Below are 144179 nucleotides of genomic sequence, written 5' to 3' on the forward strand. Positions count from 1 at the left end.
AGGTAAACAACATTATTTTTTTCATAGTGTTAAACATGTCGAATTTCGTGCCAAAAAAGAGTATTTGCGGGGAAATTTTACTGCATTACTTTTCTAAAAAAAAATCTGCAGCTGAAGCACATAGAATTCTTGTGGAGACTTACGGCGACCATTCTCTGTCAGAAACAACATGCAGAGATTGTTTAGAGCTTTAAAATAATGATTTTGATGTTGAAGATAAGAATGCTCTGGCGCACCGAAAAAGTTCGAAGACGAAGAATTGGAAGCATACTCGATGAAGACTCATGTCAAAACGTAAAATGAACTTGCAGAATTATTAGGAGTTGATCACACAACAGTTACCAAACATTTAAAAGCATTAGGAATGATTCAAAAGCAAGGAAATTGAGTGACGTACGAATTGAAACCGTGAGACGTCGAACGGCGTTTTTTTACGTGTGAACAGCTGCTCCAACGGCAGAAAAGGAAAGATTTTTTGCATCGTATCGTGACTGGCGATGAAAAGTGGATACACTACGATAACCCAAAACGTAGAAAATCGTGGGGTAAGCCCGGCCATGCATCAACATCGACGGCAAAGCCGAATATCCATGGTTCCAAGCTTATGCTCTGTATTTGGTGAGATCAGCTGGGTGTAATATATTATGAGCTCCTCAAACCCAACGAAACCATCACGGGAGATCGGTATCGACTACAATTGATGCGTTTGAGCCGAGCATTGAAGGAAAAATGGCCGCAATACGAGGAGAGACACGACAAAGTAATTTTGCAGTATGACAACGCCATATTCATATGACATTTTCTGCTTGTTTTGATCCCTGGAACATATCCTGAAAGTTTGTACAGACCATTCAGAAATACCCTGTATGTATGCGTGTATATATAGGGTGTTTCAAAACAATAGTACTAGAGCTCATAGGCACGTAGAATGGATTAAGACGAATAAAAAAGTTCCATACTGTTTTGCTATATTCGCAATAATTATCGAGTTTTTAATTATAGAAATCTGATGAGTAATGGTGCATCGAAATGGATGATTGGAAAGATGTTGCAGCCATCTCGGCAAGAACGCAGCCAGTTGATCTAACAACTATTATCGGCGTGCAACGAAATGTAGGAACAACGAAATAAGACTAATGCATAGTCGAATAGGGATGCGTTGTCCTTGTCTTCTCTGCGCGCCGGCAACAATTCTTTCCTGGCAAAAATTCCTCAAAATGTATGGGACTTTTTTGTTTAACTTAACCCGCTCACATTCCCACGAGTTTTGGTACTAGGGGAACGCTTTGTATATATACAGGATTTCTCATAAATCAGTATGAGGAATTTATGGAAATATAAACGGTAGTAACAAGCAAATCGTCGGAACCGTCTCTCACCGATTTTAATGGGCTTTGGATATATTGTAGAGCAACAAAAAATATTAGATACGTATTTTTTTATTGGCGTATCTCAAACTAAAGAGGGTGAAACAATCCCTAAAAAAACCTAACATTTTCATTTTTTGCGAATATCTTCTAAAGTACGAGATATATGAAAAGATGTTTCCTACTAAAAGTTTTTTAGTATTTTATACTGTTTGCAACAGCATATTCAAATTTTTCAAAAATGTCAAAATTTTCAACCTTCTTCCCCCTATTCCTTTAATTTCGCAAAATTTAAAAATTTCATGAGGACAAAAAAAAATTAAAGAGCATATGATGCCGACTCCATCCATAAACAGGGTGTCCCATTTTAATGTCCCACCCCAAATAACTCTTCAGTATTGAAGTTTCAAGGAAAACGATCTGAATAAAAGTTGTATGGATTTAAATGAGCTACCTTATGATGACCCTAACTTTGACCTTGATCTCTATTTCCAAGGTCATTTGAAGGTCAACTTGCGTTTTTTAAGCAACAACCCTTATTTTTTATTACACTGTTTTTTTCTATTAGTTAATTTGAACAACTTTTGTCTAAACATTTTTTTATTTGTCTAATATTTCTTGAGATATTTGAGGAAAACTTGATAATTTTTCCATATTTAACTTACGATATCTCGCTAACTATTTGTCGGAAGAAAAAGTGGTACTAGACTTTCTTGCTTTACTTAGTCTCAAGAATATATTGTTACAATAGCGCCATGATTTTTGTTAATTTGATAATTTTTAAATTTCCAAAAATCAGTAAGTTAACAAAAGTTAAGGCGCTATTGTAACAATATATTCTTGAGACTAAATAAAGTAAGAAAGTCTAGTACCACTTTTTCTTTCGGCAAATAGTTAGCGAGATATCGTAAGTTAAATATTGAAAAAGTTATCAAGTTTTCCTCAAATATCTCAAAAAATATTAGACAAATAAAAAAATATTTTAGACAAAAGTTTTTCAAATTAACTAGTAAAAAAAAACAGTGTAATAAAATATAAGGGTTCCCGTTTAAAAAACGCAAGTTGACCTTCAAATGACCTTGAAAATAGAGGTCAAGGTCAAAGTCTGGGTCATCATAAGGTAGCTCATTTAAATCCCTATAACTTTTATTCAGATCATTTTCCTTGAAACTTCCATACGGAAGAGTTATTTGGGGTAGGACATTAAAATGGGACACCCTGTATAATAATATAATATGATCATGATTAATTTTTAGAAAAACGAGATAATATTATCACTATAGGAGCCGTGTTGTAGATGGGTGTTGTGTTATACCACGAGCTTGCCACCGTCCGCCGACGGGGGGATCGCGCGGGAAAGATAGGCCTTGGCCTGCCCCCCCCCCCCCGCGACGGTAAGGGACGGAAAGGGGAGTGGGTGTTCCGTTTGGGACGGGCCCCACTCTCCGTCACCCTCGATAACGAGGGGGGTCAGGAGAGAGGGCGGATGTCCTTTCTCTCCTGAATTGGACCAGGATGGCTGATTCGACCGGGGCGCGCCCCTCCGAAGAAAGATTGCGGCATTTGGGCGATCCATTAGAGCCTCAGGGTCGGGGTGTCGGGGAGAGAATACCAGCGTAGTTCCTCCGACTTCCCCACTCCGGCTCGCCTGGCAGGCATCCCGGGGAGGTTTTAGCCGGTAAGAGTCCGGCATAACCCTGCCCCCTTCTAAGGGGGGCGAGGTATCCATGAAAATTTCCCGACCGTTAACAAAAAAAGGTGTTGTGCTATTTCTTTTCAGTTGTACTGTACTCAATAACTGTCTCTTACACATATTTCCTTATACCACAATATGCAAAGGAATTAATCTTAATGATACAATATATGACTTATTATACGAAATAAAGATATTAGATAGAAGAACGTGCATAACAAGGTGGATCATTTAAGTTGATAATGCGAAATATCTAAAAAACGAAGCTTTAGAGAAAGAAATGTTTCAAATAAATGTTGTATGGTTTAAAGAGGGACGTACAATAGTGCCTTTAATTTAACTTTGAAACGTGTATTTAAGCTCAGATAAGGGTCAACTAATTTTTAAAAATGGAGAGCTTAATTTTTTATTATATCTTTTCTTTCTACCAATTAATTTTAATAACTTCTATATGGAACATTTTTTTATTTGCCCAATGTTTTTAAAATATTTAAGGAAATTTTGGTAACTTTTTAAATATTTAGCTTATGATATCTCGCTATTTATCGGAAGAAAAAATAGTATTAGACTTTTTTGTTCTATTTGGTCTCAAGAATATATTGTTACAATATTGCCCTAACTTTTATTAACTTGTTGACTTTTGAAAATTTCAAAATTATCAAATTAAAAAAAGTCAGGGCGCTATTGTAACAACATATTCCCGAGACCAAGTGCAGTAAAAAAGTCTAGTATCACTTTTCCTTCCGACAAATAGCGAGATATCATAAGCTAAATATTGGAAAAGTTACCAAGTTTTCCTTAAATATCTCAAAAAATATTAGGCAATTAAAAAAACTCTCCATATAAAAGTTATTCAAATTAATTGGTAGAAAAAGAAGATTTTAAAAAAGTTGAGCTTTCTATTTTAAGAAATTAAATTGACCTTCATCTGACTTTAAATTTACGTTTCATGGTCAAACCAAGGGCACTACATCCCTCTTTAAACTATACAACTTTTGTTTCAAACATTTCTTTCTCCAAAGCTTCGTTTTTGAGATATTTCGCATTATCAACTGAAACAGTTCACCCTGTATATGCACGTTTATCTATCTAACATCTTTATTTCGTGTAATAATTTGCATATTGTGTCATTAAGATTAATTCTCTTGCATATTATATGAAAGAATATTCATAAAAGACAATTATTGAATGCAGTGCAACTGAAAAGAAATAACACAACATCTATCTACAGCGTGGCGCCTATAGTACGATATCATCACGTTTTTCTAAAAATTAATCATAACCATATTGTATTATTATTATGTATGGATGGATTCGGCATCAAATGCTCTTTAATTTTTGTCTGCATAAAATTTTTAAATTTTGCAAAATTAAAGGGATAGTGGGAAGTTGTTGACAATGTTGACACTTTTAAAAAATCTGAATATACCGTTGCAAATAGTATAAAATACTGTAAAACTTTTGTAGGAAACATTTTTTCATATACCTCGTTTTTTCACATACCTTGTACTTTAGAAGATATTCGCAAAAAATGAACATGTTAGTTTTTTTTCGGGGTTGTTTCACCCTCTAAACCTTGAGATACGCCGATATAAAAATGCGTATCTAATATTATTTGTTGCTTTACAAATTATCTAAAACCCATCAAAATCGGTGAGAAATAGTTTCGACGGTTTCCTTGTTAATCAGTTCTATGCTTCCATTGGTTTCTATGCCTGAATTATCAAATATCCTATGTGTGCATGCATGTGCCCAAATAGCCAAACCTGCTAAAGTAGATTTTGTACAAAGTCTGTTAATAGTGTTTGTTAATAGAAAAACGACAGGTTGTACATAAAATACGTTAAACCGGCGTTGACAGCAAATTGGCAGCAAAATGCGCGCAAACTGCCGCTCAATTTGCTGTCAGAGTCTGTTAGCAAGCTCTATCAGCAGTCTAACGACAGATTAGGGACGCAAATGTCTATAGATCTGTCGACAGATTCTGCTCGATCCATCGCTAACCTAACGTCAGCCTGCGTACAGATTGCTCACTGGGTAATTAATTTTAAATAAATCTTGTTATTACGCAGTGTTTATATATTACATCATATTAACGAAAATTAACCGATTAACGCCCAAAAGTCCTAAAATATTAGCCTTACTTTGCAATTGTATTTTATATAGAGAAACATATTATATAAGGTTGAAATAGCATTTCCTTATGTTTTCGGGGTCGTTCTACAAGATTTCAGCATCAGAATTCGTTTAGATTCACAATAAAATTCAATATGGCTGAATTTTTTAAAAAAAGTCGTGAAAAATCGACAATTTTATTTTTTATAAGCTTGATTTCGTATCAAAAACGTTACTTTGGTACAGATACAAGTGTCACATTTTATCTAAAAAATGTTGGACTTTCAAGGTATGCATTGGTGAAAATGTGAATTCAAGATGGCAGGCCTCAAAATGACGGTTTGAGCGAGAAAAACTTAAAAAATAATGTATTTTTAGAATAACTTCGTAAAATCCTAGTATTTAGAATCAATTTAGTATCCAGGGTACTAATTTTAGGATATTTGCTAACAACTAATTCATATTAGAGAATTTCAAAATGGCGGATTCAAGATAGCGACTAAAAGGCACGAATAATCGTGGAAATTTCCAAATTTTCATGAATTTTCTTCTATTATTTTCATATTCATGAATTATTTCCGAGACGTACACTTAGAAGCAGGTATGGTGTTCCTCAGCGATGTCGTATACGCCTGTAAAACAATTGAAAGCAATGACAGGCATATACGCATACGCATATGGGCGAACTGTACAGCGCGAGAGAAGCGAAGAAGGAGAAATGGTGGGAGACGTTCCGAAGTTGCATCCTTATCGCACGTCGCACGATCGAGAGAGAAAGCATTAGCAGACGTGGTACAGTTAATGGTGTCCTCAATAGCTGTCTCACTCACTCTACGCTTGAATGCAAGGAATATGAGTGAGACAGCTATAGAGACACCGCGGTGTCTCTATAGGTGTCTCGCTCGCTCTAATAGCCATGTATCGCGCTTTCCTCTTTTCTCTTTAGCAGAAATGCCGATTGAGGAGGGAATCCTGTCTGTAGGCCAGAAAAATAAGCTATTTTCACGAATTTTTTTTCGGGAACTAAGCAGACGATTGATTTCAAACTTGATAGAAATAATAATATATATTTTATTGATGAGAATGAATTTTTATAGCGTTATATGAATAATAATAATGTAGCAAATACATATAAAATAACGTGACGTGTTTAGACGCACGCCGTTTCACGGTTTCTATAAAATCTCGAAATACGGTGGACTAGGACAAAAATGCAAGATAATTAATTAATTATTAAATAATAATTAATAATTAATTAATTACTTCTGAAAAGACTGCGGGAAGGAGGGAGAATAAATGCATCCTCCTTCAAATCCTCCTTTAAATGCTATTTAAAATGTAGGCTCCGCTCTTGAAAATATAAAAAAGAAATTAGGAGACTTAATAATAATAAAAATTACAGTAATAATAACGAGACGCTATACAGCATCTCCTGAAACCAAAAAAAAAACCTTTTTTTTATATAAAAAGTCGGTCGATCTATTTCAGCATGTAGTTACATATTCGAAATATGTATATCTATCGTGTGAACTAGCGAAATTAAAAAATATTAATTTTTTATATGTGCCGCGCTGTCTCTATACGTGTCTCGCTCGCTGTAATAGCCATTTATCGTGCTTTTCTCTTTTCTCCTTAGCAGATGCCGATTATGGAAGGAATCCTGTCTGTAGGCCAAACAAACAGGCTATTTTCACGAATTTTTTTCGGGAACTAAGCAGACGTTTGATTTCAAACTTGGTAGAATATTTAACTTATAAGAAGGAATTTTCATAGTATAATCCAGCACGAAAACAAGCACCGTGTGCAGCTGGCATTATATGAATAATAATGGCAGTGGCAGCGAATATTGTAACGCAGCTAATGTAGCAGATACACAAAAAATAATGTGACGTGTCTAGGCGCACGTCGTTTGAAATGACTTTACTTTAATTGTTTCCCACGATTTGAGACAAACTAATGAACCGATCGACTTCAGCATATAGTTACATATAATCGAAACATGTCTCTCTATCTTGTGAAATAGCAAAATTAAAAAATATTAATCTTTTATATTTATTTTTAACGTAAAACTGTCGATTTTTATGGTGATTTTTCGAATATAATTTTTAAATGTCTTACAATCATTGTCGTGCAAACTTCCTCTTTATTTTTTTATTTGCAAGAAAATGATATTTCATAAAAAAAATTTATTTTATGCCACAAGATATTTCAAATTGTGCTATTTTTTGAGACGTAACATGCCTTTACTTTTGAAGAGAGTGCAAGGAGGGAAAATAAAATAAATGCAACATATTGCTTAAAATGCTACTTAGAAAGTAGGTTCCACTTTTGAAAATATAAAAAAAATGACTTTTAGTAATAAAAAAAATACAATAATAACGAAACGCGATACAGCATCTCTTAAAATTAAAGATGTGACGCTTGAGTAGCTTAGTAGCACGCGCCGTAGGTGACCTACGGCCTCTGCCTTAAAAGCACCCTGTAGCTATCTCACTCGCACTGTCTATTCGTATAAATAGGCGAGTGAGACGCCTGTAGGCGCTTTTAAGCGCGGTATGAAAGTTTTATTGACTCCGTGAGAAGTCTATCGTGGGGAGCATCTAGAGCGCATTTTTAATAATCTGTCCAATATCCGGACCGGTCGATCACTTGATTGAGTTGATTAGATATCGAATCAATCAAGTTTGCTAGAAAGTCTGGTCGGAACCGAAGTTCTTCCCAGATTTCTTTCGCATGATCGACCAACGCTGCTATCGTCCTCTCCCTTCTTGGTTTCCATCGTTGAACCATTTGTGTCCAAACATTTTCGATTAAATTTAGATCTGGTGAGCGAGCAGGTCACGGAATCAATTGGATCTCCGAATGATATCGAAACCATGTTTGCGTTTCATGCGAATTGTGCACTCTGGAGTTATCCTGCACCAATAGGATCACTGGCACTTCCTCTGCGGGGTAAATTGCGCGTACTGATGGAAAAAAAGAATCTTCCAGTATGCGAATGTACTCCGCAGAGTTCATTCGTGTGGGAATAGCTACCAGCTCACCAATTGCAGTGCCGGAAATCCAGCCCCACATTGCGCATGAAGTTCTCCCACTTATGTGAGTAGGCACAACATAATTAGGATGCAACCTTTGATCCCTTGGACGCCATATGTGAGGTTGGTGATCGGCAGACGATACAAAAACCTTTTCATTGGTCCAGATCGTTGCCTCCCACTCCTCACGGTTCCTCACCAGGTTCTCCAAAGCGAACGCGACACGCTCCCGATGTCCGAGAGTCAACGGAATTTTTTTAGCTGGACAATAACAGTGAATCCCAGCTTCGTTGAAACGTCGCCGGGCGGTCCTTTGCGAAATTGGCAGATTTGCCGCGTTGATGGCTTCCTGGGCAGTGCCGAAAGGTCGCTCACCAACTGCGGCGACTAGCACTTCGTCTTCTTGTGCCCCGGTCTTCCGACGATTATGAAGACGGTGATTATGCAAAGCATGATCACCCCCTTCATTGAATCGCTGTATCCATCGTCGGACAGTTCTAGCAGAACATGGAATAGCAGCAGCAATTTCTGCTACTGTTCTTCCCGCCTGCCACTGCCCAACAATGCGACCTCGTATCTCAGGACACAAGTTTTCAGGCATAGTTTTCACACGTTTTTGCTTTCACTCGATGCTACGACACAACGATAAGTGATGCAATAGGAAAAAAAGTAACAAATGAAAAGCGCGATCTCCTAGTAAAATCAACAAGCAAGAAAAGAAAGGAAATATGTTATTACATATATAAATATGTAACTATAAATATATAAATATATATATATGTAACTAATATATAAATATATATATATAAATATATATATACCAATAATATATATATATATATATACTAATATATATATAAATATGTAACTACATGCTGAAATAGATCGACCGACTTTTTATATAAAAAAAAGGTTTTTTTTCTGGTTTCAGGAGATGCTGTATAGCGTCTCGTTATTATTACTGTAATTTTTATTATTATTAAGTCTCCTAATTTCTTTTTTATATTTTCAAGAGCGGAGCCTACATTTTAAATAGCATTTAAAGGAGGATTTGAAGGAGGATGCATTTATTCTCCCTCCTTCCCGCAGTCTTTTCAGAAGTAATTAATTAATTATTAATTATTATTTAATAATTAATTAATTATCTTGCATTTTTGTCCTAGTCCACCGTATTTCGAGATTTTATAGAAACCGTGAAACGGCGTGCGTCTAAACACGTCACGTTATTTTATATGTATTTGCTACATTATTATTATTCATATAACGCTATAAAAATTCATTCTCATCAATAAAATATATATTATTATTTCTATCAAGTTTGAAATCAATCGTCTGCTTAGTTCCCGAAAAAAAATTCGTGAAAATAGCTTATTTTTCTGGCCTACAGACAGGATTCCCTCCTCAATCGGCATTTCTGCTAAAGAGAAAAGAGGAAAGCGCGATACATGGCTATTAGAGCGAGCGAGACACCTATAGAGACACCGCGGTGTCTCTATAGCTGTCTCACTCATATTCCTTGCATTCAAGCGTAGAGTGAGTGAGACAGCTATTGAGGACACCATTAACTGTACCACGTCTGCTAATGCTTTCTCTCTCGATCGTGCGACGTGCGATAAGGATGCAACTTCGGAACGTCTCCCACCATTTCTCCTTCTTCGCTTCTCTCGCGCTGTACAGTTCGCCCATATGCGTATGCGTATATGCCTGTCATTGCTTTCAATTGTTTTACAGGCGTATACGACATCGCTGAGGAACACCATACCTGCTTCTAAGTGTACGTCTCGGAAATAATTCATGAATATGAAAATAATAGAAGAAAATTCATGAAAATTTGGAAATTTCCACGATTATTCGTGCCTTTTAGTCGCTATCTTGAATCCGCCATTTTGAAATTCTCTAATATGAATTAGTTGTTAGCAAATATCCTAAAATTAGTACCCTGGATACTAAATTGATTCTAAATACTAGGATTTTACGAAGTTATTCTAAAAATACATTATTTTTTAAGTTTTTCTCGCTCAAACCGTCATTTTGAGGCAGCCATCTTGAATTCACATTTTCACCAATGCATACCTTGAAAGTCCAACATTTTTTAGATAAAATGTGACACTTGTATCTGTACCAAAGTAACGTTTTTGATACGAAATCAAGCTTATAAAAAATAAAATTGTCGATTTTTCACGACTTTTTTTAAAAAATTCAGCCATATTGAATTTTATTGTGAATCTAAACGAATTCTGATGCTGAAATCTTGTAGAACGACCCCGAAAACATAAGGAAATGCTATTTCAACCTTATATAATATGTTTCTCTATATAAAATACAATTGCAAAGTAAGGCTAATATTTTAGGACTTTTGGGCGTTAATGGGTTAAGAAAAGTCAATTTGCTCACCCATTATCTTCGTTCTCAAACCAAAACCTATCAGAATCCCGCAAACGGAGAAATTGCTCTTTTATGATTGTAGTAAAAAGTTCCCCGGGGCCATTTTTAGATTCGAGCATACCACCTACATAAACGTCAATATTGTTGAGATTATTAGAATAAATTTCAACAAGTGTGCGCAACAGCGACGGGTTCTTATTGAATAATTCCGGGTTGATTTCATTCCAAGTTTTCCGTCGCGATAATTTGTAATGCACTCTGGCTGTATTATAATCTGGCAGACCATTGTCTCGACCACGCATAATATTCAGAGCACCAAGATCTCTGCGCGAAAATTCCATGGGACCAAACAGATTATTGCGAATGTCAGTACTGAGAAGATTATCCTCTTTTTCTGCTAATTGTGATGCCATACCCAGTATTAATTCTTCAATAGTGCTATTAGCTAGAATTGCCTGCAAGAAACGTATGTATGTTATTACGGTTACTCCTCGAAGGAATTCTGAATCTCATTTTTTTTATAATTTTATAATTTAAAAGACTTAATTATTCGTTATACATTCATCAACATTTCATTTTTCATTAACATTCATTATACATTCATTATACATTCATTTTTCAGATCTAATGCTTTCTCTTAAACTAATTTTTCTTTATTGTAATCGAATTTTAATCAGTTGCACTCGTAGTTTTAAAAAATTAGAATATTGGGGTGGAAGGAAAATACTGTATTTTTTTTAGCTTAAAACTGAAATAGATTTATTCATATTTAAAAACAATTTTAATCAGGAACATGATGGTCGTCGTTTTCTGTAATCTTTTGCCGTTTTTCAGGCAGTACCATAATTCTATAATTCCTCGCGCACTCGGGGGTTTTCTCAGCACAGAATTGCTGAAGATAATTTGCTCCAAAGAAGTGACGACTTCAAAGTTCTGCAAAAGCCGGAATAAGTTCTACAAACTTTTGAAAATTGTCAACTTTTTAGCCGCCATATTGGATCCGCCATTTTGAATTTTTTTTATTTTGTTCTCAAATTCGTTTTCAGCAGCCCAGAAAGCTCCTAGTATAAAGTTTTATGAAAATCCGTTATTTTATTAAATTGTTATAGAATTTTTCTTTAGAAAGTGTATACACGTACTCTACAGTTTGAGCCCACCTAAGTAAGTATGTATATACACGTACTCCACAGTCAAGGGATTAATGTTGTTTTACTTCCGAAAAGAGAAACACAATATAAACGAAAAAAATATATGCCATGTATGGAGAGAATACCGTAATCGAACGTATGTATCAGAGATAGTTTATGAAATTTTGTGCTGTTGATACGACATTCGAAGTTGCCCGGATAGCAACCAAACCTGTAAAGACAGATTTTGTACGGTAACTGGTATTTTGTCGGCAGCTTCATAGCAACAATAGAGATCTGATGATACAACATAATGACAGATTGATGGTAGAAATCAGGATTAACTGTTCCATTGTATCTAAATGGAACGTACTGTAAATCCTGTTTACTTTCTGCTTGTTTACTAATTTACTGTCAAACTAACTTTATCGACAGAGTACGAGCTGAATGTAGATACAATGTACGAATTTATTAATGGATTCTAATTGAATTTGTCAGAAAATTGCTCGCAACAGATTACGTACTAGGTGAGAAGCGCTTTGGTCGACCGGCTGTTGTCAATGACAACAAAATCAAGACTTTAATCAAGAATAATTTACCATACATAATGCAGGAAGTTTGCAGAGATATTCCATTTAATATATATCATAATAGAACATTTGTATAAGTTAGAATACACAAATCGTCTTAATGTTTGAATGTCACATGATTTGTTTGAAAAAGATTTAATCGATTACATTTTCATTTGCAACTCATTATTTAAACGTAACAAAAGCTATCCATGTGTTTGATATTTACTAGATATTCTTTATGTTCTTGTTCATTTATTTTCAAATCAAACTACGCGCGCTCCGTTTAGAATTGTAATCGAGACTCTGCGAGAGTAGCCGTCGCAGAAGAAACAAAGGATGACTACGTTGTGAGAGCGAGGATAGCGTCACAATAAACGAAAGTCATCGTGCAAATTCGCAGTGAATCATTATCCACCAACACACAACTACATACAGTCCACTCTACCATACAACACACAACACTGTGTTTTTAACTAATAGTGATGAGCGACAAAAAATAAATTTTCTATAACAACACGGTACATAAGCGGTCTTAAAAAAAATATTCAAGAAAACTATTGACCACTCCAAAATCTGGACTTTATCTGGAGAAGATCATGTTGTGTATTTGATGAGACAGATATTGTATATTAAATTTCTTCTAAAGAACGAATGGCTTAATTCAGATAAATATATAAAAATTATACTCTGTTTTTGTACAAACTGAAAGAAGCTATTACATTTGGAAACAATTCTAAAACTAGTAAATAGAAAGAGTATTTTAATTCATCAAGACAAGTCTTACATTTCCCTTACGGAAAAACATTTAAATATTGAATATTTACATTCAATTGTTCGAATTTACTTTCAAATGTGAGTATATATTGGAATGTATACAATACATTCAAAATTACGGATTGTAATTAGTACAATAATAGTATTTTTCATAAAAATGGTGAAAAGATAAATATTCACCACACCGTGCGCAGCACATAAAAGCAGCCATTCCACAAATACTACATATAGATATATGCTTTTCCTTTTTGAAGTAACAGAATTCTACAGGATTTTGAAATTTGCCGGGATGCATATCTATATATCTGTTTTTAAACCAAGCATATTGGAATAGATTTTTGAATCTACGCGAAGAAAGCTTGATTATGGGTTAATGATTGCAATTTAATTATTTCATTACGGGAATTTCATTACTTTACATCCATACAAAGTTTCAGAATTTTCTGAATTTCCGTGTTCCCTAATCTTCCTTGTGAGTTGCAACATCTTTTCCCGGTTAGTCAAAGAAAAAATACTTAAATATTACAGAAAAAATACTTAAATATTAAGTATTTACACACAATTTGAATTTACTCTCAAATATGGGTATATACACTCAATTTTGAATGTATATACTCACATTTGAAAGTAAATTCGAACAATTGAATGTAAATATTCAATATTTAAATGTTTTTCCGTAAGGGAAATGTGAGACTTGTCTTGATGAATTAAAATACTCTTTCTATTTACTAGTTTTAGAATTGTTTCCAAATGTAATAGCTTCTTTCAGTTTGTACAAAAACAGAGTATAATTTTTATATATTTATCTGAATTAAGCCATTCGTTCTTTAGAAGAAATTTAATATACAATATCTGTCTCATCAAATACACAACATGATCTTCTCCAGATAAAGTCCAGATTTTGGAGTGGTCAATAGTTTTCTTGAATATTTTTTTTAAGACCGCTTATGTACCGTGTTGTTATAGAAAATTTATTTTTTGTCGCTCATCACTATTAGTTAAAAACACAGTGTTGTGTGTTGTATGGTAGAGTGGACTGTATGTAGTTGTGTGTTGGTGGATAATGATTCACTGCGAATTTGCACGATGACTTTCGTTTATTGTGACGCTATCCTCGCTCTCACAACGTAGTCATCCTTTGTTTCTTCTGCGACGGCTACTCTCGCAGAGTCTCGATTACAATTCTAAACGGAGCGCGCGTAGTTTGATTTGAAAATAAATGAACAAGAACATAAAGAATATCTAGTAAATATCAAACACATGGATAGCTTTTGTTACGTTTAAATAATGAGTTGCAAATGAAAATGTAATCGATTAAATCTTTTTCAAACAAATCATGTGACATTCAAACATTAAGACGATTTGTGTATTCTAACTTATACAAATGTTCTATTATGATATATATTAAATGGAATATCTCTGCAAACTTCCTGCATTATGTATGGTAAATTATTCTTGATTAAAGTCTTGATTTTGTTGTCATTGACAACAGCCGGTCGACCAAAGCGCTTCTCACCTAGTACGTAATCTGTTGCGAGCAATTTTCTGACAAATTCAATTAGAATCCATTAATAAATTCGTACATTGTATCTACATTCAGCTCGTACTCTGTCGATAAAGTTAGTTTGACAGTAAATTAGTAAACAAGCAGAAAGTAAACAGGATTTACAGTACGTTCCATTTAGATACAATGGAACAGTTAATCCTGATTTCTACCATCAATCTGTCATTATGTTGTATCATCAGATCTCTATTGTTGCTACGAAGCTGTCGACAGAATACCAGTTACCGTACAAAATCTGTCTTTACAGGTTTGGTTGCTATCCGGGCAACTTCGAATGTCGTATCAACAGCACAAAATTTCATAAACTATCTCTGATACATACGTTCGATTACGGTATTCTCTCCATACATGGCATATATTTTTTTCGTTTATATTGTGTTTCTCTTTTCGGAAGTAAAACAACATTAATCCCTTGACTGTGGAGTACGTGTATATACATACTTACTTAGGTGGGCTCAAACTGTAGAGTACGTGTATACACTTTCTAAAGAAAAATTCTATAACAATTTAATAAAATAACGGATTTTCATAAAACTTTATACTAGGAGCTTTCTGGGCTGCTGAAAACGAATTTGAGATTAAAATATTGGGTGTACAAATTAGTTCGGTCCGTTTTGAAAAGATGGCTCTGGCTGTTATGAGTGGTTCATAGTGACTGCCGATTTTGGCGGTTTCAGAGAGGTTAGACATCTGTCAATAATATTCAGTTTATATCGCTTTGAGTTTCATACAAAAACGTTGCTTTTTACAGTGTTGGAAATGTCGAATTTTGTTAACCAAGCAGCATTTGCGGGAGGTTTTAATTTTCTGCTTTAATTGAAAGAAAAGTGCAGCTGAAGCCCATCGAATGCTTGTTGAAGTTTATGGTGACGCTGCTCCAACTGATAAACAGGGATAAATGTAGGGAATGGTTTCGACGTTTCAAGGATGGAGATTTCAGCGTCGAAGACAAGCCTCGTTCTGGATAGACAAAAAAATTCGAGAACAAAGAATTAAAGGCATTACTCGAAGAAGATCAAAGTCAAACTTAAGAGGAGCTTGCAGAATCATTGGGAGTGACTCAACAAGTCGTTTCCGTACAATTGAGAGATATGGGGTTTATTAAAAAACAAGGAAATTGGGTGCCTTATGAACTGAAACCGAAAGACGTTGAAAGGCGATTTTCACTTGCGAGCAGCTGATTCAAAGGCAACAAAGTAAAGGTTTGGAAACGCTCAAATGGGATGTTTTACCGCACCCACCGTATTCTGCGGACATTGCTCCTTTTGATTTCTGGTTGTTCCGAAGGATGCAGCACGATTTGGCAGGTCACCGGTTCACTTTTTTCGCAGAAATCGAAAATTGGTTCCAAACTTGGATCGCCTTAAAAGACGAGTCATTTTTTCGAGATGGAATTCGAAAATTGCCTGAGAAATGGGAGAAAGTAGTAGCCAGCGATGGAAAATACTTTAATTGATCTGTTCATTCATTTTGTTTTGAAATAAATACATTTTTTAACACAAAAAACGGACCGAACTAATATGTACTCCCAATAAAAAAATTCAAAATTGCGGATCCAATATGGCGGCTAAAAATTTGACAATTTTCAAAAGTTCGTAGATCTTATTGAAACTGTACTAGAGGGATTTTTGAGTCTCTGAAGACAAGTTTGAGGTCAAATTAAAAAATTCAAAATGACGGGTCTAATATGGCGGCTAAAACTTTAATAATTTTCTTGAATTTTCTAATTTTTAATTTAATTGATATTTACAGATATAAACCTCTCCTAGTCCCAAATTTTAGGAAAATGTAGCAAACATTTTAATTGCTCGGTATTTTTGACCAGCATTTTGAATTTGTAAGTTTTGACCTCAGATTTATGTTCAACGAAATCAAAAACGGTTATATACAAGGTTTCATGAAAATTCATTTATCAGAATGCCCTGCACATTTTGGGCCTACTTTGGTGAATTTGATTTCCACAGTGAAGGGGTTAAGTAGCAAAAGTATAATTTATTTTGCTCAATTTTGCACTCGATTTCAAGTGAATATAAACGCTTTTACATACGATTTCTACATTAAATGACGTTTAGAGGTATCAGCTGCCATACATAATAGCATATGCGTTTATGTCATTTAAATTGAAATTTCTTTCGATATATATACAATTAAACACACTTGAGTTATCTATTGAGAAAAATACGATATTATCTCTTCCTTCCTTCCAAACCAACAATTTTAAATTTAAATTAATAGTAATGTTTTGTTATTTAATAAGTATACTTACGTTTGAGTCCCACCAAGTAGAACATAATCTTATTGCTAGTTGACCCGTGTTAGTTTTTCTATAGTTACAGTTTCTATCTCGCCGATAAATGCCTGGTGGTATAAGAGTATGACCAAAACGGAAAGCGGCGCTTTGGAATATATGACTGATACCCGGATGTAGGTCCGGTTTGTAACCAATATAGGATGGAAGGTTCTCGTTTAACAACACCGGCAAATATTCATAAAGAATTATGTTCTGTAAAATTAATAAATTCTATGTACAAAAAAGAGATATACAGGGTGTCTCATAACAATTGTTGCAGAGCTCATGAAAACATAGAGCGGATTAAGACAAACATAAAAGTCCCATACCGTTCTGCGATATTCCCAATAATTACCGAGTTATTAATTACAAAAGTCTGACGAGTGAGCGTACGTCGAGATGAATGATTAACGAAGTGTCACAACTCCTTGGGCCACAGCGCGGCTCACAAGGAGATGGCAAGATATGTAAAATCGATAATTGAATGAATCATATTTCATTCAAATGAGAGGGTTGAGTACATAAAAACCCTAAAAATGTTTGCGTGGGCCTTCGTTTGCGAAAAATTTGCAATTAAAAAAACAGCTACATGTTGTAGTAACTTGGAATCAATAAGCGTGAAGCGCAGTAGCTGCGGAAGCTAAGATGCGCGCTAGTATTTTGTCGTCTACGAGTAAATATTCACCTTTACACAGCCCGCGTGAAATGACATCCGGTTGACCTTGATGTTAATCTTGACCCTTAAGGATGTCAAAGTCATAAACTTTTCCCGTCGCTCATTCTTCATTAAAAAATTATTAACAAAAATTAAAAATTAACATTTTTGTCAATTACTTTATCAAATACTGGAAATTTAAAAAAATGTTTCAAGTAAAAATTATAAGTCTCTTCAAAATATAGATTTTACGTTTTATGCATTTTTACTATAGAAGTAATAACTTCTGAGAAAAACAGTGATAAAGACTTTAAACTTTATACATATTTATTTAACTTATTATACATATACATAACTTATATCATACATACACACATGCAGTGTGTGTATGTATGTAAGATAATGTATAATAGAAGATATGTGTTTATAGAGTATGAACCTTGACATTTTTATAACTCCAATTTTTATAACTCCATTGGACGTGAGAAGTAACAGCGGTAGCTAGTTTTATAATGATGATCTGGAATCTGGAGAAAAGACCTGTCTTTGGCACGCTTATATGTTTCGCGCGCTTCGTCGTGCTCGATATTCATTATTAATCTTCTTACCATTGTTATATTATATATTAGCCGTTGCTTATTGTTTATTAAAAAGTTATGCAAAGAAGTTACATAAGTGCAACAGATTTGTTGGGTATAGAAGTAATTATGTGAAAAGTTCGTAAAAGAAAAAAATATACATATATGCGCGGGGGGAGGGGCGGAGCCCCTCCCCCCGCACTCCCTCCCCTAAAAAACAAACCCTAACCTAACCTAAAGGAAAAGCAACATAAGAATATATAATTTACCATATTTCAATAGATAGGATAGGTTAGGTTAGGGTTAGTTTTTTTGGGGAGGGGGTGCGGGGGAGGGGCTCCGCCCCTCCCCCGCGCATATATATATACTGCAAGGATTACAAGGAGTTTCTTTGACGTTTATAACAAATTTACTCAAAATTCTTTTCATTAAGTACATATAATATTGTCGAAAAATTACGTTCAATTTGTAAAACTTCTTTTGTTAATAATTTTTTAATGAAGAACGAGCGACGGGAAAAGTTTATGACTTTGACATCCTTAAGGGTCAAGGTTAACATCAAGGTCAATCGGAGGTCATTTCATGCGGGCTGTATAAAGGTGAATATTTACCATGATTTTTTTAGTTCATAACATGCTAAAGTAAAGTATCAAATAGCAAGTCAATCGCATTTTTACTTTAGTAGCACTCCGCGACTAAAATATGTCTATTTTTTCGGCCCATCAAAGTGGGGTAACTCCTTAATTCTTCATTTAAAATAATGGTTAAGAAATAATATTTATTTAACGTTTATTTAATGTTTATTTAATATTTATTTTATATTAATATCTTGTTTAAAATTATTTGTAAAGTTCTAAAAATATTTTTTTAATGTTTTATTCATATTTCTAAAAACATTGTTTTAAATATTTTTTTCTGATTGAATGGCCGAACATCCGTTTTTGATGAAGAGCCGTCCAATTGAGATGACTGCAAAAGATATGATTAACAAAATCCATGATATCGTGTTAGCAAACTGCCGAGTAAAAATCAGAGATTGCTGACATTCTAAACATCTCAATTGAACATATACAAAATATCCTATATAAAAAATTGGGCATGAGAAAGCTATCAGCGAGATGGGTGCCGCATTTGCTCACAGTGGACTAAAAACGGAATCGATATTTTTCTCTCTTCGGAACGAAATAAGATGCAGGTCCCGAACGCACGGCGTCTTGCCGCCACCTAGTACGCCCTCCTTCTTTTATGGTGAATCCTTCCTCGGCGCGTTGCAAAACGTGTCCAAGCGCCCGGGGATAACCAAAAAAAAGCGTCGACCCCGAGATTTATTGCTATAATTTGCACCGGACAAAGAGGGGCAAAGGTGGAGGCCGGCATACATGGACAGCAGGTCTTAAAGGATAGCAACCTTTGCCTTTGAGAGACCATCAGCTTGTACCACTGGTACAAGTAACATGCCTCTCTCTGTAGTCGCCGTGCTCGGGATAGTACTAGAGATGTCACTTCCGAACGACATCTCTTAACGTTATCTAGGGAGAGGAGAATGTCGCGTGGAGCGTCAGGTAGCTCAGTGGTCTAGAGCAGTCGCCTGGCAAGAGAAAGACCCGGGTTCGATTCCCGGTCTAGCAATTACTACGCTCCTGATATTTTTCTCTCTTCAGAATGAAATAAGATGCAAGTCCCGAACGCACGGCGTTCCGCCGCCACCTTATACGCCCTCCTTCTTTCATGATAACTTCGGAGCACTGTTGGACATGTTTAAGCATAATTTGAAAAAGTTTTTGCGGCGTTTCGTGACTGTTGATGAAATATGGATCCATCACTACACGCCAGAAATGAAAGAACAGTTAAAACAGTGGATTGCACCCGGCGAACCTGCTCCAAAGAAGGCGAAAACGGTTCCATCATCTGGAAAGGTCATGGCCATCGTTTTTGGGATTCGCGAGACATCTTCACTGACTATTTGGAGAAAGGAAGGACAACCACGAGGCAGTACTATGCTGATTTATTGAGCCGATTCGACGCTGAATTGATGGAAAATCGACCCCATTTGGCGAAGAAAAAAGTACTCTTTTACCATGACAACGCACCAGCTCACTCCTCCGCAATCGCAACTGCAAAATTGATCGAATTATGCTACTTCATTTATTAGATTTAGCCCCAGATTTGGCCCCGTGCGATTTCTTTTTGTTTCTAAATATAAGAAAATGGCTTTGCAGATTCACATCAAACAAGGAAACAAGAAAACAGTTCACGTCAAACAACCCAGATAGCCATACCTGCACGAGCAGATTTCAAACAAAGCCTGCTATCATAGTTTGATGGCAAATAGGCAACAAATTTAACGCAGAATCTGTTATATCAAATTATGCCGCCAATCTGCGGTCAAATATACGCCAAATCCTGCTGTCGGATATTTGACGGCAGATTTGTAGCAAAAACCGCGCAAGACTTGCAGTAATTTGACGGCAGATTGACGACAGAAACCGAACAAACTCTGCGCGCAGACTCTACGCGTAGTTTGGCAGCAGGACTTGCGCGGTTTCTGCCGACAATCTGCTCGCACGGCCTGTCACACAGGTCTTGTCGACAAAACACGAGCCTAATGAGGACACAGATGGCTATGGTTTTGATGTGGAGATCTGATCGAAATTGGCGTCAATCTGAGCGCATTCTGCTAGCATTTTGCTTACTGGGAAGGAAGTCATCGCCGAAACAGAGGCCTATTTTGCGGAGTTCGACAAACCATATTTTTTGGATGGCTTAAAAAAGTTGGAATATCGCTGGATTAAGTATATCGAGCTGAAAGGAGACTATGTTGAGAAATAAATAAAAAAAATTTTTTTAAATCCATTTCCTTCCCTAACATAAGTACTTATCATATTGCCCTCGTAGTTCATCACAGTATTTTAGGCAATATTCTTTGATTGTTTCTTTGATAGTTGGTATCTTTAGATATGGATGAAATACGAGGGTGGTCCGATAAGTACTTAGCCTACAAAAGAAAAACGAAAATTTTGGAAAAGAGGCGATTTATTTCTCAACATAGTCTCCTTTTAGCTCGATACACTTGACCCAGCGATGTTCCAACTTCATTAACCCGTTTGAAAAATACGTTTTCTCGAGGTCTGCAAAGTAGGCCTCCGTGGCGGCGATGACCTCCTCATTCGACTCAAATTTCTGTCCGGCGAGTGACTTTTTCAAGTTTGGAAACAAAAAGAAGTCGCACGGGGCCAAATCTGGAGAATACGGTGGATGGGGCAGCAATTCGTAGCCCAATTCGACCAATTTGACCGTGGCGAGGGCGGAGGTGTGAGCCGGTGCGTTGTCATGGTGGAAGAGCACTTTTTTCTTCGCCAAATGGGGCCGTTTTTTCTGCAATTCGGCGTCGAATCGGCCCAATAATTCGGCATAGTACAGCCCAGTGACCGTTTTGCCCTTCTCCAGGTAGTCGATGTAGATCACACCTTGTGAATCCCAGAAAACGCTGGCCATCACCTTTCCGGCCGATAGGACAGTCTTCGCCTACTTCGGAGCACGTTCGCCGGGTGATGTCCATTGTTTCGACTGTTCCTTGGTCTCTGGTGTGTACCAGTGGATCCATGTTTCGTCGACGGTCACGAAACGACGCGGAAACTCCTTCGGATTGCGCTTAAACAGCGTCAAACACTGCTCTGAAGTGGTCTCACGGTTGCGCTTGTTGTCCGGAATGAGCAAACGCGGCACCCATCGCGCCGACAGCTTTCTCATGCCCAAAATTTCATGCAAGATATGACCCACGCGGTCTTTTGAGATGCCTACTGTCTCAGCTATCTCGCGCACCTTCAATCGGCGGTCTGCCAATACGAGATCGTGGATTTTTGTCATGTTATCCTCCGTGGTAGCCGTTTTCGGGGCACCTAGGTGTGGCTCATCAAAAACCGACGTGCGACCACGTTGAAACTCGTTAAACCAATTTTTGACGGTCGCCATCGAAGGAGAAGAGTCACCGTACACAGCATCCAAGCGCTCTTTGATTTCGCTGCGCGATTTCCCTTCCAAAAACAAGAATCGAATCACCGACCGATATTGCTCTTTTTCCATTTTTCTAAAATCCGCGGACACGCCCGCTTCCACACGCGGTCAAAACAAAACTACGAGTCCGATTCGGCTGAAATTTCGACAGTAGCCGTCTACGAGAATGTACTACACGATAGTAAATTTCTCTTGCGATAGTGGCGCCATCGGGCGGTGAGGCTAAGTACTTATCGGACCGCCCTCGTATATCGTTTGTGACATACGAGTGACCAAGTGACTCGTACCAAGAAGCATCAGTAATTAGCATCAATAATAAAGACTTTTAATTGATACCTTGCAGTATTTCGCTGTTGAAATTTGAAGCTGTACCCCATAATTGTATATCGTATATATCTAAATAGGTTTTAATATAGTTTTATATAATATTATAGTAATTTATTTTCGAATGACAGCTGTGATTTCCTATCAGCCAGTATATTTTATTTAGTTTAAGTCCTAAAAGTTTACATTTACTGAAGATATGTTTTCCAGTTTAATTGCTCAAGATATATACTCAAGATAAGATACTTGGTGATATTTGCTTAAGGAATCTGAGTCTTATTTAAGTAGACAATAAGGCAAGTTCCTGTTGTAAATATAACATGAGTTGACATAAGTTGACTTGGTCTCATTAGCTTTCATTTATAATTTTAGCCATTTTTGGACGAGGTTTAGGTTATTCTGATGCTATGATAGGATCGCTATGTATTATAAGTATTGCCATCTATATTTGCAAAAATAATAGTAATAATATTGGTGTTTGGTAATAAGTCTGCAATATATAAGTATAATATCTAAGGATGCTTCTTTGTAGGAATTCCGAATGAATTTTGTGAATCTCTGTTATAGCGTCTTGTTGCTTTATGAGAAAGTATTTTCTATAAAAATAACTTTTAAAAATAACACATCACTCAATAAGTTCGTAGGATGATGGCATATAAATGGCGCTATTATTGACAAATCCATATGATTTTTAGGAAGTACTAACCAAATGATACGTATCAAAATTTCATGACAATCGGACGTTCAGTTCACAAGTTACAGTGGTTCGAAGTGGGTACCGCGTTTGCTCACAGTCAATCAAAAACAGCAACGCGTCGACAATTCAGCGGGCTATTTGGAGCTGCTTCAGCGCAATAAAAAGGATTTTTTGACGCGGTATGTGACAATGGATGAAACATGGATCCATCACTACACTCCAGAGTCAAATCGACAGTCAGCTGAGTGGACAGCAATCGGCGAAATCCGCCCAAAGCCGAAACTGAAGTCTATTTTGAGGCCAAAGATAAATCGTTCTACAAAAAAGGCATCGGAATGTTAGAGAAGCGTTGGAATCAACGTATCACTCTTGAAGGAGACTATGTAGATGAATAAAGTCAAATTTTGCCTAAAAGTTGTTGTCTTATTAGTCATCCTACGAACTTATTGAGTGATGCATTAGAATAAGAAGAAATAAGAAAAAACTTTCCTGGTAAGTTTTGTTGAATTTTATACAATAGATTATACTAAACTTCGTCAAATGCTTGCGAGATATCAAGAAACACCATAAAACAGTAATTTTTGTTTCCAATGCTAATGTGATTTTATTTGTAATTTCTTTATTGTAACTTGCTCTATTATGGCGTATTTATTGTGAAAGTTAAATTGATGGTTAGGATGGTTAGGATGGTTAGGTATCAGTTGTTTTTTCTCTATCACCAACATTATTTTTTGTAAGAATAACTTCTCAAATAGCTCTGACAAAATAAATAGTGAACTAATTAATCTGTATGATCTGATATCTAGCGGATTTTTGTTAGGTTTTTGAATCATAATTATTTGAGCCATTTTCTATTGTAGTAGAAAAAAGTTTATTTTCAATATGGCGTTAGATAGTTGCGAAAGGTGAAGAATTCCCGATTCCAATAGCTCTTTTAAGGTTCGATCAGTAATAAGAACGTATTCTAGAGCCTTTTTCGTTGTATTAGATGTTATTTTAGATGTTTTAAAATAACTAGGCTTACTTTTTTTTAAAGAAGCTTATTGTTTTAGTGGTCCGGTTTTGTAATGTCTTTAGATTCTTGCAAATTACTTCTTCTTCCATATTCTTGGTATATCACAAACGATATATTTCATCTTCTTACTTCTCTGAAATTGGGAGTGAAAATTTTGGTAAAAATGCCAAATAAAAGACCCTATGCTCCTATGACAATGACCTTGACATATGTTGTCAAGGACACTTTTCTGAGTAACGTGCAAAAAATTTTAGCCGTCACTCGTTGTTTGTTAAAAAGTTATTACTAAAAATTTTCATAAAAGCATAAGTTGGAAATGCGTTTAACACGGCATGCTACTCGCGCCCCCCCGCCCCTACCCAATTCCCCGCCCTCCCCCGCCCTTCCCCCCTGTGTTAAATGCACTTGTACCTTATCTTTATAAGACTTTATCTTTATGAGACTTTATCTTTATGGGACTTTATCTTTATGGGAAAAAGTTAAAAATGAATATAAGGTTAGATTAAGTTATGTTACATTGTTGCACGAATTTTTTATCAGAATTAAATAATTTTATTCAAACATTTAATGTATCTGTATATATTGGGAAAAAGTTCGTGACGTTTTTCCCGATAGATGGCGTCAATTGTAAGTAACTCAGGAAACACAGATCGCAGCGACACCACTAAGCGCTCTTTGGAAAGGTGACACTTCGCGCGTTACTTTGAGTGTATAAACATCGAAATTGGTGCAATGGTTGGAAAGTTGTTTGCGTTTGAAAATGGAGAAAAGTAATGAAAAATTGCGCTATATTTTGCAATATTATTACGACAAAGGGAAGAACGCTGCGCAGGCTTGTGAAAAAATTTGTGCTGTATACGGTGAAGGTACTTTATCAAAATCTGCTGCGCGAAAATGGTTCGCTCGCTTTCGTTCTGGTAATTTTGATGTGAAAGATGAGTCATGCTCTGGTCGTCCAATCACTGAAAAAGCTGATGAAATTCTTGAGAAAGTCCAGCAAGATAAGCATATCAGCAGTGTCGATATTGGTATGAAGCTAGGTATTGATCACAAAACTGTTTTGAACCATTTACACAAAGCTGGCTACAAAAAGAAGCTCGATGTATGGGTTCCTCATGAGTTGAACGCGAAAAACATGATAGCCCGAATTAACATCTGCGATGCGCTGCTGAAACGCAATGAAATCGAGCCATTTTTGAAACGTGTCATAACCGGTGATGAAAAATGGATCACGTACGACAATCGGAAGCGTAAAAGATCGTGGATAAGGGATGGTGAGCCATCACAAGCGTTCGCGAAGCCAGGATTGACGTCGAAAAAGGTGATGCTGTGTGTGCGGTGGGACTGGAAGGGAATCGTTCACCATGAGCTACTTCCAGTTGGTCAGACGATTGATTCTCAACCCTACTGTGGACAACTAGAGAGATTACGCCAGGCAATTGAAAGAAGACGGCCCGAATTGAATAATAGGGAAGGTGTTGTCTTCCATTATGACAACGCCCGATCACACACTTCTTTTATGACCCCTCAAAAATTGCGAGAGCTTGGTTGGGAAATTTTGATGCATCTACCATATAGTCCAGACATAGCACCCTCTGACTATCACTTGTTGCGATCTCTGCAGAACTCTCTCAATGGAATTAAGCTGGTTTCAAAAGAAGCCTGTGAAAACCACTTGATTCAGTTTTTCAACCAGAAACCACAGAAGTTCTTCACCGATGGCATCATGGCTCTATCCGAAAAATGACGAAACATTGTCAATAACAATGGAGCATATTTGGTTTAAATAAATACATTTTCACACTATAAGAAAACTAGTTGAATTTTACTAAAAAACGCCACGAACTTTTCCCAGACCCAATATGTATAATGTAATGTATATGAAAATACAATTTTCTGCATTCATTCAATAATTTCAATTCGTTTTTACACTTAGGACACAATATTCTACTGCGAACAACTTTCTTTTTACATAAGTAATTTCACATGGAGTCAAAATTGCATGTAATATTAATAAACTTGTAAAAACGCATTTTGGAAGTATTTGTACAATGCTCACATACAATGCTCACTGTATGAAGACATTCCAGTAACTGAACGAGCTATATTACCCAAATGCTAAGAACAACAGCGACAACCTCTAGACGTTTCAAAACAAATATTTACGAATTCGTTTAAAACACGAACAGGAACAGGTCGAACTACAATATAACGTAATTTAATTTAACTTTATTTCCATTTGCAACTTTTTCTCATAGAGATAAAATAGTAAGTTGCAAGTGCGTTTAGCACAGAGGGGAGGGATGGGGGAGGGTGGGGGAGGGCGGGGGACGGGGAAGGAGCGGGGGGACGCGTAGCGCCGTGCTAAACGCACTTGCAACTTACATATAAACCAAACTTCTTTTGCTAATAACTTTTTAACAAACAACGAGCGACGGGTAAAATCTTTTGCACGTTACTCAGGAAGGTGTCCTTGACAACATATGTCAAGGTCAAGGTCATAGGAACGGGGTCCTCTATTCGGCATTTTTACTAAAATTTTAATGATAAGTTCCGCAAATGTATCAAGTTTTTCTTCCTCAGTTCTTGCCCAATTCCTATTTTGTTTCATAGTGGGATTCTTGTTTTATAATGACAGAGAAGTTTGTTGCGATTACTATAGTTTTTTAGTGGTCTTCCATAGTGTATAATCAGATGTTAGAAAGAATGTTTCAAATAACATAATCAGATGTTAGGAAAACTTAGGTAGATACATTTGTATGCTTACAAATTTTTCCTCATTGAGCAATTTTTTTTATTCCTTAATAGATTTATTTAATTTGTTTTTTGATTCTGGAGATTTATAGTGTTGCTATTGTTTTCTTAATCTGCATTTTTCTTTTGGTTTGTCTTTTATGTTGTAAATATTGGAATATGACACTCTATAGTATCTTCTGACGGAGTTGAATGCCATACTGCTTGTTGGATACTAGAATTAAAATACTCTATTGCTTGTATTATGTCGTTTCGGTTTTTTAGTGATATTTGTATGTTTAATGTAGTTTTAACTTGTTCACGAAAGAGATGCCAATTTGTCTTTTCATCATGTTTAATATCATGTGGGGTGCATTTTTTAAACTACTTTATTACTTACATTAATTATCAGGAGAATGATCAGGAGATAATCCTAAGCATTTAATTACAAAGTATGATTTAGTTATTCCTTTGATAACTCCAAAATCAATTATGTCTGGTACCTTCCTTCATCTGTTGGTCAATACATTAGCTTTGTGATATAATTTCAATTGTTTGTTAATGATAATTTTGTAGAGTGCTTTAGGATTTATTAGTCTAGAGTACTGATGTACTTGTGTTATAATCTCTAACAGATATACGCGAGTAGTTTGATCAATTTCAAGCCTGAATATGAAGATCACGTTACTGGTCGGAAACTGTTGTAAAGTGTGAAAGCTACGTCTTTTTGATAATTGCTTTCAAATGTTCAGCCATATGTGACGATTAGTTTTGTTTTAACAGTTCCCAAGTCAGTTGTAGTACATGTGTCAGTATATTTTTCAACAATGAAGAAATTGAATATTGTTCTGTGACAAAATATTTAAATCTAAGAGGGGAAACTCAAAACGGAAACTGAAACGGAAATCAAAACCGAGTTGGATTCTGTTTACGATGACTCTGCTACTTCGTTTTCAACGGTGAAAATTTGGGTAGTCGAGTTTAAACGTGGTTATACAAGTGTGTTTGACGACGAACGCCCAGGTCGCCCAAAAACTGCAGCGATTAAGAAAATGATCGACAAAGTGCATCAAATTATACTGGATGATACTAAAGACTAAAGGTCAGAGAGATAGTAGACGCCGCAGGCATTTTCTGAACGTGTGTTCAAAATATTATATGAAGATTTGAATAGATTGAAGAAAGCTGACTGCGCGATGGGTACCACGTTTGTTGACATTGAACCAAAAATGCATTCAACACAAAGGAGGAAAATTTTAAAGAAGTGTTTGAACCAGATGAAGCGAGATACAAATGACTTTTTGTGTCGACTCGTGACTGCTGATGAAAGATGGATTCACCTCCACACATCTAAAAGCAAAGTACAGTCAAAACAGTAGAACCAGGCAAACCTGCTCCTAAGAAAGCGAAGATATTTCCATTCGGCTGGAAAAGTTATGGCGACTATTTTTTGAGATAGCCATGACATATTGCTCATTAATTATCTTCAGTAAGGAAAAACTATTACTGGCACATATTATGCATCATTATTATAACGTTTGAAGGAAGAAATCATAAAAAACGACCGTGTTTGAAAAAAAGATGCTTTTTCATGCTAAGGCAACGTACTTATATATTTACAATCGTCATGGCAAACTACATGAATTATATTACAAATTGGTCCCCCTCCCCCCACTCGTCTAATCCAGCCCCCTGTGATTTTTATTTCTGTATATGAAAAAATGGTTGGGAAGGAAAAACTCACGATCAATATATGAAGAATGATTTCTGCTAAAAACGAATATTTTGCAGGGCTTGATCCAATCTACTTTGCTGACGGAGTGAGAGATATGACGAAATAAATTTCTTTATTATATTCTTCAACTCAAAAATATCGTTTGTCTGCTGTGTTTGCATTATGTTTAGAATTTGTATAATGTTATGTTCAACATCGTTTCGTCATGGTTGAGCAATTACTGCTTGAGTATAAGAATGTTAAATTTGTATGAGTTGTTAAATTTGTTTTGAGTTGCGCTTTAATAACTTCCTAAGGTTTAATTTCTTTTTTCTAAGAGCTAGAAATATGTTTGTAATTTTTTAAACATCCCTTGTAATTAAGCGGATGATTGCCTTCACATAGGACACATAACACATTAACATCATTCGATTTTGTTTTTTAATATTTTGCGGTTGCGTAGATTCTTCCATACTTCACGCATCTTGCTTTACGGAAACAAAAGTTCTTTGTATGTCTATATCATTGGCATATTTTGCATATTTAAAACATTGTAGTATTAGTGTGGTTTTGCGTAAGGTTGTTCAAATTTTATTTTGTATTATAATAAAATATTTATATTATATTTTGCCTTATTGTTGACTACTAGTTTTAATTCTACGGAAAACATAGAGGTTTTTGCGTTTCTTTGCTGCATATTCTATATATTTATAATTGTGCGATATTTATTATTGATTTCTTGCTTTAGTTTCTCTAGGTTTCTTTAGGTTGGTAAAGGGATGTATATTTTTTAGAATAACTCTAAAATCTTTTTCATGTTTTAATTTATATTTATGGAGCTCTGTTTTTTACCCATAGTTCTTTAACTATTATCGTGTATTTTTCTGAAATTTTAGGTTGGATTTTTACTTGGATTATTTATTTATTATTTATCTTATATTATTATTTAATCTTATGTTTATTTCTGGCAATATTTTCTAATAGAGTCGTAAATGATGTAACGTTTGCTATTTTAGCTGTACAAATAGGTGATTTTGCTTCTTAGTCCCTAGTTCAGGTATTTATTCTCTTTATCAAGTGTGTATTTCCTTATTTTGCATTTCTCAATCTAGTTTTTCATATATATTTTGTAACGTTATTGGAATATCAAGCCAATGTGTTTTAGGACTTGGGTATTTCTGTTCCTTAACTTGGATAGCTTCGAAGCTGTTGCAAGATCTTTTTTTGAATATTACCTCTTTCCAATTGTCGTCTAGATCTTGCCCATCCGTACACTCTTTATCAAGCCCATAATTTTGTGAGATATTTCATGCAAAGTTAGATTTGGTTCTACCTTGGAAGAATTCTTTTGACAAAGTTTGCTAAAGTAAAATCTTATTGCTACTCTGTTTCTTTTATTGAATATTTGGGTTGACACTATCCTCTATTTGTATTATCTTCTTTATTTAATAATTTTGGCTCCCATAGCATTTTTTCTAGATCAATTCTTATCAAACAACAGTTAGCCTCCTTCAGAATTCATGAGGTCTATTTCCGTGCAGGATGGATTTTCCAGGCTGCTACTTGGTCTGCTATCTGAGATAATTTTATCCGTATTTGTTTTCTTCATTGCTTGATTGTTGCTGATTTTGATTTCGCGCATTTCCCCAGTGCCCTTCGGCAAGCCGATGAGCATTTCCCAATCTGCCATTTGAAGAGGAGTTCGATTAGGGTTCAGCAACCCCTCATGAGAACCTTGATTTGACTTCTAACTTTGATCCCTAAGTCAGGTTTAAGTTCGTCACTAAATGCCCAATTCTAAACCCTAAAACTTTTCTATTTAATATTTTTTTCCATAAACATCCCTTTAACTTAAGTCGAAGTATTTATTTTTTTGGTATACCTTATATACATACAGAGTGATTTAGAACAACTTTCTGTCCTTGAAATGACATGTTCTTGAACGAATTCTGAAACGATTTGTTTTCTTGCAAAATGTTATTCGAAGCTTAGTTTTTAAGTTATGAAGATAAATATTAAATTGGCAACTAATTGTAAGTAATTGCGGATTTTACTGATAGATGGCGTTAGTTGAATTTTTAGTTATATTTATGTATTCGAAATGTCAAACCCATATTGTTGTTTGATAGTTAGTTCAATTGGTATTGGTTGATAGTTATTTCAATTGGTATTCAAGAAAAAAATTATATCAATCGGTTGTTTAGTTTTTGTTTGGCGTCGGTTGAAAAATGGAAAAGCAAAACGAGTATCCTTAGGAAAAATTACTTTAAGGAGAGCACTCTATGTAAACGCCAAAGAAAACACGTTTCTTTGTGAATTTTCCGTAACGAAACTATTTATTATATGAAATGAAATTATATGAGATGAAAATGAAATTTGATACACATATTATTACATATTTCAACAATATATATAAATTTTTTTTACTTCTTCGGTAGCACAGATTAGTTTATGCAGGTCTAGTAAGCAGTGGCCTCGATGTTGACACGACTCATTGGCGGAAAAAATAGCGCCTGCTGTAAGTGTCTGAAACAAAAAATTTAAAAAACATATTATTTATATCAAAATACACTGACTGTACCTACTTTTGATAAATAAATTATTGTTTTTACAAAGTTACAAACTTTTTAAAAAAATATACGACTTTTTACATCTTAATTTTGCAATAACAATTTTTATATTTGACAGGTTGTTATTTATGTAGGTACAGTCGGTTAAAAACATATTCAGAATATGTGTGAGTGGAAAAACTGAAATTGACCGTCTAGTTTTTAAATTATTTGTATCGCCAGTTCAAAAAACGTAGTTTTGAGGAAAACGCGTTTAAAGTTTTTGTTAAAGAAAAATCTAACTTTTTCAACACTTACTACTTGTGGTCAATCGGCTTTGCCAGGGCCATACAATAAACCTCCTGCCTTCTCGAACAGCTTCTGCTGTTCAGCCTGCTCCATTTTACGAATCGTCCGAACCTCTTCGCTGCTGTCAAGGGTGGCTCGCTCCTTGCGCGGCGTCGTACGAGTCATCATATTGCTTCGCTTGTTAACCAATTACGAGTTGTAGCATATCCATTATTTTTAAAATTGCGAAGTATCTTTCGTTAAATACGCCAGCAGCAATGAGTGCAGAGATTTTAATAGTTTTAATGCCGCAATGTAGATGCTTTGGAGCCAAACGCCAAATCGTTGAATTAAAGCTTTCATTCGCGTTTTGCATGTGACCGCCTAAACATCTTTGTAGTAAGTCTTTATTTGACAAATCTTGATAAATAGGTAAAAGATGCTTCTACAAATCTGCATGCAGTGACGTAGGATGGTTATATTTGTTCTGTAACTTGAGCGACCTGCCACTGACACCAGTCGGCTCCTGTTGGACAGTACTCGTGCATAGGCTTATCATCTGTTGAACACAAATGTTTATATGTCGACAAAATAATCTTCTCCATATCATCAACAGACTCAGTATTACGTCGTATTGGTAAGCCGTAATATGTCGTCAGCTTTTTTATTAAGGTTTTTTTATCTGTGAGTTTTCCTTTGCCTCCGAGTTTTTCTTTTTTCTTTAAATTGCGAAGCCGCGAATCCATTCCTTTTTGTACATGACTAATGCATTCACTTTTCGTTACTAGAAAGTCATCGCCGTATGGGTTCATGTTTAACCGTTTGAGTCCCAAGCAGCGCGATCGCGCTGTTCAGATTTTATGTCGAGAAAACCCAGTACATTTCGATCATTGTGGACAACTGACGGTGCGTTACCGATTGTCGAAGTCGCGCGCTCAGATTTACTGAAGCAAGTATATCACACCGATCCTTTTAATGTAAATAGTACATTTTATAATAGGTAGAATAATACTATAATAATGCAATAATACATTACAAAATAAAAATTTTTATTTCATTGTTATCTTCTCAATAATTTTTATCGAACAAAACTTGAAATATTTATAAATTTACAGTACGCATATGTAATAATACAGATGTATTTTATAAAATAACGAATTACAAATTAACAATATTTTTGTGTTATGAACAAATAATTTAAATGGAGAGTAACAATTATAATTTGTAACATCGGTGTTTATCAAAACATGTTGGATGGATTCCTTTTGCTTCGTTGCTCCGTTGTTTCGTCTAATCATTTTGAAACACACAATTATTAACAATGAGAAACACTTACGCAAGAATACGTTCGATCGCTTTGCAAACTACAATAAATGTGACAGAGCGATGAGAAAAAGACGAGAATCGCGTTACCTAACAAATACAAGAAGCGGTATTGGTCCGATTGGGATTCATCGATGTAAAATAAACAAAGCGCTATCGCGCTGCTTGGGTCTTTTCATACTCATTTATAGAAAGCGCGGTTGCGCTGTTTGGGATTCTTCGACAGTGTTTTTTCAATACCCCCTGGGACTCAAACGGTTAATATAGCAGTGAATGTCTTGGAGTCTCCGTCGTCGATGTAATTGCAATATCGTACACCGAAAAGTTCTTCAGATCTACCAAACATCTCCAGCATGGCGTCCACCTACATTTTTCCAGACGATCCTTTGTGATTAGCACTACACTCATCTTCGTGCTGTTCTTTCCACAACAGATATTCTTCCATATTTTTTTTATTTTTCCATGCTGTGCAACTCTGACAATACGCTCCTTTCACCACTAAATCAATTACTTTGTCACTGTAGTACGCGATGAGAGTCGTCACTCCGTCTAAAGAAGAAAAGTCTCGTTTTTTCCATGAACCGTCAGCAGACACCTTTAAATTGTTTAATAATCTTTCATGTTTTTCATTTTCAGCTTACTCTTCTTGCACTTTTTTCTTAGTTGAAGAAAAACTACTTTTGACGCGTAGTAAATGTGCTGTAAAATCGCATAATATGTCTCACTGCTCATTCTTTTTCCTAAGTCCATTAAACTGCAAATCAAATTTATTCCCTCTCTTCCGATTCCTAATAGTCTCATTACAAAAGTAATTCTGCGATTCACTTCAAAACTATTATAGTATAAAAGGACTCGAATTTATTATTCGTCGACTGCACCGACACGAAAGAATAATTTTAAATCTAAGCCTTCTATAGTCAGATTCAGCAAAAGTCACATTTTGATTACACGTTTTGCACTTCAAGAAATCCGTAAGTGCACCAAAAACATAAATGAACTCAATTATTCTGTAACAGTGCGTTAGAGAAATGACAATTTCGTTCGATTGAGCAGTACTTAATTTTCTTGCATTATAACTTTCACTCACCGATTTACCATCTCGTTTACTAAACTGATTGCCTCTAAATCTGCGTTTAGAAGGCTTCGCATAACGAACAAAAGCCTCTTTACTTCCTTTGCAAATCATTTTAAAATCGAACAGATACACGAACGGAGCACAAAACTACTTCACGAGTTGCAATACAAATGACGACTGAATATGCTACGCACTACGAAACAGTGCGGTAGGAATGCGAAACAAATGCGATAATTTGCTTGTAAAAACAACACGCAGATACATTTGAGAAGTAAATATCTGCTCGCACACCCGTTGTAAACCTGTATTGTTACGAAGGATCGAGCGAAATTGACTGCGCGCCCCTGCTACGCACGCGCCGAGCAGTTACCTGCGCCGCTCCACCCAACGCGCGCTGCATTTACTCGACTATAGACGCATTTCTAAGCCGAGTTTCGGTCTGAAACTTTGGCAACACATTTTCTGCATCAAATACTGTCGACTTTTGTAGAAAAAAAATCGATTTTTTTGACCAATTACATAGAGTGCTCCCCTTGAGATGTTCAAATTAACTTTACTTATAGTTACCTAAAGTTACTTATAGTTAATTATAAATTACTTACAGTTAACTATAAGTAATTTTAAATTAATTTAAAAATATAAAATAATTTTTCTTAAGGGCGTTTTCATCATATTTTGTTTTTTACTTCCGCAAAGGAAAAAACGCATCGTAAGCTCAAAAAAATTTATGTGCTATGCATGGTGACGAAACCTTAAAAGAACAGCAGTGTCAAAATTAATTTGCTAAATTTCATTTTGATGATTTTTCACTCAAAGATGAACAACGCGCTAGTCGTCCAAGTGAAATTGATAACGACTGAATCAAAGCAATAATCGATGCGGATCGTCATAGCATAACACATGAGATTGCAGAGAAGCTCAATGTATCACATATATGCATTGAAAAGTGTTTAAAACAACTTGGCTACGTAAAAAACTCGATTTATGAGTTCCTCATGAACTTAAAGAAATTCACTTAACACAACGCATTGCCATTTGCGATTTGCTTATGAAACGTAACGAAAATGATTCATTTTTGAAACGATTGATATCTGGCAATGAAAAATGGGTTGTTTACAACAATGTCAATCGAAAAAAATCGCGGAGCAAGCAAGATGAACCAGTGCAAACAACATCCAAAGTTGATATTCATTAAAGAAAGCAATATTATCAGTTTACAAAGTGAGATTACAAAGGAATTGTCTACTTAGAAATTTTACTATGCAACCAAATGATTAATTCAGATATATATATTCAACAACTAACCAAACTGAACAATACAATTCAAAAAAAGTGTTGAGCAGAATTGGCAAATCAAAAATGTATTGTGTTCCACCATGACAATGCAAGGCCACACACATCTTTGGTCATTCGGCAAAAATTATTGGAGCTCAGTTGAGTGTTGCCATATCTACCATATAGTCTTGACCTTGCATCATCAGATTATTATTTATCATCATATTATTTATTTCGTTCTTTGCAAAACTTTTTGAATGATAAAAATTTCAATAATAATGTCAAATCGCATTTGGTTCAATTTTTTGCCGATAGAAACTAGAAGTTTTATGAACGTGAAATTATGATGCTACTTGAAAAATGGCAAAAAGTCATTGATAAAAATGGATATTACTGCATAAAGTTATTTCGTTCTATGAAAAAATTGTCTTTTATTTTTTTAAAAATATCCGCATTTATTTAATTGCCAAACTAATATAATTGCATTACAAAATGTAACAGTTAACGCCAATGTTATTCGACATAAATGAATTAATGTGATCGTCAAATAGCAAGGATTAATACGATCGTAATAGTGAATGAAGCGTTTCAAATTAATTATTATATTAAATTAATTATATTAATATAAATTAAGTTAATCGTAATTAAATTAAAATTAGATGTTTTAATATTTGAAGATAAAATATTTAATTACACGAGCATTTCCAAAGTGAAAAATAAGCTTTGAAAATACAAACGAGAAAAATGGAAAATAAAAATGAGAAAGAATCTTAATTATAATTTGAAAAGCATAAAATATTCTTACTTTTAATAAAAACCGATGAATTTATATTTCTTTGTAAAGATTATTTGTTTTAAGAATGACAGCACTTGTTAGTGCGCATTCGTTCCCGTAATATTAAAAAGAATTTTATTTTCAATTTTACAATCAATTTGATCGTTAATTGTGAACTTTTCTTTCTCCATTCCTTCATGATAGCAAAATTAAAAAGAACAGAGGTTGACATTTTGTCAATCGCAATCTCTATCAGGTACAGCTTTTAATTTTATGATAGCGCTCTTGTCAAACATTTTGAAAAAGGAAGTTGTCTTAGGATTCGTTTTAAAATTCGTTCAAGAACGTCATTTCAAGGACAGAAAGTTGTTCTGAATCACCTTGTACACACACATACACACACACACATATACACACTCGATATTAATTATTGCTAAAAGACAATCGTGCGATTAGCCATTTTTTATATAATCACGCCGTCTCAACCCACTACACATGCTTCATCAATTTTTTTTACTAACAACTCAAAATTTTATTTAATTGTTTAAAAATAGAAAACTTCTATTTTCAGTTTAAGTTATTCAGTTCTCTATTCTAGTTGCATACGTATAATTGTAGAAATTTCAATACCCAATAGATATGTATGCTAGCTATATATATATTGGGAAGAAAACTAGAAATAATATATATCGTTCACACCTGTATCGTTCCAATGACTATTCGACGAGCCTTCTGAAAAATTTCTTCGTCAGACATATTGGGATGTTGTCTTTGTATGCGAGCGGCTATGACGTTATGGTATCGATAAAATAAAATTCCCAATGATAATAACGGTGGATGCTGATTCGTTCTTGGATCGCCGAGAACTGCGTCATATAATTAATTGTTAGATACTTTCACAAAAGTCAAGAAATAAATTACAGGGAATGCTAAAACGAAAGATATAGAATGCGAGTACAAATAAGCATAATTAAGTTTGGTGCAGAAATTATAACGTGATATAGTAGAGTAACCATTGATGATAATATCCAAAATTATTAAATTTCAAATAATTACTATAGCGATTTTTAATTTTCAAATAAATTTACGTATACAAATACATTATTTACTTACGATATAGCCGCTCTGGACTAAGCATTCGCATTACATGCGGAACCGCGTGATTGAAGAGAGGCGCACGCATAGTGTTCCTCACAGGAAATTGTCTTATCTGTTCCATGAGAAGACTGCCGTTTTTAAAAGTACGCATTGTATTCGCCCATGCCTCACTACTCGAATAGACGAAACTACCGTCGATCCAGCTCGTTACTTTATTTATCTGCAATCTCAGATATACAAAGCTATTTTTCACGACTTTGTTGTTTTCAGAGTCTTGGCGTAGTTTAATAATATATTAGCGTCTTGGAGAATGCGATTTAATTATCAAAATTGAAAGCAGATTCACAGTTCGAAAAAATTGCGAATTACCTGCTCCCGAGGACTGTTAGGACTGCGCCCGGTTTGACGATCGTAATCCGCTCGAAGGAATGGAATGTATTTATTACCTTGGCACTCCTTGTCGAAAACCGGGTCACATTTGTCCACGTCGATTCGATGAAATTCTATGGGGCAACCATTTTCGCTAGCCATGATTATCTCTGACGTGATCAACTGTCCTAAAGAAATACATAGTTTGACAAAAATGACATTTTTCGAAAAATGAGAATAATCATTTCCTATAATTGTTTCAATGGTAAATAGTTTGATTTCTAAATTACTTCATTATATCACAATTTCGAGAAATTTGCCGATAAAATTGCAAACAAAGACTATTTTCACATATTTTGACATATTATAACGAGATGTAATATGCTAGAGAAGTTTTATTGCAATGAAAATTAAATGTTTTGTTAGGACTTTCAGTCTTTAAAACGAATTTTTACATCGATTATGATTAATAAGATATTTATACTTAAATATGTCAAAAATGTTTGATTCAAAATGAGCGATTCCATATATTAGACATTTTTTTAAGTTACAACATCAGCCATATTTAATCCATCATTTTAAATCGATTAATTTCCAATAAGCAAGAAACATTAAATCTACATTTTTAAATGTTGAAATTATATGTAATTTTTTATCGTTTCTGCGTAATATTTTATAAATATTACATAGGCATTATATAATATTAGGTGTACAAATGAATAATCCAATTTTTTTAGCTACATTCAAGGTTTATTTTAAAAGAAAGTAAATTAAATTGTTCAATCAAAGTATTCGCCATTGCTTTCTATAACTTTAAGCCATCTTTCAGGCAGCTGATGAATTCCATCTCGGAAAAATGTTACGTCTTTGGACACGATAAAGTCGTCAAGCCATTTTCGGATCTCATCCACTGATTGGAAGTGCATATCGGACAAGGCATGTTGCATCGACCGGAACAAGTGATAATCGGATGGAGCAATGTATGGTGAATACGTCGGGTACTGCAAGACATCCCAGCCAAGACTCATTAGTGTCTTTTGTATTGGAAGCAATGTGTGGCCTGGCGTTGTCATGCAACAATTTCATTGGACGTTCCCCTTTGCCAGTATACGGGCGTTTTCGTTCCAATTCTTGACTCAAGCAGATTAATTGACGTTGGTAGCAGTCCGCAGTAACTGTGGAGGCCGGCATACATAGACAGCAGGTCTTAAAGGATAGCAACCTTTGACTTTGAGAGACCACCATCTTGTACCACTAGGTACAAGTAACAATGCCTCTCTCTGTAGTCGCCGTGCGCTCGAGATAGCACTAGAGATGTCGCTTCCGAACGACATCTCTCAACGTTAACTAGGGAGAGGAGAGTGTCGTGAGCGTGAAGCGTCAGGTAGCTCAATGGTTTAGAGCAGTTGCCCGGCAAGCGAAAGACCCGGGTTCTCAATTCCTGGTCTAGCGACTACCGCGCTCTCGATATTTTTCTCTCTTCGGAACGAAAATAAGATGCAGGTCCCGAACGCACGGCATCCCGTCGCCATCTAGTACGCCGCCCTCCTTCTTTCATGGTTGTTTAACCCGGTTCCAACAACTCACAATAAAGCACGTCTTTGATATCCCACCAAATGCAGAAAAGAACCTTCTTTCCGAAGCGATTGGGTTTTGCGACCGATTTTGATGATTCGCCGGGATTTACCCATGACTTTCTGCCTTTCGGATTGTCATAGAGTATCCATTTCTCATCGCCCATAACGATTTTCCACAAGAAATACTTTCGATGCTGCTTATTGAGAAGAGAAAGACACGCTGCCATTCGTTGATTTTTGTTGGTTTCAGTGAGTTCATGCGGAACCCATTTTCCTTCTTTTTGGATCTTTCCCATCTCATGTAGGCGTTTGAAAATCGTTTGCTGCGTTACTCCCAACTGTTCTGCAAGCTCTTTTTGTGTTTGTGCCGAATTCTCAGCGAGTAGTTGTTCCAAATCATCATTATCGCATTTCGGAGGGCCTCCAGGGCGTTGTTTTCCAGGGCGATTAGACTGAAATTACCGCTTTTAAACCGCTTAAACCAAAATGCGTACCATCGTATGATACAACACCTTCGCCGAGAAAGGAACAAATCGATTCGCACGCTCTTGCAGCATTTTTTGCAGCTTGTTGGAATTCGTAAAGAATGCAGTGTCGGATATGCACCTTATCTGTTGCTATTTTCGACTGTACTGACAAGGAGAGGACGCAACCTGTTTCATCGATTTCAACACGAGTCATAGCATACTCGATAGCTATGATGCCGTGTATAAACGCCCTAACATAATATGCGTGAATGCGTCTTTGTTTACGAGTAATTTGCAGTTAAAGTTTGGCTCGCGGAGCCGTGCCACACATAAGGCGCAAGTTACGACATTCTTTCACGAAGCGGCGTGGCTGAGCAGACAGAGGTTCCCGCGCCGCGAACACTTTTGCGCAGACGATGGCGTTCGAGTCCCGCCGACGACTAGTTCGTTTTTTTTTCGTATGTAAAGACATGTAATAAATATTTTTATATTGTTCTTATGTATAATTCCTTTTTTTGTTTCTACGCTATTAATCAAGGCTAATTAGGAGAGTCAGGTCTTTCAAATATGAACACAACTTTTTTTATTATTTACAATAAAATGTTTTTGTTCGTATCAAAACACATACAGACACACACACAAGACAAATATAAGGCACATAAATGAAAGTTACGTATTATAAAATGTGGTCATGCTGTCGCAACTCTGCGGATGGAATGTCGTATAAAAGCATGTAAAACATAATAGTTTTTTGCACCAACTGCACGTAATGAACGCATAATATTTTGCACGAATACACTTTTGACTATGCATAGTTGGTGGAAAATATATTTGATTGACATTGTAAAATACCTCGCGACTGTCAACAAGACTGGACGCATACCACGCATATTGGAGCATAAAATTGAAAACTGGTGCTGATAATAGATACTGTGTGAGCGATTGTATACGAATCGTATCAGCGCAAGTGTTCAAATTTATACTTTCGTCGCCAGTATAAAGAAGGACAGTTCTGTATACGCTTTATAATGATTTTGACCTGTCTATAGAAATAAACATCGCACGGTTGACAAATTGGCGTACATTTTGGTGGTATTATTTGTAGGTTACACGTTGGCCTATTGTTATTATCGCGAAATATTTCGTTATACATATGGATATTCTTTTGTCCTCCCCAAGAATCAACAAGAAATAAAAACTGATGATTACCAACGTACGGCTTGAGAACCAGTTTCAAATATTGCTGGTAGAGAGACGTTGTTAATTTCCCTGATTTGGAGCAGACTGGAACAACATTTTTATATAATCGCAATAACGCATCTACCTCTTTCTGTACCCGGACTCCAAATGTGTCGGAAGTCTCTTGTAAGCAAACGAACACTTTATTTAATAGCTTGCTCGATTGTGTGACAGAATATTGTGCAGTATAAGAGTGAGTCACTTTGTTTAGATCGCCGATATATAATTGTACCAATTTTTCCAGTATGCGTGTACGTGCGTGTAACATTTACGCGATATTCGCAGCCCGTTTGGTCAGAATTTATTATGAAATCCAGGTCGTAATCCAGTGATATACTTCTAATTAATTCTTGAAAGTGTACAGCGGATTCCATCACAGCTTGCGGTGATATTATTTCTCTTTTTGACAAATACCGAACAACTCGACGGTTAGAAATTTTGTATTCACGTACAAATGACGTTAACCATGTGTTCGATGCTACAAAGCGGAAAGCTTTGTCATGTTCTTCGCTTTCTTCTCCTTGTTTGTTATATTGAACGGCTGCAGCCATCGTCCACTGTTGAAGGAGACGTCGTGTAACAAGTTGCCTTTGCTCTCTTGCTTCCGTAAACCGATCATACACATTCCGTTTTATTAATTGCAGCTTATCTCAATAATTTCCACCAGATAAAATGTATTTGCGGAAGTGTGCAACTTCACTGTGATAATACAAATGCTGTTTAAACTTGCTTTGTAACGTACGGAAGCTCCAATTCGGATGTTCGTTTGCGGTCATAACTATTTTAAATTTTACGTCATACGGCACTAGATCCATCGCTGCAACCTTTTGCGGAGGTTCGTAGTCTTCCGTTCTTTGACTCGTATGAGGCTTGTCCGGAGAAGACTCTTCCGTTCTTTGACTCGTATGAGGCTCGTCTGAAGAAGACGATTGAACATCTTCCATGGCGTGAACATCTTCTTCAATCACGTCTTCTCCTTCTGCTATATAATATTCCACCTCATCTGATATTTTATGTTTTCCCAACAGTTTAATTAATTTTTCAAACAATTTTCCGCCAATTAATTTGGAATTTTTTGATAATTTTCTTGGCGCTTCATTATTAATTAAATTAAATTGTATCAGGACATCTGCAAATATGAATTCAATATAATTGATATTGTATACAAGGCCAATAACAATACGTACAAATATATATTTCCATTGCTCACACATTCAATATATTTACCTCGAAGATATTCTATTGCGTCCGTCAACTCTTCTTTCGTAATATCACATTTTGCTAGATTTTGCACATAGCTGATCGTTGCTCCATCTACAAACGTGGTTTCCATTTTTAACACGAGTTTTTCACTGTTCACGTTACGAAGACTGCCCAGAGAATAAAGCGAGCACGTCACGAAACATGAAAATCCCTCTACGAGAAGGGGAAAGGGAAGATGGTTCCTTTTCACTTGTAACGATTCTAACGGCTCTCGGGTTTCTCTCACACAAAATAATCACTGTCTGGCCATTTCTTTCCCATACCATACGAAATATTTATGCAAAATAGATTTACACGAAAAAAACATTTTATTGTAATTAACAAAAAAGTTGTATTCATATTTGAAAGACCTGAGTCTCCTAATTAGCCTTGATTAATAGCGTAGAAACAAAAAAAGGAATTATACATAAGAACAATATAAAAATATTTATTACATGTCTTTACATACGAAAAAAAAAACGAATCAGTCGTCGGCGGGACTCGAATGCCATCGTCGGCGCAAAAGTGTTCGCGGCGCGTGAGCCTCTGTCTGCTCAGCCACGCCGTTTCGTGAAAGAGTGTCGTCACTTGCGCCCTATGTGTGGCACGGCTCCGCGAGCCAAACTTTAACTGCAAATTACTCGTAAACAAAGACGCATTCACGCATATTATGTTAGCGCATTTATACACGGCATCATAGCTATCGAGTGTGCTATGACTCGTGTTGAAATCGATGAAACAGGTTGCGTCATCTCCTTGTGAACCGAATACTTTTGAAGGTTATGTTGGGCCTTTCGCCAAACTATATGTTCTTTTTAATAGCTATATGTCAACATTGCATAATCACAAAAGAGCGGGAAAATCTATTCAATTTAAGATTGATTTCATAACTGCTTAAAATAATTTGGATTATTCATTTGTATACCTAATAATATGGCTTCGGAAACATATTCAAAATATTTTAAAAATATAAATAAGAATATTTTTGTAATGTTACCGCAATACATTTATCCGAAGTAAATATAACATAGCAGAAAATAATTTGTATAAAGAAATAAATCAATTATGTATTTAATTTCATCGTAAATGGTATACAGGGTGTTCCAAAAGTTCCGGTGCGGCCGGGTAACTCTTGAAATATTGTTATTGTAAAAAACTTCTTTGACAAAAGCAGAGAATATAAAAAGGCATTTAATAGTAACCTTGACCTTTGACTTTGAGATAACCTCCAAGGTCAAATGAAGGTAAAATCCGTTTTTGCAAATAGACGCATTTGTTTCTGATAGAGGAAATCGAAAGAGTGTGAAAAATTACGTTCATATGTCCTTAATCATGTTGACCTTTGACCTCTGGAGGTCATTTCAAGGTCATTGAATCTTGGGCTTCCATAAATTAGGGTATGGCCGGATAAATCTGGAAATATTGGTTGTCGTAAGAAACTTCTTAGACAAAAGTTGCAGAGAATAAAAAAGGTATTCAAAGGTGCATCGACTTTTTTCCCGTTTTTCAAATAGAAGCATGTGTCAAAAATTGAAAGAGCTTGGCTGGAAAGTTTTGATGCATCTACCGTACAGTCCTTACCTGCATCATCAAACTACCATTTGTTTCAGTCTCTACAGAACTCCCTTAATGGTATAAAGTTGACTTCAAAAGAGGTCTGTGAAAATCATTTGTCGTAGTTTTCCGCCCAGAAATCACTGAAGTTCTACAATGATGGGATTATGGTTTAACGGCAAAAATGACAGTATTAGTACGCGTGACACAAAACTGGTAAGAACATTTTGAATCTGGAAATTTTGATGTCAAAAATGTGCTTCGCTCTGCTCGACCAATCAATGGAAAAGTCGATGAAATCATGGAAAAAGTTGAGCAAGACCGGCACATTAGCAGTCATGATATCAGTAAGGAACTAAACATTGATCATAAAGCAGTTTTAAACTATTTGGAGAACGCTGGTTACAGAAAACATAATCTTTTCCAAAATAATTTTTATATAATGTTGTTTATAAAGTTTTTCCATCTTTGCTCCTCCCTGGAAAATAAAACTAAAATTTACTTATAAGAAAACCGTCGGAACTATCCTTCACCGATTTTGACGGGATCCAAAGCGGGGCTCTGGATATGTTGTAGAGCAACAAAAACTATTAGACCCGTATTTTTTTATCAGCGTATCTCAAGGTTTAGGGGATGAAACAACCTGTCGAGAAAAAATAACATTTTTATTTTTTGCAAATATTTTTCTAAAGTATGAGATATGTGATAAAATGTTTCCTACAAAAGTTTTACAGTATTTTATATACCGTTTGCAACGGTATATTCAAATTTTTAAAAAATGCCAAAATTTGTAAACTCTCCCTCTTTCTCTTTCATATTGCAAAATTAAAAAACTTTATGAGGACAAAAATTAAAGAGCACTTAATGCCGAATCTATCCATATATAATAATACAATATGGTCATGATTAATTTTTAGAGAAACGAGATCATCTTGTTATATGCGCCGCGCTGTAAGTAGGTATTGTGTTATTTCTTTTCAGTTGCGCTGTACTCAACAACTGTCTCTAATGCATATTTCCTCATACTACAAAATGCAAGAGAGAATTAATTTTAATGGTACAATATGCAATTGATTACACGAAATATAGATGTTAAATAGATGATACATAGTATGTCTGATTTAAGTAAATACGTTTAATTATTTTTGGAAAATTAATGATACAAAATAATTGTTTAAACAAAAGTCGTTTGGTTTGAAGGGGAATATAAGACAGCGATAGCATTTTGTTTACAGATGGCGCTACTTTCGAGATATTCACTGATCATCGCTTTTCTTAAATAGAAATCCCAACTTTTTATTACATCATCTTTTTCTACCAATTAATTTAAACTACTTTTATCTAAAACATTTTTTTTATTTGCCTAATATTTTTGAAATATTTATGGAAAACATGGTAATTTTCTAAATATTTAATTTACGATATCTTGCTAATTATTTATTCGAAGAAAAAAATAGTACTAAACTTTTCACTCTACTTGGCCTCAAGAATGTATTGTTACAATAGTGCCTTGACTTTTACTAATTTAATAATTTTGAAATTTCAAAAAGTCGATAGTTAACGAAAGTCGTCGAAAGTTAATAAAAGTTAGAGCACTATTGCAACAATACAGTATTGTCCGTGGGAAGTTGCTGAAACTAATTAGCTGTCGTTTTTAAATATATGCAGTTATTGGAAAACCAAAAGTTGTGTTGGGAAGAAAGAAGTTTTTAATAGATATATATAAAATTTGGCAAAATGTTTATATATCAGTTTATTTTATTGACGAAAATAAGGTTAATAATCAAGTTAACTAGTGATAAATATTTTCAAATATTTGCACTATTTGAATTTGTATAAAACTAAATTCTTTTACGAAAACTTGTGAAAACTTTTTTTAACATATCTTTAATGTTATTGACGACCTTTTTAAAAGCTACTACTAAATTTGGCAAAACCTGGCATATCATGTCTACGGTCTTGGAGATCCATACAGCATAAAATTATCGATAATTCTGTTAAAAATAACACAAAAAATTATTTTAATGCAGATTTATTGCCAAAAACGGAGTGGTTTAACGCATAAGTTTAAATAAATAACGAATTTTAACCTCTTCTATGTATTTTCGCTCTTAACTTTATATGTTCCGTATTTATTATAGTACGAGACTATAAGCACTGCTATACACTTTTCCTTTGAAAAAAAGAACACTCCATAAGATAAATCTTTTCTTCCGTCGTCAGATTATTCATTTTGACGCGCACGGATTTGCTCCTATCACAGCCAGAATAAAACTGCAGAATAAAACTGCCAGAATGAAACTTCAAATGGACAATCGTCAACCGTAAGACTCTTTCTGAGGTCATGGAGGGGAGAACCAATCGTTTCGTTTCAGCACCTTCCTGTGGGATATCCTGTACGTTCTTGAAATCAAGTAGAGTAAAAGAGTCGAATACTATTTTTTCTTCTAACAAATAATTAGCAAGATATCGTAAGTTAAATATTAAAAAAGTTACTAAGTTTTCCATAAATATCACATACAATACTGGAACTATTAGAAATATTAGACAAATATAAAAATGTTTTAGATAAAAGTTGTTTAAATTAATTAGTAGAAAAGGATGATATAATAAAAAACTGGAGTTTCCGTTTAAAAAAAATAATAATCAGTAAATATATCGCAAATGGCATTATTTGTAATATGTTACTTACAATATTTCGCTGTTTGTCGAAAGAAAAAATGGTATTAGGCTTTTTTACCCTATTTGGCCTCAAGAATATATTGTTACAATAGCGTCCTGGCTTTTGTTAATTTGATGATTTTGAAATTTCCAAATCATGAAATTAATAAAAGTCAGAGTGCTATTGCAACAATATATTCTTGTGACTAAATAGAATAAAAAGCCTAATATTATTTTCTCTTCTGATAAACAACGAGATAGCGTAAGCTAAATATTGAAAATATCAAGTTTTCCTTAAATATCTAAAAAATGATTAGGCAAATAAAAACATTTTTCAGACAAAATTTATTCAAATTAATTCAAATTAATTGAAAAAGATGATGTAATAAAAAGTTGCGATTTTTATTTAAGAAAATCGATGATCAGTGAATATCTCGAAAGTAGCGCCATCTGTAAACAAAATGCTAACGCTGTCTTATATCCTTCAAACCCTTCAAGCCCTTCAAACCAAACAACTTTTGTTTAAACAATTTTTTTGTATCTAATTTTCTAAAAAATAATTAAGCGTATCTACTTAAATTAGACATATGTATTCATCTATTTAACATCTTTATTTCATATTATAAGTTGCATATTGTATCATTAAAATTAATTCTCTCTTGCATTTTGTAGTATGAGGAAATATGCATTAGAGACAATTGTTGAGTACAGCGCAACTGAAAAGAAATAACACAACACCTATCTACAGCGCGGCGCATATAACAAGATGATCTCGTTTCTCTAAAAATTAATCATGACCATATTGTATTATTATATATGGATAGATTCGGCATTAAGTGCTCTTTAATTTTTGTCCTCATAAAGTTTTTTAATTTTGCAATATGAAAGAGAAAGAGGGAGAGTTTACAAATTTTGGCATTTTTTAAAAATTTGAATATACCATTGCAAACGGTATATAAAATACTGTAAAACTTTTGTAGGAAACATTTTATCACATATCTCATACTTTAGAAAAATATTTGCAAAAAATAAAAATGTTATTTTTTCTCGACAGGTTGTTTCATCCCCTAAACCTTGAGATACGCTGATAAAAAAATACGGGTCTAATAGTTTTTGTTGCTCTACAACATATCCAGAGCCCCGCTCTGGATCCCGTCAAAATCGGTGAAGGATAGTTCCGACGGTTTTCTTATAAGTAAATTTTAGTTTCATTTTCCAGGGAGGAGCAAAGATGGAAAAACTTTATAAACAACATTATTTAAAAACTATTTTGGAAAAGATTACGTTTTTTTGTATCCAGCCTTCTCCAAATAATTTAAAACTGTTTTATGATTGATGTTTAGTTCCTTACTGATATCGTGACTGCTAATGTGCCGGTCTTGCTCAACTTTTTCCATGATTTCATCGACTTTTCCATTGATTGGTTGACCAAAGCGAGATGCATCTTTGACATCAAAATTTCTAGATTCAAAATGCTCGAACCAGTTTTGTGCCTCGAGTACTGATACTGTCATTTTTGCCGTTAAACCATAATCCCATCATTGTAGAACTTCAGTGATTTCTGGGCGAAAAACTTCGACAAGTGATTTTCACAGACTTCTTTTGAAGTCAATTTTACACCATTAAGAGAGTTCTGTAGAGACCGAAACAAATGGTAGTCTGGTGGTGCAGGGTCATGACTATACGGTAGATGCATCAAAACTTTTCAGCCAAGCTCTTTCAATTTTTGACGGGCCGCCAAGGATGTGTGGGATCTGACGTTGTTGTGATGGAAGATGACGCATTTCATTGATCAATTCTGGTTGCTTTCTCTCAATTGCTTGGCGTAATCTTTCTAGTTATAGTAGAGGTTAGAATCAATCGTTTGACTGGACAGCAGCAGCTCGTAGAGAACTATTCCTTTCCAATCCCACTACACACACAATATCACTTTTCTTGACGTTAATTTTGGCTTTGCCACCGTTTACGGAACTTCACCTTACTTCGATTACCATCTTTTATGTACATTATTGTCGTACGTAATCCATTTTTCATCGCCCATTTTTAATAAGCCGTTACAAAAATAATTCGGTTTCGTTCCGTTTTAGCAACGACTCGTAAGTGAAAATTCGATTAAATTTTTCGTTGTTAGATCATGTGGCACCCAAACATCGAGTTTTTGTATCCAGCCTTCTCCAAATAATTTAAAACTGTTTTGTGGTCAATGTTTAGTTCCTTACTGATCCTTATCATGATCCTTATCATGATTGCTAATGTACCGGTCTTGCTCAATTTTCTCCATGATTTCCCCGACTCTTCCATTGATTGGTCGATTAGAACGAGGTACATCAAAATTTCCAGATTGAAAACGTTTGAACCAAGTTTGTGCCACACGTACTGATACTGCTTTATTTCCATCAACAAATACAAATTTTATATACATTATTATATACATATTTTATATATAATACAAATTGACTTCCGTTTCCGGCGGCGTAAAGTATAGGAGAGGGTTTCTAGTAGAGTGAAAGGAGGAGAGAAAAGGAGAGTGTAGGGGACAGAATTGGAGGAGGGGGGAGGAGAGAGTGTGAAGAGAGTGAGCGGGAGTGGAGGTGAGTGGAGGCGAGAAGGGAGAGAGAGAGAGAGAGTGGAAAGGGGGTGAAAGATACGGGTGAGAGAGTGAGGTTAGGGACGGCTAGAGAAGAGCAGGGAAAGAGAGTTTATAGAGGGGAGAAAATAAGAGAAAGGATACGGGCAAGGAGTATAGGAGCAGATAGAAGAGAGGCAAGAAGGAGAAGGAACGACATCTGTAGGAGAAAGGAGGAAGGAGGAAGAGAAAGGAGCGAAATTTAAAGGAGAGAAAGGGGAAGATAAGAATGGAGGAAATAGGGAAGGAAGAGAGGAGTAAGGGGGAGGGAAGAAAAGGGAATGGAGGGGAAAAGGGGGGAGGAGGGAGGGAGAAGAGGGAGTACGGGAATGATAGGGGAGATGTGGAAAAGGAAAAGAGAGAAGGAGGAGGAGATGGGATTTATGAAAAGTAGGAAGACAGTGAGGTCACCAGTAAAAGGGGAAGAGGAGGGGAGGGAAAGGGAGAATTCATTAGAGGAAATGAGGAAGGAAATAAGAGGAGGGTTTAAAGAGGTAAAAGAGGAAATAGAAGAGTTAAGGAAGGAAATGAGGAGGAGAGAGGAAACATGGGAGAAAGAGAAGCAGGAGATGAGGGATAGGATAGAGAGTTTAGAGAGGAAATGGGAAGAGATAGAAGGGAAGGGAGGGGAAGGGGAGATGATAAAAAAGATAGAAGAAAGAGTAAAGAAGCTGGAGGAAGAGAGGGAAAGGGAGAGTAGAAGAGAAGCAGAAGAGAGGAAGGGAGAAATGGAGGAGAGAGTGAAAGTATTGGAAAAAAGGGAGGAGGAAAGAGAGAGGGAGAAAAGAAGAAGGAATATAGTGATGAGGGGGGTAGAAATAGGAAAAGGGGAGGTAAGAGAGGAGGTGGAAAAAGATACTGAAAGAAATAGGAATGAAAGAGGGGATTGGAAAAAGAATAAGGAGGATAAAGACGGGAAAGGGGAATGAGAGAGAAATAGTAGTGGTGGAATTAAATAGTGAGGAGGAAAAAAGCAGGATAATGGAAAGGAAAAAGAAACTGAAAGGAAGCAAGGTATGGATAGAAGACGATTTGACATATGAGGAAAGGAGAGCAAGGTGGATAATGAGAAGAATAGCGGATGAAGAAGAAGGAAAAGGAAGTAGGGTTTGGAGAGGGTATGGAAAAATAAGAATAAATGAGGAATGGTGGAGGTGGGACGAAGAAGTGAGGGGGTTGGTTAATAGAAAAGGGGAAAAGAAAGTATTGACAGTAGAGGGAGAGGAGAGGAGAGGGAGGGGGACAGAGAGGGAAAATGGGAAGAAGGGAAACTAGGCGGAGATAGAAGAGGAGAGGGGAGAGGAGGAAATAGGAAGGAAAGAGGGGAAGAAGGAAAGAGGGATTTAAAGGTGACATTCTGGAATGTAGCAGGAATGAAAAAGAAAGATAGGGAGTTTTGGAGGGAGATAGAAAAATGGGATGTAATAACGTTAATGGAAACATGGATAGAGGAAAAAGAACAAGCGTGGTTAAGGGGGAAGCTATCGAAGGGATATATATGGAAAATACAAACGGCAAAGAGAGTTTATAGAAAAGGAAGAGCAAAGGGGGGGATGGTAATGAGAATAAGGAAGGAATTAGAAGCGAGAGGGGGGGAAGAGGAGGAGAGGGAGGAGATGGAAGGAGTGACGGTGGGGAATGTAATAATAGAAGGAAGAAGATGGAGGATAATAGGAGTATATGTGAGGGGGGATTTAGGGAAAAGGTTGGAAAGATTAAAGGAATGGATGGAAGAGGAAGGGGGAGGAGGAAGAACGATAATTGGAGGAGATTTTAACGCAAGGACAGGAAGGAGAGGGGGGAGAATATGGGAGGATGAAGAGGGAATGGAGGAGAATAGGAAATCGAAAGACGAGCAGGAAAATAAGGAGGGAAAGGAATTGATAGAGTGTATAAATGAAAGAGGATGGATGATAGTGAACGGAGGGAAGGAAGAAGATGAGAAAGGGGAATGGATGTACACAGGGAGAAGAGGAGAATCGGTAATAGATTATGTTATAGTAAATGAGGAAGGATGGAGCAAGATAAAAAGTTTTGAGGTGGGGGATAATATAGAGTCGGATCATCATCCAATAACGGTAAGGATGGAGGGAGGAAGAGAGAGGGGAAAGAGAGGGGGAGGGAAGAAAAGGAAAGAAAAAGGGGTATGGACTGAAAGGGCTAGAGAAAGATTTAGGGAAGAGTTGGGGGAAGTGAGAATAGGGGAAGGAAAGGTAGAAGAGGAGATCAAGGAAATGAATAAAAGGATAAAGGGAGCAATAGTAAGGGAAGAAGAAGAGGACGAGAAGGAGAGGAGGAAAGGTTAGTGGGATGAGGAATGTAGAGAAGAGAAGAGGAAGGTAAGGAGGGAATTAAGGAAATGGAGAAGAGGGGAGGTGGATAGAGAGAGATATAGAGAAGAAAAATCAAAATATAAAAAGTTATGCGAGGGAAAGAGGAAAGAAGAAAATGAGAGGTGGGAGAGATGGGTGAATAAAAAAGTAAAAGAGGGGAAGATATGGGAAGTAATGAGGAGGGAGAGAAAAAGAAGAAAGGGAAGAAACGAAGAGATTGAAATGAAAGAATGGGAGGAATATTTTAGAGGGTTACTAGGAGGAGTGGGGAGAAGAGTGATAGGAGGAAGGAAGAGAAAAGAGGAAAGAGAGAAGGAACAGGAAATAAGCAAGGAAGAAATTAAGGAGGTAATGAAGAAATTAAAGGACAACAAGGCGGTAGGAGGGAATGAGATACCAAATGAAGCGTGGAAATATGGAGGAGAGAGGATGGAGGAATGGATAAGGGAAATGTGTAATAGAGTATGGAGAGGAGAGGGGTGACCAGAGGAATGGAAGGAAGGAATAGTAGTACCGATAGTGAAGAAGGGGGAGGGAAGAGTAGTGGGAGAGTACAGAGGAGTAACGTTAATGAATACGTTGTACAAGATTTATGCATCAGTATTAGCGGGAAGATTAAGGAAAGAGGTGGAGGAGAAAGGGTTGATACCGCAAAATCAGACGGGGTTCAGGAAAGGGTTGGGAGTTATAGACAACATATATGTTATGAATTATGTGATAAATAGACAATTAGGAAGGAAGGGGGATAAGCTGGTGGCGTTATTTGTGGATCTGAAAGCAGCATTCGATACGGTGGACAGAAGAGAGTTAATAAGGGCGATGAGGGAAAGAGGGGTGAGGAAAGGATTGATGGAGAGATGTGAGGAGGTGATGGAAGAGACGATAAGCAGGGTAAGGGTGGGAGAGGAGCTAGGGGAGGGGTTCTGGACGGGAAGGGGAGTGAGGCAGGGGTGCCTACTAAGTCCAGGGATGTTTAATTTGTTAATGGCGGATATGGAAGAGGAATTAAAAAAAGGGAGGTGGGGAGGAGTAAAGATAGGAGAAGAGAAAATATATTCATTGGCATATGCAGATGACGTGGTGATAATGGCGGAGGAGGAGGAGGGGATGAAGGCAATGATAGCGAGATTGGAAAGATATATGGAAAGGTAAGGGATGGAGGTGAATATAGGGAAAACGAAAGTGATGAGATTTAGGAAGGGAGGGGGTAGAGAGAGAAAGATGAAATGGAGATGGAAAGGAAAGGAATTGGAAGAAGTGAAGGAATATAAATATTTAGGATACGTGATGCAGAAAGATGGGGGACAGGAGAAGCATATAAAGGAAAGAATAAAGATAGGAATGACGGTGATGGGACAGGTATGGGGAATAGGGAAAAGAAGGTTTGAGAGAGAATGGGGGAAAAGAATATGGTTATATGATAGTTTAGTATGGACGGTGATAGGGTATGGGGTGGAAATATGGGGTGGGAGGAGAGAGAAGAGATAGAGAGAAGCCAGGAAAGATACAAGAGATGGATACTAGGAGTAAAGAGAGAAACGCCAGGATACATGGTAAGGGAGGAACTGAAGAGAGAGAAGTTAAGAGAGAGAGCGGGGTTAAGGGCATGGAAATGGGAGAGAAGGCTGGAGGAGGGAAAGGGGAGCGAAATTGCGAGGAAATGTCTAGAGGAGATAAAGAAGAGAGAGGAGAAGGGGGAGAGATTGACGAGTTGGGAGGTGGGGAGGATAAAATTCTTCAAGGAAAGGAGAGGGGACATGAGGGAGGTAAGAAAAAGGAGAGAAGAGGGAGAGACATTGGTGACAGAAATAAGAGAAAAGGGAGAGGAGCTAGGAAGAAGAGAGAGGGGGGAGAAGATAAGAGAGTCAAGGTATAATAGGTGGTATGAATATATGAAAAGGGAAAGGATACCGCAGTACTTGAAGAAGGGGTGGGGAGAAAGGAGGTGGAAAAGGATGGCGAGGTTCAGATTGGGAAATGAGATGAGAGGAGGGCAGTATTGGAGGAAGGAGGAGGAAAGGAGGTGTAGGTTGTGTGAGAGGGAAGAGGAAACATGGGAGCATGTGTGGGAGGAATGTAGGAGATGGGAAAATGGAAGTGAAAAGAGTTGGAAAGAGGAAATAAGAAGGATATTGGGAGAGGAGGGAGAGGGAGAGAGGTGGATGAGAGAATTGGAGAGGGAGAGGGGTGGGGATGAGGGGGGTAAGGGCGGAGAGGAAGTAGACAAAGAATTGGAAAAGAATGTTAATTGAAAGGCCAAGGAAACGGATGTCCAGGAGAGGGGAGAGGTGTGTGTGTGTGTGTCAAGGGGGGGGACGAGCGGCAAGCGGGACGCGAGTTCTCCCCCAGGACCGGAAAATAAAGAGTAAGGGAAGCGAATAATTGTAAGGAGGAGTTGTAAAGGGTTGGGGAACGCTCCCTGCAAAAGCGCCTTCGAACCCTTAGGGGAGAATAAATATACATACATATATAATACAAATTACAAATTTTTTTAGCAGCCTAAGTGGCATTCTTCCCTTTTTTATAATAAAATTTCAAAATATATCGAATTCTTCTTTATTTTCACTCATTCTCAAGACGTAAGAACTTTTGACTGACAAGGAACATCCACGATGTGTGTCTCTCCGATTTCGATGAAATATGGCACATTTGTAGAATAACCAAAAATAAAAGACCCGTATTTTTTTATCGACGTAGGTTTAAGAGATGAAACTATCAAAGTTTCATCCCTTTTATGCTATCTAATAACTATTGCAGATAGAAAAAACTTTATAAACAAAAATTGTACGGTTTTTTATGAGAAATATAGTAGGCTTAGTTAAAATAAAAAAGTATTTTTAATAATTAGCGAACTGACCATATCAGGCTTAATTAATTAATTTATCAAATTCATTATATAGAAAAAAAAGTTAGCATTTTTCATTCTGAATCTATCTACATGGTGGAGGGTTATAAGTTTACAACCCGAAGTGTGAAGGTAGATTGGGTTAAGACAAACATAAAAGTCCCATACCGTTTTGCGAGATTCGCAATAATTATCGAGTTATTAATGACAAAAATCTGAGGAGTGGGAGCTTGCCGGCATAGATGATTGGAGAAGCGTTGCAGCTGCTTAGGCCGCAACGCGGCCCAGTTGACCCAGTAACTGTTGCCGGTGTGCGGCGAGGAGAAAAACAATGCGCTATTATTCGTTGTTTTATCTCGCCGGACTTACGTCTAGCCGCACGCCACTAACAGTTGCTAGGTCGAGTGGGCAGCGCTGTAGCCTGAGTAGCTGCAACGCTTCTCCAATCATCTATGTCGGCGCGCTCCCATTCCTCAGATTTCTGTCATTAATAACTCAATAATTATTGCGAATCTCGTAAAACGGTATGGGACTTTTAAGTTTGTCTTAACTCAATCTACCTTCACACTTCGGGTTGTAAACTTATAACCCCCCACCCTGTATACAGGGTGTCCGGAATGTGATCATTAATATTTTGTGTACTGGTAGATTGGGTGTAGCCGAGAAGAAAAGTCATGTACTATAATGTCAAAAATTGGCAATAGTTATCGAGTTATTAATTAAAACATGTGAGCCAATGAGCGCGTAGAGAGCGCTGGGCGGCCGCCTCTTGTCGCTTGTGCTCGCTCGCTCGTCGTTCGCGCTCGCTCGTTCTTCGTCGCGCGCGCACGCCTCTTGTCGCTTACGGTTGTCTCTCGCCGCGCGAGGTAAGCCATCTTCTTATACACAGAGCCCATCCTGTCGCTTTCTCGTGCGCTCATTCATTTACACATTTTAATTAATTACGGAATAAATATTGAAAAAATTGTAAAAGGGCACAGGACTTTTTTAATTGTTTTAACGAGTTCTACCAGTACACAAAATATTAATGATCACATTCCGGACACCCTGTATATAATGTTTTATATTTAAATTATACGGACATGGCGATTTTATAAGTTGAAGTGATACCATGAGTGTTACGTCCTGCGGACTCCGCGTACTTTGAATTTGTTGTCAAGTAGGGCGGATTGCATTTTATATTATACCAAAATGTTCACATTCCGCGACCCTCCGAGAACTGTGACGTTACACACACAGATTTCTCTTTCTTTTCTCTCTGCGTTAATCATCAGAGTTTCCTCTATTTCCGTCGGAAAAGATCCGTTGAGTCATTTTGGCCATATACCTCCTCTCCAAATAACCTTAAATAACTTCCCGTTCGGAGCAATAATTTTCTTTGAAGACGGACCGACCAGACAATCTTTCATGCTGTTATATGATGTTGCCAGCCTTTGATCTTCGAAAACTCACGCGTTTCCCACGTTATTCATAAATTCCTATCGCGCACAACCTCTGACTAACCCTAGCGAAACCTTGAAATCTTTTACTGCCATAGATACCCGATCCTTTATCATATTTATCTAAGAACCCTACTAAAACCCCACTTCCGAAAAGTTTGCAACAAAATCCTATACCCATATTTGGACATAAACTTTGGAGCCTGACGCAACTTCCCAAACCTCACCTCTCGACCGAGGTGACGTTTTTGATAAAGTAAAAAAGCTATGCCACTTCTATTTTTTCTCCCGACCGACCCGCAGCTAGGACAGAGCCTTCTCTCCAACACCCCTTCAGGGTTTCTTGATAATCAACCCTACTAGTGAGTCAGATCAGTGTTCTTCAGTCATCTATTCTTCTGTGCAATGATCTCGTGCACCCTTGAGACATTGCGAGAGATCCTGCTGAGACCAGTTTCTAGTCCTTGGCGCAACTTGGGTCCATCCTCACAGAGACGCAGCAACCACACCTTTCATTGTCTACTAAGATCAGAGAAGTCCAGCAGTAAGTTACTTATATTTTCTTTTATCTGAGTGACCTTTTTCGTTTCATTTTTTTTATCTTTTCTTCTCTCTCTTTTCTTTTCCTTTCGTTTTACTTCCGTTTTCTATCCTCCTTGGCATTCCTCCTTAATTGTTAAATCAGACGTCAGTGGCCCAATCCTTTCGATCACAGTCGGACATAACGAACACGGAATATTGTTCTGAGTAATCGAGAATCATTGTTCTGAGCGCGATTGTTAACCACATATGTATACAGACACACTATAAAATCTTACAAATTTTATTTCATTGTGAACTTCCGTCTAATCACTAATAAAACAAGTTGTTTGTAATTGTAAACCAATCACGTTTTCCAAATAATTATTCTCAACCAAAAATTCTCCCTTCCCTCAACTGTCGCTCACGGTCCTATCCCAGGAAAAAGGATTCAGTTCCTTGACCTAAATAAAGGACCACCGACGTACGTCTGCGCCAGATAAAGGGGTCATTCCGATCCTTGATCTGTTCCGCAGATTTGCGAGGACGTCGGAGCTTGCGAAAGCAAGCGTCAAGTTGCGTTCCTCCTCCAGGACGTAACATGAGCAAGGTGCTTAGTAACGTGCGTGAGTTACATCACTACGTAAATGACAAATATCTATTGAACATATCTTTTGAACGCATTTTAATTAATACAACAATATAAAATAATTCAAAAACTATTAACATATAAACGTGACCGCTGAATATTCTTTCTATTTGTAACATAATATTCCAAATCACATTATTTTTAAGTGTGTTTAATATAACAGATGAGAAAGATATGTATGTGAGTTTATACTGACATATTATACATACAGGGTGGGCCACCGAATAGGAAACAAGCGTGTTTTTTGGTACTTAACTTAATTAATTCGAAAAACGTTCAGATATGTCAACTTTAGTTTCAAGGGGAACATGTAAATTGGCTATTTTCGTTCACCAAACTTCAACCTCATAAAATAAATTAATTTTACTATAAAAATTTTAAATGGCAAGTGGTATCTAGCAACATATCATTTGAAAGCGCGTTAAATTTCCTTTATGATCATGTTTTATTTTTTGAATTCTGATCATTTTTTCCCAAGAAAATATACTCCAAAGGAATTTACTAAACTAGCAACTTACGTGTCAACTAGCTGGTGGAATTACAAATGCCGTACGTAAAGAAATGTACGCGTGATACAAATGAAATGACATTGTACTGTTTCTCCTATTGTAATATGTTTCTCCTGTTTGCAAACAAAGTATTTGTGTCTCTTAAATATGAATAGATAACGACAGTCTATGCCTTTTATCGACAAGCAACACATCATTCATAGTTTTCGTTACTTCTACAAATCAAATAATGGTTTACTCGATTGCGGAGAGGATTGAACTAATTGAAATTTTCTTTCGTAACAACGAATATGCTAATAGAACAGTCGAATTATTCAACCAACATCATGCAGATAAGCATGTTAATCGAAAGTATGTCTTGGAGTTAGTGAGGACATTTCGGGAGACCGGTCCTGTATCCAATAAAAAGCGAAACACTCAAAACCCGGTAAGAAATGAAGCGGTGGAAGAACCGATACTGGGCTACGTTGCTATCAATCCTACGTTGAATACAAGGCAATTGACTGTTGCATCAGGTATTAATCGAACCAGTATTCGACGAATTTTAAAACATCAGAAGTTCCATCCATACAAAATTCAATTGTCACAGCAAATCAATAAAGACGACTTTGATCGTCATTTAGAATTTTGTGAGATTATAAGTACACGAGCGGTTAATAATCCAAATTTCCTTTTCTGTCTGTCAAATATCTGTTTCTCCGATGAATGCACTTTTTATCTAAATGGCATAGCCAATCGCCATTATTGTCGCTATTGGACAGATTCTAATCCGAGGATACTTCACGAAGTACCCAACACCTAAAAAAATTAAATGTTTGGGTTGGTATTTTTGATAATCGAATCCAACGTTAGTCCTTTGACCAACGTTGGTCCATTTTTTCTTGGTAATTTGACCGCAGAGATGTATTTGGAATTATTGAAAGACATCATTGATCCAATGTTAATTGATATTATCGAGAATGATGAGTATTACCTTGAAGATCAGTTGGTATTCCAACAAGACGGAGCTCCTCCGCATTATGCACTATCTGTTCGACAGTATTTGAATCAAAGATTTCCAGGTAAATGGATTGGAAGGAGAGGCCTTATTGAATGGCCCGCACGATCTCCAGATTTATCTCCGCTAGATTTCTTTTTGTAGGATCACTTAAAGAGTAAAATTTATGCATCTCAGCCAGCTTCGTTAACAAATTTAACAAATTTGACAACGTATCGTCAACGAATGCCATCAAATCACTCCACAAATGTTCCAGAATGTGCGACAACGTTTTGACCAAAATCTTTATTATTATGTGGAAGCTGGTGGTGGTCATTTCCAACATTTACTACGTCGACACGTAAGTTGCTAGTTTAGTAAATTTCTTATTTCTTTGGAGCATATTTTCTCGGGAAAAAATGATCGGAATTCAAAAAATGAAACATTACTGTAAAGGAAGTTTAACGCGCTTTCAAATGATATGTTGCTAAATATCACTTGCCACTTAAAATTTTTATACTGAAATTAATTTATCTTATTGGGTTGAAGGTTTGTGAACGAAAATAGCCAATTAACATGTCCCCCTTGAAACTAAAGTTGACGTGTCTGAGCGTTTTTCAAATTAATTAAGTTAAATACCAAAAAACATGCTTGTTTCATTTTCGGTGGCACACCCTGTATATGTATATAGAGATATTACAATTTTAAATATTTGTGAAGTATAATATTTATAAAATATACGGCACATATTTGAAGAAGAATTGAAAGATAATTTATTAAATATTATACAATGTATGAAAATCACCACATTTATTGCAGAGCAAGAAATACCTGGACATTGATAAATATTTAAAATTATAATATCTCTATATACATATATGTATAATATGTCAATATAAACTCACATGCATATCTTTCTCGTTTGTTATATAAACCTTATCCAACTACAAAAAAGATGTGATATAAAAAATTACTCGATATAGACTTAAATGAAACATTACACCGTGTATGTAGAGCAAAGTACATTTTTTATAATAAAAGTGTTGTCATGTATGTAATAAACAAAGTTTAGTTCGATATAGTTTTTAGTGCAGCCGCGCCAAGATTTTTTGCATTAAATATTTTTATTGCATTGTTATAATAACTAACTTGTTATAATAACAAGTAAAATAATCATAAAACTCAGTGTTAGTGTAGTAAATAGTGGAGACACTGCTTTTGAAATACCGAACTGTGTATCATTAGAAGTTATTGATACATCTTCAGATTGCAAATCACTCTCATTTGCTGAGTTGATGTTGAGTAGAGTTTTTCAGTTGATGCTATTGTTTTGTTATATCATTTTTTTTTGTAGAACAGTTTTGTAGAGTTCTATTTATAGTATTCAATAGAACAATTTATTATTAGAGGTATAAGTTTTATTTGTACAAACTTATTATTTGTATAACGAAAATAATAAATTACATTGCCCAAAGATACACGCTCAGGTGCGGTACGATGTCTCCCTCTCCCTCTTCCTCCCTCTCTCATTCGTTCTTCCTCTCCCTCTTTCTCTCTCTCAACCACTCCCACCCCCTCTCTCTCCCTCTCCCCCTCTCTCACTCCCTTTCCCCCTCCTCCTCCTCTCTCTCTTCGCAACCCCTTCTCCCTCTTCCCCCCTCGCTCCTTTTTTTCTCCCTCGCTCTGCTGCTGTCGCTCTCGCTGTCTTTCTCTTTCTCGCACATTTTCACCTCCTATATTCTAGCAATATTCTTCTCTCTCTTACTCTCTATCGCTTGCTTACTCGCACTCGCTGTTTCTTCAGCGCGCTCGTAACGCCTCTGGTGTCGGAAAAGTGGGATGCACAAATCCCCTCTCTTCTGTGGTCTAGGGTTTCTTACTTTTTTACTGAATTGAAATTTTTCGTGATTCGGACTTTATCTTATCTTAAAACATCTACACTTGAAGACAATGTACACAAAAAACACAAGGACACTGTTCTTCCTATTTTTTAAGACCGAATCGATTGGGACAGAAAAAACCTCGACCGGTTTAGCCATTTCTGAGATATGAATATCTCACCTCGTTTCAACTCGCAGTTTCGCATAATATAGGCACAGTGTGCTTCTTGATTAAACACACTTAAAAATAATGTGATATGGAGTATGTTATAAATAGAAAAAATGATCGGCGGCCCGCATTTATGTGTTAATAGTTTCTGAATTCTTTTATATTGTTGTATTAACTAAAATGCATTTAAAAGATATGTTCAACAGATGTTCGTTATTTGCGTAGCGATGTAGCGATTAAGCATTCAAACACCGAACACCTTGCTTATGGTACCATTCCATTTATAAAATTGCAATGTACGTATAATTTAAACATAAAACATTATATGTAGATGGATTCAGAACGAAAAATACTAACTTTTTCTTCTATATAATGAATTTGATCAAATAATTAAGTAAGCCTGATATAGTCATTTTGTTAATTATTAAAAATACTTTTTTATTTTGACCAAGCCTTTTATTTTTTTATTTTTCTTAAGTTTTATTTCTCACAAGTAACCGTACAATTTTTGTTTAAAAATTTTTTTTTCTATCTGCAATAGTTATTAGATAGCATAAAAGGGATGAAAATTTGAGGGATAGCTTCATCCTTTAAACTTGCGTCATTGCTGATAAAAAAATACGGTTAGGTCTTTTATTTTTAGCTATTCTACAAATATACCATATTTCGTCGAAATCGGAGACACACACTTAACGGATGTTCCTTGTGAGTAAATAAATATCACAACTTTTTTCTTTATTTCTTTATGATATGTCACCTTTCAGATGCACGCAAGTATTGCCAGATCTGATTAATATTACCAGAGTTATACGATCTTAAAGCCATCTACTGGGAGAATATGAAGAAACTTTTTCCCCAACCCAATATACAGGATTCCCATTTAACTTGAGACATCGAAATAACTCGAAAACAAAGAAGAAAAACAAAAATCTCTGAAACACGTGTCGAACAAATTCCGAGGACGAGGCATGATTCCTTTTTCATTTGGTGAATGTCTTCAAGGTGATTTTATAGTCAATTTTGTTATTTCAAATGAAAACCTATATTTTTTATGACGGAAGCATATTTTATGTAAAAAACCAATTAACTTTTGTCGGAAAAACTTTATTTGATCATTACTTTCGGAGATATCGTACAAAGTAATTCCGATTTGTATTCGACACGAATACAATAAATGCTCAAAATTATGGCCTTCCATTTTCAAACACTTGTTAATGCGATTAATAAAAGATCGATTCACTGATAATAAAGTTACTGGATGGATATCGCGATAGGCATTTCAGATTCGCTCTTTCATGTTTCCTGGTATAGTAGATCGATCGTGATAAACTTTCTCTTTAAGGTAGCCTCATTAATAAAAATCCAACGGTGTTAAATCAAGCAACCTTGTCGACCAGTTAATTGGAACTCCCCGACCTATCGAGCGACCAGGATATTTCTGATTCATTATTTGGCGTGCATAACGCGAATAGTGAGCTGGGCATCCGTCCTGCTGAAACCACATATTTCTTCTATTTGCTAGACTTACTTCTTCAAGCAATACGGGTAATACTACATCCAAGAAGTTTCCATGTTTCACTCCATTCAACGTACCATTGAAAAAAAAGGATCTATTATTTTATCGCCAATGATTCCACACCAAATATTGACAGACCATGGACGTTGATGTTCTAATTCTCGAAGTCATCTTGGATTTTGATCTAACCAATAATGCATATTATGTCGATTAACTTCTCCATTATTGGTAAAAGTAGATTCGTCAGAAAATAAGACCGAAATAATCAAAACATCTCAGTGACGCGATTGCACTTCTTTTGTTCAGTATACGAGGGTGGTCCGATAAGTACTTAGCCTACAAAAGAAAAACGAAAATTTTGTTAAAGTGGCGATTTATTTCTCAACATAGTCTCCTTTTAGCTCGATACACTTGACCCAGCGATGCTCCAACTTCTTTAACCCGTCTGAAAAATACGTTTTCTCGAGGTCTGCAAAGTAGGCCTCCGTGACGGCGGTGACCTCCTCATTCGACTCAAATTTCTGCCCGGCGAGTGACTTTTTCAAGTTTGGAAACAAAAAGAAGTCGCACGGGGCTAAATCTGGAGAATACGATGGATGGGGCAGCAGTTCGTAGCCCAATTCGACCAATTTGACCGTGGCGAGGGCGGAGGTGTGAGCCGGTGCGTTGTCATGGTGGAAGAGCACTTTTTTCTTCGCCAAATGGGGCCGTTTTTTCTGCAATTCGGCGTCGAATCGGCCCAATAATTCGGCATAGTACAGCCCAGTGACCGTTTTGCCCTTCTCCAGGTAGTCGATGTAGATCACACCTTGTGAATCCCAGAAAACGCTGGCCATCACCTTTCCGGCCGATAGGACAGTTTTCGCCTTCTTCGGAGCACGTTCGCCGGGTGAAGTCCACTGTTTCGACTGTTCCTTGGTCTCTGGTGTGTACCAGTGGATCCATGTTTCGTCGACGGTCACGAAACGACGCAGAAACTCCTTCGGATTGCGCTTAAACAGCGTCAAACACTGCTCTGAAGTGGTCTCACGGTTGCGCTTGTTGTCCGGAGTGAGCAAACGCGGCACCCATCACGCCGACAGCTTTCTCATGCCCAAAATTTCATGCAGGATATGACCCACGCGGTCTTTTGAGATGCCTACTGTCTCAGCTATCTCGCGCACCTTCAATCGGCGGTCTGCCAATACGAGATCGTGGATTTTTATCATGTTATCCTCCGTGGTAGCCGTTTTCGGGGCACCTAGGCGTGGCTCATCAAAAACCGACGTGCGACCACGTTGAAACTCGTTAAACCAATTTTTGACGGTCGCCATCGAAGGAGAAGAGTCACCGTACACAGCATCCAAGCGCTCTTTGATTTCGCTGCGCGATTTCCCTTCCAAAAACAAGAATCGAATCACCGACCGATATTGCTATTTTTCCATTTTTCTAAAATCCGCGGACAAGCCCGCTTCCACACGCGGTCAAAACAAAACTACGAGTTCGATGCGGCTGAAATTTCGACAGTAGCCGTCTACGAGAATGTACTACACGATAGTAAATTTCTCTTGCGATAGTGGTGTCATCGGGCGGTGAGGCTAAGTACTTATCGGACCGCCCTCGTAAACACGAGGTACGGAACACTTGTAAATATGAGATTTTCATATGATCACGATTTTCTGATGAATCTACTTTTACCAATAATGGAGAAGTTAATTAGCATAATATTATTGGTCATATTAAAATGTTTGGAAATGGAAGATCATCATTTTGGGCATTTATTGAGACGTTTATTTTACTCGTTTCGAATAAAAATCGGAATTACTTCGTACGATATCTCTGAAAGTACTGATCAAGTAAAAAATTTTTCCGGCAAAAGTTAATTGTTTTTGTACGTAGAATATGTTTTCGTCATAAAAATATAAGTTTTCATTTGAAATAACAAAGTTGACCTTAAAATCACCTTGAAGACGTCGACCAAATAGAAAAGGAATCATGCCATTTTACTCGTCCTCGGAATTCGTTCGATATGTGTTTCAGTGATTTTTGTTTTTCTTCTTTGTTTTCGAGTTATTTCGATATTTCAAGTTAAATGGGACACCCTGTATAATATTATTATGCGCCATGGTATGTGGTGCCGCTCGTCTTGTGGTTGCCGGTCAACTGTGACAATTTGATCAGCTGTCTTAGAAAAATCAATATCCTTAGGATTGAAGAGCGATTTCCCAGGACAACGAATAAATAAGAATTGATAAAGTCGCACACGAGCCATCAACACGGGCTGACGTGTGGCGAACGAGTTTTTCAGAATTCAGAAAAACGATAGAATCTTGTAAATATTCTTGTAAATAATGTTAGTAAAGTAAAGCTCTTTCTTTAAGTCAATTGTAAAATCATTTCCCGGATACGCGCCATTCGGCACCCAACGCGTAACAATATGTTTTTTTACTTACTGGGTTTTGACATTCGATTCATATTCAGAGTCTTAGAAAATTAAGTGTAAGTTAACATTGAAATATTTAATGTAAATATGTGTATATAACTTTGAAACATAATTAAAAGCTATTTGATAAATATTTTAATCAATAATTTAATTTATAGCTCTTCCGCAATAAAATGGCATATTTATTCTTAAATATCTTATCAATCATAGCCAATACAAAAAAGTTCCTTTACAAGTTGAAAGCCCTAACAACATATTTAATTTTGATTACAATAAAACTTTTCTTCTCCAGCACGTTATATTTCGCAGTTATAATATAACAAAATGTATAAAAATAACCTTTGTTTGCAATTTTAATTATAAATTTTTCAAAATTGTGGTGGAGCAATTTGAAAACCGGAATTGTATTCAACGTCTAAAAAAATTATGGGAAATGACTAACCTCATTTTAGCATTCCTTTTTGTTTCGTTGAACAATGATATCAATAAAAGTGATGCAAATAACATCAGTTCCAGCAGAAGATTCTGTGACATTGACAATCTATTAAAAGGTTACATTGAATGTCGTTTTTTTGTGTTTTTTGAATATTTATTTTAATAACAAAATATGTGAATATATCAATCAAAGTATTTGTCTCCAAAGACTATGACTTTTTCCCACTTTTCTGGCAGAAGTTGAATTCCGCGACGAAAAAACGGTCTGCCTTTGAGGCAATCCATTCAGCAACCGAATTTTCAACTTCTCCGTTTATTATGGAAATGTATATCTTCCAAAGCGTGTTGCATCGTTCGGAATGAATCATTTGAGACCATGTCCGAAGAATGCACTGACAAGGAGATGGCAAGATATGTAAAATCAATAACTGAATGAGTCATATTTCATTCGAATGGGGGGATTGAGTACATAAAAACCTTAAAAGGGTTTGCGTGCATGGGCCTTCGTTTGCTAAAAATTTACAATTAAAAAACAGCTACACATTAAGTATAGTAACTTAGAATCAATAAGCGTAAAGCCCTAAACACAATGTCAAGCAACAGGCAATAAGAATAAAAATAGACCAATCACAATAGATTATTCTTGTAATAGTCGATTGTGATTGGTCTATTTTTATTCTTATTGCCTGTTGCTTGGCATTGTGTTTAGGGCTTAAAGCGCGGTAGCTGCGGAAGCTAAGGCGCGCGTTAGTAATTTGTCGTCTACGTCCGAGGAGTGGTTCGAATTCTCGCAGTGCTTTTTTTTTATGATATTATGTATTACTATATTTGATAATATTTCTACAATATTTTTAATATTTTTATTATTTTTTATAGGACAAAAATATAATGTGCACATATATAATAATATGTCTTATATAATAAATAACAAGAATAAACGTTTTGATTATTTATTATAAAATTCAGGAATTGCTGTACATTTTTTTTATATATTGCCTCGAACATGGGACATGAGTAAAATCGATCTCTCTTTTTTGTTCCTTCGTAAGAAAAGTTTCTATTGTTATAACAGGTATTCGTTTTGCGCACATGCGTTCTATGATTTCAAGAAACCATTAGGACTATGTGGACCTTTTTCTCGGTTAGTAGTTTTTCGAATATTGAGCAATAAGGAAGTCACTGTTATAGTGTGTATGTGATCATGTATGCTAACAATAAAAATGGAATCAAATGTAGATCCATTATTAATAGATCACATTCAAGTGTTAGCAAAATCTGATATATTGTTGTGTCCGAGCCACAAGGTTTGTGGCGGCGTCCGTTGTCCGTGAGTCTTAGGCATATGATGCTGATTTTAACAACTGAACGAAGATTGTCTGGACGATGGAAAATCGATAAGAAGAAAACAACAACAGCTGACAGAGAGTCTCTGGCAAGCTGTCATCGTAGGCAGACGCGAGAATTGTAGTTCAGAGAATTATTCTTGTTTAAAGCTTGAGTGAGCTGCGCTGTAAATAGTAAAGCTTGTTATTCTTACTCGAGTGTTTTTATTTACCTGAGTGCAAGAGAGTGCGAGTGCGAGTGCGAGAGTGAGCGCAACAATATCAAAAGAAGATTTGACTGACAGTATCGCGTATTTTCGAGATAAATGTTTTGTATATTCTTGTCAACATTAAAGGTACATAAAGGATATGACTTTACATGCTTTTATGTGAATTTTCATTCATAATATTGTACAGCAATGTTTGAATTTTATAACAAATAATTTTATAACAAATAAACGTTTATTCTTGTTATTTATTATATTATAAGACAGATATTATTTATATGTGTGTATTATAATTTTGTCCTCTGAAAAATAATAAAAATATTAAAAATATTGTAGAAATATTATAAAATATAGTAATACATAATATTATAAAAAAAAAGTTGGCACTGCGAGGACTCGAACACTCCTTGGATGTAGACGACAAAATACTAGCGTGCGCCTTAGCTTCCGCAGCCATCGCGCTTCACGCTTATTAATTCCAAGTTATTACATTTAATATGTAGCAGCTTTCTTAATTGCAAATTTCTCGCAAACAAAGGCCTATGCACGCAAACTCTTTTAGGATTTTTATGTACTCAATCCCCCATTCGAATGAAATATGACTCATTCAATTATCGATTTTACATGTCTTGCCATCTCCTTGTGAGTGCGGGAGAACTGCCCATTCGAGATCCATCAGGGTTTGTTTCACGGCTATAGGAAATGAAGCCAAGCGTTGTTATGGAGAAAAATTACTTTTCGGCGATTTAATACGATTGATGATAAGTGCATCAAATTACACAGGTCTGCATGATTTTGCGTTTTGAATTTCAATGGTCATTTCCTACGTAATTTTGTCCGCTGAATACGAATCGGGCCTTAGAATTTCTCATTCATGTCAGGTTTTCGAGATAATTAGGTTATAATAGCTAAAAAATGCTGTTTTTCACAATATTGAACCGATTACACAGGTCTGTATGATTTTATGTTTTGGATGTCAAAGGTCATTTCCTACGTCATTTTGTCCGCTGAATATGAATCCGGCCTTAGAATTTCTCATTCACGTTAGGTTTTCGAGATAATTATAACTTAAAAATTAAAAAAATTAAAAACTAAAATTGAAAATTGAAAATTAAAAAAAAGCAATAAAATGAAAGAAAATATAATATTTTATTGTACACAGTAAGAAAAAATGAAAATAAGAAAATAGGATTCTTTGGAAGTTATTTTTATAGTATTGTTACGCCCAAGCGTCGTTTTCCTCTCACTCACGATCACCCGCGTAAATAGTAAGCAACACTCCCGTGAACAAATAACAAGAACTCTTTAATATAAACAAAGATTTGTACAAGGTTTGCGAACGAGAACAATTATTCAGAGAAAACTCTTTAACGTAATTCGACCGAATCGCTCAATCGCTCCATAGAAAGTTACCCCAGCTGTCAACAACAACAACAACAACCGTAACAACGGTTGCTAAGATGAGCACCGACACATTCCACGTTCGGCAAGACGTATATACAGGAGCGTAACACTGCCCCCCGTCTCTTCAAATTGTCGTCCGACAATTCTCTTAGGCAATGTCATCCTCTTCCTTGACTCCAGAGATCTTCATGACTCTTGTCTTACCCTGAGCTGCTGCTACAGGTTACCGGACTCCATGAATTCCTGATCTCAATCAAGGATTCTGAGGATCTTGATTCTTCGCCTTCAGAACATCATCTCTATCCCCGTCCTCTAGGAGATGATCAGTCTCCAGGAGCTTTTAGGCCAGTCTTCTTGTTCCGGTTTCTTTCAAAGCCTAAGAACTGCTAGCCCTCCTTGAACGCCGAATCTCTTCTTTCGTCCTTCCAGTCTTGACGAAGTCTTCGGACAAAAAGGGGGGGAGTATAACTTCCCCGTGGTCCTTAACATCCTTAAAGGATTTCTTTTTGTCCTCGTCTCGGCATTTGCCCTTAGTCCCGCGGAAAAAACCACGGGGCCCAAAAAAACCGCGAGCGAAACGGTCTTCTTCTATTGGACGACTAACAAGCATATTCCGGGAAACTGGAAAATTTCAGCTTAATTTCCAACCCCATTTTCCTCTTCGAATGTCAACACTACAACAAAACTTCAGAAGCATCCAGGACTTAATCCTGGCAACAAAAAAATAGAATTAAGAGTTTATCTTTCCAAAAATGGAGCTATTCTATCTGAATGAACAACCTTTTGTCTATGCCTAGCTGATTTGCGAATTCCAAAAACTACCTCACGAAGCTGCCTGACAATCTCATAAGGCCTCTTCCAATTATTCTGTAATTTCTGTAATTCTGTAAAGGGGCCCTTCCCTTCCTTCTTTGAGGATTAAATAACCAAACTTTCTGTCCTATTTTGAAATTAATCCGCTTAGCTTTCTGATCATAGCGATCCTTTACTCGCAAAGATTTTAGATTCAAGTGTTCTGTCGCACTGCGATGGATTGCATCCAGCCTTTCTCTGAATTTCCAAGTATAATATTCCCTTGCGTTATTATCCCTATTTTCAGGTGGACTTCCTCGCAATAAATCCATGGGAAGCCGAAGTTCCCGACCAAAATACAACTCCGCAGGAGAAAAACCTGTAGCCTCATGCCTTGACGATCGACAAGCTAATATGCACAAAGGAATCCATTTATCCCAGTCTCTTTGATTTTCTGCCACGAATTTTGATAGATAATTCAAAATTGTCTGATGCTAGCATTCAACCTGACCATCGGACTGGGAGTGTAAGGCAGTTGTTCTAGTCTTCTTAATTCCCAACAAACGAACAATTTCCTGAAAAACTTTCGATTCGAAATTTCTCCCCTGATCAGTATGCAATTCGCATGGCACGCCATGCCTAGAAACTATTTCATAAACAAAAACTTCCGTCACCGTCTTAGCCTTACTATTTTTGAATGGAAAAGCCTCGACCCATTTCGTAAAACAGTCCACTATTACTAGGAGAAAACGATTCCCTGAAGACGAATATGGAAGGGGACCCAAAATGTCCATCTGAATTCTTTCAAATGGAGCACCGACATTGTAAATTTGCAACGAAGATTTATCCGTCCCAAAGGGGGGTCCCTTTCTTGCATTACAAATATTACAACTCCGACATCAATTCTCCACATCTTGCTTACACAAAGCCCAATAAAAACGTTTACGAATTTTATCCAGAGTTTTATTGATCCCGAAATGACCTCCTGTAGGCATGTCGTGAGCAGCTCTCAAAATTTGTTCCACCCGACTACGAGGAACTATAATCTGATCAAGAACGAGTTTAGTATTTGGAGATTCCCACCTCTTATAAAGAACCCCATTTTTTATCAAAAGAGCATCCCAATAAAAAAAGTAAACCCTGGCCGAAGATTCAAGACTGGCCAAGTCCTCACGAAGTGGAATTTCTCCTTTTTCTTTAGCACGCAAAAATACAGAGACGACTGAATCCTCAAATTGTTCCTTACATCACTCCTCCAGAACATTTTCCTGCAAAACTATTCGAGCTATTAAGCCTTCCTCACTGGATTCCTTTCTAGCTTCCACCTTATCACAATAATTGCAGCCATCTCGAGAACATGGCCGTCTAGATAACCCATTTGCATTTTGATGCGATATTCCCTTTCGATACACTATCCGGAAATCATACTGCTGCAATCTCTCTAACCATCGAGCTATTGTCCTTCCAATTCCCTAAAAGAAGTCAACCAATGTAAAGAATTATGATCAGTCCTAACCAAAAAATTCCTGCCGTATAAATAATGATGGAAAGATTTTATAGAATTAACTGTTGCTAATAACTCCCGACGGGTCACACAATAATTTCGTTCCGATTTATTTAAAACCTGACTAAAATATGCAATAACCCTTTCAACCCCATCTTGATTTTGTGACAAAACTGCTCCTATCCCGTGATTAGAAGCATCTATATCCAAAATAAACTCTCCCGTTTCAGAAGAGAAACTGAGCACCGGAGAAGAAATTAGAACCTGCTTAAGACCATCAAAAACTTCCTGACTTGACTTTGTCCAAATAAATTTTTCCTGACTTTCAGTCAATTTATAAAAAGGCTTTGCTAATGTTGAAAATCCCTTAATAAATTTCCGATAATAAGAACAGAATCCCAAAAAACTCCGAACTTGTTTCTTGCTCTGAGGAATCGGCCAGTCTTTTACCGCAGAAATCTTTTCAGGATCTGCAGTCAATCCTTCCTCAGAAATAATGTGACCCAAATACCTAACTTTTTCACTAAAGAAAGAACACTTTTTAGGATTAATTTTCAAATTAGCCTTACTTAAACAAATAAATACCTCTCGTAAGTTTTTCAATATTTCTTCAAAAGTTCTGCCAAAAATAATAACATCGTCTAGATAAACCAAATAAATTTTATGAAGCACCTCCCGAAGAACCTTTTCCATTAATCTTTCAAACGTAGCCGGTGCATTACAAAGACCGAATGGCATCACTGTAAACTGCCACAAACTATTTCCAATCGAAAATGCAGTCTTTTCCCTATCTGAAGGACGAATCCCAACTTGCCAATAACCACTCTTAAGGTCTAGGGTACTGAACCAAGAATTACCCGAAAGCTAATCAAGGATATCATCCATCCTTGGTAAAGGATAACAGTCTTTAATAGTAACTGCATTCAATTTTCTATAATCTACACAAAACCTAAGCGAACCATCCCTCTTCCTAACCATGACCGCGGGAGAAACCCAAGAACTTTGCGATTCTTCAATAATACCCTGACGTTTCATATCCTCAATAATTGATTCTACCTCCTGATGCATATGAATTGGAATTCGCCTAGGAGTTTGCTTAATTGGCCTAGCTCCAGAAATATCGATAGAATGCTCCAAAATTTTACAATTCCCAGCAGAAATGTCTTCTGCAAAAACGTCTTGAAAATCGCCTAAGAAAGAAGCAAAGATCTCCTTCTGCGGAACATCCAATCCCTCCGAACTATTTTCAAAAAGCTCCTGCAGAAAAACCGGAACATTACTCTCCGAAATTACACGAGAACAAATAAACATCTTCCTTTCCGGCCGAATCTTGCTAGTAAATTTTTTTTCAAAAATTTCTTCTAACTGAATCTTCTTTAAAAAGTCGATACCTAAAATACAATCATCAGAAATGTCAACTACAAAGAAAGGAAATTCTACTTTATGCCTACCTACATCTACTCTTGCAAGCATTTTATAATGCACTATTACTTCTTCCCCAGTCGGATATCTTAGAAAATAATTTCTAACTGGAAAACGCTGTCTATAAGTTTTTACCAATTTTCTACTAAATAAAGAAATATCGGAACCTGTATCAATTCTAAAATTACACACCTCTCCATCTACTAAACCCTTATAACAAAAAGTACTTTCTTTCCCAACAACTCTACCATTCCTAAAAGAAAAATTATATTTATTTTTATTCAGTCTTTTGACGGGGGTACATTTACTAATAGTCGAGCTCCCCCCACTCAGCTCGACCCAACCAAGTTTCCCTTCTTTTTATGACCTAATGAAGGACACTCTGACCGAAAATGCCCACTTGCGCCACATTGCCAGCATTCTTCCCCACTAAGTCGCTTACCACGATTATCCCAGAAAATTCTGTTGCTGTTCCCCAAAGATTCCTTCGAAACCCTTTATCTGCTTATTCTTTACTCTATCGAAATTTTTATTTTCCCTTGAAAAATTATTGACGTTCTTAAAGTTATTCCGGTACCCCCTTTCGAAACTATTTCTTTGAATAGTTTTTATTGATATATACTATACTTCTCTCAACGGCCGATCTTAATGAATTTACCCCTTCTAACTGTAACGTTTGTTTAACAAAACCGTCCGACAAGGCAGAAATGAATTGCGCGCATGCTATTTTATCTCGCACCGCGAAATCACACTCCGCATACGCTAAACGTGCCAACCGTTCAATCTCATTTCCCAGAGACGCGTAATCCTCATTGAATTTTTGTTTTCGATTAGAGAACTGTAAATAATATGACTGAGCCGTGAGCCCCTCTCCAAAAAGTAATTCTAATTTCGCCTTAATCTCCGAAAACGAAATCGCTCCAATTTGCATGTTTCCGTCAAGAATTGAGCGTGCCTTTCCTCGAAGACACGAAACAAGAGCCACGGTCTTGGCCGAATCGCTCCAACCATTTGAATGCGCAATAAAATCAAACTGCGTCATAAATTCATGAAGTGGAACGCTTCCGTCATAAATATCCGTTTTTAATTTAAACCCGAGATCCAATTGCGTATCCCTTACCGGATGATTCACTTCATTCGGAGAAATATTATTAGAATAACTTAGCTGGATCAAACGCTCCTCTAAACGCTTCAGCGCTTCGTCCCGCTGAAGAAGCTGAGACTGGAATTCGACCTCTCGTGCCTGCTGCCGCTGCCTTTCCTCGCGTAACAAGCTCAGCTCCTTACGTATGGCCCGCAACATTTCCACTTCATTTGGCTGCTCCGGCGTCATTACACGAGGCCTCTTTCTTAATTATATTCCTGACACAGGAATATAACAGCCGTTGACGCGTCCCCGGAATTCATCCTGGACGAGCCCCCAAAATGTTGCGCTCACTCTCGCACTCGCGCTTGCACTTAGGTAAATGAAAACACTCGCGTAAGAATAACAAGCTTTACTATTTACAGTGCAGCTCACTCAAGCTTTAAACAAGAATAATTCTCTATTTGATAATTCTCAATTCTCTCGTCTATCCTCGATGACAGCTGGTCAGAGACTCTCAGCCGTTGTTGTTTTCTTCTTATCGATTTTCCGTCGTCCAGACAATCTTCGTTCAGTTGTCAAAATCAGCATCAGATGCCTAAGGCTCACGGGCAACGGACGCCGCCACAAATCTTGTGGCTCGGACACAACAATATGTATATATCTATATAGTAAAATTTATATAATAAAATATAATATTTAACTAAAAATGAAATTAAAATTTTAGGTTATCAATTTTAGAAAAAATTGATCATGGAAAATATGGGAAGCGTACGCTCGTTTGTTGCTATATATTTGAAAATAGTAGAAAATATGACGATGCAATATATATTATATGTACGAAATATTTTGATTAAACGGCGAAAGCGTTAAAAAGAAATTATATTACAATATTTGTTGAATTTAACACCACCAAATCATTTGCTTGATCTCGGACCCGTATTAAAATTTTCATGACATAGAGAAATATGGATGAAAGAACGAAGTTTTGATTGGTGATATCGAATTATTCCCCATACAGCACAGACAATTGCAGCAATATTGCTACAATGTTGCAACATTGCACATTGTAGTGCAATATTGCAGAGACTTTGCAAAAACAATATTTTGCATTATTATATCTGCAATGTTGTAACAACATTTCAAATTGCGGTTATTATTAAAAAATTATACGAGATATCGCTATAAATGGAAGAAGATTTTTTCGTTTCTTTCGCTTAGCTCTACGCTCCCATGGAGTTGGTATGTTACAATTATGGGACATTTTGTACATTGCTCTAATTCTCATATGTAATTACCAATTACATTTAATCACTACGATTTGGTTTTACAATGATTTAGTTTCATATCCCAAACTTATACGTTTTATTAATTCAAGAATAGTTACCGCAAGTCTTTAAGACCTGTATTATTCTAAATAGCAAGGTGACATCTTATTGACGTTCTATTGAGTCAATAAAATGGCGTCTTTTTAAGATATCATTTTATTCTTTGAAATATTACAGATCTTGGGAATTTTCTGTGACTATTCTTGTTTGATGTCAGAAATGAAAATAATGGTATATTAATCTTTCTTTTTCATGTACATTAAAATAAGAAATTTCCATAAAACGACACTTATGATCGATTTTACAAATTTGTAAAATGTTCTGAACATTTTTCTTTTGCTGTATGATAATCATTCACTGTAAATAATTAGTGAAATTTATAGAAATGTTGAGTTGAACATATTATCTTTCATGATTATTGTTACAGAATTTTTATGGAAAATTATTGATTGTCACAACAAGAGGAAAGTGTGTCCAGAATATTTTATAAATTTGTTAGATCGATCACAAATATCCTCTGGAATGTATCTATATAATAAAAACAATTTTTGGCATACGATCTTTCGCTTCTGCTGTCATTAAATAAAAACTCTTCAGGAGACTCTCAATATATATGGGGTGTCCCATTTTAAAGGACCCACTCAAATATCTCAAAAACACTGCGTTAAATCAAAAAATGTTTCAAACAAAAGTTGTTTGGCTTGAAGGGAGACATAAGACAGCGATAGTATTTTGTTTATAGATGGCGTCACTTTCGAGATATTCACTGATTATCAATTTTCTTAAATAGAAATCTCAATTTTTATTATATCATCTTTTTTTACCAACTAATTTGAACAACTTTTGTCTGAAACATTTTTTTATTTGCTTAATATTTTTTGAGATATTTAAGGAAAACTTAATAACTTTTTCAACATTTAACTTACGATATCTCGCTAACTATTCGTCGAAAGAAAAAATAGTATTAGACTTTTACTTTATTTACTATAAAAAATATATTACTATAATATATAAATATATTACTATAATATATTACTATAATAGTACTCTAACTTTTGTTAATTTAATAATTTTGAAATTTCCAAAGGTCGATAAGTTAACAAAAGTTAGGGCACTATTATAGTAATATGTTCTTGACAGTAAATAAAGTAAAAAAGTAATACTATTTTTTCTTTAGTTTACTATTTTTCTTTAGTTAGCGAGATATCGTAAGTTAAATGTTGAAAAAGTTACCAAGTTTTTCTTAAATATCTCAAAAAATATTAAGCAAATAAAAAAATGTTTCAGACAAAAGTTGTTCAAATTAGTTGGTAGAAAAAGATGATATAATAAAAGATTAGGATTTCTATTTAAGAAAATTGATGATCAGTGAATATCACGAAAGTGGCGCCATCTATAAACAAAACGGTATCGCTGTCTTATGTAACCCTTCAAGCCAAACAACTTTTGTCTGAAACATTTTTCGATTTAATGCAGTGTTTTTGAGATATTTGAATGGGTCCTTTAAAATGGGACACACTATATATACATACATACATACATACATATATATATATATGTATATGGGGCATTCTTTGCGAAACCGACCACCCTTGCTCGCCAAATTTGGTTTCAACTAAAAAATTTTTTCCGGGGCTGAAAATTTTCTTTATGTTTACTTTCATTAGCCGTGTGGCCTTCTCGGAAATTCTTAATGGCGGATTCAGAATGGCGCCAGCATACGCGGAAGAAGGGGAAAAAATTAGAATTATTCCTTCTCTCCACGATTGGTTTTAACAAAAAAAATGTTTCCGGGATTCTAAATATTCTTTGTGATATAGACATTCATTAGCCGTGTGGCCTTTTTGAGAATTCAACATGGCGGATCCAATATGGCGGATGAAACATCAAAACTGAAAATTTTACAGTTGCAAAAAAATGATCATATTCTATGTCAAATTTTGAATACAAATGCTCTCTTGCGATTTTTCGATTAAACGCATCGTTGTCGAAAGAAAAATTCATGAACATTGAAATGTTAGTTAAACCTAGAAAAGCTGAATTTCAAATGTCGTATCGAAGAGTGTAGAACCCATCAGATAAAAATTGCGGTCGTGATGAGAATATTTTGGAGTGGCTAAATACAAATCCGGGATGAAAGTTGCTAAATTCAAAATGTCGGATCCAATATGGCGGATGAATATCGCTGGAAAACATTTGAGCATAAGCTAACCAATCCTATGGGAACGCAGTGATCAAAGTAATGATTGTCCAAGAATACTTGGGCAATCATTACACGTGCGCAATAAAGATTACAAAGGAAAAGAACACGCCTAGGTCATTTTTAGGAGCCTAACCTCCACCTGCAATCGGACGAGAGAGCAGGAGAGGACAAAAATCCTAAACTACATTGATAGCTAGGGCCATCTATGGGCAAATTCCGGTTTCATATTTACAGACCTGGTATTGTCTACAATATCCCCTATAGCAATAGGATGGAAATCCAAAAGTTTACCAATTTCTTCAGCATACGGAAATAAAGACATGCAGTTGTTACGTCCTGTAGATTTAATTAGTAAAAATTCTTTCCTCTCGCGGATTTATATTCTCCTAATATAACTATAATAGGAATATATACATATATAAATATAAATTAGGAAACAGACCCATCTGGCGAACAGCCGTCGCGCCAAATGAAAGGCGATTCGGGAAAATTCCATAACAGGAAACAGTGCCCTGTTGTAAAAATCTACGTCTTCGTTTAAAGTTTATATCTGGGTAGTGTTCGTGTCCGTCGTCCTAGCCATAAAAATTTGAAACTCCGCGCTAACAAACCTTCAGTAAAACAAAGCAACACAGAGCATTCCTGCTCTAAAACTTGAAACTTATATCTTCCCAATCCAAAACCATATGTGCCCTATCAGTCAACCAACAAAGCTTACTTCACTAATAGTCGTAAAATCTGATCTCAGCCTTTGATTTACGGCATTTTGATTTTTCCAGCCGGCCACTTGTATACATTTCTCTATCTCAAGAATCCACCACCTCCACGCTTGTCGAACCTAATTCATTCAGCCAATCATATATCCACCTAAAACTATGAGACACCCACGCTCCACCCTTTAGCCCTTCCATATTCATATCTCCAAAAACTAACTGTCTCCTCCCACGATGTCTTTTAACTTTGCTAATGGCTGAGACTTTTTCCCACTAAGACCAATTCACCCCTTCCTCAAAGGCCATCTCTCTACCCACCCTGATAGTTTCTGCCTCCGATTATCACTATAAAAACCGCGGTAATCCGCCTCCGCGACACACTACTTCTACTTCTACCATTACTTCTATTCTGAGAGACAGGAAAAAGAGCAGATTCACATTCACTTAGATTCTAGATTCAAAAGTCAGACCTGTAAAAACGCGTCCTTAGACTCAAATTCGTCTTCGGTTTTGTTTCGGCACTACACATACTCTTACGTCCTCTGTCTTATTTTTTTTTGGGGACAAAAATAAAAATTTAGAATCAGTGCTATTGTGCCATAATTGAACAATTGGAAGGGAGTCGCACAACCCATCCCAACCTACAGAGCAGGAGCCGCCTATCAACCGTTATATCTTGTTCATTTCTCGCATCCCAGGAATCACCAGTAAGTTACATTTTCTTTGCTTACTAACTCTTTACTCATATTCCTTCCTTTTTTTTTTATTTCCTCCTTCTTTCACTTCTCATACACACACACATACACATACACAGTCATTCATCAATTGTATTAAACCGCGCCGTAATTCATTTTGTTATTATACTCATTTTAATAAATCTGTTTATATTTCATTTTTTTCCAATTGATTTCAAAATCACATATACCCTTCCAACAGTCAACTCATGGTCCTATCCCCGGTAAAGGGATTCGCGTCCCTGACCGAAAAACGGACCGCTTGTCGTACGTCGGTGCCCGAGTAAAGGGACCCGTCGGGTCCCTGACCCGTTCACTGACACGCGTGTACGAACGAGGTTCGCCTTACTCGCGAACGAAAGGGTTGCGTTCCTCCTCTAGGACGTAACACAGTTGCCAGCTCCACTTTTTCCCATTTGTCTTCGGATTTTGTTATATTGAACTGAAAATTGCAAATGATGTAACAATATGAAATTATTTTTCAATAAATCAAAAACTTCACATAGCATTCATGTAATCTATCACAATGAAGTCACATTAACATCATGGTGATGTGCAAATGTTTACTTTATCATAGGTGTGATATCGTTATGACATCAATATCAAAGGAAATTGTTCGATTGAGATTTTCGTCTCATAATAATGTTATAACAGCATCACATTTGTGATAAAGCAGGCATTCGCACGTCATTATGATATTGATGTAACATAATTATAATATATGTGACTTTGATGCAATGTGGGGCAATATTTAACTATTATATTTATTTTATTTACATATATTTTAACTGTTACATATATTTACTTCCTATAAAATATATTTTTACTTACGCCTCAGAGTTCTAAACCTAGTCTGCATTTGCTTTGACGTCTTGATATAACCTTTTTCATTCATAGGCGATTCTATATATTTAAAAATGTCATCTGCTCGAAACCTTTTTCCATCTAAACTTTTCATGACTTGTCGTTCTCTCATTAATTTAAGAAAATATTGAGTTTCTTCGGTTTCTCAATTTTCACGCTTTTTGGTTTCCATTTATTTTATTTTCTGCGCCTTCCGTACCTGAATAATCAATTTTCCAATCAAGTTAAGATGTTCAATTTTTATAATTGGTATTATCGTCATATTTACATTGCGTCCGTTTACACGTCTTCTTTACGTCGATGTAGAAACTCTAAGCCTCTTCACCAAATGACTTTAAGTTACTACATCAATGTAATAACTTCGTCGTAAAGGAGCATTTACACGGCATCTAACGTCAGTAGTTATAACATCGATGTTATAACTTAAATTGGACTGTGTACACTCAGAGGCAGGTATGGTGTCCCTCGGCGATGTCGTATATGCCTGTAAAACAATCGAAAGCGATGACAGGCATATACGCATATGCATATGGGTGTACTGTACAGCGCGAGAGAAGCGAAGAAGAGGGAGAAGTGGTGGGAGACGTTCCGATGTTGCATTCTTATCGTACATCGCACGATCGAGAGAGAAAGCATTATCAGACGTGGTACGGTTAATGGTGTCCCCAATAGCTGTCTCACTTTCTCTACGCTTGAATGCAGGCAATATGAGTGAGACAGCTATAGAGACACCGCGCTGTCTCTATAGGTGTCTCACTCGCTCTAATAACCATGTATCGCGCTTTCCTCTTTTCTCTTTAGCAGAAATGCCGATTAAGGAGGCAATCCTGTCTGTAGGCTAGAAAAATAAGCTATTTTCGCGAATTTTTTTTTCGGAAACTAAGCAGACGATTGATTTCAAACTTGAAAAAATAATAATATATATTTTATTGATGAGAATGAATTTTTATGGCGTTATAAAAGAGAAAAGCGCGATATATGGCTATTACAGCGAGTGAAACACCTATAGAGATAGCGCGGTGCATATAAAAAATTAATATGTTTTTATTTCGCTAGTTCACACGATAGATAGACATGTTTCGAATATGTAATTAGATGCTGAAGTCAATCGATCGACTTTTTATATAAAAAAAAGTTTTTTCTCTGATTTCAGAAGATGCTATATAGTCTCGTTATTATTATTGTAATTTTTATTATTATTAAATGTCTCCAAATTTTTTTTATATTTTCAAGAGCGGAACCTATATTTTAAGTAACATTTTAAGGAAGATGTTGCATTTATTCTCCCTCCTTCTCATAGTCTTTTCAAAAGTAAAGATATTAGGTGTAGTAAAAAGAAATCTATTATTTTTCCAATAGATGGCTTTAGTTATCTGTATCTCGCGTTGTATAAGTCCGATCGGGTTCCACTAGATGGCGTTAGAAAGATGAGATTTCGTACTAAAAAAACTTTTGTGACAGTTTTGTGATTAGTTGACTCAGTTTTGTTTGAGCGCGCGTCAAAGATGGACACTAGCAAAGAGAAAATACGCTATATTTTACAGTTTTTCTTCGATAAAGGCGAAAACGCAAGCCAGGCGGCTGAAAATGTGAATAGTGTTTATGGTCCTGATACTGTAACAGCCAATCACGCGCAATTTTGGTTTCGTTGATTCCATTCCGGTAATTTCGATGTCAAAGATGCACCACGCACTGGAAGGTCAATTGTCGAAAATATTGATAAAATCATGGACATTGTCGAGTCCGACCGTCATGTAAGCACTGTTTCGATTGCCCAAGAATTAAAGGTTGCACAAAATACCGTTTGGAACCATTTGAATAAGGCTGGATACAAAAAGAAGCTCGATATATGAGTGCCACACGAGTTAACGAAAAAAAACGTCATGGACCGAATTTCCATCTGCGAATCGCAACAAAATCGACCCATTTCTGAAGCGGTTGGTCACTGATGATGAAAAGTGGATCACTTACGACAACGTCAAGCGAAAACGGTCGTGGTCGAATCGCGGTGAGCCGGCGGAAACGGTGGCCAAGTCAGGATTGACGGCCAGGAAGGTTTTGCTGTGTGTTTGGCAGGTGGGATTGGCAGGGAATTATCTACTATGAGCTGCTCCCCTACGGCAAAACTCTTAACTCGGAACTGTACTGTCAACAATTGGACCGTCTGAAGGAAGCAATCGCCCAGAAGCGGCCAGCTTTGGCCAATAGGAGAGGAATTGTATTCCATCAGGACAACGCCAGGCACACATCGATAGTGACTCGCCAGAAGCTCCGGGAGCTTGGATGGAAGGTTCTTATGCATCCACCTTATAGTCCGGACCTGGCACCAAGTGATTACCATGTGTTCCTGTCCATGGCGAACAATTTTGCTGGTGAAAAATTCGCTTCAAGAGAGGCTTGTGAAAATCGACTGTCTCAATTTTTTGCCAATAGGGACGAGGGCTTCTATGAGAGAGGCATAATGAAATTACCTTCAAAATGGCAACAAGTTATCGAACAAAACGGCGCATATTTGACTTAAATCGGATCATTCTAACCATGGTAATTAAAGCCTTCAATTTCATGCAAAAATAATGGATTTCTTTTTACTACACCTGATATGATGTTGTGTCTAAAAAAAAATTGCACAATTTGACATATCTTACAGCATAAAATAAGTTTAATTTATATAAATAATTTTTTTCGTAAATTTCATGAAATATCGTTTTCTTGCAAATAAAATATTCTTAACGTAAAATCATCGATATTTATGATTTATGATGATTTATGATGATTTTTCAAATATAATTTTTAAATGCCTTAAAATATTAAAAAAGTAGTTCGTTTTTTATTTCCTTAATTCAAACGAGTTAGCGGCAAGTTCGTAGATTAATTATTTTACTTGCGTTTTTGTCCCAGTCTACCGTATTTCGAGATTTTATAGGAACCATGAAACGGCGCGCGCCTAAACACGTCACGTTATTTTCTGTATATTTGCTACATTATTATTCATATAACGCTATAAAAATTCATTCTTATCAATAAAATATATATTATTATTTCTATCAAGTTTGAAATCAATCATCTGCTTAATTTCCGAAAAAGAATTCGCGAAAATAGCTTATTTTTCTGACCTACAGACAGGATTGCCTCCTTAATCGGCATTTCTGCTAAGGAGAAAAGAGGAAAGCACGATATATGGCTATTAGAGCGAGCGAGACACCTATAGAGACAGCGCGGTGTCTCTATAGCTGTCTCACTCATATTGCCTGCATTCAAACGTAGAGAGAATGAGACAGCTATTGGAGACACCATGAACCGTACCACGTCTGGTAATGCTTTCTCTCTCGATTGTGCGACGTGCGATAAGGATGCAACATCGGAACGTCTCCCACCACTTCTCCCTCTTCGCTTCTCTCGCGCTGTACAGTACGCCCATATGCATATGCGTATATGCCTGTCATCGCTTTCGATTGTTTTACAGGCGTATACGACATCGCCGAGGGACACCATACCTGCCTCTGAATGTAAACGTAGTCAGTGCAGCGGAACTCAGTACAACAGTTCACTGATTTGGCTGCACTGGGGGTGTGTTCACGGAGCTCGCTGTCAGCTCTATTTAGCGCTACAGGCTCTTAACGGAGCTAGGTAGTAGCGCTAACAAATGCTGTTGTGACGTCACTAATGGTAGCGTTCTACGTCATGACTGGACGCTACCAACGCTATGGGCAAGAGCACAGGCTTTTACATAACACATAATACATAACACATAAGAGGATAAACCAATTAGTTTTCTTCATTTCCCTCCTCAAGACAGAAATGAAGAACTCTGATTGGTTGATTCTCTTATGCGTTATGCAGAAGTCTGTGCTCTGGCCCTATTACTTCCGAGATAGTGCATTGGTAGCGATAGGGCCAGAGCACAGACTTCTGCATAACGCATAATACACAACGCATAAGAGAATCAACCAATCAGAGTTCTTTATTTCTGTCCTGAGGAGGGAAATGAAGAAAACTAATTGGTTTATTCTCTTATGTGTTAAGTTAGCGGCACATGGTGCTTGTTTTCGTGCTGGATTGCTTGTTGGATGAAAATACTGCGTTCTGATTGGTGCATTTCCGAAGATAGATGGAAATACACCAATCAGAGCACAGTATTTTCATCCAGCAAGCAATCCAACACAAAAACAAGCACCGTGTGTCGCTGGCTTTATGTATTATGTGTTATGCTGCGACCCTATTTTCGGAACGCCGACAAATCCCCGCGTCGCGGTCTTTCCCGCCAGTCGAACGCGAAGTTGTTGGGCGCCAGGTGCAGCGAGCTGCACCACTCACGAACGCTACTCCCTAACACGCGGGACCGCTACGCGAAGACTCGGCGGGACTGGTAACTCTGCAAACTGTTTTAAGTCGGCAGGCGGGATGGGTCCGGTCGGAAATCAGGAGGCGGAAAGTACCGAAAAGAACCAAAACGGGATATTTAGCAAGACTTTGATTTATTAAAAGCGGGAGACGATCAACTCCGATCTCTCGTGATACGATACACTGGTTTTCCACGCTCGTATTCGCGAGGTCGAAACCGCTCTTCGCAACACCCCGCTAACGCCTGACGAAACACGTAAACGACACTTCGAGACAAGAAGCAGGTGGACGGTTTTACATTTACGGGAACCTCCCGGCGGCGTGGTCCTCGATGGTCGGCGGGTCGGTCGATCCGGTCGTGCGGACAGCGGTCGCCCTGTCCTCTCCGGGATATTCGCCCTCGGTATCGCACGACACTGCCTTTTCCGATGGCGTTCGGAACACAACCAGATCTTTCTGTCTTAGAGCGCTGAGCACGGAACAAAAAAAATCGTCGTGGCGAGCGGAACACCAAATCTTATCCTTTCCTTACGAGCGGCACATAAATCTCTCTCTCTCTCTCTCTCTCTCTTCTCTTGCGAGCGGAAAAACGAATCTGACCGTTTCGAGGCCCAAATGAATCTGATCTCAAGAGACGAAAAACGGATCTCCCCTTTTTTCGCTCTTTCTTCCTTTTTGTTTTTCGAGGGGTTTCTCTTCTCCCGTTCCTCACCTACTCTAACGGTACGGCAATCCTTCCGCGGATCGTTGTTGTTGATCCGCGGAACGGGGCTCTATCTCGCTCTCGCGCACTCACTTTCTCTCTCTTTTCTCTCCATCTCGATCCTTTGTCGTCGCGCCTTGTCTCCGATACTCGTCTAGACGCTGTTTCCTTGACACGCAGACCATGTGTCGGGAACGTGATCGGCAGTACGTGAACTTGCTGTTTCCGTGTTGTCCTCTGGGTCTGTAGAATACAAATACGGCAGCGATAATATCGTTCGGGACGACAGGAGCCTACACACGCGAGACGGTAATTGAGAGCAATCAGCTGATCGTGTCGCCCTGGCGGTGAGCGGCGCCCTCCAAGTCCTCTTGATCCTCTGGTCCTGGCGGTCGGCTCGGGAGGTCCAAGAGCACAAAACTCGGGGGCGCGAGACCGTCGCACCTGCACGCTCTTAATTCTAATTTTAAATTAATTCAGGGGGGGGCAATTCGGCTTCCTCCCCCCCGCAAATCTCGCGCGATAATCTCCCCCCTCCCCCGAAATTCTCGCGTCGTGATCGAGGGATCGCACTGTGACGGGCGCCTCCACGGCCGCCAATGCAAAAGCCTGCTCTTGCTCTTAGTATTTTATGCGCTTCCTGAACGCTGTCGGTAGTAATAGATAGGACAAGAGCACAGGCTTTTGCATAACACATAATACATAACACAAGATAATGTTATGTCCTGCGAACTCCGGACAATTATTTAAAAAAAATATATTTTTTTTTCTTTTTCTCTCTCCTTTCGAACTTCTATTCTCCTAATATAACTATATAATAGGAATATATACAGGGTGTCTCAGAACTTTGGGACACGGGCTCCATAGGGACATAGAGCTAAGTGAGAAGAACAAAAAAGTCCTCTTCCATAATGTGAAAATCGTAATAGCTTTTTAGTAATAACCGCGTAAAGTTTGGCGTTTTCCACGCCCAGCGTGGCCTATAGACGCTCTGCGGCAAGCTGTGTGCGTAGGAACTGAGCAATAACGCGTCTCGCGCTGACTGTCGCGATGGCGCCTTGACGCTTTGACGCCGCACGACGGTCAGCGCGAGCCGCGTTATCACTCAGCCCCTACGCATACAGCTTGCCGCAGAGCGTCTATAGGCCACGCTGGGCGTGGAAAACGCCAAACTTTACGCGGTTATTACTAAAAAGCTATTACGATTTTCACATTACGGTAGAGGAATTTTTTATTCCTCTCACTTAGCTCTATGTCCCTACGGAGCCCGTGTCCCAAAGTTCTGAGACACCCTGTATACAGGGTGCCTTAAAAATACCGGAACTCCCGGATAACTTTGCAGGATCAAGTTTTCATCAAAAACTATACATACAAAAGTTGTAGAAAATCGAGTAACAGACTTGATAGTGACCTTCAACTTGACCTTGGCCATGACTTTCAAAGTCATTTGGAGGTCAACTTGCGTTTTTTAAATAGGAACCCTTATTTTTTATTACATTGTCTTTTCCTACCAATTAATTTGAACAACTTTTGTCTAAAACATTTTTATATGTGCCTGATGTTTTTTTAGATATTTGAGGAAAACTTGATAACTTTTTCAATATTTAACTTACGATATCTCGCTAACTATTTGTTGGAAGAAAAAGTGGTACTAGACTTTCTTACTTTATTTAGTCTCAAGAATATATTGTTACAATAGTGCCTTGATTTTTGTTAATTTGATGATTTTAATATTTCCAAAAGTCAATAAGTTAACAAAAGTCAGGACGCTATTGTAACAATATATTCTTGGGACTAAATAAAACAAGAAAGTCTAGTAATACTTTTTCTTTCGACAAATACTTAGCGAGATATCGTAAGTTAAACATTGAAAAAGTTATCAAGTTTTCCTTAAATATCTCAAAAAATATTAAGTAAATAAAAAAGTATTTCAGACAAAGGTTGTTCAAATTAATTGCTAGAAAAAGACGATGTAATAAAAAATTGGGATATCCATTTAAGAACGTAAATTGACCTCCAAATGACCTTGAAGGTCATAGCCAAAGTCAAATTCAAGGTCACCATCAAGTCCGTTACTTGATTTTCTACAGCTTTTGTATTTAAAGTTTCTTATGGAAACTTGATCCTGCAAAGTTATCCGGGGGTTCCAGTATTTTTAAAACACCCTGTATATAAATATAAAATAGGCAACAGACCCATCTGGAGAACAGCCGTCGCGCCAAATGAAAGGCGATTCAGGAAAATTTCATAACAGGAAACAGTGCCCTGTTGTAAAAGTCTACATGTCTTCGTTGAAGGTTTATATCTGGGTAGTGTTCGCCAAGTGTGTCCGTCAGCCCAGCTATAAAATTTGAAACTCTGCGCTAACAAACCTTCAGTAAAACAAAGCAACTCAGAGCATTCCTGCTCTAAAACTTGAAACTTACATCTTCCCAATCCAAAACCAGATGTGCCCTATCAGTCAACCAACAAAGCCTACTTCACTGATGGTTATGAACTCTTACCTCAATCCTTGATTTACGGCATCTTGATTTTTCCAGCCGGCCACTTGTATACATTTCTCTATCTCACAAGAATCCACCACCTCCATGCTTGTCACGCCTAATCCATTCGGCCAATCATATCATATCCACTTAAAACTATGAGACACCTACGCTCCACCCTTTAGCCCTTCCATATTCATATTTCCAAAAACTTACCATCTCCTTCCATGATGTCTTTTAACTTCGTTCTTAATTTCTAATGATCAAGACTTTTTCCCACTAGGACCAACTCACCCCTTCCTCAAAGGCCATTTCTCTACCTACTCTGGCGAGTCCTGCCTCCGATCATCAATATAAAAACCGCGACATACGCCTCCGCAGACACTCAGATTTTATATTCAAAAAAGGTCACTTTCGCATTCACATTCGTGTTGCATTAGTATTCATATTCGAGATTCTAGATTCCGGATTCCGAATTTCGTATTAAGAGTTCCAAACTCAGATTCAGATTTCTCCACCTATCCAAGTAGTCAGATTCAGCATTCAACATTCAGATTTTTAGATCTCGAGTATTCGAATATCCGAGCCATTTTGTAGTTGAGTACATTTTGATAAAGCGTGACTCCATCGTGGCAAGTGCAGTGAATACTATTCCTAGTGAGGTCTCGCCAACCTTCCAAAAAAGAAAGAGAAGCAACTGCCAGTTGGAAGTGGACAACCTGAAACCGGGAGCCCATGCAGACCATTTCAACTACTCCTGTCCTTGCGTGAATCAGCAGTAAGTGGTTTTCTTTATTGTTCCACCCTCCTTACCTCCATTTTTATTAATTCTACCCTTGTGGAAATATGATTTTAGTGGGCCATTGTTATCATTTGTGTGTAACCATCCATCGGGTCCTCCATCTCCTTGACGGGATAAGAGACCCATAGAGTTTTGAACAACAACTACCATATCTCAGAAATATAATTAGCATCGGATTAGATATAGATTTCCATCCAGACCCGACAATCCTACCTCCTTTCCTATTCTCTCAATATTTATCCCCTGATATCCTTACCTCTTCTCCCTCACGCGCATCCACTCCTTCCATCCCTTCAATATCCTACTTTCCTGTTTCTTTTTCTGAACTGTCCACTCCTCTAAATTCGCCAAAACACTCTCGTTCCCCTTCACCTGATTAACTTCCTATCCGTATTCGTTCTCTCTCCCATCCCTTTCTTCTTCCATTTCATACACACACACATACACTCATTCACCCAAATATAAATTGTCATATTTCAAACCGCTCAGTTACATCATTTTTGGTCGTTATTTATCTTAATAAATCTGTAAAAATTCAAACCGCGCCATTATATCCTGTTATTAGTAAATTTGTTAATTCAAACCGTGCCGCTATATCACTTTGTCATATTTATTTTAATAAACCTGTTAATAGTTATTTTCACCAATTAATTTCAAAATCACCCCACCTTCCAACAGTCAACTCATGGTTCTATCTGCGGTAAAGGGGTTAGCGTTCCTGACCGAAAAACGGACCGCTTGTCGTACGGCGGTGTCCGAGTAAAGGGACCCGTCGGGTCCCTGACCCGTTCACTGGCACGCGGTTACGAACGAGGTTCGCCTTACTCGCGAACGGAAAGTTGCACTCCTCGTCCAGGATGTAACAATAATAAACCAATTAGTTTTCTTCATTTCCTTCCTCAAGACAGAAATGAAGAACTCTGATTGGTTGATTCTCTTATGCGTTGTATATTATGCGTTATGCAGAAGTCTGTGCTCTGGCCCATAGCATTAACAAAGAAAAGAAGGAGAGAGGTCACGGGCCGCTTTTAGCCGAGCCCAGTGTGCGCCCTCTGTACAACATTGCACATGAACTACGATGTCAATTGGTCTGTTCTTTGTAGCTGCACTGCTGAACTGGTGCAATAAGCTAGAGTGAGAAAACCTATATTTGTCTCACTTTAACTTATTGCACCAGTTCAACAGTGCAGCTACAAAGAACAGACCAAATGTCCACGACTCTTTTCTGATTTCCCCCACTACACACGCATACATAGCCGGCTCAGTCTATCCGTGTGGACCATGCGTTCGGCAATCGTCGGTGCGCCGAGCGACAAAGAGATATCATTCCCTCCTTTTCGCTCTCGTGTTTGCTCAGCGACGCGAGCGAGAATATTTTTGCCTCTTTCTCGCTCTCGTTCTCGCTCAGCGATGCGAGTGAGGCTAATTCTTTCTGGGCTATAATCTGACAAGGGCTGCTGCCAAACTTGGGGTCATTGATTTTGACGGGCTTTAGCAGAAATGTAGTATAGGTCTATAGTCTGTTCTTTTTAGCTGCACTGCGGAACTAGTGCAATAAGTTAGAATGAGACAACTATATTTTTTCTCACCTTAACTTATTGCACCAGTTCAGTAGTGCAGCTAAAAAGAACAGACCACTAGTAAAAGCTTTTAACCGGAGACGATGCAACACCCAGACAGAACAAAAAATCATAATAATATAATTATGATATAAAAGAAAGTCATTTTAAGACAGAATGATGTCATTCGATATAGTTTTCGTGATGGTTTTGTGATGTTTTTTGATATTGAAATGATGTTATGGTGACTTTTAGAACTGTACATTAAAATAGAAAGTCACAAACATCAAAGTGATGTCAAAATGACGTCACTTTGATGTTTGTGACGTTACAACGACAAGAAAATGATCTAATCATGATTACAAAGTGAATTTTTATAGTCTTTTGTTATTCATTTTGAAGTCATTGTGATTTTTTGTTTAAATGATAATATAGCTTATATCCATACATATACAATATCCGAAAAACATTTGAGAGATATCATATTTCTAAAATGTTTTTTGGACATGTATATTAGGTGCGCAACTACTTTCAGTCGACTAGACGCGGACAGGTTCAGGGCGGCCATCCTCGTGGCCACTTGGCACTTCGAGAAGGAGCCAGGTAAGTGGGCCCTCAGCCCCCAGAAGGGGGCTGAGGAATTAGTGGATATAGTGGCGTCGGCTTGCGACGCCGCGATGCCTCAAGCCTACCCGCCGTCGCCGGGTAGCATACTGGTGGACGGAGGTGATCGCGGAACTCCGCGACTCCTCCGTCCATGCCAGGCGGTGTTTATACCGGACCCGGCGAAGAGGCGGGGATGTCACGAGGGCGAAGGAGGGCTACCTGTTAGTCAGGAAGGCCTTCCGAGTCGCCATCGCTGAGGCTAAGCGAGCAGCCTGGGAGCAGATGACGAGCTCCCTGGACGACGACCCGTGGGGGCGCCCGTACAAAAGGGTGATGGGTAAAACCCGCCCTTGGTCGCCCCCGCCGACGGAGACGCCGGCCGTTGGACAGCCAGGCCCTCGAGGGGCTCCTTGACACCCTCTTTCCGAGGGTGGAGGAGGCCCCCAGGATCCCCGCTCCCGAAATGGGGGAGGGGGACTGGGAGGAGGACCTGGCTGTGGGACTAGAGGAGCTCGTCAAGGCCAGAGGAAAACTCGGGGCCAAAGTGAAAGCCCCCGGCCCCGATGGGATCCCTGGCCGAGCCTGGGCTCTCGCCCTCGGCGACGAGAACCTGTCCGCGGCCTTACGCGGGGTTTTGAGCGGGTGCCTTAAGGAGGGAGTGTTCCCCCCAGCTTGGAGGAGGGCCAAATTGGTCCTCCTTCCCAAGGAGGGCAAGACACCCGGGAGTGCGTCGGCCTACAGGCCGATTTGCCTGCTGGACGAGGCGGGCAAGGTGCTAGAACGCATTATTGCCGACCGCCTCGTCCAGCACATGTCCTCGGAGGGGCCGGATCTCCACGACTGTCAATATGAGTTCAGGTCCGGGAGGTCGACGCTGTACGCAGTCCAGCACCTCCGGGACCTGACCGCGACTACACTGCTTATGGGGTGAGGGAGGATGCCCCCTCACCCCATAGATGATACCAGAAGGCCAACCGGTCGGTCTTAGATCGACCAGGACCGCGCCCTGGATTCCCTTTGCGGAACAAGGCGCGGTAACAGGTGGCGGGGGGCTCGATAAACGAGCCCTGGGGCCGGGGTGTCGGGGAGGGAATACGGGAGTAGTTCCCCTGACTCCCCACATTTCCGGTCCGACAGGTAGGCATCCCGCAGGGGTTTTAGTCGGTAAGAGTCCGACATAATCCCCGACCCCCCCAAAGGGTCGGGGGTATCCATGATGGATTTCCCCTGCGTCACCAAAAAAAAAAAAAGGTGCGCAACTAAGTTTCCGAGTTTCACACATGGATGGCGCTACCGACACATGTAGTCGACATACATGTCTGAAGTTGTGTTTTTTTATAGCTTGAATATCTGTTAACAATAACCTGTCGTAATACCAATACATATCGCAATGCAAAAATATTTTTTCTAACAACGAAGATGTCGAGTTTTGTGCCAAATAAACAGCATTTGCGGGAAGCTTTGCTTTTCTGCTTTAACTTGAAAAAAGTGCAGCTGAAGCACGTCGTTTGCTTGAGGAGGCCTACGGCAAACATGCACCATCGAAAACTACATGTGAAGATTGATTTAAACGCTTCAGAAATGGCGATTTCGACACTGAGGACAAGGAGCGCTCCGGAAGACCAAAAACAATTGAGGACGCCAATCTGCAAGTGTTATTGGATGAAGATGATATGCAAACACAAGATCAACTTGCGGAGGCATTAAACATGACTCGCCAAGGTATTTCCAAATGTTTACATGCCATGGGAAAAATTCAAAAGGAAGGAAAATGGTTGCCGCATGAGTTGACTGAGAAACAGATGGAAAATCGAAGAGCCACTTCCGAAATTTTGCTTTTGCGGCATGAAAGAAAGAGTTTTCTGCATCGAATTGTTACTGACGATGAGAAGTGGATATATTTCGAGAATCCCAAACGCAAAAAATCGTGGCTTTCACCTGGCGAAGCATCAACATCAACGGCACGGCCAAATCGCTTCGGAAAGAAGACAATGCTCTGCGTTTGGTGGGACCAGAAAGGAATCGTGTATTATGAGCTGCTGAAACCGGGCGAAACTGTCAATGAGCATCGCTACCGACAACATCTGATCAATTTGAACCATGCATTGCTCGAAAAACGGCCAGAATGGGACACGAGATACGAACGAGTGATATTGCAGCATGACAACGTTCCGTGCCATCGCACTTCCATTGTCCAGGACACCATCAAAACGCTGAAATGGGATCTGCTACCGCACCCGCCGTATTCGCCAGACCTGGCCCCTTCTGATTATCACTTATTCCGATCGATGGCGCATGGCTTGGCTGGGCAGCACTTGGCCAATTTCGAAGAAGTGCAAAATTGGTTGGATGAATGATTTCGGTGCAAAGACGCGTCGTTTTATCGTCGCGGTATTCATGTATTGCCAGAGAAATGGCAAAAATGTGTAGCTAGCGAGGGACGACACTTTGAATAAATCATTTTTCTCTTGAAATTTTCCATTTTTCATTGATCAAAAAACCCGGAAACTTAGTTGTGCACCTAGTATCTTAATTGATGTAACACTTAATTAATGTAACGTACATACCTTTCGTTTCGTAATTAGGAGACGCTAGTAAAGGTGATAATATTATTAAATCTTTCAAGTTGTCTGCATAAAAAAATAATGTTTATTAACACATACACAATGAAGAAGATATTCTGTATACCTTTTAGATTAATTATCACCTTTAATATTACACAACAAATATTATACATAGTATAAACTTTATAGAATTAAAAATAAAAATTTTTTTTCTAAGCCTTTCTCTTATTTTTGTCACTTTTACAGTCTTACCTTTTAGAATATTAACAGCGTCTTCTGATATACCATTATTTAAAAGAAAATTTGCTAAATGACTTTTGCTATTTCGAGCCTCCTGAAAAAGAAGAACTTATTATTTATTAATAAAAACAGTACATATAATTCGTTTTTTTGCTCAACTGGCTCAACTGGCTGCGCTATAGCTTGCAATACCGGTTTCGTATCTTCTTACCGTACATAACCTTACCGATCCCACATAGCATAAGATATTCAAGGATATTCGAAAGACATTCGAAAGACATTCAGAGAATGTCTAATGTCCTAAGGTCGTTCTGAAGATATTCTGAAAACATCTGAGTGTCCGTAGAAATCCCCGGACATCCCTTTTGCTATACAAGATTATAATCTTTTTTAGAAATGTACTCTCTATTTCGTAAATAATTCACCATGCATACATTTTTGTTAGTACTTAACTCTGGAAGATGCATTTGGTATAGCCTTTGGTAACACGCCAATGTGTAATAACAGTCCTTAAATAATAGTTTTATATACAAAACACGTAGACACGAAGAACACGGCACGATAGTGTGGCTCGTGAACGTGAACCGATCTTCTTCTTACTTGTACCGCGCATGCGCTGTTTCCAAACACAGGAATGAGAATTCGAGTGAAATATTCACTTTAACAAGCAAACCTACCTTTGTGCCAATCGCCGATTTTATTTAAACTCAGTACACTTGTAGAGTAGTAAAAAATAATAGACACGTATTTTTTTATATCGGCAATGCTGCAATTTTAAGAGTGAAAACACCCTCTGAAAAGTAATTTGACATATTTGGTTTTGAGCGAATATCTTCGAAACCATGAGATAAAAAAAATGTGTCAAATAAAAGTTTAATGGTAATTAACGTTCTTAAAGACAGTATAATCAAATTTTGCAATAATTTATATATTTTGCAAAATACCCCCATCAACATCAATTAATTTTGCAAAATTAAAAAATTTTTTAGGATAAAAATTAAAGAAAATTTCACGCCAAATTCAACCATGTATAACAAAGTTGGTTTCCGAAATGCCATTTTTGGAAAATAACCCGTAAACAACTCGCTATGGTGGTATGGTGGTATTTTGCAAAATATCAAATTGTTACAAAATTTGATTATACCATTTTCAAGAACGTTAATTACCATTAAACTAACCTCAAACAATTTTTTATCTTTCACGGTTTCAAAGATATTCCCCCAAAACCAAATATAGCGAATTACCTTTCAAGGGATGTTTTACCCCTTAAAAGTAAGATTAGGCACGTATAAAAAATACGTGTCTTTTACAAGTAAATCTATCTTTGTGTCACTTACCGATTTTGTGGGAACTACCTCTTGTATTTACAAGAACGAGTAATTAATTCGTTGCATTTAAGCTCAAGTTATTAGAAATGTTTTTAAAATCTAAGGAAATGATAAGGGACTTTCATGTCGCTGAAAACAAATCCGATGTAAAAATTGTATTAGGTGCGCAACTAAGTTCTCGCTGTTTTTTTGATGAAAATGCAAATTTATTGTGAAAAAATGGTTACAAATGAATCATTCAAAATATTGCCCATCGCTAGCGACAACTTTTTCCCATCTTTCTGGCAGAGCTCGAATACCGTCACGGTAGAAGTGTTCGTCTTTTGAGGCTATCCATGAATCAAGCCATTTTGAGATGTCTTCATATGAGCGGAACTGCTGATTAGCCAGACCACGTGCCATCGAACGGAACAAGTAATAATCGGACGGCGCAATATTTGGGGAATATGGCGGGTGGGGTAGGACTTCCCATTTGAACGTTTCTAAGTAGGTTTTAACGGGTTTGGCAACGTGAGGCCGAGCGTTGTCATGCTGTAGAATCACTTTTTCGTACCTCTGCTCGTATTGTGGCCGCTTTTCGCGCAGTGCTCGGCTCAATCGCATCAATTGAGTTCGATACCGTTCCCCAGTGATGGTTTCGTTCGGTTTCAACAGCTCATAATAAATAACACCGCCTTGGTCCCACCAAATACACAGCAAAACCTTCGCAGCGTGAATATTCGGCTGAGCCGACGACGTAGAAGCATGACCGGGCGGTCCCCATGATTTTGTTCTCTTTAGGTTGCTGTAATGAATCCATTTTTCATCACCCGTAACGATGCGATGAAGAAAACCCTTCCTTTTTTGCCGCTGGAGCAGTTGTTCACAGGCGAACAAACGACGCTCAACGTCTCTTGGCTTCAAATCATAAGGAACCCAAGTTCCTTGTTTTTGAATCATTCCCAACGCATGCAATCGCTTGGAAATGGCTTGGCGGGTAACTCCTAATGCTGAAGCAAACTCTTTTTGCGTTTGGCGCGGATCCTCATCGAGCAATGCCTCCAATTCAGCGTCTTCGAAGGTTTTTGGCCTTCCTTCACGCGAACGGTCGTCAACATCGAAATCACCTTTGAAGCGACGGAACCAATCACGGCACGTTGTTTCACTTAGAGCAGCATCTCCGTAAACTTTTTGGAGTTCTCGATGCGCTTCAGCCGCCGTTTTCTTTGAATGAAAGAAGAAGAGCAACACTTCCCGCAAATGACGATTATTTGGCACAAAATCAGACATTTTCATACAACCAAAAGTATATGACGCAAAAACAAAATCACTAATGTGTCAAAGCGGTTTGTTTACCATATGTCTAAGCTTCATGACGTTTTGGTTATGTCACAATCGACCAGCACTTACTACTGGAGCCATCTCTTGAAAAACAGCGGGAACTTAATTGCGCACATAATAGAATTAAAAATGACGGATCCAATATGGCGACCTGATCAATTAAAATAATTTTATTTCGCTCTTTTTTTTTTTCTTTTGACGAGGTGGAAGTCCATCATGGATACCCTGACCCTCGGGGAAGGGCCAAGGTTATGCCGGACTCCTACCGGCAAAACCTCCCCGGGTGGCGCTGCGAAAGGACTTGCCTTGGGGTCCCGGAGCCTACGTAACTGCTATCGGGGCCCCGAGTCCGGACGTACGACCATCGTCGTTCCCTCGAGGCGTGTGTGTGCGTGTGTGTGTGTGTGTGTGAGTGAGTGTGCGTCTGCGTGTTATGTAACAGAAACAAAGACCCTACGGTTCGTCACTCCCGTAGGGAGTTCATTTCATGACTCCAACCCCTTTCTGTTGTGTAAAGTAACTTTATCTCATCTTCTAAGATGTGCAACATTTTTCAATTAATTAAATGTTGAAATTGTCTTCCTTCTACCATTTGACAATAAGCTAATTTGACAATAAGCTAAACGTTCATAGAAATGACTGAGCACATCGTTTATTTGTTCTAAAGTGATGAGAGATGCTTCCCGCATTATTCGATTGCTAAGGTCTTCCAAATTACGTGGTTTTGTCACACGCACACGCACGCACACACACACACACACACACACACACACACACACACGCTCACGCACACGCACACGCACGCACGCACGCACGCACGCACGCACGCACGCACGCACGCACGCACACATGAGGTGTAAATCCGATCGTGCAACCTCCACGCGGTACACCTTGGGTAATGCTAATGCCGACGGTACTGTAACTTTGAAGCTTCATAACTCGGGATGTACTTAACAAAAAAATATTTTGTTGTAGTGTTTTGGAAAGCTCTTGAAATACGTTATAAGAATATGCCGAAAAAAGTAGAGCATTCTATTTGAAAAGTTCAAGGTGACTTTGCCCTGACCTTGTTGATGCTAGCCAAGGTCAAACTGATAAGATCAGTAAATAGATCATTTTAAACCTTACAACTTTTGCCTGAAACATTTTTTTCAAAAACTGATTGTTTTCGAGATATTTTATCGTTCGAAGACTTTTTGAGAACCCTGTATGTCTGAGAAAGAAAGAGGAGAGAAACAATATTAACATATAATTGCAAAACAATTTTGCTTAGTTGCAAAAATATATTTGAATACAATTGACCGTAAATATTTGTATGCTTCACTGAGAAAAAACTAACAAATAAATCTCATAATTGTATAATAATTTGTACCATAAATACACTTGCTATTTCCACTAAACAAACAGTAAACGTTATGTATTAGATACATCACAAATATATTTAATCCGGCTGAGAAACGTTTCTGAGTATTCTATCATGAATATTTATACAGCCCACTAATTCTTATCCGCTGCAAATGAAGTTTTAATATATCAATGAAATTGTACGTACATCAAATCTGGCGTTAGGCAATAAAGTTCTTTAAATTGATTATTTGATAAATCAAAAGGATTTTCGGTGGCTCGTGAAAATTGTCGTTATGCTTTTCGATCACGGTGTTAGATACAATATTCTATCATTATCGCGTCTAAACCCAGATATGCGAGAGCCATTCTAAAATAGTCAAACAATTACTTTACTAGAGGGTCTCAACAATCTAAATAAATTCTCAGATAACAGAAAGTTTAAAATGTATCGGACATTAAACGTATGTTGCATATACGTAACGTTTACTATGTGTTTAGTGGGTTTATATTGCTTTGAAAATTTGCATCTTTATAAATTATAAATAATAAGTATAATTAAATATTAATATTATTGCAAAACTGCAATCAACTTATATTGCACTAAATCTGAAGATAAAATATGTAAAAAAGTAACATTTAAATTTAAATACTATATCTAATACTATTATAATTATAATGTCAAATTAATATCAAAGTAGTAGTCAAATAATAGTAAAAAATATTAAATTATAAAAATACTATATTAGAACGGATTACATTTGGCAGAGAATTAGTCGTAGTAGTACTTCACCTAATTTGTCAGGAACTGTTTAGCCTGAAAATATAATAAAATATTTCAATGCAATGTCAGTAAAAGGAAAATTTAATTACATTAAATCGTTATTTATATGACATTACATCAGTAAGTACTTTAATCTTTCATTTGTTGTACTAATCCTTCAGATAAGTAGGCAATAAGTTTTCTAAAACTGTTGTAAGTTTCTCAAAAACTCGTATGCGTTTACTGTCGTTAATTGCTTCTACAGCAGCAGCATCTACCAATTTTTGTACAGCATGTGCAATTTCAGTCATTGCTTGTGTATTTGTCTTAGATACTTCTGCTTGAATTTTAGCAGATTCAGCATGCATCTGCAAATATTTTTTATGTCACAAATTATTTGCAAGTTGTTTTTACAAATCTCATTCTACTGTGGTGCGACGGAAATGAAAGAGTATCTAATATCTAATAACACGGAAACTGTTCCTTTGTTGAAGACAATTCAGACGGTCGAGCTCAATTATCTATAATAAAATAATAAAATAACAAATATATTTATAAATATTATATACAGCTCTATTGTGTTATAGATCTTATCAAACAAATAAATATGCAACTCATATAATTACTTTATATATACAGTCGTGGACAAGGTTGTCTGGTTTTTATTGATAAATTTTAGAATGTTGTCAAATGGACTAGTGGGAGCACTTATTTTTCCGAAAATAATTCTCTCATTGGGCCATTCAGTAACGTTCCATTATCATTAAAAACCGGACAACCTTATTGTTCACGACTATACATAATATAAAAGTTACAATTTATACGATAAGATTTTAACTCTACCTCTTATCAATCGTCTTGGAGAATGCATATTTTCTAAAAGACTTTTTGACTGTCTTACTGGTTTTGCTACAAGGGGATATGGAGTATTTCTATTTGTCCTAAGAGATGAGGACGAAGCAGCCTTTTGAGTCCTTGATCCATTGTTTTCAAAATCCTTAGCAACATCAGAGTTTCCATTTTCATCAACATCGAATAAGTTTTCATTCTGTGAATAATTGTTTGGAATAAGGTCTACATCATCTACATTAGCTGCAAATAAATGAATACGTTACACTTTGAATAAATCAATGTAAAAAATTGCCTATATATTTATTATGCATTACATAATTTTAAAAACTTCAAGAATTAAGTCTCTTACCATCTAAATATTGTGAATCTTGAGAAAATTTCTGTTATATATCTGTACAAATGCTTATTACTTGTGGAGTTTTGGATAAAGCTGCTTTGTTTCCATGTTCCAATTCTTCCAAGAAATCCTATACACATAGATAAATGAGTACATATGTAAATATCGATTATTGCATCCATTGAATAAAATATGTTGTAACATACAACACAGTTATTAGACATAAATTTACAATTATATCGAATCACAATCATATGTATATATATTAGGTGCGCAACTAAGTTCCCGCTGTTTTTCAAAAGATGGCTCCAGTAGTAAGTGCTGGTCGATTGTGACATAACCAAAACGTCATGAAGCTTAGACATATGGTAAACAAACCGCTTTGACACATTAGTGATTTTGTTTTTGCGTCATATACTTTTGGTTGTATGAAAATGTCTGATTTTGTGCCAAATAATCGTCATTTGCGGGAAGTGTTGCTCTTCTTCTTTCATTCAAAGAAAACGGCGGCTAAAGCGCATCGAGAACTCCAAAAAGTTTACGGAGATGCTGCTCTAAGTGAAACAACGTGCCGTGATTGGTTCCGTCGCTTCAAAGGTGATTTCGATGTTGACGACCGTTCGCGTGAAGGAAGGCCAAAAACCTTCGAAGACGCTGAATTGGAGGCATTGCTCGATGAGGATCCGCGCCAAACGCAAAAAGAGCTTGCTTCAGCATTAGGAGTTACCCGCCAAGCCATTTCCAAGCGATTGCATGCGTTGGGAATGATTCAAAAACAAGGAACTTGGGTTCCTTATGATTTGAAGCCAAGAGACGTTGAGCGTCGTTTGTTCGCCTGTGAACAACTGCTCCAGCGGCAAAAAAGGAAGGGTTTTCTTCATCGCATCGTTACGGGTGATGAAAAATGGATTCATTACAGCAACCCAAAGAGAACAAAATCATGGGGACTGCCCGGTCATGCTTCTACGTCGTCGGCTCGGCCGAATATTCACGCTGCGAAGGTTTTGCTGTGTATTTGGTGGGACCAGGGCGGTGTTATTTATTATGAGCTGTTGAAACCGAACGAAACCATCACTGGGGAACGGTATCGAACTCAATTGATGCGATTGAGCCGAGCACTGCGCGAAAAGCGGCCACAATACGAGCAGAGGTACGAAAAAGTGATTCTACAGCATGACAACGCTCGGCCTCACGTTGCCAAACCCGTTAAAACCTACTTAGAAACGTTCAAATGGGAAGTCCTACCCCACCCGCCATATTCCCCAGATATTGCGCCGTCCGATTATTACTTGTTCCGTTCGATGGCACGTGGTCTGGCTAATCAGCAATTCCGCTCATATGAAGACATCTCAAAATGGCTTGATTCATGGATAGCCTCAAAAGACGAACACTTCTACCGTGACGGTATTCGAGCTCTGCCAGAAAGATGGGAAAAAGTTGTCGCTAGCGATGGGCAATATTTTGAATGATTCATTTGTAACCATTTTTTCACAATAAAGTTGCATTTTCATCAAAAAAACGGCGAGAACTTAGTTGCGCACCTAATAGATAAGTAAAAATTACCTCCTCTTCAGGGATATTCTCTGCACAACATTTATTTCCTTCCATATACTCGGGCCTTATTAATCCAATTATACGTTTTTCAAATGTTCGAAACGTTCGAAGAGATCAAACTGTATTCATTCAAACTGTAACTTACATAGCTGAAAAAACGACTCGACTGAAATACAGGGGAAAGTTCTTGGAACTTACATCGTACGATATTTCTGTATCATTGTTAACACATAATTGTTCTAATTCTCCTAATTCCAGCGTAGAGTGACCGCCTTCTTTATTATTTGGGCGTCTTGGATCTTGTTGTAATCTTCTATATAATAAACCTACAGGCATCATTAGATTATGTGATTATATGTGACAATATTACAAAATATCTATTATTGTAATAGGTTTATATTTTATCTTAAAATACACGAATAAAAAGAGATTTACTAACCCTTTTGAAGAATTCATTTCCAGGTGGATAGAACCAGGTGGCGATTCTTCAATTTCTGTGAGGAGATTTAATTCATTTAATACTTCTGCCTCTGCATCTGTATCAACATCTTCCGCTAGAAGGGGGATAGATGCTTGAAAAATAAGAAATTATGTTAACAAATAGCGTGAACAATATCATTAAAACGCAAGATGATAGTAAGCGTTACTTTATTTGGTTTGGTATCTGTATTTGCATCATAAATTTCATACTCTCCATCTCCTTCTTCCTCTTCCATGTCCATGTCTGTATGTCCCAAAAATTCAAAATTCGCTATAACAGCTGCTTCTGTATCTAATATCATTGCTTCTGTTATAGAAGATGGCTGTTGCTGGAACAATAAATCATATATCATATAAATGTATAACAGAATCGTAACTATTGTAGGATAAGAAAAATGTTTGATATACTGCTATGCGCGGTATCGCGTTTGAAGTCGCGCGCACATCTCGGTCGCGGCGTAGCGCGGCTAGATGACACGTAGTCGATCTACTTTGGCGGCCCGCTACCTAAAGATTATTTTGTTTGCGGCTTTCGTTTAATGTATTGTTTTCTGCCGAACACTGGAAAGGGCTCGGATATATAAGGCCGGGGAACACCGGAAGAGTCAGTCTAAAGAAGTCCGTCAGAGAGTCTGTACGACACTGGTATCTACACTGGACTGTATATTTCTTTGTATTGTAATAAATATATAATCCTACAATCTTTTGGGGGCTCGTCCGGGGTTACAGCCTAAAGTATAGTGACGGTTACGAAGAAGTTAAGAAGTAAAAGAAGTGTTCCTAAGAAGTTTTAAGACGAAGCAATGACAGAACCAGGCGCTAGTGCATTGGTTGATGACTTAAGTACAAAGCTGGCGGACATGACGACGGTTCAGTTAAAACAAGAACTGAAGAAGCGAAAACTAAAGACGGCAGGATTGAAGAATGAACTTGTCCTAAGGCTGTTACCGTTCATGCAACTTGAACGTGAGCACGGTGAAACAGAACGTGATAATGTTCAGAATAAACACGACGACAACGATGCACGCAAAAGGTAAGAGGCAATCAGCGAAAGTGATACAGGCTCTAGTGATGAAGACGAAATACTAGTCACTGAAAGAAGACAAAGCTGAACAGGAGAAACACGAAGACACCAGCAATTAACATTTAGAGATGTTGAAGAATCCTTGGAGACGTTTAATAGAGATGAAAACACAAAGTCGATGTGAGAAGATGGCTCAGAGATTTCGAAGAAATGGCTGTGTTATGTGAAAGGTCTGATATCCAGAAAGTGGCATATGCGAAACGCCTTCTTCATGGTTCAGCAAAGCTGTTCGTTAACTACGAAAAATGCGCGAAAACGTGGAAAAAGCTACGGAGAGCATTAATTGAAGAATTTGCTAGCATCGTGGACAGTCATGCAGTACACTGAGAGCTGTCTCGACGAAAGAAAACATCCGACGAATCATATCAAGCATACATCTACAAAATGCTCGAGACTGCTGCACAAGCTGATGTTGATACACAATCGGTGATTCAATATATTATAGAGGGCATTCAAGACGATGCAGTTGATAAGACGGTGTTATAAGACACGGAGCTAAAACGATACGGGAATTAAAAGAAAAATTCATCCAATATGAAGCTATGAAAAGGGAAGCAAAATCAAAGACAAAACAACCAAAATCAGACGAGAAGAAGAAGACGATCCAAGGGGAGGCGAGTTCAATCGAGACGAAGAGATGTTTCAACTGTGGCAGGATCATTTAGGTAAAGTGTGCCCGATGAAAGACAAAGGTGCCAAGTGCTTTAAGTGTAATCTGTACGGCCATATAGCTAAAACATGTAAGGGACCAGCCGGTGCACCAAAGGAAGCAGCGTGTACAATTGCTAAGAACTCGCAGCAAAAACAGGTGAAACCAATAGAAATTGAAAATCAATGTTTTGTTAGCATTATAGACACTGGTAGTGATTTAAGCTTAGTCAATTTAGATTGTTATAAGAAGATAGGTTGTCCAACATTGAACAACAAAATCAATTTTGACGGCTTAGGCGCACTAGATAACAGTATACATGGCTCTTTTACCACAGATGTTGTTATAGACGGCGAAAAGCATAAAATCGCGTTCCATGTCGTAGATAACGAGATAATGAAACATGCAGTCTTGATCGGCGCTGACTTTCTGAATCTAATGGAATTACGTTCAATAAAAGGTCACGTGACGATTAAAAAGATTCCTGAAAAATCAATTCATGCAAACAGTTCGGACATGCCCGAAGTATTAAAAGTCGACGTAGTAGAGATCGCGGATCCATTTGATTTCTCATATATCTCTGATAAGTCGCCCGACAAGAAGTAAAAAATATAGCAAGAAGTTATGAACCTAAGAAAACACGTGAAATCGGTACGAAAATGACGATCATTTTAAAAGATGATATTCCAGTTTATCAAAAACCGCGCAGATTATCCTTATCAGAACAAGAGGAAGTCGATAACCAATTGAGAACGTGGTTAGAAAACGGTATCATAAGATCCTCTGATTTCGATTATGCAAGTCCAGTTGTTTTAATTAAAAAAAAAAAGCGGCGATACAAGAATCTGTATGGACTTCCGAAAATTAAATAAGAAAATTATAAAAGACCGTTATCCGTTACCGCGAATCGATCAGTTGGACTTACAAGGCGCCACCATTTTTAGTACGATGATCTAAGAAATGGACTTTTCCATGTTGAAGTAGCTGAGGAAAGTAGGAAATATACTTCTTTCGTTGTTCCAACGGGTCATTATGAATTTATACGGATGCCTTTTGGATTGTGCTCCAGCAGTATTTCAAAAGTTTATAAACGTTGTTTTTAAAGATTTGATTTTTAAAGGAATTGTGCTAACTTATATGGACGATCTAATCGTTCTCTCACCAAATATTAAGCAGGCAATTGATAATCTGAAATTAGTTATGGAAGTGTCGAGTCAAGCTGGTCTGCACATTAACTAGCAGAAATGTCGATTTATTCAAAAAGAAATTGAATATCTTGGACATATTATAGTTAACCGAACTGTAAAACCCTCAGAATATAAAACTAACGCAGTCATGAAATTTCCGATTCCCAAATGCGTCAGAGACGTGCAAAGTTTTATTAGACTTACAACCTATTTCCGCAAATTTATTTATCAATATTCAACGATAGCACGACCATTAACAAATCTCTTCAGAAATAATGTAGAATTCCGATTCGGGAAAGACGAGGAGTATGCTTTCCAAAAATTAAAAGCATTGAGTAATAAACCGGTTTTACAATATATAGAGTTGGGGCTGCGACAGAGTTGCATACAGACGCCTCTAAACTTGGCTTCGGTGCTATTCTGTTACAGAATGATAATTCAAATAACACTTTTCATCCCGTGTACTACGCAAGCGGAAAAACTACCCCAGCGGAAGAGAAATATACCAGTTATGAGCTGGAGGTGCTTGCAATCATTAAATCACTAAAGAAATTTAGAATATATTTGCTGGGTATTCATTTCAAAATAGTCACCGACTGTAAGGTATTCACTTTGACAATGAATAAAAAGGATTTATGCGTTCGCGTAGCTCGATGGGCTCTTGCGTTAGAGGAATACGACTATGAAATTCAGCATAGACCAGGAAAGAATATGATGCATGTAGATGCATTGAGTAGAAATCCTTTTCCGGAAATCTTACTTGTTAACGAAAGTGACAACGGTCTAATCGCTAGATTTAGGCTCAGAACGTGGATCAAGACGTGTAAAAGATTGTTAAACTAGTAACACTTAATAAAGCCGATGATTATCGGCTCAAAAATAATCTGTTATCGAGACTACGATGGCGAACTATTATTAGTAGTACCTAAGATATTACAAGCTTCGGTAATTAGACAAGCACACGAACAAGGACATTTTGGCGTTAATAAAACTGAAATGCTTGTGCGTAGAGACTATTGGTTTAAGAGTATGGGGCCAAAAATCGAGAAAGTTGTAAGGAGTTGCATAAGTTACATCCTAGCAGAGCGGAAGCAAGGAAAACAAGAGGGATTTCTAAACGTGATTGATAAAGGGGATGTTCCGCTCCATACGTATCATATAGATCATCTAGGCCCAGTGCCAAGTACGAAAAAATGTTATTGCCATATCTTCGTTGTAGTTGATGCATTTAGTAAGTTCGTCTGGCTATACGCTACAAAGTCATGCGACGCTGCCGAGGTAATTGATCGTCTACACAAACAATCGGTTACGTTCGGAAACTCGCGTAGAATTATATTGGATCGTGGCGTATCATTTACGTCGGCTGCATTTAAAGATTATTGTACCGATGAAAAAATTCAGCATTTACTTATAACTACAGAGGTGCCCAGGGGAAACGGGCAAGTCGAAAGAATAAATCGCGTCTTTATCCCTTTATTTTAACGAAGTTGTCAGCTCCAAAAGCTGAAGAATGGTTCAAATACCTCGATATTGCACAACAGTATATAAATGCTGCATCAAATCGGAGTACCGGCCGAACACCGTTTCATTTAATGTTTGGTATTCGCATGCGATTAAAAAAAGATCTACAAATACGCGAAAAGATCGAAACCGAATGGGCACAAATATTTGAAAGTGAGCGCGAAGGCATTTGACAAGAGGCCAAAGAAAAAATTGCGGAGATCTAACGAGAAAATTTAAAAACTTATAATGAAAAGCGAACGACAGCAGTAAGGTACAAAGACGGAGATCTCGTCGCGATTAAGCGTACTCAGTTTGGTTCGGGACTTAAATTTCGTAGTAATAAGTTCGTAGTAGTAAGTTTTTAGGCCCATATTGTGTAACTAAGGTAATGCGAAATGATCGATATGCAGTTGCGAAAATAGGCGAGCATGAAGGACCCCGTAAAACTTCCACATCCGCTGACTTTATGAAGCCTTGGTTATATTACAATGATGTAGATGACATAGGAAGCAGAGATGAGGAACTTGAAGATAGGTAGTGGATAGTCATAAATGTACATATTCGAGGACGAATGCTTTGCAGGACGGCCGAAATGTAGGATAAGAAAAATGTTTGATATACCGCTATGCGCGGTATCGCGTTTGAAGCCACGCGCACATCTTGGACGCGGCGTAGCGCGGCTAGATGACACATAGTCGATCTACTTTGGCGGCCCACTAGCTAAAGATTGTTTTATTTGCGGCTTTCGTTTAATGTATTGTTTTCTGCTGAACACTGGAAAGGGCTAGGATATATAAGACCGGGGAACACCGGAAGAGTCAGTCTGAAGAAGTCCGTCAGAGAGTCTGTACGACACTAGTATCTACACTAGACTGTATATTTCTTTATATTGTAATAAATATATAATCCTACACTATCGTATGCAGCTTAATTCTCTTAATTAAGTTCGTATTTTACCTTTTTCGGATGTCCCCCGAAGTATAAGACTTACATCGGATGATTCTTGTCTGTTCTGTGTTCCCTCATCTCCATTTAATACTGGAGTATTCATTTCATCTGAATCTGTATTATTATAATATGTCCCACCGCGTATATTTCATTTCTCGCCTTTCGTCGTGAGTCACTGCGCAGGCGTGCTCCACCACCGGCGTATATTTCATTTCTCGCCTTTCGTCGTGAGTCACTGCGCAGGCGTGCTCCACAGGCGGAGCAGCAGCTCTCATCTTTGTCGAGTCGGGATGCGTCCCGAAAGTCATTAAAAAAAAAAAGTGACAACCTTTATGTCCGCGACCGTACATCCTAGATAATATTAATGTTGGCGGCATCGTAAATTTTAAAGTTCACAACTTAGACAATTCTCAACAAAAATAGGTCATCAAGTAATGTTTTGGAAAGGCTATCATCTTTAACACTGTATGATAAAAAATGGGGTGTTCTATTAAAAAAAATTATGTTGGCCTTGACCTCTTCCCTCAATGTCAAATGGATATGATCATTCAATAGAACTTTTAATACTCTACAACTTTAGTTGGAAACATTTTTCTCAAAAACGTTTTATTTTCGAGATATTTGACCGTTTCCAGACTTTTTTAACAGCCTGTATATAATATATGACCAATATTTATTATTTGTATCTTATATTTAAAATACTCTCAAATGTAAGTAGTTTGTTCTCTTGTTAGCTGAACTAGTTGTACTAGTACAAGAAATTTATGCAAATTTAGAAAAATTTTGTATGTATGCTTTATTTGCTTCAATGTGTATGTATATTTCAACTAGTATAGTGCAACCAGTTCAGTTAAAAAAAAGAGACCAAAAACTGACTGAATACTGCCCTACAGATCAATTAGCTATGTTATATTATATAGAAAGTATCAGTGATACGAACTCACCAGAATCAATTTTTATGTTGTCTTCACTCTTTCCACAAGCACTTATCTACTGCTCAAATATAAGTTTTTCCTTTGGAAATCTAAAGAATGTTATTGTTACATCCTGGAGAAGGAACGCAACTTGACGCTTGCTTTCGCAAGCTCCGACGTACTCGCAAGTCTGCGGTGCAGATCAAGGATCGGAATTACCCCTTTATCTGGCGCGGACGTACGTCGGTGGTCCTTTATTTAGGTTAAGGAACTGAATCCTTTTACCTGGGATAGATAGGACCATGAGCGACGGTTGAGGGAAGGGAGAATTTTTTGGTTGAGAATAATTATTTGGAAAACGTGATTGGCTTACAATTACAAACAACTTGTTTTATTAGTAATTAGACGGATGTTCACAATGAAATAAAATTTATAAGCTTTTATAAAGTGTACGTATACATATATGTATAAACAATCGCAGTCTGAGCAAAATTCCGTATTCGTTATGTCCGACTGTGATCGAAAAGATTGGGCCCCCGGCACGTGATTTAACAATTAAGGCGGAATGCCAAGGGACTAGAAAAAGGGAAGCAAAGGAAAGGAAAAGAAAAGAGAGAGAAGAAAAGGAGAAAATGAAAAGACAGGGGGACACTCAGGCAAAAGAAAGTATAAATAACTTACTGCTGGTTCTATGATGCGAGTCGACAATGAAAAGTGTAATTGCTGCGTGTCAGTGAGGATGGACCCAAGTTTGCGCCAAGAACAGGAAAATGGTCTCAGCAGGATCTCTCGCAATGTTTCGAGGACGCACGAAATCGTTGCACAGAAGAATCAATAACTGAAGAACTCTGATCTGCCTCACTGTAGGCTTGGTTATTAAGAGACCCTGAAGGGGTGTTGGCGAGAAGACTCTGTCCTGGCTGCAGGTCGGTCGAAAGGAGAAGTAGAAGTGGCATAGCCTTTTCATTTTACCAAAAACGTCACCTCGGTCGAGAGGTGGGGTTTGGGAAGTTGCGTCAGGCTCCAAAGTTTATGTCCAAATATGGGTATAGGATTTTGTTGCAAACTTTTCGGAGGTGGGGTTTTAGTGGGGTTCTTAGATAAATATGATAAAGGATCGGGTATCCATGGCAGTAAAAGATTTTAAGGTTCCGCTAAGATTAGTCAGAGGTTGTGCGCGATAATTTATAAATGACATGGGAAAGCATGAGTTTCCGAAGATCAAAGGCTAGTAATATCATATAACAGCATGAAAGATTGTCTGGTCGGTCCGTCTTCAAAGAAAATTATTGCTCTGAACGGGAAGTTATTTAAGGTTATTTGGAGAGGAGATATATGGCCAAAATGACTCAGCGGATCTTTTCCGACGGAAATAGAGGAAACTCCGGTGATTAAAGCAGAGGAAAAAAAGAAAGAGAAATCTGTGCGTATGTGTGTGACGTCACTGTTCTCGGAGGGTCGCGGAATATGAACATTTCGTCGTATAATATAAAATGTAATCCGCCCTACTCGACAACAAATTCAAAGTACGTGGAGTCCGCAGGACGTAACACCCCCCACCTTAGACAAATGTTGAGGATAGCCAACATTTGCTAGCGGAGTGTATTATGTCAAAGCTTACATACTACGCAGTTTTAGTTGCTATACCTATAGATTGATTAGAATATAATTAAAAGGAGGGGAGATAGAAGGTGACTTCCATCTCTTCCTTCTTTTTCTTTGTCCTTTTTTGAAAGTTATTAGCTAAGATATAAATGTGTTTGTGTATGTATTGTAATTTTTGGGGTTAGAAGGAGGAAAGATAGAAGGCAACCTCCAAATCCTCTTCCTTTTTTTCTTTCGTCCTTCTAATGTGTTAGATAAGAGTATTTTTTTTTTTTTTTTTTAGGAGGAAAGGTAGAAAGCAACCGGATGGGAGGGAATGGGGGACTTGTTCCCCGTCCTTCGCATCAGGTCCGGCCGGAGGTCTCTCCCAGGAGTTTTAGTGGGTGCGAGTCCCACATAACCCTGGCCCTCCCCCAAGGGTCGGGGTACCTATAAGGGGTTTCTCCTGGGTTATAAAAAAAAAAAGGTAGAAAGTAACCTTTAAATTTCCTTTCGTCCTAAAAGTTTGCTACCTATAGTTTAAGATTTTATAGATATTATATCGAGAAAAAAAAATAAAATTCGTTATAATTATTTTCTCTTTAAAAGTACATGTATATTTATATATATATTTTTTATATATGTGTACTTATCCTATGATTATGTGTATGATTATCTTTAGGATTATCATTATAAAACTTATCTCTAGATTTGATTAAGTGGTGTCCTAAATGGAGGGGAAGGGGCGGCGTAATTCTTCAGTCTCGATCGCCTGGCCAATCGCCACCAATTCCTGCTTGAATTCCTTGTAGCCGATGATACTGGCTCGCGCCAGGTGTAAGTCCACGTCGGCTGCTTTTCCTCCTACTGATTTCCTTATTTTCATTATCCCGCTTTGCCCTTCCGCGAGTAGTCTGGTGATTCCGCAGGACATAACATTATATTTCTTTTGTCGGTGTAAAATGTACGACTTTTACAATTCTTTATACAACACGATGGCATTATATCTGCAAACAAAACCAAATATGCAGCAGATTAATGTACTGTTGACATAGCATTTACAACAATTGTTTTATTTTGCATTATACAACATTTGCTTTATTTATTCAGTTCGATAATGTCCAACTTACCTTATATATATATACCAGAATTGGAAAAGTTACTTGTCAAAAGTAACTTTGTGGCGAGGTTATGTATCCCCTCGACGCACGTAGGGTTAGGGGTATTCCACGCTCGTTCACGACGCTTAGGACCAGCAGGGAGAGGGAGAGAGGGTGAAGGATGAACACTCCCGACACTAAGAGAAAAGCCGCCGAATATATTTTGGATAAACTCAAGAACATACAATCCTTCTCTTCCCGACAACCATACACGACACCAAAACGGTTGACTCTCTCTTCTTCTGCTTTTTCCTCGCGGCACGTGCATCGAGATGTCTAAAGTGGCGCCCTCGCAGCGGCCATAGAGCGCGTCACGGGGCCCTTCGCCCTACAACTCGTTACCGTTACCGTTACTTTCAGTAAAAAGTAATTCGTTACCGTTACCGTTACTTTCGGTAAAAAATAACTTGTTACTCGTTACTGGTCTTAGAAAATAACGCGTTACTGTTACTTGAAACTTTTACTTTGTTATTTTCCGTTACTTTTTTTTGTTGTAAATCCAGGATTATAAGAAAGGTGCTAAAATAAAATATAAATCGAACATAAAATAATTAGAAATATATACAGGATGTCTCCCATTTTATTGTCCCACCCCAAATAATTTTTTTATTTTTGATTGTAGGAAACAATGTTTTAGACAAAAGTTATATGGTTTTGAGGACATAAAATGATGCCATTAGTTTGACATTGAATAGTTTCTTGAAGGTCACATGAAGGTCATCTTCAATTTTTTAAATGGAACTACCTACTTTTATTACATATTATTCTAGCTTACATCGAGAACTTTCCAAAAGCCTATAATTAAGTACCTTTTGCTTAAGTACTTTTTAAATTATAAGGCAAAATCGAAAGCACGATCCGGCCGGTCAAGGCAAGATCGAAAGCACGTGTCACTTTCTACCTAAAATTCAAAAAATCAATTTCTTGGATTTTTGAACGTTCGGTCCAATTTTGACTATGACAACCACGTTTCGATCTGAAGTATACCCCATTACTCAAGTATACCCATTACTCAAGTATACCCCATATGCACGTTAAACAGCATCGATATTTTTTTGGAGAATGTAATATTTTGAGCATTGTTACGAAATTTTTTATTAGTCCTGTAATTATGGCTGATGATCCGCCGAATTAAATAGTCGACATGATTCGTATTTTGGGTGAGGCTGGAAATAATTACAGTGCAGCGGAAAGGCTGTATGCTGAAAGGTATCCTAACAGACGTCATCCGTGTAGAAAGACAATAAGAAAACTCACCGAGAGGGCACAGCAGGGCAGTTTAAAAAGGATACGACAAAAATCTGGATCAAGTGAGGCAAATTCATTGGTTGTCTTGAGTGCCGCTGTATTGAATCCCCAAATTTGCACCAGACAAATCGAGAGACCACACGGCATATTGAAATCGATAGTAAATCGTATACTTAAAATAAATAGATTCCACTCCTACCATATCCATCTAACCCAGAAATTAAAACAGAGGGATTTCGAACGACGCTTGCAATTTTGTAACTGGGCCTTAAATTAAATTCGAAGAAATCCACATTTTATCGCAGAAATGCTCTTTTCTGATGAAGCCACGTTCGGTAATAGAAGAGGCGTTAATAGACATACTTATCATTATTACTCTGATCAAAATCCTCATTGGCAAAGGAGCCAAGAATTTCAAAGACAATGGTTTATTAACATTTAGGTAGGTATTCTTGGAAATGACATCATAGGCCCATACTTTTTTGAACAGAATCTAAACGCGCAATATTAGTTAGCATTTCTTCAGAATGATCTGCCTTTTTTTTTATAACAGTGGGGAAATCCATCATGGATACCCCCGTCCCTTAGGGAGGGCGGGGATTATGCTGGACTCCTACCGGCTAAAACCCCACCGGAGTATTTACCTTTCGGATCGTGGTGGGGGGAGTCAGGGAACTACTCCCGTATTGCCTCCCCGACACCCCGGCTCAGAATGATCTGCCTAACCTTTTGCGACATGTCAATAATTACTTGCTTAACCGAATGTGATTTCAGCAGGATGGAGTACCAGTTCACAAATCCCGAAATGTTACGAATTATTTAAATAATAGATTTAATAATAGATAGATTGGAATGGGTAGTCGGACTTATGAATGGCCACCAAGATCACCTGACTTAACCCCTCTCGATTTTTACTTTTGGGGATACGTAAAAGAAAAAGTTTATGCGGAAGAGCCTACAACAGCGGAAAACATGAAGGAACGTATTCGAGAGACATGTACGAACATAAACGCAGATGTCCTTCGAAAAGTGCGGGATGATTTTCGCCATAGGTTGGATATTTGTATCCAAGTAAATGGCAATCTTTCCGAACACCTACAATAATTGTACTGCTCCAATTTAGCATTGACCAGCCGGATCCTGCTTTCGATCTTGCTTTCACCGGCCGTATCGTGCTTTCGATCTTGCCTTATAACTTAAAAAGTACTTAACGAAAAGGTACTTAATTATAGAGTTTTGGAAAGTTATCGATGTAAACTAGAAGAATATGTAATGAAAAGTAGGTAGTTCCATTTAAGAAATTAAAGATGACCTTCATGTGACCTTCAAAAAACTATTCAATGTCAAACTAATGGCATCATCTTATGCCGTCTTCAAAACCATACAATTTTTGTTTGAAACATTGTTTTCTACAATAGAAAATAAAAGTTATTTGGAGTGGGACATTAAAATGGGACACCCTGTATATACAGGGTGCACGATTTATCTGAAGACATTAAAATATCTCGAGAACTATGCATTGGATAAAAAAAAGTGGTTAATGAAAGTTGTTAGTCTCGAAGGGGGACATCCAATGATACCAAACTCGACCTCCCACCCCACCCCCTGGAGGTGGGAGTTGGGGGCAACTTTGAAATCTTAAATGGAAATCCCCATTTTTTATTGCAGATACGGATTCTACGCCACAAAATACGTAAATTTTGTCCGAAACTTTTTTTTTGATTCGTGATAGATGGCACTGTAATCGCAAAAAATTATATTTTCTGCAATTCTCCAGAAATGATCATTGGATTGAGAAATAAAAAATACCTGTTCAATATTTTTAAAGAACATAATAAAAGTTATTCCCCCCCATTCTCTCGGGGTAGGGTGGGTGATAACGTTCAAATCTCAAATTGGGACCCACATTTTTCATTGCAGAATTAGATTGTACGTGAAATTTTTATTGAAACAATTTTTTTCATTTGTGATAGATAGCGTTGAATTTTTCCGAGAAACTACTTTTAGCGTTACACAGGAACAACGACGAGGACATAGTAGTTTTATATTCCCTTCGGGTGCTTTTTTAATGTGAGTCCCCTTGCCTCTCACTGTTAAATTAATTAGAGTAAGTGTTCGAAATTTTTACCTTCAACTTCAATACATTTATTGATCCTTTTTTCAAATGACTGTACACAGGATAGAAGCATATCTGCGGGAGTTTCAGCGTAAGCGTTTCTTATGCGTTCTACCATGTTTTCACGAGTTGTTGGCACTTGTTGATAAACCTTATCTTTTAGGTAACCCCACAGAAAGAAATCCGGCGATGTCAAATCAGGCGACCTAGCAGGCCAATTAATCGGGCCACCTCTGCCAATCCACCGACCATTGTAATCACGGTCTAATACTTCCCATGCTGCTATTGAGTTATGCGCTGGGCAACCGTCATGCTGAAACCACATACTTTGTCGAACGTCCAAGGCAACATCATCAAGTAGTGGTGGTAGTTCCTGTTCCAGGAAATTTCGATATTTGATTCCATTCAAATTACCTTCAATAAAATAAGGACCAATGAGTCTGTTCCCTATGATTCCACACCAAACGTTAACCGACTAAGGACGTTGATGTTTAACTTGTCGTAACCAGTGGGGATTTTCTACACTCCAGTAATGCATGTTATGTCGATTAACGCCACCATGGTTTGTGAATGTAGACTCATCTGAAAATAGTATTGGGTGAGTGCAAAAGTTCGTGCGGAGTTTCAATAGATGGAGTTATAAGCGTCGTAAAGTGTTGTCATTAATACTTCCATCTACATATTATATAACGTTGGAAAGGTGACGTCTTCAGCTGTTATTAAAAAAAAATCATTTGTTTTCATACAAACTGCTTCGAGAAATATCACTTTAAAAATGAGTATCGATAAGGTGCATTTACGGCATGTTATGCTTTACGAGTTTCGGAAGGGAATAAACGTTGCCGCAGCCGTAAAAAAACATTCAGGATGTTTACCAGGATGAAGCACCAGCTAAACTAACTGTGGAAAAATGGTTTGCTAAATTTCGGCGCGGAGAATTTAACCTTGAAGACGAGCCACGCTCTGGTCGACCTTCTGACATTGATGACGATGTTTTGCGTACTTTAGTGCTCAATAATCCGCGAATTTCAACAGAAGAAGTTGCTACAGCACTAAACGTTGACCGATCAACCGCTTTTCGGCGTTTAAAAAAGATGGGATTCGATTTGAAGCTCGATATACGGGTACCCCATTTGCTGACCGAGAAGAACAAAATCAAGCGAATTTCTGCAGCCGTTTCTTTACTCGAGCGGCTCAATAACGAGTCGTTTTTGGATCGACTAGTGACGGGCGATGAGAAATGGGTCCTCTACAACAATGTTCAGCGCAAACGGACATGGAAACAATCAGGTAAGCATGGTGACGCAATGCCAAAGGCCAGTTTGCACCCGATGAAGGTGATGCTCTCTGTTTGGTGGGATTGCAAGGGCATAATCTATTTCGAGCTTCTCCCCGCTGGCGAAACGATTGATTCGGACAAGTACTGTCGCCAATTAACCAATCTGAATCGAGAAATAAAAGAGAAACGTCCGATTTTGTCAAATCGCAAGGGAGTCGTCTTTCATCATGACAACGCCAGACCACACGTTTCAAAAAAGACGCTGCGCAAACTGAAAAGCCTGAAATGGGATGTCTTAACGCATCCACCGTATTCTCCTGATATCGCACCATCTGACTATCACTTGTTCCGGTCATTGCAAAATTATTTAAATGGAAAAAACTTTGACTCTTTGGAGGCCTTAAAAAACGGCGTCTCTTCGTTCTTCGAATCTAAACCGCGCAGTTTTTATGATCGAGGCATCCGTATGCTGCCAGAACGTTGGGAAAAGATTATAGAAAACGATGGAGAATATATCATTGATTGAATAAAGATTTTTGTTTGCCTAATCACTGTATGACTTTTACTCACAAACTCCGCACGAACTTTTGCACTCATCCAATACATTAGCAATGAAATTGGGGTTCGTTTGCATTTGTTGAAGTGCCCATTCACAAAACACCACTCGATTATGAAAATCATCGCCATGAAGTTCTTGATGCAGTGAAATGTGATATGGGTGATACTTATGACGATGCAATATTCTGCGAATACTATCTCCGGAAATTCCGAAATCACGATGTAATTGCCGAGTGCTTACCTGTGGGTTGTGGTGAACAGCTGCTAGCACAGCTATTTCATTAACTTCTCCTGTAACAGTTCTTCGTTTTCTTTTTTTAGTTTGTACGCTGCTATCCGAGATAAAGCCAGTCACAGCTTTGTAAAAAAAAGAACGTGAGCGAACATCGTCTGGAAAACGCTCAGCATACAAGGCAATAGCATCGTCAACATTTCTCCTACATTCACCATAAATCAGAATCATTTCAATTTTTTCTTCTACGGTTGCAGAATTCATTTTCCACTTGCAATTCTGCTCAAAGAATGAAGGGTAGATATGCAGGTAATAAAAACTAGTCAAGTAAAATGAAATTGTTAGAGATGCTTTCAGTTCTAATTCTGAAAGAAAAGTGAGCTTTGACCGCATTGCACTGCCTTTTATAATAAGCTGTAGTTCGCCATACACCCACAGTGGCGCGTCGAGCAGTTCCCTCTTCGATTTGGGTTCCCATTTGAGATTTGAACGTTACCACCCATCCTACCCCGAGAGGATGGAAGGGGGAATAACTTTTATTATGTTCTTTAAAAATATTGAACAGGTATTTTTTATTTCTCAGTCCAATGATCATTTCTGGAGAATTGCGGAAAATATAATTTTTTGCGATTACAGCGCCATCTATCACGAATCAAAAAAAAAGTTTCGGACAAAATTTACGTATTTTGTGACGTAGAATCCGTATCTGCAATAAAAAATGGGGGTTTCCATTTAAGATTTCAAAGTTGCCCCCAATCCCTACCCCCAGGGGGTGGGGTGGAAGGTCGAGTTTGGTATCATTGGATGTCCCCCTTCGAGACTAACAACTTTCATTAACCACTTTTTTTATCCAATGCATAGTTCTCGAGATATTTCAATGTCTTCAGATAAATCGTGCACCCTGTATACAGGGTGTCTCAGAACTTTAGTACACGGGCTCCATAGGGATATGAAGCTAAGTAAGAGGAATAAAAAAGTCCTGTGCCATAATGTGAAAATCGTAATAGTTTTTTAATTATAACAGCGCAATGTTAGGCGTTTTCCACGCCCAGCGCGGCCTATAGACGCTCCGCGGCAAGCTATATGCGTAGGGGCTAAGCGATAACGCGGCTCGCGCTGACTGTCGTGCGGCGTCAAAGCACCAAGACGCCATCGCAACATTCAGCGCGAAACGAGATGCGTTATCGCTCAGCCCCTACGCATACAGCTTGCCGCGGAGCGTCTATAGGCCGCGATGGGCGTGGAAAACACCAAACTTTACGCGGTTATTATTAAAAAACTACTACGATTCTCACATTATGGTACAGGACTTTTTTGTTCCTCTCACTTAGCTCCATATCCCTACGGAGCCCATGTTCCAAAGTTCTGAGACACCTGTATATATTTAAATATTTTTATTATTTTATATTATTAACCCAGTAAGCAAATTGACCACAGACTGCGCGTAAATATGCAGCAAATTTGACCAAAAAGCCATCAAAACCATAGCCATCTGTGTTCGCATTTACGTAGCTATGGATGACAGAACCTGCTGTCGGGCAATTGCTGCAGATTTGCAGCAAAAACCGCGCAGAATCTGCCGCGCGACAAGATCTGCGCTGTTTCTGCTGCCAATCTGTCATCAAATCATTACAAGTTTTGCGCGGTTTTTACTGCAAATCTGAAGCAATTGCCCGACAGTAGACTCTGTCATATACAGAGAGTGGACAAAATAATGTGAACACCTGACTAATATACAATATTTGTTAATTAATAACGTGTAGGGCCACCGTTTGCTTTTAAGACAGCTGTAATTCGTCGCGGAATATATTCGTAGAGTGTACGGATAGTATCCAACGGAATGTTGTCCCATTCTTCCACCATCTCTGCCAATTGCCTCAATGATGATGGAAATGGAAATCTGCTCCTCACTCTCTGCTCCAAAACTTCCTATAGCGGCTCAATGATGTTGAGATCTGGCGATTGTGCTGGCCAGGATAGATGCTTGATAATATTCCGATGTTCCTCGAACCAAAACTGAACTTTTTGCCCTGTATATGGACGCATTATCGTCTTGAAATATGGCAGTGTTTGGCAACAATATACTGGTCATAGTAAGAACTTCATCATTGAGAATATTTAGATATTCATTCGTAGTAATACGGCCATTGAGTATAATAATCGGACCAGCGGAATACCATGATATAGCCGCCCAAATTATCACGGAGGCACCCCCGTGCTTGACTGTGGGTAGTAAGCAGTCCGGATCGTAGGCTTCTTTGGGGGCTCTCCATGCATAAACCCGGCCATTTGTAGGGAACAAAGTAAACGATGATTCATCAGACCATACTACGTTCGTTTTTCCAATCATCAATCGTCCAAGTTTTATGATCGTGGCACCACTTGTTTCGCAGCTTTGCGTTGGCATCCATTATGAGGTTTTGAAATTGCAGCCCTGCCATAAATGTTACTTTTGTGAAGCTTCCGCTGCACTATTTTTGTCGAAACAAGATTGTTCAGGTGACTTGAGTTCTGCTCCGGTACCTTCACCTTTGCTGCGGTAGTTTTATGTTGCTTGGCCACAATCCTTTTTAATATTCGGCGGTCTTTGTCTGTTAACGTTGTTTTGCGCCCACTCCTTCTCTTCGCAGATGTTGTTTTGCCATGTTTTGTATAGGCTGTCATCACAGTGGATACTGTCGTTCGTGAAACGTTAAACAGTTCAGCCGTTTTCGTCACAGATGCTCCTGCTAACCGAGCACCCACGATTTGTCCTCTTTCGAAGTCTGACAGGTCGCCCATTTCACCGTCTGATTGTCACCGTCGCAGAACAAAGCGAGTAGTATACTGAAATATAAACTAGAACGGTTACTACGTAAAGTGCGCCACATATACGCGCCGCACCGTTCATACCTTGGCAGGGGGTCCAACATAAACAAATATGTAATATTTAGCATGGTGTTCACATTATTTTGTCCATCCTCCGTATCTGGTGGCAGTTTGGCAGCAGGATTTAATATAACAGAACTTGCATCAAATTTGTTGCCTATTTGCTAACAAAAGTTGATAACAGGCTTTGCTCAAAATTTGTTAACACAGATTTGGCTATCTTAAAGGAAAAAATAAATATTGAATTTATAAGATATATTACATTATAAAAATTAGTATTTATTTTTCCTTTAAGATAGCTATTATACAGAAATCGTAAGATCGCAAGAAATTGGAGAAAGGAGAATATTTAACTAATTTATTAATTTCTATCACCTTACGACTGTAAGGTGTGTGTAATGTAGAGCCTTACATAGCAGTTTAACAATATAACTTGGTCAGTTTTAACAAAAGTCGATGTTCCATGCTATCATCACGTAGGCGATTCCTTTGCAGCGTTAAGATTACCACTGACACTAAAGAGTCTTTCAACTGATGCACTGTTTGGTATTGCAGTGTTTAATGCAGTACTTAATGAAAAGTTTCTTAATTAGTGGATATGAATTTAATATTTGGACATTAGTGTCTGTTGACTTTAAAAATCTTTGCTATTCATCATAAGCAGATTCCTCATTTGATGTTTGCTGTTTGAAATTAAAAAAGTCATTGTTATCATAATACTTATCAGACATCAAAGAATTTTCAGCTGAAGAGATCTCTAATAAATCTTCTAAATATGTTTGCATAAGTTTTCGCTTATCTCCGGCTAACCAACTCAATTTGAATTTGGGGTACAAACAGCTGGCAATTATCAATTCTTCTTTTTCGAATGTAGTATAAAACCTAAAGTTAAATCAATAAAATTAAATATGAACATATTGATTTTTCTTTTTGATCAGATGAATGTTGTTTGATGAACATATGTGTTAACCAAATTACATCAATTTACCTTTTTTTAAACCTTTTTATATAGCTACGGCCAAGGAACAAAGTCAGGTCCTCTCATCCACTTCATACAGTTTGGCTCGAAAGTGGCGGCGACTGTAGCTCAGCTGATTAACCACATACCGCCAAGTCAAAAATTATTTTCGTTTTTTGCAATTTTTGTACTACAGTCGGCATTGTAATTGTTTTTCTTCTGAAAATTCTTACTGGTATTTTGGAACGTGTTTAAACTGATATTTTCAACTATGTTGGAACCTAAAAGAAAAAGTTCTGAAAAGAACTGATGTAATAATAGCTTCGAGAAGAGCTAATAATAAAAGAGCTAACAATCAATAAATAACACTCCCCCTTTTTATTAACAGTACAATTGTACGAGAACAGTCCAACTCCACTTCAAAGTGTTAAAAAATGAATATTTAACAGGTTTTTACGACTTTCCTGTTGACTTGTAACTGGTTTTGGTGATTTCCACTTTTGATGATTGTCGCCAAAAGCAGAAAAATTCATTAAAACTGGTTTCAAGTGACACCAAAAAGTCTTCAAAACTAGGTAAACTTATATTTATAAACAAATACTATGCTAGTAATACATATTAGGTCTGTAATACTTCCTTCGCACCTTCCTTCTCACAATACTGTTAAAATATATTTCTATCTCAAAACTGAAGAATTTCCCCGTATTTCTGGACATGTTAAGCTTTATCACCATGAAATATACACCAGTCCAAGTAGTTCTCAATATGTTTTACCTGTTCTCACGAGGGACAGAAAAACAGTGTTTTGTAACATTGAGTCAAGACACTCTTTTGAGATCCTAGTTCTTGTGGGACAAATGGTATATTGAAAATTGCATCCTCTTGTTGGTTTTAGTATTAAAAAACTATTAAAAATATTAGTTTTTTATTCTCTTTAAAACAATAGTGAAAATACGTAGCACTTAGAACACAGAAACTCTTCCGTAAATTTATCCTTATCTTTCATAATATGTATTTTTGTTTTAGTATCAACAATTTCCCCCTACTTCTGGACATTCCAAGGTTCATTTTCAGATACTTATTCATAACGTTTCTAATAGGTTTTGTCCGTTGCCTCGAGGGGCACAAAACAGAATCTTTTAACATTGTCCTTACGAGCACAGTTTCAATCTATCAATTTTTAATGGCAGATAGGTAACAAGTTTGATGCAGGATCTAGTTCTAAAATTCTGTTGCCAAATTGCCGCTAATATGCAATAAAGCTTACTGCTGAGCAATTTGCAGTAAATTTACGCGGTTTTTGTTGCAATTTATCCGGCAACATGCCTTGACATCAAAACACGAACTAAATGCGGACGTAGATGGCTATGGTTTTGATACGGGTTTTTGATCGAATTTACTGCAAAGAGCCTCGGCAAGTCCCATGCAAAAAATGCCCGTTTTCGGTACCTCGACTTTTGAAACTTTTTTTATGCCAAATGGTTACTTATGATGACCCAAAAATTCCTGCAAAATTTCAAGATGAGCATATGCCTCGTTTAAGAAATATAGGGGGTCAAAGTTGACCATGTCCAATTAAAAAATATAGCAGCTTCACATTTATACTCCAATAATAATGTCCAAAAAATTCAGCCGAAATGGTTCTTTTAAGATTTTTGGCTGGTGATTACGAATCTGAAGTCAGATTTTAAAAATTCAAAATGGCGGATCCAATATGGCGGACGAATTTTTCTTAAATTCATCAGATTCACTTGAAACTCGTTACTCGGGGGTTTTTGGGGTTCACCAAATACGAAAGAGATATCAGATTTTAAAAATTCAAAATGACGGATTCTACATATCCAACAAAGGCAAGATGTAATAATCCAACCAACGAAGGCAAGATGTAATGCCAAATCCAACCAACAAAAAAGCATAGATTTAAGTCATTAGCATGAAAAAACAAAGAATACAAAAAAAATCTTACCATTTGTCATTAATAATATTTTTCAAACAACAATATTTCCAGATTTTCGAAACTGAAACTTTTATTTTATTACATTCGCAAGCATACGATACAAATAAAATGTAGGATGGAATGGAATGTTAATGAAATGATGATCTGCTGATCGTCTTTTGTTTTCAGGGTTTCGTAACTCTAGGCCGAACTCTTTAAAACGAGACTCAGTCCGCTCGACGCTCACCGCTCCTAGGTAGAATGTAGGTCCAATGTAAGGAAAAATAGGTCCATTGTAGGACAAAATAGATTCTATGTAGGGTTAAAGTAGGTTTAATGTAGTGACAAAGAAGATTTAGTGTTGGTTAAAAGTTAATTAACCATTAGATTCGTAATCAGCGACCCCAAAAACCCCCGAGTAACGAGTTTCAAGTGAATCTGATGAATTTAAGAAAAATTCGTCCGCCATATTGGATCCGCCATTTTGAATTTTTAAAATCTGACTTCAGATTCGTAATCACCAGCCAAAAATCTTAAAAGAACCATTTCGGCTGAATTTTTTGGACATTATTATTGGAGTATAAATGTGAAGCTGCTATATTTTTTAATTGGACATGGTCAACTTTGACCCCCTATATTTCTTAAACGGGGCATATGCTCATCTTGAAATTTTGCAGGAATTTTTGGGTCATCATAAGTAACCATTTGACATAAAAAAAGTTTCAAAAATCGAGGTACCGAAAACGGGCATTTTTTGCCGATGCTCTTTGCGTGCAATTTGCGATTAATTTGCTTACTAGATATAACCTATTTTCTTAGATATTAAACGACTTCCCGTTATTGATAAATATTTTTTTGTTTTTTTAAGTATCATAAATCAGATTAGCATAATATATACATTTTTCCCTATTTTCAGTTCGCACCGCCTATCGCTATTTCTCTTACGTTTTCCCCCGTGCGCGGCTCAGTAACGTATGATGTGTGAATCTGTTTTCAATAGTTTTTTACGTTACCTATAGTGGCGTGTAAAAGCCATGTTTTGAGCCACACAATTATTATTATATATTCATTTCATAATGAGCGCTAAAAACTTTACACATATATATAAACAAAATGTATTTATTTGTCATACAATTATATAAACTATACAAACTCTTAATTCTAAATACTTTATTTTTATACAATGTCTTATTACAAACAGTACAAAAGTAATGCGCCAAAAAGTTTTCTTATGCATAAGAAAAATATATTATTGAAAAATAATAACAGAAAATGTTGTCAACGTATTTTTAAACTTAATTTGTTGCCATGCCTTTAGAAGCAATCACTGCAGCACAACGGCGAGGCATTGATGCTATTAAATTAGAAATGCGATCTTGAGGTAAATTTTGTCATTGAGTTTGCAAATCTTGTCATAATTCAACTTTATTGGAGTGTTTCTTATTTCCTGCACGTAGTTTGAGTCCTTGTCACAAATGCTCAATAGGATTAAAGTCCGGCGATTGCGAGGGTCAGTCAAGAACCCCGCATTTTTTTCACGATGAAAAATTCTTTTATTAGTTTTGATGAATGTTTGGGATTGTTATCTTGTTGGAAAATCCAACCACGTGGCATGTTTTGAGTTGTATATGGCAGCATATGCTATGTCAATATATGTTGATACATTATAGCGTCCATAGTATCCGTGATCTCAACCAATGGACCAACTCCATTATAAGAAAATGATCCCCAAACCATCATGTTACCTCCACCATGTTTTACGGTAGGAATTTGGTATCTTGAGTTATATCTTGTGCCTGTTGGACGTCGTATATACTTTCTACCGTCACTTCCGAATAACTGAAACTCTGACTCGTCAGAGAAAAGTACTTTTCGCCAATCAACTTCAGTTCAATGTTCAAATTTCCGTGCAAAATTTAATCGAGCTTTTTTTTTTGCACTAATTAATGGTTTTTTTACATCAGCACATCCTAAAAGGTCTACTTCCTTTAGACGTCGAGATATTGTACTTCGACTAATATCAGCAAGATTTTGTTCTCGTAGTTCTTGAGAAATATTCATGGCAGTTTTTCTAACATCTGCTATTGACTTTCTTTTAATCATTTTATCGACGCGCTTTGTAGTTTTGCGAGGTCTTCCGTTTCGTGGTTTATCAGTTAGAGAATTCGTCAACTTATATTTACCAATAATCCTATTTACAATACTGTTATTAATTAATAAGCAATTAGCAATTTCGCGAGAAACCTTCCCTTGTTGAGAAAAATTAATCACGGCTTCGCGTAACTAAAGGCTTGTATGTTTCGACATTGCGGTAGACAATAGACTGAACCTTAGTTAAAGCAAATATTTACGAAGGAGTTTCATAAGAAACGTAAACAAACCGGACTCATAAAGTCACAACAAGAATATGGCTCAATACTTTCGAACACATATAAATATTATATGACTAAATAATTAGAAACTACGTAATTTCAAAATTTTGTAACTGTACTATTATTTGTAAGAATATTATGTCAACTATTTTACATAATTAATTTTTAGAGCAAATCAATATATTGTCATGTATCTTAAAAAGACACTATGGCTCGAAACTTTTGCGCGCCATTATACTATTGACATGTTTTTTTCCGCGTGTCGTATGTTACTGAGTTTTGTGCGATTGGTGAGCCGCGGAAGAAGACAAAAGAGGAATAGCGATAGGCGAAGCGAGCTGAAAATCGGGCCAAATGTGCAAATTGTGCCAAACTCTGTCGTAAATCTATAAGCAGATATGTGCAGGTGTGAATTAATTCGGTCCATTTGGCGGTCAATTGCTGTACTATGTAATTTTCTAACCTCTAATGTCTGCAAAAGGCTTTATTTTTTAGTTTTGATATCTGGCAATAATATTCAGTTGATAAACGTTTGGGTTTGTAACAATAACATCGTGTTTATCTGATTCGAAAATGTTGAAATTCGAGCCAAAAAAGCATCATTTCCGGGAAGTCCTCATTTTCTGATTTCATTTGAAGAAAACAGCCGCTGAAGCTCATCGAATGCTTGTAGAAGCTTATGGTGAAAGTGCTCCCACCGATAAATCATGCAGAGAATGGTTTCGACGTTTTAAAAGTGTTGATTTCAGTGTCGATGACAAACCTCGACCAGGTCAGCCGAAGAAGTTCGAGGACGAGGAATTGCAGGCGCTAATCGGTGAAGATCCGTGTCAATCGCAACATGAACTCGCGCAATTGTTGAACGTTGATCGATCAACAATTTCTGTGCGTTTGGCAGCCATGGGAAAGATTTACAAAGAAGGAAGATGGGTACCATACGGAAAAAAAGAGACATCGAGAAGCGAAAAGCCATGTCTGAAATCTTGCTTGCCAGGCAAAAAAGAAAGGGTTTTTTGCATCGTATTGTGAATGGAGATGAAAAGTGGATATATTTCGATAATCCAACACCAGAGCTCGGCAAAATGTACACGCGACAGCCGATTTTCGACTATCTCCGCCCACTGCTATTCCCTTTACCTCGCCGCTCCGCGCGCTGTCCACAAGCCGCTCGAGTCTCAGGAGCGTGTTTCCAATAGTTTTCCACGTCACCCATGAAGTACTATTGTTAACGCGTTTTTTTTTTAAGTGGTGTCCCCAGTAAGCCTAATCCACTGATGACTGTAACAACCCATAACTAATTGAACAGAAGCGAAATAAAATATGTTAAATGAAGAATATTCAATTCGATTTTCGGCGTCTTTTATTGGTAAGAGTGGAAATGTTAATTTGGATATTGCATGTAGTGAACCGCATGAGACGTCGTAAGTAATCGTCGCTTAAAGAAGAACACTTCTCATTTTTATAAACTTCATTTTTGAAAAATGAAGAGGCTTACTGGGGATACCATTTTAAAAAAACATGTCAACAATAGTACCTTATGGGTAATGTGAAAACTATTGGAAACACGCTCCTGAGGCTCGAGCGGCTTGTAGGCAGCGCGCGGAGCGGCGCGGTAAAGGGAATAGCGGTGGGCGGAGATAGTCGAAAATCGGCCGTCGCGTGCACATTTTGCCGAGCTCTGTCCCAAACGAAGGAAATCCATTAGCGGCCCAGGAAATCCATCCACATCGATACCAAAGCGGAATATTCACGGCAAGAAAGTAATGCTCTGTATATGGTGGGACCAGAAGGGTGTGGTGTATCATGAACTATTAAACAGAGCCAAATCATCACTGCCGAACTTTACCAACAACAATTGATCCGTTTAAACAACACATTGAAGAATAAGCGGCCGGATTATGCAAAGAGACACGATAAAGTGATCTTACAACACGATAACACTCGGCCACATGTTGGAAAGATTGTGAAGGACACCTTGGAAGTACTTAGCTGGGACGTTTTACCTCACCCGCCGTATTCACCAGATATTGCTCCATCCGATTATCACTTGTTCAGATCGATGGCACACGGCCTTTCGGACCAGTACTTCAACAATTATGAAGAAATAGAAAAATGGCTCAATGAATGGATTGCTTCGAAGGACGTGTCGTTTTTCCGTCACGGAATGCAACAACTGCCAGACAGATGGGAAAAAATAATAGCAAGCGATGGCAAATACTTTGATTAGTGTACTTTTTCATATTTTTCATACTAAAGTCTTTTTTAGAAGAAAAAACGGACCGAATTCATTCACACATCTAATATTTAAATTGTTTTATAGCAATATTAACTCTTTAACTGCTACGGTCGAGATAACTCGAGTATGAAAAAAAATGGCGGCCTTGCTACGATCGAGTTTACTCGATTTCGACTTTCAATGTGTAATACCCATTTAATTTAGTTTGTAAAAAGCATTTGAATTGAACGGGCATATAGTGCCATCTCTTATCATTATAAAATATTTTATAATTGTAAAAATAACTCAGCGAAGAGGGTCATACTGGTAATTTAATATCTCAGCAGTTAAAGGGTTAATCATAGATTATATTTGGACATTTTTAAATACTTATAAAATATTATCTTTGATAAAATTTGTTTTTGGTAAAATGTAATAAGGCTATTTTGGCTTGACAATCAACAGTTTATTTATTGTGTGACGTGGCGATTTTGGCTGTTCGCGCGTCACAAGAGGCGGAGGGCCTCCGAGAGGGTCCTGGGGACGTTGCGCTCGCCCGCGCCCGCGGGGCGACCTGCGTTTTATCGATACTTTGTCGCGAATGCATTTCGTACTGGCGAGCGATCTCGTACCGACGAGTGCGGGATTGCTTTCCTTTTTCTTTTTGATGATACTCCTGCGTCCCGATAACGTGTGTGCCCCTTCGCCGCGGGTAGCCTCCGACCAGCAGGAGCAGCGGACGAGGGAAATTGGACCGAGGAGGAAGGAGGGGAGGAATCGAGGAGCCGCCGAGCGCACTAAAGGACCTCTCAGGTGATGTTGTTGGCCCGCTCCTAATTTTGTTTTCGAACGATCGTGCCGTTAACATCGCACCGCTGTCGATGTATTTTTGTATATTGTCGCAGCAAAGAAAACAAACCTGGACACGACACATGATAACGAGGAGCCTGGATAACGCGGAAGATGCTCGTGGAAAGGAAGGAAAATATAGAGCAACATCTTGACGTCGCGTAATCCCGGAAGGAAAAAAATTGGAGCAGGGAAGGAGCAACCGGAGCAGCGTCTCTCGGGGTCGGACGAGAAAGATCCACTCTTGGCGAGGACGCGATTTTGGAACGACCGTCGAAATTGTTCGTTGCCGAAAAAAAAAGAGCTACCGAGATTAGAGTCACGAGTGGCCGCAAATTGGTGTCGTGTGTGTACCGCCCTAGCTCCAACGGTGGACCGCATCTAGATATTGCGAATAACGCAAGTATTGCCTCCGTTGTCGAGGCGGAACCAGTGCCGTGGTGAGGGCCCGGGCGGAAGCGAGCCAGAAAGAGAGAAAGAGAGATCGAGCGAGCGCATGGGGCGAGGAGGAGAGCGAGCGGATCTGACGAGCGGAGGAGCGCGACTTACCCGAGGGAGACTGCCGTAGGCGTGCGAACGTGTAAGAGTATCTTTCTGTAGTAGCCCTTTGTCTGTGTGAATCGCTTGCGCGGCGGGACCGATTGGCGGCTGTCGGACTTTAGCGAAAATTTATGTTGAGTAGTGGTGGCCGAAGCCGTTTGGCAGTCTTCCCGCGGAACGCGGGGAGCAGGGCGTCTCTCTCTCGTAAACGGGTGTCGGCAGCTATCGAAATCGCGGGTCGCGTGCCGCGAGGACACACCGGGGTCACTATCGCCTCTCCGTCAGGAGTCATTCGAGGAACTTTTGTCAGCGGTCCGCGAGTCACCGCTTTATACCGAAGATCTATCGCTGAGTAGCGATTCGGGTGGGATTCCGTTGTCGTCCGGAAGAGAATAAAGAATTGTAATCCCGTGGTTGCGCGGGCGGAGATATACGTTTGATTCCTGTTAGAAATCTTGAGTCCTCTTTATTTCAACTTAATACCATTTGTTTCCCGAGAATCCCGAGAGGAAAGACCTACTCCGACTCCGACTATAATCACAGGAGCTACCGGTCTCGTAGGCGATTGAGTCGCCTCGCCACCGCTACAGCTATCGTTCGCGTTGATGGGCACGAGAATCGTGCCTGGCGCCTAACAACTTCCGTTTTGGTGAAATTTTAGGAAGCGACGGAGGGCGGCTGATAGGTCATCGCGAGGTTTTGCCCGCTGCCTAGGCGATAGGAGCGGTCGCAATTGATATAATATATATAGTAGATAGATAGTTTTTATTATTTCCCTTTTCGGGGTTACAATCTTTTATACAATGCTATACCTTATTCGCACGTCTCCACCTGTTCGCCCTACCCATACATATATACACACACATAACCTCTCCTCCTTTCCTCTATTCTTAACTGCTAACTTATATCTAACTTATTACTATTTATATCTATTTTCTTAATACTAAATCTTATCCACTAGATTCTTATACACTATTAGCTTAATATCTACCTCTTACAATCTACTGTCGACCTCCGTTTCTTTACTCTCTCACTCCACTCACTCATTTGCCAACCCCCTTCCCCCCTCCGATCCATCCTCTCCCCTGCTTCCGCTCCCCTCTCTCCACTTCCCTCATCCACCCCTTCCCGTCACTTCCCTCTCCCAATATCCTCTCCATTACCTCCCTCCATCGTATTCCTTCACCTCCCTCCCATCTCATACACTCCTTTCATACATGTTCCCATGCCTCTTCTTCCCCACACATGTTCTATACCTCTTCTTCTCTTGTTCTTCCCAATACCATCCTTTCCTCATCTCATTACCCATTCTAAATCTGATCACCCTCCTCCATCATTTCTTCGCCCATCCCTTTTCCAGATATGTTGGTACTCCCTCTTCCTTTACGTACCTGTACCACTTATTATATCTTGATCCTCTTATCTTTTCCCATCTTTCTTCCTTCTGTAGCTCTCTATCTCTACTTTCTATCGCCCCATATTCTAACGTCTTTTGTTCTTCCTTCCCTATCTTTTTCTCTCTCATAAATTCTTGTTTCTCCTGTTCCCATGTTCCTATCACCCTCTTCCTCTCCCACCTTTCCCTCATCTCCTGCCAATATTTTCTCGCCACCTCTCCCTTCTTATCCTCCTGCAGTCTCCTCTCAAAATTCCAAGTTTTTTTCTCTGCCCTCCCCCTCATTTTCTCTCTCCCTGTCTCCTTCCTAATTATATATTTCGGCGTTCTCCAATCCACTCCCACTGTCTATCTTATGAACCTATCATATATTCCTTCCATTTCCTTCCTTCCCTTCCATCCCTATATCTCCGCGCCATACCCCATCATTGTCCACTTATCAAATAACCATATCTTCTCCATTCTTCTCTAATCTTTACTCCATAGTCTCTTTCCTATTTCTCAAACCGCTCTTACTGATATAATATATGTACAGTATTATTTACACTTCTTCGTGATTACATTTATAATATATGTAGTTCATCATACACAATTCTCATTTCATAAATTCATACATAATTCGTATATAATTATATATACAGTTAAATTTAATCTAATAAATTAAACATAATTAAATTTGAATTAAATTAAATTTTTAAATATATTTCTTATATTACTTTAAACATAAAAATAATTACAAATTAATAGCTTGTGATCAAGTATCATTACAGATGTTCGAGAGATATCTGCGAGATAAAAATAGGATGGGATGCCGCCCTGGCAACCGTCGCAGAAAGCGGCGGCGCTCCCCGGGGCTGAACAGCCCGAGGGGGCGCCGGGCGAGGAGCCGCCCCCGATTCGTTGGGGGCCTCCTCGGGCCCGCCTCCGTACGCGCGGGGGAAGGAGACAAGTTTAGACCTGCATTTTTTTGTCACGCAGGGGAAATCCTCATGGATACCCCCGCCTCTTGGGGAGGGCGGGAGTTATGTCGGACTTTTACCGACTAAAATCCCTGCGGGGTGCCTACCGCTCGGACCGTGGTGGGAGGAGTCAGGAGAACGCCTGCATTCCCTCCCCGAAGTGTAGACCTGCCTCCCCCGCGCGTCTGTAAGGGTTCGTAAAAGGGAAGTGGAGGCCCGTTTGGGGACGGACCCCACTCCCCCGCCCCCGTCAGGTGAAAAGGGGAGCTAGGAGAGAGGATGGATCCCCTCTCTCCAATAATAGGAACCGGAAGGCCAACCCGGCCGAGAGACCGGCCGGAGCGCCGCGCCCCCGAGCCCCTTTGTGGGAGGGGGCGCGGCACTTGGGCGTGGGGTTCCATAGAGCCCCGGGACCGGGGTGTTGGAGAGGGAATGCAGAAGTAGTTCCCCTGGCTCCCCACACAACGGCCTGATCAGTAGACACTCCGGTGGGGTTTTAGCCGGTAAGAGTCTGGCATAACTCTCGACCCCCCCAAGGGTCGAGGGTATCCATGAGAATCTCCCTACCGTTATATATAAAAAAAAAGGTAAAAATAGGAGTCGGGGAGGGAGTGCAGGCACAGTTCCCCCGACTTCCCACACTCCGACCCGCCTGGCAGACACCCCGGTGGTTTTAGCCAGTAAGAGTCCGGCATAACCACCGCCCCTTGGGAGGGACGGGGGTATCCATTAGGATTTCCCCACCATAATTAAAAAAAAGGTAAAAATAGGAAAAATATATTTAAATATATAAAGATATATATATATTTTTTAAGTCCATTAGGTCAAGTATATTAGACTTCAATGTTTTCTTCTTCATGAATCTCACGATGTATGTACATATTTCTTTGGTGACATATGCGTGTCAATTTTTGGTTGTTTTGCATAAAAGTGTTCAGCATAACAATCCGTACGATTTTTTAGACATTTCCGATGATTTAAGGAAAGAATTGCAAAGTGAATTTTCAACTGCTTGATGGCTACAATTTGCAATAACAAAAGATAAAATATTTTCCTAAAGAAATCAAGAATCACTTTAAATTTTTTAAATGGTACTACATATATTTTTTATAACATATCACTTGTAATAATAAATTGTGTGAATTCATCTTAAATTCTTCTACAATATTATATAAAAAATGCATGATGCCATTTAAAAATTTCAAAATGACATTTATTATTTAATTAAGAATATTTTTTCAAAAATTTGTTTTTATTGGACGTTATAGCCTATATGAAGGAATTGAAAATTTACCTTGTAACTTTTTCTTTAAAGCATCAAAATTGTCTACAAAATCGTGCATTGTTACCTTAAACACACACACGTTGTATTACGCTGAGCACCTTATATATTTTATATAATACATTTATTTGTTAATTTTCTATCGCCATTTGGAACAATATATTGGCCATGATCATAATATTGGTTTTCCTTGATAAAGACTTTTCTGCTAATATTTCCACAACATGTTTCGTAGCGTCATTGTTGTGAAAGAATGTTGTGCAAGTCACTACTGCAGCACTTAGGAAAAGTATATTTAACCTCAGGAATGTTGATTTCTTTAAATTAATGGATTCTACATGTTTCTGTGTTTTTTCTTGAAACTGTGAATATAATTCTTCCCACTGAAAACATACAAAACATGTTAAAACATACAATAAGAGTATTGCATAAAAGAAATTAAAAAACAGTAGAATCTCAAATCAAATGCATTTTCGAAGCAACATATTAATTGTGAAGCCAACCATGTACATTATGGTGAAAAAATTTCTCAGATTTTCTCAGAAATTTTCTCTACATTTCTCATCTTTTAGATTTTTGGATAATTATGAGAAATTCCGAAAAAATATGGAAAGTTTTCCAGATTTCTTCAAAAATGACTGTATGAGAGTTTACAGAATTTGTCAGAATCTCTTTGTAAGAAAATTTCTGAGAAATGTTTATAATTTCTCAGATTTTGTCGGAGATAACTGAATGAGAATTCTCAGAATCGTCCAATATCTTTACGTGTGAACATTTCTGAGAAATATCAATAATTTGTTTTTCTCAAAAATAGCTGGATGATAATTCCCTTGAATTTTTCAACAATTTCTATGACTTCAATATGTCTATTAACATTTATGAAAAGTATCAATATCTCTGTTTTTTAAAAAGTAACTGCATGACAATTCTCAGAATTTTTCAGTATTCCTACATATAAAGACATCCTATCGTACCTCTATGTGTATATCTAAAGATCTGTGAAAAATATTAAAAATTTTTCATTGTTTAAAAGAAAAATAACTTTAGATGTATGTGTGTGTGTGTGTGTGTGTGCGCGTATGAGTGTGTAGACGGACTTGCGCACATATATTAGGTGTATGAATTAATTCGGTCCGTTTTTTTTTCTAAAAAATGACTTTAGTATGAAAAAACATGAAAAAATACACTAATCAAAGTATTTGCCATCGCTTGCTATTATTTTTTCCATCTGTCTGGCAGTTGTTGCATTCCGTGACGGAAAAACGATTCGTCCTTCGAAGCAATTCATTCACTGAGCCATTTTTCTATTTCTTCATAATTATTGAAGTGCTGGTCCGAAAAGCCGTGCGCCATCGATCTGAACAAGTGATAATCGGATGGAGCAATGTCTAGTGAATACGGCGGGTGAGGTAAAACGTCCCAGCCAAGTGCAGCCAAGTGTCCTTCACAATCTTTCCAATATGTGGCCGAGCGTTATCGTGTTGTAAGATCACTTTATCGTGTCTCTTTGCATAATCCGGCCGCTTATTCTTCAATGCGTTGTTTAAACGGATCAATTGTTGTTGGTAAAGTTCGGCAGTGATGATTTGGCTCTGTTTTAATAGTTCATGATACACCACACCCTTTTGGTCTCACCATATACAGAGCATTACTTTCTTGCCGTGAATATTCCGTTTTGGTATCGATGTGGATGGTTTTCCTGGGTCGCTAATGGATTTCCTTCGTTTGGGATTATCGAAATATATCCACTTTTCGTTTCCACTCATAATACGATGCAAAAAACCTTTTCTTCCAAAAAGCCTTTTCTTTTTTCCTTGGCAAGCAAGATTTCAGACATGGCTTTTCGCTACTCGATGTCTCTTTCTTTCAGTTCGTATGGCACCCATCTTCCTTCTTTGTAAATCTTTTCCATGGCTGCCAAACGCACAGAAATTGTTAATCGATCAACATTCAACAATTACGTGAGTTCATGTTGCGATTGACACACACCCTTCATCGATTAGCGCCTGCAATTCCTCGTTCTGGAACTTCTTCGGCTGACCTGGACAAGGTTTGTCATTAACACTGAAATCATCTTTTAAAACGTTGAAACAATTCTCTGCATGATTTATCGGTGGGAGCACTTTCACCATAAACTTCTACGAGCATTCGATGAGCTTCAGCGGCTGTTTTCTTCAAATGAAAACAGGAATTGAGAACTTTCCGGAAATGATGCTTTTTTGGCTCGAATTTCGACATTTTCGAATCAGATAAACACGATATTATTGTTACAAACCCAAACGTTTATCAATTGAATATTATTGCCAGATATCAAAACTAAAAAATAAAGCCTTTTGCAGACATTAGAGGTTAGAAAATTACATAGTACAGTAATTGACCGCCAGATGGACTGAATTAATTCACACACCTAATAGATCATAAATATGTACATATATTCTTATTAACTTTAAGTATTTTATGTTGAGGAATCTATATGTGTGTTGATATCAGAGTATATACGCACACGTACATGCACGCGTAAACGCGCGCATACACATATACATGGATACAAATACACCAAAACATTTTAAAGAACAATGGGTAAAAAGTATGGATTTTGGCCCATCGTGGGGAACAAACAAAACACATCATTTCTACAGTATTTTTATTTGCTGAACACGATGTCGTCGTTAGTTTTCCTCTAAACCCCGGGGAACATGTTCAAATCCGAGGAATTCAATAATCGAATGGCCTGGGAATATCTTTGTGTGAACTTTGAAGCTATTGCAAACTTGTGTATTAACTAAATTGGTTAAAGACAGTTTAGATCTTCGATTTAGAAATATTTTCGATTCATTAGTTGAAAGTGTTCTCTTATGCGAAATTTGCTAACAAATAATATACACGGTGTCATAGATCACCCGTATCACTCGATTTTTTGTAAATGCGACATTTTAGAGAAAAATGTTTCAGACAAAAGTTATATGGTTTCAAAGGGGATATATAACAACTATATTATTTTGTTTATAGATGGCGCCACTTTCAAGATATTCACTAATCATTACTCTTTTAAATGGAAACCCCCAACTTTTTATTATACCATCCTTTTTTACCAATTCATTTGAAAAATTCCTCTCACAAGAAGAGGAAAATGTAACAGGATTTATAATTTCAGACACATGAGTAAAACGATTTAAAGTGGCACATGATATTGTATCTCGTAAAATAATTAAATTTGTAACAAAAATATCGCTGCTATCAAAAAAAGATTTAGAAAATAAATGCGATATATTTATTAAAAATGTTATAATAATAATAATAATAAATATTATATTGGTCGTATGGAGTAGAAAATATTTACGATTCTGATCAAAATGGATTTCAATTAGAATTTCATTCCGGTCATACTTTAGCACATAAAGATGTAAAAAGATTTTATCAGCAATCATACATAGTTACACTATACAGCCGACTATTTCCGCAGATGGTAGATTATTGTCGCCGCTTTTTAGAGTATTAAAAGAAATAAAAGGAACGTTTAGTCCGAGAGTACAAGAAAAAATATTCAGAGTATCTAATATTTTTGTTATGGCTTCATTATCGGGCAAACTAACATCATATCATGTAAAAACGTGGTTAAAAAAAGTATTTTTTCTGAATGTTGGGCCACAGTCTGTATTGATATTAGATTCATGGATTGGACATTGTCCTAATATAATTGCAGATACTAGACAAGATTCTGCAAGATATCGTTTTCCTAATCATTCCAGCTGGTACAACGGGAAAAATACAACCTCTAGATGTATACGGCTTTAGATTATGGAAAAATCTTATTAAACAATTTTTTGACGTTGTTCTGTTGTTAGATCTAACAATTGATCTCCATACTAGAGATAATATATTAAAATTGCAATCATTAACGCACCACCAATTTCCATCGCCCAAATTTCAAAATTTATTTAATTAATTAAATGACACATGGGATCTATTAGACCCCAGACGTTTTTTAACGGTGCAAATCTTTGTGACCCTAACGAAATTCAAACTTGTGTTTCTCTTTACTTGTAGTTGGATTCTTGGGCTACCTGTTTGTGCTATTACCGCAGGTCAGTCGCTCGACAGCTGCCGAAGAGAGACGACGGAAATTGGAGTGAGGTCCATTTGACCCCAGTGTGGCATATACGTGGTTCTTGGTAAAAAAAATAGTAATTTTTTTCCTTGTTTTTGTGCATAATTTATAAATTTAAGTCGTAAGTAAAATTTTGTACGCTGTAAGAATTTTTTTGTGACGTGTACACAGTCTGTCCCAGATCCAATGAGACTGGTCTAAAAAAAATACAAAGCGTTTATTATTTTGATTTTTTATTCTTGTTTATTCAAAATAGTCTCCTTCTGAGTCAATACAGCGCTGGAAACGTTCAACAAATTTTTCGAAACATTTTTTATACTCATCGGCTGGAATGGCCTTTAGTATGGCGGTCGAAGTCTTTTGGATGACCGGGATCGAAACGATTTCCTTTCATCGCCAATTTCAGTTTGGGAAATAGCCAGAAGTCGCACGGAGCCAAATCAGGTGAATACGGTGGATGATCGATAACAATGATGCCTGGTCAAGAATTCACGTACCATGATGGCTTTGTGCGATGGTGCATTATCGTGCAACAAAAACCAACTGCCTGGCTCTCGATATTCCGGTCGAACTCGTCGAATTCTGGCCCACAATCGTTGTAGAACTCCCAGATAATATCAGGTGTAGTAAAAAGAAATCCATTATTTTTCCAATAGATGGCTTTAGTTATCTGTATCTCGCGTTGTATAAGTCCGATCGGGTTCCACTAGATGGCGTTAGAAAGATGAGATTTCGTACTAAAAAAACTTTTTTGACAGTTTTGTGATTAGTTGACTCAGTTTTGTTTGAGCGCGCGTCAAAGATGGACACTAGCAAAGTGAAAATACGCTATATTTTACAGTTTTTCTTCGAAAAAGGCGAAAACGCAAGCCAGGCGGCTGAAAATGTGAATAGTGTTTATGGTCCTGATACTGTAACAGCCAATCACGCGCAATTTTGGTTTCGTCGATTCCGTTCCGGTAATTTCGATGTCAAAGATGCACCACGCACTGGAAGGACAATTGTCGAAAATATCGATAAAATCATGAACATTGTCGAGTCCGACCGTCATGTAAGCACTGTTTCGATTGCCCAAGAGCTAAAGATTGCACAAAAAACCGTTTGGAACCATTTGAATAAGGCTGGATACAAGAAGAACCTCGATGTATGAGTGCCACACGAGTTAACGAAAAAAAACCTCATGGACCGAATTTCCATCTGCGAATCGCTGCTGAATCGCAACAAAATCGACCCATTTCTGAAGCGGTTGGTCACTGGTAATGAAAAGTGGATCACTTACGACAACGTCAAGCGAAAACAGTCGGGGTCGAATCGCGGTGAGCCGGCAGAAACGGTGGTCAAGCCAGGATTGACGGCCAGGAAGGTTTTGCTGTGTGCTTGGTGGGATTGGCAGGGAATTATCTACTATGAGCTGCTCCCCTATGGCAAAACTCTTAACTCGAAACTGTACTGTCAACAATTGGACCGTCTGAAGGAAGCAATCGCCCAGAAGCGGCCAGTTTTGGCCAATAGGAGAGGAATTGTATTCCATCAGGACAACGCCAGGCCACACACATCGATAGTGACTCGCCAGAAGCTCCGGGAGCTTGGTTGGGAGGTTCTTATGCATCCACCTTATAGTCCGGACCTGGCACCAAGTGATTACCATTTGTTCCTGTCCATGGCGAACAATTTTGCTGGTGAAAAATTCGCTTCAAGAGAGGCTTGTGAAAATCGACTGTCTCAATTTTTTGCCAATAGGGACGAGGGCTTCTATGAGAGAGGCATAATGAAATTACCTTCAAAATGGCAACAAGTTATCGAACAAAACGGCGCATATTTGACCTAAATCGGATCATTCTAACTATGATAATTAAAGCCTTCAATTTCATGCAAAAATAATGGATTTCTTTTTACTACACCTGATATATGGGCAGACACACAGCGGTCGCTTCGAAGAATTTCTTTGACTTTCTCGATGTTTTCTTCATTGCGAATGGTTTTTGGCGGCGGTGCTCGGTCATCGTCTGCAAGGTCCTCACGACCGTCACGAAATCGCCCAAACCAACGGAAAACCTGTGCACGGGACATGCATTCATCCCCGTACATATTTTTTAGCGTTTCGTACGTTTCTGCACCACTTTTACCCAATTTAAAAGTTGGTTTTTCGACCGACGTACACAAAGTGACTTTACATAAAATGTCAAACCACAGTGAAATATCAACCGAATTCGCTCAAATTTTGAGGTTAAGTAGATGAAGGGTAGAACATTCACCTACCATCATTCACTCATAGATATCGCTGCGCTAAGAACTTTGATGGAACCAGTCTCATCGTATCTGGGACAGACTGTGTATTTGAATTGTTTCCTGTTCGATCAGATGGAGCGTCATTTGCGAAACCGGACTGTGCAAATAGCGGTTATACAGGAAGAGGAAGAAAATCAGACTATCGATATCGCGTCTTCAGGTGAAGAAGATCATGTGTCTGAACACAGTGCGACGAAGATTATGAGCCTTCTGATGATTTTGTTGAGAGTGCGATTGAGGAGGACGACGAAGATTATTTGGAGAACGCTAGTTTGGAACAACGACTTTTAGACGCGCAAGCGTCTGGTTTACGTCTATCCCTTTGATCGAACGTTTTGTTAAAGAATCATATTACTTGACAATTACTGGTACAGTTCGTAAAAATAAGCCAGAAATTCCTGCACAATTCAAACTTGCATCGAAAACCATTCCGGACACTAAGTTTTGTTTTTCGAAAGAAATTGTTTTGCTGTCGCACACACCAAAGAAAAATATAATTCCGATTGTTCATCTTATTCTAAAGTTGCTTCATCTTATTCTAAAACAACAGAAATTACAAATGGAAAGCCTAACATTATTCTACATTATAATAAAATAAAAGGTAGAATTGATTCGTTCGACCAACTGTGTCACGCGTATACGGTAACGAAACGAACTAATCATTGGCCGATGCGCTATTTTTTCGGCATATTAGACCAAGTTGCCGTTAATGCACGCATTTTATTAAATTGTGAGACAAAATCTGGATTAGAACAAAATATGAACGAAGTACTGTCTCGAAGACTTGAGCCTCCATTTGATTACGCCTTATTTGCATTCTCGCATAAATAATCCGTCCTTACGTAGGGATTTACGTATTGCAATTGGTGCAATTTGGGATATAGATAGGGTTGAAAGTAAAGGAGAAGAGAGGCCATATCTACCTGTAAAGATGAGATGTGGTCTCTGCGAACGAAAAACTGATCGCAAAACAAAAGAGCTATGCCCTTCATGCCGCCGACCGATGTGCAATACTCACCGCGTCTATATGTGCGTTGAGTGTGGTGGTACAGAATAAATTTTTGGTGGCTCCCCATCATCAATTAAGTGTTCTTTATAAATGTATGACTTTAAATAATTTTTCTACCTTGTTCATAATCAATAAATCGCTCTAAACAATCATTTACTGTGTTTATAATTTATAATTTCTCAAAAATTTTCCACTTCATTCTTCAGAATAAATATACTTTTTTGAAAATCCATTAATGGGAGTATTTTTATCTTAAAATATAACATCTTATACGTATAATCCTAAATCTGTAACTCAAAATATTAGAAATTGAAAAAGTTATTAATATTTTTCTCAAAAAAGAGAAAATTCTGAAATTTCTTTTGCATTTTTTTTCAATATGTTAAAATCGAACTTTTGATACCACTATTATAAAATCTTCTGGTAAAAGATTTCAAATGTGATTTCAAATATGTAAAAAATCATCGGACCAAAATATTAATAACTTTCGAAATTATTAAACTTTTTCATGCTGGGGTCCAAAGAATCTCATGTGAGTTATGTGATTTTTTTGACGTATTAATGCGTTTGAGCCGAGCATTGAAAGACAAACGGCCGCAATACAAGGAGAGACACGATAAAGTGATTTTGCAGCATGACAATGCTCGACCCCATGTTGCGAAAGTGGTCAAGACATACTTGGAAACGTTGAAATGGAAAGTCCTACCCCACCCGCCATATTCTCCAGACGTTGCTCCCTCTGACTATCACTTGTTTCGATCAATGGCACACGGCCTGGTTGACCAGCACTTCCGGTCTTATGAAGAAGTAAGAAATTGGATCGATTCGTGGATCGCTGCAGCAGATGACCAGCTTTTACAACGCGGGATTCGTACGCTGCCCGAAAGATGGGAGAAAGTAGTGGCCAGCGATGGACAATACTTTGAATTATAAATGTATAACCAGTTTTTTACAATAAAGCCTGGAATTTCGGAAAAAAAACGGCGGAAGCAAAGTTGTACACCTAATATATATATATATATATATGTGTGTGTATATATACATATATATATATATATGTGTGTATATATACATATATATATATATATATATGTATGTATGTATGTGTGTGTCTCAGCAGAAATAAAGACTCCATGGTGCGTCACTCTCATAGTATTTACCGACTCCAAACTCTCTCTGTTGAGTTTGCGTATGTGAATATGTGTATATGTGTCACACTTGCTATCAAGTGCTATCAAGAACCCTATATAGTTAAATATTTGGCCCTGACTAATTTTATTTAGTTTTTAAAGTGGTGTGTGCTGCATGTACCGGTGTATAGATATCTTTTAACCACAATAGAAATTCTTTTAATCATCTGTTTCAGACCAATCTGCAACGTAACTAGCATCGTCAACGTAAACTGTATATTGGGAAGAAAGGCATGAGATTACTTCCCTGGAGTTCCTAAAATACCCGAGATACCATAAAACTGAGGCAATATGGGCACAACTGTTCGTGCTCCAGTTTACACTAACAGTACCAGCCAGTGGTAGGATTTATTCCAATAGTATACTGGATCGATAGGTTATACTGTTTAGATGTTGTGTGCCGTGATTGTATTCGTACACATAAAATATCTGTGCTTTCTTTATGTATAAATAGTTTATACATGCCATCAGAAGCAAGATGTCTTGCGTGTACGACTTGACTTATTTTATTTGATAACTCCCAAGTGTTATAAATCTCAGTTCATTTTCTGTCAATTTAGGGAAGTCGACAACTGTGTCCGCTGTTACAGGAATCCACGTTGCACTTTTCCTTGCCCAATTTTCTTGTTCCATACGTTGCTGCAGAAGATTTCGTGTTCCAACTAATTGTAACATTCGTTCAGGTATTATAGCATCTTCTGCGTTATGTGACACTCGTGGAGGTCAAAATGCGTTACATAAAGCACACACTATTCTTACATATTGACCTAAAAATGGGATTTGCGAGTTAGGAAACATCTGATTAAGAGCTTTCCACTGTTTTAGTAATCCGTTAACTACCTCTACAACCCACCGTATATGAATAACAAGACGAAACTGATTTGCTTCATCACAAGTATGCTGAGCTTTTTTTTCTAAAAAATTAGGCATTTTTGAGACAAAACCGAGTTCTTCTAACATTTCGAGAGAATTTCTGAAGCCCTTGTCAACGACAAACACATCATTAGGGCTAAGCCATCGTCTTAGCTCACTTGCATCAGACATCATCAGACTATTAAGAATATTTGCGTCATTGTTTTTCCCGTCTGCGAAGTATGGACCCAAAACTTCTATTATATATCCAGTAATACTCACGAACATTATAGGTTATAATAGATTACGTCCTTTAAGCATGGAATAGGAACGTCGTTGAAAGGTATAATTAGAACTTTTTTGGATGTATATGTAAGTCCCGTCAACGACTAAAATGCAAATATTTTCTCCATTCGCAAACAAATATTTGGCTGTATTTCTTGTATGGTCTGAAATCAGTTTTTCACGCGAGACTGGTACCTAAAAACTTTGGCACAAAAAATTGCATCAAAGCATTTCGTGCTGATGCGACAGCTTTACCTACTGACTTCTTTTCAATTGAAAATAAAGTAGATAGTACAGAATGCGAAAGGCCTGTTCTCAGTTTTGTTAACAGTATAGCCAAGCACGTACGATAAGATCTAACGCTTGTAGATCTTATATTATTCCTTATACATTCTGCGATTGAGTCAAATTGCTTTTTATAAACACCCGTTAGTCTATAATAATCAGTATCTAAGAGACTGTTTGGATTATCAAAGTTTAATCTATTCTTTGAAGCAGCATTTCTAGCGTTAAGAAGCAGTTGCGTAATGCTTGTATTATCAAGAATAGAAACATTTGATACTACTTCTATAGCATTAATAGCATCTTTCTTTAAACTGTTATGTTCTACATGATGTGAGCAGCATCTTGCTCCAGGTGGAACAATTATTCCCCTTTCAATAAAAACTTCACAACGAGTTGCAGGTGTAAGGTTAACCAGATTGATTGTTTTTTTTGCAAACAATGCACTTTGTATGCGAACTGATGCATCTATCAATATTTAATTCTATACTTTTAGAACTGGATATAATATTAGAAGGAATCTGATGTTCAGGCTGCTGAATTTCAACAATATTTGAATACGCACCGGATTCAAATGAAAGAGAATCTATAGGATTCGATATAGAATCCTTAAGAATTGAAGAACAAGCAGATTCATTCTGATGATAACGAGTGCGTTTAGCCTTGTCATGCATAGTACAACATGATATAAAAGAAGAAGTGGATTCGCCTTGATGAGACTGATCATTCTTACCAGGATCAAATTTTTGATTTTTTAAATGCGAAGAAACTATATATCGGCATTTCGAGCACACTTATGATAAAGATTTTAAATTCGGATTGCGATTGTGTAATATAACTAAACTATTTTCATCTTTAAGAATTCGTAAATCTAATGTTTTTATTCGCTTTCCACAGCTATCGCAACAACTTATTTTCGACATTTTTTAAAAGTTATAAGTAACTTACATATAAGGAACTTACATATAAGTACTTACATTACTATCAGTTGAACAACTGAAATAGATGCGATACAATGGTAAATAAACAATGAAATAATAAAGAAAATGTTATATATACATTCATGTGAAAAAAAGCTCAAAGATTTTCAATCGAAAATAGAACGCATAAGTGTCACGAGCATTCGACAGAGTTCGGCGGATACACCGTATTTTGTTCTCGTAGTTCGTTAACAGGATTGGATATATCTCAAGGATAGTCGACGCGAGACAAGAGAGGTGTAAATCCGACCAGGCAATCTCTGCGTGGTGCATCTTAGATAATGTTAATACTGGTGGTACTGCAACTTTTGAGCTTCATAAGTCGGAAAGTACTTAATGAAAAAATATTTTATTATAGCGTTTTGCAAAGCTCTCAAGAAAAGCTACAAGAATATGCAATAAAAAGTAGGGGGTTTTATTTAAAAAATTCAAAGTGGCTTTGCCCTGACCTTGACGACACTATCTAAAGTCAAATTGATAATATCAGTTGTTATAAATGGCTTTGTTCATTTCTTTATTACAGGCTAGTTTATGGTCAAGGGCATTAATATACCAGGCGGCGCTAGTAGGTTTCTTTTCTCTTCCGTGCTGTGTCACATTTCTGTTTTCTTCTTTACTCTATGTTCGTCTTGGTCTGTCTGACACAATTAATGGCACTTAACCAATGCCATGTTTATTGTTCTCTGCTCCTAATAAACATATAGTTCTCAAGAAAAGGCCAGTCTTGCTCACTAACTGATACTCCAACAAGTATTCACAACATCAGTAAATAGGTCGTTTTGAGCACTATAACGTTTATCTGAAACATTTTTCTGTAGAATTTATATTTCTCAAGATTTTTCAAGATCTCGTTCAAATCTTGCATTATAAGATGCGATATCTCTGAATTCAGGTCTCATTCTCAATATGTGCGCACTTAATTCAAATCACCAAAATTTTATATTTTAAAGATAATACCTATAGAAAGTTTTTAAGAAAGTTAGGTGATTGGGGTGAATCAATAACAAAGTGAATTATGACGAACATTCTCCAAATACACGAAATCCCATACAAAATCTAGAATTTTGGATGCCTTGTTCTCCGAATTGAAACGCTATTTTCATAAATGCTTTAAGGAAATTATGAGGACTTTTATGGAGACTATTTCTGCAAAATTTGAGTCAATTCCGTGCAGGGCAGAAAAACGGCCTTATAGCCCTTTCTCCTTTCTTATTAGATTTGACGAATTAGTTGTTTATTTTAAAATAACATTCTTGAAATATTCTTCATTGAAAGAAATATATGTTCCTTTCAAAAAAATATTTCTTCAAATCTAGAGAACTGTTTTGTACTTTAAAAATAATATTGTCTAATTGAAAACTTTTAATCTTCCAATTAAATATTGCGATATTTCAAAGAAATCAATATTTTTTTAAGTTAAATATATCATTTCCTTTAAACATGTATGCTTTGTTCTTATAATTATTTCTTTATTTCAGATACATACAGGGTGTCCCATTTTAAAGGACTCATTCAAATATCTCAGAAACACTACGCTAAATCGAAAAATGTTTAAAACAAAAGTTGTTTAGCTTGAAGGAGGACATAAGACAGCGATAGCATTTTGTTTATAGATGACGCTACTTTCGAGATATTCATTGATTATCAATTTTCTTAAATGGAAATCTCAGTTTTTTATTATATCATCTTTTTCTACCAATTAATTTAAACAACTTTTGTCTGAAACATTTTTTTTATTTGCTTAATATATTTTGAGATATTTAAGGAAAACTTGGTAACTTTTCCAACATTTACTTTACGGTATCTCACTAACTATTCGTCGAAAGAAAAAATAGTATGACTTTTTTACTTTATTTACTATCAAGAATATATTACTATAACAGTGCCCTAACTTTTATTAACTTATCGACCTATGGAAATTTCAAAATTATTAAATTAATAAAAGTTAGGACACTATTATAATAGTATATTCTTGATAGTAAATAAAGTAAAAAAGTCTAATACTATTTTTTCTTTCGACGAATAGTTAGCGAGATATCGTAAGATAAATATTGAAAAAGTTATCAAGTTTTCCTTAAATATCTCAAAATATATGAAGCAAATAAAAAAATGTTTCCGACAGAAGTTGTTGAAATTAATTGGTAGAAAAAGATGATATAATGAAAAATTTGGATTTCCATTTAAGAAAATTAATAATCAGTAAATATCTTGAAAATGGAGCCATCTATAAACAAAATGCTATCGCTGTCCTATGTTCCCCTTCAAGCTAAACAACTTTTGTCTTAAACATTTTTCGATTTAACACAGTGTTTCTGAGATATTTGAATGGGTATTTTAAAATGGGATATCCTGTATATTGTTACATGTAAATAAATAATTGCATAGAATATATTTAAAAAAAATGATTTTTTTGAATCAAATATGATTTTGTTGTAATTAACACTTTTTTTTTTCAGTGTATATTATCGTATTAGTTTTTATTCTATTAATTATTTTATTCTTATTCTTACATGTCTTACATTCTTACATGCATATTACAGAAGTATGACTAAATACGTCAAACCTTTGATGGATGTTCTATAATCACCGGAGTATAGAGACTTGCTAGATAAATGTGGCAAACCAGTTATATTGGTGCAATACTAAGCAACGGTATATACACACAAATATATACACAAAAATAAGTGCAGCGTTAAAAAACGTCATTAAACCAAAATATATTTATATTCCGCAATACGGAAGCAGACAATCTCATGGACTTAAACACACAATCCGGAATTTTTAGACTTATCTATTGTACTTATCTATAATCTTATCTATAATAGTTATCTATAATAGTAACTTATCTATAATAGTAACAGCGTATTACAGAGAGTTAAGCAAGGAAGACAGAATATCAATTTAGGCGCGAATCACGAAATTGACCTGATAAAGAATATTCATAAAATGAAATATGAATTATATGCCGGGATAATTCTATTATATTAGATCCGTTTCTCATTAATTATTAGACTCTAGAACAAGTAGCAGTCTATATGCAATATCCAAATTATATTTCAATAGATCCTACTGGATCCTTAATAAAAAAAATTAAAATTGCCAAATGGAGAACTGTTAATCCATATATACCTATATCGAACTATTTGCGAAACTCCAACCGCAAAGATGTCGGTGTTTCAAATGTTCACTGTTGTACAACTTAAGAAAGCAATTCTTTATTATATTATTTGAAATACACTGAATCGGCAGTTGGCGCAGGACAAATTTTATATCCGCAGTAGATACTATGTGACAGAGTATTAACGAATGCTATTGTATGAGCATTTAGCAATTGTAATGATCTAAAAGAATATTTATTGATATATTTCTTATTGCAAATAAGAATGAAAAAATTCTAATATATTTTTTGTGATTATATTCTCTAAAATATTTGTTTATATGCTCTAGAATATTGTGCTTATATACTCTAGAATATTATACTCTAGAACTATAATTTATAAGCTTAAAACAATTCAGAACAGAAAAGGCTCGGTTGGAACAAGAAAGAAAACATGTGTTTACTTTTGACGTCAGGTGCTGGAAAATCGATTTTTTTCCGAATTTTGGGAGAACGGATGGTAGTACGAGATTCATACTTTAAAACTATAATTTTTAAGCCTAGAAAAACTCAAAAGGGCTTGATTGGAACAAGAAAGATAGTATAAGTTTACTGTTGGTCCGGTAGACTGTCAAAAAACTGTTTTTTCACTTTTCGGACTTATAGTTCAACTTATGGATTTGTCCTTTTGGAACAATGTTTGGAACAACTAGAACAATCTATAGCGGTATCGAAATGTTCGATTTTCGAAAAAATTGGTGCTAGCTCAAAAAATCATTTTTTTTGTTTTATTTGAAAACCGTTTGGAATGAAGCAATATCACTTTGGAACAATGTAATACAAAGTCACAACAATTTGGAACAATTTTCAAAATTATAAATTTCGAAAAACAGGGTGCCAAGTTCATACACCCCA

At 37.4% G+C, this 144179-nt stretch overlaps 4 protein-coding genes across 7 annotated transcripts in view; all 4 read right to left on the bottom strand.

The window, feature by feature from the left end:
• Nucleotides 1-10600: 10600 nt before the first annotated feature.
• On the bottom strand, nucleotides 10601-64617 carry LOC105180582 (dual oxidase). Its single transcript, XM_025300329.1, has 6 exons — nucleotides 64470-64617; nucleotides 37405-37592; nucleotides 37051-37255; nucleotides 36637-36803; nucleotides 16899-17135; nucleotides 10601-11050 (listed from the first exon to the last, which is right to left on the bottom strand). The coding sequence occupies exons 2-6, from the start codon at nucleotides 37564-37566 to the stop codon at nucleotides 10601-10603; spliced, it is 1221 nt and encodes a 406-aa protein (XP_025156114.1). The 5' UTR covers nucleotides 37567-37592; nucleotides 64470-64617.
• A 47394-nt stretch (nucleotides 64618-112011) lies between these two features.
• Nucleotides 112012-114061, bottom strand: LOC112588954 (uncharacterized). The gene is made up of 2 exons (XM_025300330.1): nucleotides 113807-114061; nucleotides 112012-112310 (listed from the first exon to the last, which is right to left on the bottom strand). The coding sequence occupies exons 1-2, from the start codon at nucleotides 114059-114061 to the stop codon at nucleotides 112248-112250; spliced, it is 318 nt and encodes a 105-aa protein (XP_025156115.1). The 3' UTR covers nucleotides 112012-112247.
• A 1675-nt stretch (nucleotides 114062-115736) lies between these two features.
• Nucleotides 115737-116578, bottom strand: LOC105181771 (uncharacterized). The gene is made up of 2 exons (XM_011138755.1): nucleotides 116248-116578; nucleotides 115737-116125 (listed from the first exon to the last, which is right to left on the bottom strand). Exons 1-2 carry the CDS (start codon nucleotides 116576-116578, stop codon nucleotides 115737-115739), a joined length of 720 nt encoding a protein of 239 aa, XP_011137057.1.
• A 12570-nt stretch (nucleotides 116579-129148) lies between these two features.
• Nucleotides 129149-144179, bottom strand: part of LOC105181768 (uncharacterized) — a 22099-nt gene continuing 7068 nt past the window's right edge. For 3 of the 4 annotated variants that reach the window (XM_025300333.1, XM_025300332.1, XM_025300331.1), the window contains exon 6: nucleotides 129150-129555. In XM_025300333.1, the coding sequence (XP_025156118.1) occupies nucleotides 129304-129555 (252 nt within the window). In that variant the 3' untranslated portion in view covers nucleotides 129150-129303. Of the gene's footprint in view, nucleotides 129556-144179 lie in introns of all 4 variants that reach the window. The other variant, XM_025300335.1, reaches the window with a different exon arrangement.

This window comes from Harpegnathos saltator, unplaced genomic scaffold (assembly GCF_003227715.2).
Source record: "Harpegnathos saltator strain DR-91 unplaced genomic scaffold, Hsal_v8.6 scaffold357, whole genome shotgun sequence".
NCBI classification, from domain to species: Eukaryota; Metazoa; Arthropoda; class Insecta; order Hymenoptera; family Formicidae; genus Harpegnathos; species Harpegnathos saltator.

Coding starts and splice junctions, on each gene's coding strand:
- LOC105180582 (XM_025300329.1), bottom strand. CDS start 37,566: ATGGCTAGCGAAAATGGTTGCCCCATAGAATTTCATCGAATCGACGTG. Junction 36,804..37,050: donor TAGTCCAGAGCGGCTATATC/GTAAGTAAATAA, acceptor TATATGACGCAG/TTCTCGGCGATCCAAGAACG. Junction 17,136..36,636: donor TAGTCATTGGAACGATACAG/GTGTGAACGATA, acceptor TTAATTTTACAG/AACATAATTCTTTATGAATA.
- LOC112588954 (XM_025300330.1), bottom strand. CDS start 114,061: ATGAATTCTGCAACCGTAGAAGAAAAAATTGAAATGATTCTGATTTAT. Junction 112,311..113,806: donor CTGTTCACCACAACCCACAG/GTAAGCACTCGG, acceptor TACTATTTTCAG/ATGAGTCTACATTCACAAAC.
- LOC105181771 (XM_011138755.1), bottom strand. CDS start 116,578: ATGGGCGACCTGTCAGACTTCGAAAGAGGACAAATCGTGGGTGCTCGG. Junction 116,126..116,247: donor GCAGCGGAAGCTTCACAAAA/GTAACATTTATG, acceptor AAACGAACGTAG/TATGGTCTGATGAATCATCG.